Genomic DNA, 144,179 nt, shown 5'->3' with positions numbered 1-144,179 from the left:
CTCTTACCTATTGGGCCCTTTCTCCATCTCTCTTTCTCCACCTTATTTTTTTTTAATTCAGAGTTTCTCACTGAACCTGGGGCTCATCAATTGGGCTAAACCACCTGGTTAGTAAGCACCAGAGAACTACTTGTTTCTTTTCATCGCTCATTGAGTTACAAATGTCTGCAGGCATGCCTGGGTTTTTTAATGGTTGCTGAGGATCCAAACTCCGGTCCTCACGCTTCTGAGACAAGTCCTTTAATTGCTTCTCAGCCTATGTTTTGACATCTTCATTCTGTAATTTATGTCTGTGTCAAGAGCTATTAAAGGCAGAAGTGGCAGCTTGTCTCACAAACATCACAGTCCTCAGAACTCATGTAAATAAGCCAGTCCTGCGTTTCAAGCTGTAATCTCAGTGCCAAAGAGGTGAGTGAAGACAGGGGTTCCTTGGGGTCACTGGCCAGCCAGCATCACATACATTGTAACTTCCAAAGCCAGTGTGAGAATCTGTCAAAAAAAAAAAAGTTCCTTCATTGCCTACATCAACCCACTTCATACCCAGAATTCCCACGTCCTCCTCCAATGTCTGTCTTCCCTGGTGAGTACTCTGGACCACCTTATCCTTGATTTCTACAACCTGCCAGATCTAGCTGAGTCTGACATCCCTTTCCCAAGCCTCGTCTGACTACCCCTGTTTGTACCACAGCCATGTTCTAGGCTTCCATCAACATCTGCTCTGCCTGTAGCTGCACACAGGTCCCTCAGAGTCACCTCCACTTCCATGGTCCAGTCTAATGAGTATACCTGACCTCCCCATCCACACTTTTTCCTCAACTCACTAAACTTAGCCTGGGTTCCACAATCAGTGCACCAGACCATTCTAGCCTTCTCTGCCTTTACTGCAAAGGAGCTCTAGGCCTCAACAAGTATCCTCCTTGCCTATTCCCCCAAACCACAGAATCTCCCATGTCATAGCCAATCTTTCTTTTTTTCCCTCTTTTAACTTTCTTTTTATTTATTTGTATCTTTCATATCACGCATCTCTATTCCATTCATTTCCCCTTCCCTTCATATCCAGCCTTTAACCTGGCAATCTCCCCCCAAAAAATAAAATAAAATAAAATTTAAGAAAAAAAAGAAAAAAATCAATCTCATCATGAAAACTGTAGTGTGGCACAGTGAGTCATGCAGCAAACCCTTTTATCCATATGTCTTTACTTGCAAGTGTTTATTCAAAGAGTCATTGTTCTGGTTTGAAGCCTCCGGTTTCTGCTACACTGTTGAGGATGAGCCTGGGCCTTCACTGGGCCTCCTCTTGGATATCCTGTCGTTGTCCAGTGTTGTGGAGATCCTGCAGCTTTGGGTCTGCAGGACTGGCCCCTTCATGTGCTCCAGCAGATCACAGATGGGGCGAATGTTGGGGTGGGCCAACTCATAGCCCTGGTTCTGGGCCTGGGTAGTTGCAGGGTTGGTCAGCCTGCCAGCTCTTCTCCATCTTCACCACCAGGATGAGCTCTCTCCAGCATTGTTCTGGATAGTTCACCCCTTGCAGTGAGCAAAGGGCAGGACGAGTTCTCCTGCTTTCATGCCCTCAGAGTCGGCTCTTCCATACCTACACCATCTGGGCCAGCTCTATTGTGCTCTCCAGATGAGGAGCAGGGCCTGCTTTCCTGAGTGCTGCAGCTGGTAAGGGAGAGTGTCAGCTCCCTTGTCTGTCTCATATGGCAAAGGGCAAGGGGTAATGGGGAGTGGGGAGGAACAGCTCTCCCCTGCCCACACTGCCTCAAAAAAGACTAGTGGTGGGAATAGCTGATGCTTACAACTTTCAGGCTGGCTCACCCACACCTCCACCAACAGCATCATCTCTACTGTGCTGCCTAGGCAAGTTTCAGGGACTACTTTCCTGAGTGCTGTAGCTGTGAGGGGCAGGGGCAGTTCTACTGCCCTTATGACCTCAGGACTAGTTCTCCCACTTGACTTAGGTGTAGGAAGGGAGGGGAGGGCATCTCTCCCCTTGGCATGCTGCCATACAGCAGATGAGGGGTGGGGCCAGATCTCTCATACTCAAATACATGGGTGGCTCACCCACACCCCCATCAAAAGTGTCAGCTCCACTGTCCTGCCCAGATGAGGTGCAGGGCCTGCTTTCCCAAGTGTTACAGCTAGTAAAGAAGAGAGTCAGCTCCCTTGTCACCTGGAGATGGTAGGGGCCCCACTACCAGATGGCAAATGAAAGGGGAGTGACCTTCTCTCCCATTCTCATGCCCTCAGAGCCAGCTCACCCATGCCCCTGTGAACAGGGTCAGCTCTATTTTGATGCCCAGGTGAGGTATAGGACCCTCTCTCTTGAGTATGCCAGGTAGTAAGGGGCAGGACCAGTTCTCCCTTGTGTTGCAGCCAGTGAGGGAGCAAGACCAACTCTGTACATCCCTATCCTCTTGGCCTTCAATGGTATCAGGATCCATGGGCATCAACACAGACCGTGACTGCATCAGGGCCAAGAGTACAGACATGGGCCCAGGCAGCAGCCCAGGCCCAGACACCACTAAGGCCTTGGGTGGCAATCAAGCCACCCACCTCAGCCCATTCCTCACAGTTTCACCTCTTCAGATATGACTCTCTCCAAAGGATATGAAGCATTCTGTCTCTCCCATACTACACCACACATTTGCTGACTATAAAAGTGCCCACCTGCCTGGTGCCAGGCAAGCCCATGTTTTCTCCTCAGAGCCCAGGGCAGACCACCCTGGGTCTGGGTGTAGGTCTCCCTGTCCCACTCAGTTTGTCATGGCACTGGTCAGGGCCATGTTTCTTCCTTGGAGCCATATCCAAGGTTTCTACCCAGACCGATCTACCATCACACTCAACTCTTGGAACAGAAAGAACATCCTGTATACCAGCCCAGTCCCCTCTGTCACCCTGAATTCATTCCACCCAAAATATTTCCAACCTCTAGACCCAACCTGTTCCCCATCTCTTCTTCCCCATCTGCTCCATTCATAACAAACCCAGAACTAGCAGAGGAAGTCCACAACCCAGATCTCATTGCAAGAATACCAACAATATGAAAGATTAAGCAAGTATCTGTTCTTCAAAACCTACCAGTCCTGGAGAAATGCTTGGCATTGAGAACCACCCAGATAAACTCCATGACACAGAAGTTAAAAGAATTTAACAAATTTCATCAAAGAATTCAAGAAGTTTAAAGAAGACACAAAGAAACAGCTCAATAAAATTAAGGAGTTAGATCTTAAGGAGAATAAAATGCCTGAGTGATCCCCAAGAAAACATAAACATAAGGCTAATGGGAATGATGAAGATAATTGAAGACTTGAGAATGAAATTCAACTGGGAGAAAGAAACTTCAAAGAGCACTCAAAATGGAATTAAAGAAACCAATAGCTCAACTAGAAAACTCAAAGCAAAGCTTTATAAGTAGGATGAATCAAAAAGAAGACAGAATATCCAGTCTCAAAGGTAAAACAGAGAATCTAAATCAAATAAGAAAGGAAAATGAAAAATTAGAAACCAAGGAAAAAAACAAAAATATAGGAAATGAGCACACAGAAAATGTGAAACAGGCTTAGATGAGGGAGAATTCCAAGTTAATGGCATAAACCAGATTTTCAATAAGATAATAGAAGAAACTTCCTCAAACTAAGGAAAGACACAAACATAAAAATACAAGAAGCACAGAGACCACCAACTAGACAAGAGCAAAAAAGAAAATCCCCATAGCACATCATAGTCAAAACACCAAGTATACATAACAAAGAAAGTGTATTGAAAGCTACAAAAGGATAAACACAAGTCATATATAAAGGGAAATCCATAATAAAAGCTGGTTGCTCAATGGAGCTTGGAGCAATGGATTCCACGTCTTAAAAGATTATGATGACCAATCTAGAATATTATACCTAACAAAAGTATTTGTCATGGTTGAAGGAAAAAGAAAAGCTTTCCATAACATAAACAGCTTAAATAATTATATTCAACCAACCAACCTAAATAAAATAAAGAAAGCATTATTTTGGGTCAAAGAAAGGAATGAGCCTAGCAGAGAGACTGTGGAAAGAAATATGAATATTAAATCACAAAATACTACACAGCACAAACAACACAAAAATCAGCAATATGATGACAACAATTAGCACATTTCAATAATAACTTTAAATATCAATGAACTCAATTCTCTAATCAAAAGATATAGACTGACTGAATAGATCACAAAATAAAATTCATCTTTGTTGCCTCCAAGAAGCACATCTGTTTTTTTTTAAGAGAGATAACAACTTAGAGTAACAGGATGGACAAAAATACACCAATGAAATGGAACCAGGAAGCAAGTAGGCATCACTATCCTCATATACCACAAAAATACACTTCAATTAAAACTATTCCGAAGAGCTAAAGAGGGACACTTCTTTCTAATGAAGGGAACAGTTGACCAAAAAAACCATATATGTACCAAACTCTGGTGGACCCTATTTCATAAGAAGAATGGATTTAAAGATACAGATTAATATCAACCCATTAATATCCCACTTTCTCCAATAAACAGGCAATCTAGACAAAAAAATAAATAGAGAAACATCAACATTAGTTGACATCACACATCAAATAGATTTAATCTACAAAATATTCTACTGAACACCAAAGAATACATATTCTACTCAACAGCTCATGGAAGCTTTTTCTAAAGTAGACCACATCCTGTGATAGAAAAACAAATCTTTACAAATTCAAGAAGATTTCGAAATCACTCCTTGTAGCCTATCTGACCACATGCAATAAAACTTAATAGAGATTCAACAATTCATTACTAAAGGATGAATTGTCAAACAAAAAAATCAAGAAAAAAAACTTTGTGGAAATAAATGAAAATTAAAACACAACAAAACAAAAACCCTGAGACAAATTGAAAGCAGTCCCATGAGGGCAATATATAGCTCTAAGTTCCTACATTAAAAAATCAGAAAGAACACAAGGAAATGGCTTAATGATGTAATTCAAAAAACTGGAAAAACAAGAACACACAGAATTCAAACCCAGTAACCCAATATACAGCAAGAAATAACAAAAATCAGAACAGATATTAATGAAATAGAAACAAAGAAAACAGTACAATAAATCTAAGAGCTGGTTCTTTAAGAAGACAAACAAAATTGACAGATCCTTGGCCCAAATCAGCAATGGAAAGAAATTAACAGAGTCAGTAATGAAATGGGAAACATTGCGTGGTGGTTTGAATGAAAGTGGTCCCCATTGGCCCATAGGGAGTGAGTGGCACTATTCAGAGGTGTGCCCTTGTTGGAGTGGGTATGGCCTTGTTGGAGGAAGTATGTCACTGGGGATGGGCTTTGTGGTTTCAGATTGTCATCCTGGGCCCAGTGGCTCTTTCTCTTTTTGCTGCCTGACTGTGCAGAAGTAGAACTCTCAGCTACCTCTCCAGCACCATGTCTGCCTGGATGCCTCTATGCTTCCCACTATGATGATAATAGATTAAACGTCTGAAGTATAAGCAAGCCTTAATTAAATATTTTCCTTTATAAGAGGTGCCATGGTAGTAGTATCTCTTCACAGCAATAGAAATCCTAAGACACGTTTAAAAAGGCACCGAAGAAATTCAGAATATTAAAAGGGAATATCTTAAAAACCTGTATTCCATTAAGCTGGAAAACCTTAAAGGACTGGATGAATTTCTAGGTTCAGCCAAACTACCAAAATGAAACCAAGAAGTCAACCACCTAAACAGACCTATAATAGATGAGACTATTGAAATAGTAATATGTGGTGATGTATTGTATCCCCAATATACTGTGTCTCCCAATAAAATTTACCTGAGGATCAGAGGAAAAATGGAGCCACTATAGTAAACAAAAGTTATGCAATGCTAGCACACGCTTTTAATCCTATCACCTGGCAGACAGGGATCTGTCTCGATCTATGCGAGTTCAAGGCCACACTGGGAACGGAGCCAGGCATGGTGGCACATGCCATAAATTCTAACACTAGTTAACCATAGAGGTCTGGAGGTCTGGACAGATAGTCAGGAAATGACAGAGCTGGACAAGAAGAGGAAGTGTTGTAGCTGAGCTAAGACAGTCAATGAGAACAGAACAGAAAAGGCATATAAACGTGAGTATACAGGAAGAAGCTCTCTTTGGAAGTTGTGGAGTTGATGAGGTGAGGATAGCTCATGGTTTGTCCTATTCCTCTGATCTTTCTCTCAAGCTTTAACCCAAATTTCTGGCTCCATGTTTTTTATTTATTAAGACCATTTAGAAATCCATCTACAGTAATAAAATCCTTCCAGCTAAAATATATTAGGACCAGATGTATTCGGAGCAGAATTCCACCAGATCTTCAAAGAAAATCTATAGTCAATCCTTCTCAAAATATTCAAAAAATAGAAAAAGAAGGGGAACTCCCAAACTCCTTCTATGAAGCCAATACCACTCTGATACTAAAATCAGGTAAAAACACAACTTGAGAACTACAGCCAGTATCTCTGGTGAACACAGACTCAAAAAATACTAAGAAAATACTTGCAAACAGGATGAAGACTTATATCAAAAAAAGTATACACCCTAATCAAGTTGACTTTATCCCTGAAATGCAAAAATGATTCAGTATATGCAAGTTAATAAGTGTAATAAGTCACTTACAGACAAAAATCACATGGTTATCTTAATAGATGCAGAAGAAGCCATTGACAAAATCCAATGTGCCTTCATAAGCAATAAGACAGAAAGAAACCAAAGGGATACAAGTAGGGAAAGGAAAAGTCAAACAATTTCTATTTGCAAATGACATATTATACATTAGCAGTCCCCAAATTCTACTAGAAAACTTCTAGAAATGTCAAAAATTTCAGCAATTTGGCAAGATACAGAATCAACTTGTACCAATCAATATTTTTTTCTATACATCAACAGGAAACATACACAGAAGGAGATCATGGACACACTCCCATTGGCACTAGCCTCAAAAAGAAAAGAAAATATCTAGGACTAAACCTAACCAAGGAAGTTAAGGATCTCTACAATGAAAACACTAAGCCTCTGAAGAGAGAAACAAAGACACTAGAAAATTGAGACATTCTGTGCTCATGGATTGGTAGAAATAGCATTGTGAAAATGACCATTCTACCAAAAGCTAGTTACAGATTCAATGCAACCACAATCAAAATCCCTACCTCATGCTTTACAGAAACAGAAAAATGATCCTTAAATTCATATGGAAGCACAAAAGACTCTAGATTGTCCAAAGAAACTTGAGCAAAAAGAACAATACTTGGAGGGATTACTATTCTATGTCTAAAGATATATTACAAATAAAACCAAAAACAGACAGGTAGAGCAATGGAACAAAACCAAAGATTCAAACATGAGCACACAACTTTAACCATTTAATATTTGACAAAGACACCAAAAAAGCTGTAAAAAAGAAAATGTCTTCAACAAATAAATGGTGCTAGGAAAACTGAATATCCATGTGCAGATAGTCTTATCTATCAACTTGCACAAAAACTAACTCCAAATGGATCAAAGGCCTAATGTGAAACACTGAAACATCTAGGGAAAAAAACCATAGGCAATAACCTACATGCTATAAGTATGACATAGGACTTCCTAAATAGGACTTCATTTCCCCTAGTATTAAAGCCAACAATTGACAAATAGAACTTCATAAAACTAAAAAACTCGCCGGGCGGTGGTGGCGCACGCCTTTAATCCCAGCACTCGGGAGGCAGAGCCAGGCGGATCTCTGTGAGTTCGAGGCCAGCCTAGGCTACCAAGTGAGTTCCAGGAGAGGCGCAAAGCTACACAGAGAAACCCTGTCTCGAAAAAACCAAAAAAAAAAAAAAAAACTCCTGTACAGTCAAAAAACAAACAAACAAACAAAACAATCAACAAGTTTGTGATGAATCTTTCTCTATCCCGCCAGTCAGCTCCCAAATAATGGCCTGGAGACTTACTATTAAGTATGAAAGCTTGGCCTTTAGCTTAGGCCTCTCAACTAGCTCTTATAACATAAATTAACCCATTTACATTAATCTACATTCTACCATGTGGTGTTACCTTTCTCTGTACTGCCCATTCTGCTTCCTCTGCTTCTAGCTGGTAACTCCATCTTTCCTCTTCCCAGAGTCCTCTTTGTCCCCAGACGTCCCACCTAACCTCTTCCTGCCCAGCTATTGGCCATTCAGCTCATTATTACACCAATCACAGCAATATATCTTCACACAGTGTACAAATATCCCACAACACAAGTTGAAGTGGGAGTCAATAGAATGGGAAAATAATTATTTCCAGCTATACATCTGACAGAGGATTAATACCCAGAATATATAAAGAACTCCAAAAACAAAGTAAAAAACAAAACAAAACAAATAACCCATTAAAAAAAGTGGCCCTGGGACCTGAATAGAGAGTTCCCAAAAGAAGAAAAAAATGGCTAAGAAATATCTCAAAAAATGTTCATTGGTCCCAGTAATTAGGGAAATGCAAATCAGAATAACTTGGAGATTTTATCTTATCTAGTAAGAATGGCAAAGATAAATGGAACAACTGAAAATGGAGCTGCAAGAGATGCAGGGCAAAGGGAATCCTCATTCACTGTTGGGGGGATTGTAAACTGTTGCAGCAATTATGAAAACCAGTGTGGACAATTCTCAAAAGGCTAAAAAAAAATCTACATCATGGCCCAGCTACACCAGTCCTTGGCATATGCCAAAAGGGATCAATATCCTACTCCACAGATACTTGCCATATTCACTGCTGCTCCATTCACAAGAGCTAGGAAATGGAAACAACCAAATTGTTCTTCAAATGACAAATGGATAATGAAAATGCGGTGCATATACACTATGGAATACTATTCAGCTATAAAGAAAAATGAAGGCAAATAGGTGAAACCAAAAGAGACCATATTGAGTGAGGGATCCCAGAACTGGAAAGACAAACATTGCATGTTCTCTGTCATTGGAGGCTCCTAGCTCCAAATCTTCAAATGTTAATACATAGCCTGTGATAACTACAGAAACCAGGAAAGTAAAATAGGACCATTGCCAGGATAGGGAGTTGGGAACCTACACAGAAGAGAGTAGCAGGGTACACATAATATGATTAGGGAAATGGAAAAAGGGGGAGCTTCTTAGGGAGGGGAATAGAGGTAAATACAGAAGAAAGTAGGGCAAAGGGGAATGATAGAATACACGTGATCTGATAGGGGAAATGGAGATATCCTTAGGGGAGAGGGAGGGAGGTGAACACAGCAGAAGGAGGCATGAAGGTAAAATAACAGTATGGGTGGCTGAAAAAGGCACATGGAATTATACTATTAACTATTTACCTACAGAGATGCTATCATACTTGTAACTCAATAAATAAATACACATAGATAGTTTTAATGAACTTTTATCATCCAGGCTGATGGTACTCCCTCCAAGAGCCAAAGATCACCACACAAAAACCTCAATACCAGACACAAAAAGCCCTCTTTTCAGTTGTTGGCCAGGGCTGTCTAATAGACTCCCAAAATATACAGCTTATTGCTGTTGCCCATGGTTAACCCCATGGTAACCATACAGAAGGTAAAGTACCTACTGTTGAAGACATCAGAAACAGAGCCCAGAGACCCCTGAACTGAAACTTACCTGAATGGCCCCTCCCAAGGACTGCCTTTCATGATAGCAGAAGGCATAATACAAGCTTATAAAAGAAAGAAGCAACCAGTCTTACCCAACTATGATGCCTATGAACCACATCAATGACCAGCATAGCATGCTAACCATACAGGTACAGTAGTGGCACCCATACCTTGGGTGGTAACTGACAGCTCTCTAATTGAACTTGAGATGCACTCAACAAGGAAACCTACATGGTACTGGAAAATTAGTTTGCTACTCAGTACTGGCAAAGTCATGCTTGGAGGAGAATCTATATCCACTAATACACTAAACCAGCATAATCCCTAACAATAATCTAAATCATTTGTCCTTATACCATTGATAAGTGTAGTTTCACCCCTCATCAAGGATGCTATTTCTTTGCAACAGAGACTCCTACAGAAAGCCACAACCAACAAAAATGCAGAGAAATGAACCCAAGTCCCAATGAATACATCTAGAAAACACTCCTGCACCTAAGGCTCATGGTATATTGTGAAAGAGTGGACAGAAAGATTATAAAAGCCAGAGGCTCAGGGACAACACCCGTGCACATATAGGAAGTACTAATGGGACTCAATGGTTTACAAAAAAAACCCAATAAAAATAAATAAGCAAGAATAATAAGGGGCTTGATCCTGCCTTAACTTGATATGCCAGACTTTGTTGACTCCCCATGGTCTGAGGTGTGGATGGGGGGCTGGGTGGGGGGAAGCATGAGGAGGGGAAGGGGGAACTGTAGATTATACATAAAATGAAAAAAAATTAAAAATCCCTTTCCAATCTGGTTGATTTTTATTCTCATTAGACAACAAAGACCCCCACATGTAGCTCTGATTAGGTCTCTAAATTTAGTGAACATTACCCAGCCTGTACTAAATTGGTAACAAGACATTTTCCCTGAAGGCTGCTTGATTTTAATTTATTATGCCACTGACAGTCTCATGGCTCAGTGTTCTTGGGAAAACACAGCTGAAGTTTAGATATCAGCTGAAATTCTCAGGATACCAGTAACATGGCACCATACGTATCATGATTTAATGATATCTTAAAGCTTTAGAAATGAAACCTATGGTCACAGCTCTCTCTATCTCTATCTCTCTGACTTCACAAGACAACACCAGCAAAACCAATAAGTAGGCCAAAGGATAAAAGAGGTCACTCAGACTGCTGCTGGTACTCAATTTCCCTTTAACCTGAGGTCTCTTTCACCTAAGAGAAAATAAAAGATAGTGTTACAATTTAAACAAAAAGCAACTAAAGAATAGATGGTCCTCCATTTCACTATTTGACTAATAAAAACAAAATGCCATGTCAGTACACAAATCTAGCTTATTATAGTTCTTCCTTATGAAATACTCGAAGGGATAGAGTTTATGGTCCATTGTGAACATAGAGATAGGGTGCCTTGGTGCCAACTCCTGAGGACAAGTGCATCTTGGTTAGACCTCCAGTCAGTAATCATGGGTGCAGGCTCATGGGCTCATGCTTTGCAGGTCCTGAAATCATCATCAGATACAAGTGTGTGTGGTGTCCTTCATAGTAGGGTAAACATAACCACATCAGTGTGGTTTTCTCACAGGCATGAAGTTATGTTCCTAATTTGACCTTTGCCAGATGATCATTGCAGAATCATGAATAAGTGCACTTAGAGATACCATTATTGTAAACAAGATAACCTAATGACTTTTCAGAAGCAAGCATCACTGCAAGTGTCACTGGGTCATGACGACTCAACTGGAAAGTTTCCATGTAGTGACATCATGAAGCTGTTCATATTTAGTTAAACCATACTTTGAACTTTGAGTCTTGATCTTTTAATACTTTTTACTAGATATTTAAAACTGATTATAAGATAGATTTTGTGCCAGATATTTTGTTCAACATTAGCGTAAGGCAAGTTAGCATTCTGAGTCTATGAAAGCTAGTCTGACTGAGCTATGACTGTCAGCTAAGCTAACTGCATTTCTTGCCTTACAATGTTTTCAGCTGACAAAGGAATGCAACCCCACTGTGAGTTTAGGAACTTCTGTGTAAGGTTAGAAATTAAGGACGCTGATGAAGGCCTTGAAAGCTCTTTAGACAATAGAGAAATCTAAACTTAGTGAGGGTAGTAAGGATTGGAAATAAGAGATGTCAGGTAGAAATCAGTAAAACTCTTCATTACGTTGCTTAAAGCTTTCCTTTTCATCTTCACAATTTTCTCTTCTTTGAAACTTCAAAACTAGCTCCTTAACCCCACCAGTTTACTAACAATGACATTATAAAAATACTAACATTGCCCACACTTTTCCTTAGGAACATTTTAAAATTAATAATAAAAATTACTTGTTGCTTAACTGTTTATCCATTGCTTCAGTAAGATTATGTAATATAAAACTGTATCACCTCATGACATTCAACTATAACCATATCCCCACTTCTGAGGATGGAATCGAAGCGCAAGTGACTTTGGGTCCGGGCTTGCCTGCCAGCTTCAGCTGTGAGAACGAGAGCAACAGGGCTCTGTTATGCATGTCTTTCCAGGCTCCTCTAGATATATGTTGGCTGCAAAAGCAGAATTTCAAAAGGAGAGCAGAGTAGGGCAAGTGCCACTCAAGCTTACTAGGCTCAGATTCACCTAACACCATAATTAGCTCCCGCTGCATGGCCCCTGTTTACTTACTACTGCTGAGATAAAGAGCATGACCAAAAGCAACTTGGTGAGTGTGGTAATGTGAATGTAATTGGCCCTCATAAGCTCACAAGGAATGGCACTATTAGGAGCTGTGGCTTTGTTGGACTAGGGATGGCCTTGTTGGAGGAAGTGTGTCACTGTGGAGATGTGGTCTGAGGTCTCATATATGCCCAAGCCATGCTCAGTGTCGCAGACCATTTCTTGTCACCTTCTAATCAAGATGTAGCCAGCATCATGTCTGTCTGTATGCTGCCATGCTCTCTGACATGATGATAATGGACTGAACCTCTGAACTTTAAGCCGCCATCTCAATAAAATATTTCCCTTTCTAAGAATTGTCACCATGGTCATGGTATCTCTTCACAGCAATAGAAACCCTAACCAAGAGGAAAGGGTTTATCTAGCTTACAGGTTATAGTCTGCCACTGAGGGAAGACAAGGAAGGAGCTTGAAGCAGAGATAACAGAGGAACACTACTTACTGGCTTGCTCCCCATAGCTTGCTCAGCCTGCTTTCTTATACCACCCAGGACCACCTGCACAGGTGTGGTACCACCACAATGGACTGTGCTCTCTAAATCAATCATTGATCAAGAAAATCGCCTATAGGCTTGTCTAGAGGCAGTCTAATGGAGGCACTTCTCAGTGGAGTGGTTTCCTCTTCCCTGATGACCCTTCTTGTATCAAATTGACAAAAACCTAACCAGTATACATGGTTAAACCCTAAGTCAAAATGCAGGTCTCTATAGAGATAAATGGCAAAGGCAATAGGTAGGTATGAAATGGGGGCAATTTTGTACACTCCATAAATAATACGATAAAATTTAAATACTTAAAAAGTGATTAAAGACTGTGGCATGAAAAATTACACCAAAAGGTATGTATACTTGGAAATGATATAATAAAATTGTGCTGATTTGCTTTATAACATTAAACATCTTTTAAAATATGCAGAATTTGTAATGATTTCTCATCTAAATGGATAATTGTACACATATTTGCAATTGTACTATTTTTACTCAAGGAAGGAATCAAATATTACTGGGAGTTTCAATACAGTAAAGCAAGAGTTCATCTTGGCCTGTGTTATACAACAGTCATGAGGGTTAAGACAATTTGGCCCCAAAGCATGTAGTTCATGAAACCTGGCTCATTGAAGATGTTGAACAGAACTCACCACACTACTGAGATCTCCTCCTGTCTTATTCTGCTTCTGTATCAGGTTAGAGATGCCTCTCCCAGAGTCACACATTTGAGGACATGATCTATCTCCTAGGGTCAGATACTCAGAGTTGAAGCAATGTGTCCATGTCATTTAAAAGCTGGTCACAGAGTCCAGAATGCTCAACATTATACACAATGGAAGCCTACAGAATGGGAAAAGATCTTCACCAACCCCACATCTGAAAGAGTGCTGATCTCTAAATTATATAAAGAACTCACTAAACTAGACATCAAAAACCCAAGTAATCAAATTAAAAAATGGGGTATGATCTAAACAGAATTCTCAATAGAAGAATCTCAAGTGGCAGAGAAACACTTAAAGAAGTGTTCAAAATCCTTAACTATCAGGGAAATGCAAATCAAAATGACTCTGAGATTCCATCTTACACCTGTCAGAATAGCTAAGGGCAAAAACACAAATTACAGCTCATGCTGGAGAGGATATGGAGCAAGGGGAACACTCCTCCATTGCTGATGATAGTGTAAACTTGTATAGCCACTTTGGAAATCAATATGGCAGTTTCTCAAAAAATTGGGAATCAATCTACCTCAAGACCTAGCTGTACTACTCTTGGACATATACCCAAAAGACGCTCAATCATATCACAAAGGCACGTGCTCAACTATGTTACAGCAGCATTATTTGTAATAGCCAGAACCTAGAAACAACATAGATGCCCCTAAACCAAAGAATGGATAAAGAAAACATGATACATTTACACAGTGGAGTATTCTCAGCTGTTTAGAACAATGACATCAGGAAGTTTGAAGGCAAATCAATGGAACTAGAAAAAAATCATCCTGACTGAGGTAACCCAGAAAGACAGGCATAGTATATGCTTTCTCATAAGTGGATAATAGCTGTAAAGTAAAGGATAACCATGCTACAATCCACAGACCCAAAGAGGCTAGGTAACAAGGAGAGCTCAAAGTGGATGCATGAATTTCCTTGGGAAGGGGAGATAAAAGAGATCTCCTGGGTAGACTGGGTAAGGGTGGGGGTGAGAACATGAAGGATTATGTTGAGGAGTGAATGGAGGGGGAGAGTAGTGAGAGAAATGACTGAAAAAGGTGGTCATTTTGTGGTCAGAGAGAAACCTGGTGCAAGGGAAACTGCCGTGAATCTATAAGGATGACCCTGACTAAGACTCATAGCAGTAGTGGATACATAGCATGAGCTGGCTATTTCCTGTGATCAGATTGGTGACTACCCCAATTGTTATCAGAGAGCCTTCATCCAGTAACTGATGGAAACAGAGACCAAGACCCACAGCCAAACATTAGGCCAAGCTCAGAGAATCCTGCTGAAGAGAGGAAGGAAGGATTGTAGAAGCCAGAGTAGTCAAGGACATCATAAGAAACCCCATAGAAACAACTAACCTGGCTCATAGGCACTCCCAGAGTCTGAACCAACAATCAGAGAGCCTGCATGGCACCAACCTAGGCCCTCTACATATTTGTGACAGTTGTGTAGCTTGGTCTACTTGAGGAACTCCTAACAATGGGAGCAGAGGCTATCCCTAATGCCTTGGCTGGTTCTTAGGAACCTATTCCTCATGCTGAATTACCTTGCTCAGCCTTAATACAAGGGAAGGTCCTTAACCTTACTGCAACTTGATATGCCACACTTTGTTGATATCCATGGGAGGCCTGACCCTTTCTGAACAAAAACAGAGGAAAAGTGGATGGGTAGGAGGGGGAATGGGAGGAGAAGGAGGGAAAACTTCAGTCAGGATGTAAAATAAACAAAATAATAATAACTTAAAAATATATATAATTTTTTCCATCAAAAAAAAAGCTGGTCACATTTCTTGCTAACTTGAAAAACTATTCTCTGCTGTGTCTTTCCATGCTGCTTGTAGCATTTGAAACTCTTGATCATATCTGACATCATTTGACTGCTCACCTCAGGCCAGGCATTGCACTAGGTAATTTACATGTATAATTTTAATTGATCTTCCAAACTAATGCAAGAGGTAGGCATCTATCATTCTGAGTGACTAATTAGCATAGGCTGTGCCATATGCATAGTAAGTGCTAACAGCTGATTTCTATTGGTTTAGTTATTAAGGCAACTCCACATAGTTAAAAGGGAGGTTTATTTTGTGGGGTAACTTACAAATGAAGGGATAGGTAACAGGGTCTGGGAAAGGTGAAGCACAGTCCAGCGGTGTTCTCTGGAGAACTCTGCTCGGTCTCCCTCCAGTGTCCAGGATCCAGGAACCAAGAGAGCTGGCCCATCTGGATCTCAGGTCTTCAGGGGTCCTGTCTCGGCTCCGCCTTGTAGGCCTGACAGTTACTGAAGCCTCAGTGGGGGCGGCACTTACGGGTCAAAGCTGGACTGACTACCCACTACAGACTGCTGACTCAGAGTGTCTAACCTAGCACTGGGCTTGTATTTCCTCCTGCATTTTGTGCAAAGAAGGCAGTTCTGCAATGTAAGGAGAGTGCCTGGCATCTGAGCATTTCCTGAGAGAAATTCCCTGAGTGAGTACTATTGAGAGAATGCCTAATTTGTTGGTGCAAATCTGATTGACTTTAAAGGTAATAAACATGTCACTGGAAGTTTATTATTCTTGAAGAGTTCCCCTTCCATAACTCTGAACATGATCTCATTTGACATGAGGATGAGCAAGTCCCAAGGGCACTAGTGGTTCTTTCCTGTTGGACAACTGTTTTGAGTAACTGACACAGGGCATTTTACCATAAACCCCATATGTTCATCCTATAGAAATTACTAACTGTCCAAACAACTTGCCCAATGGAACAGTTTCCCATCACTACTGAGAAGTGACCAGTGAACAGGATGGATCCTTCTGGGTACCACCTCAGCCCTACCAGGGTTAGGTGCATCCTGTAACTCCATTACAGATACACTGAAGCCAACAATTATTACTAAGTCCATTTTCAGAAAGGTCTAAATCTGCCACCTCCTAACTTAGCATTTGTGAAACACACACACATACACATACACATACACACACACACACACACACACACACACACACACACACACACACACACACACGAACCCACTAAAGAAACATAAATGTTGTAAACAGACTTCAGAATTATACATAATATGGAACTGGAGAGGTGGCTCAGCAGATAAGAATGCTCCAGAAGACCAGAGTTCAGTTGCCAGCACCATCCACAGTCAGCTCACAATTGCTTATAACTCTAGTCTCAGGGAATCCAACATCCTCTTCTGGCCTCCAGGGAGTACCCACATGCATGTGCACATACATGCACACAGATAGACATACACATAAGTAACTAATAAAACAATTTTTTAAGTTATATATCATATAATTTCTGATGTTCCTACACTTACTTGGCAAAATGTTAGAATCATGGTAAGAAATAAATATAGGTTTGGTATTTTAAGTTAATTGGTAGAAATAGTAGACACTAATTTTCAATATTGCATGTATCATCTCCTTTGTAGTAGTTAGTTTTCAAAGTGTTTGTTTTGCTTCATGTATTGTGTTACTTCAAACTACATGCGAGAGACAGCTGCATTTGTGAAGGGCCCTGGGTGGGGGGCTGTTGAGAAGGAACCAGGTGTTGTGATCTGTGTTTGTCTCCGAAGCAGTTACTATGAAGGAAACTGGACAATTATTTTTCATTCCTCATCCAAGACAGCAGAATTGAACCAAAGACAAGGTGAGAAAGTGAGACACTGAGTCGGTTGGTTAAGTTCTGGCATGTGGGTGTCCTGGTTGTTTTTTGTTTGTTTGTTTGGTTGGTTTTGGTTTTCAACCTGGCACAAGCTAGAACAATTGAGAAAATGACTTCATAAGATTGGTCTGTAGTAAGCAACCCTCCTCCAGCCTACTCCTATGTAGCTAGAAGTTTCTCTGGTCTTGCCTGGGCCCTGCAGTCCCATGGTCTGCTTATAAAATAACCACACAGATGCTTAATATTATTTGTAACTGCTTGGCCATTAGCTCAGGCCTACCACTGACTAGCTCTTACATCTAAACTCAGCCCATTTCTGTTAATCTATATGTTGCCAAATGTTCTGTGGCTTTACCTGTGTGCCATTACATGCTGCTCCCTGGATGGTGGGCTGGCATCTACTCACTCAGCCTTCTACTTCGCAGAATTCTCCTTGTCTGCTTATCCCGCCTGGCTACTGGCCAATCAGCATTTTGTTGATCAGCCAATCAGAGCAACACATTCACAGCATACAGAACATTCCACAGCACCTCCCCTTTTCTGTCTAATGAAAACAGAAGGGTTTAACTTTAACATAGTAAAATTACATACAACAAAACAATTATCAAGCAAGAAAGAAACCTCTTTTTCCCCCCTGTATTAGCAAAAGCTAAATCTGTCATGAAGCAGTGCACTGTGCGGCTTGGAGACGCCCCTGTGTACCACGGTGGAAATCTGCTGTGTTGCACCCAAGCCCACATGCCACTGTGAACCTGCTATACTGTAGCTTACAGCTGGGCTGAGAGACACAACTAAAAAGCTGTTTTTAGCACCATTTTAGAATCTTTTTTTTTAAAGCTTTCTCAGGTTTTAGGTCCCACGTTTTGACGCCACTCCTGTCTCAACCTGTACCCAGCCTATCCTGACATTCCATTCCTCTCTCCTAATCTTCCTTCCAGTGTGGACTCAGGTCACACATTCTCGAGAAAGTCTTCCTGAAAACAAGCACTTCTCATGTGGTTTAGAAACCTTTTCTCATTACAGACTTCACCATCCATATAGAATTGTGTGTGTCTCTTCCTGGGCCTTGTTCAAGGTAGTCACTCAAATGCTTACCACAATGCCCAACGCAGAAAAGGAACCAAAAACTTGTTACTTAAAGTGAAGACCATCAGATTAGAAAGGAGATAATTAAAGGTTTGATATCATCGCATTGGGCCAGTGAATGCAGCCAGAAGAATCACTGCTGTTCCCCTTCTTTGTGCTTAGTCACTGTTCTTTAAATGTGGCAGTCTAGGGACAAAATGTCTCTGGTATTTAAAGGTGAAGGATCTGTCCAAAGTCACAGTGAGTCATAGCAAGATACTAATGATTGTCGGAAATGGCATCTGTCCTGTCAAGCCTACCACTAATTATAATCAGCTGTGTCATCTCCAGATGACATCTCCAAGACTTTTGCTTTTAGTCATCAGCCTATAGCTGAGACTGAGGCCACTAGTTATTGAAACAAATCACACACAGGTAATGCTTTTTTGGCTGATCTCAAATACAGAACTCAGAAGCTGTGTGTGTGTGTGTGTGTGTGTGTGTGTGTGTGTGTGTGTGTGTGTGTGTGCATGTGAATGAATATAAAAAACAAAGCTGTGCAGTTTTTCATGCAGAGGAAAAATGAACAAAATCTCTATGTCATCCCTGGTAATATCAGCCAAAAAAAAAAATTCTCCCATGTTGGACCTAGGGTTGGGTGATATGCTGTCATTTTCTACTGCTGTATAACAAGCTACATCCTCCCTGAAAACAAAAATAGGTGTTTTATTTACTTTTGATCAAGGAGACATCTATTTGATTCACTGCAAGTATGACTTCAAGTCTGGGGCTGAGTCATCTGAAGTCCACTGTGCAGTCCCCCAAATGGATGGTTATATGACCAGCAAAGCTTTTGCATATCTTCTGCATGTGGTAACTTGACTTCCACATGGAATAATGGCTATATTGAGGGCGGGGTTCAAAAAAGCAAAAGTGGTGCCATTTTCGAAATTTGTTCTTGAATGAACCAACCATGTCGGATGAGATTTGAGGCCTCCTCTACAGGAGGGAATACATGCCTGGTACTATAAACTGGTCGAAAATTTATGGCTAGGAGGTCTTGGGCCCTAGGGTGGGATTTACTACTGCTGTTCTGCTAAATGGACATGTAGTCAAAATGACATCTAAATATTTATGTTTATAGAAATACACTAGTGCTGCACTAAGCCTGGTCAGAGGAGCTTCTTTTTGCCGAATGTGATGATTACAGAACTGAGAATAAGAGTCTGAGGCTGGGGAAGAGTGATATGAAGCACTCTCCTCTGGATCTGACATGGCCTTTGTTGTCATGAATATGTATCAGCTGTGATTGCCTGCTCAAGATTGTGTTCCCCAACATTCCATCATGGATGGGGGAAGAGGACCTCCTTGAGAAGCTATTGGCAGTTGCTGATGTAGGAGGAGTCATTTTCTTCAGTGGTATAGGCCCTGGTAAGTTGCCCAACTGCAGTAAATAACTCTCCACCCATGTTCATGCATGCAACACTAATTAAACTCACTGGGTCACAAATAAAACAAAGCAAAAGAAAGTAAAGCAGAGGGAGACGTGTTAATAAGGAGGACAAAAGGAGTAATACAGGGTGAGAGATAGTGATTGGGGGATTAAAAAGTACCAAAATACATTACAGATCTGTATATAATTGTCAATGAATAAAAAATGAAAATAGTAATTTTAAAACAAAAACAATTTTATAAGACAGATACTGTTTACACTGTCAGAAGTATCTTCAATAGACTCAGTAGAGGACAGCTGGATTTTCATTTCTAAGCTGATGCTTGGTCAGTTGCTTTATGGTCCCTTACTTGACTCACAGGAGGAAAATCCAGCTCTCATGAATATGATTTGGAAATGACAGATGTTTTAACAGCCCTTCCTGAAAATGTATTATATAGCATGAATCTTAAAAGGTCTTATTAATAAAATTAAACCTAAGGCCAGTTATTGGGGTGAATGCTGGAAGATCAGAGAAGTAGAACAAGCCACAGCTACCTCACCTTGCTAGTTCTTCAGCTGATTCTGTTTCCTCAGACTGGAAGCCTCTGAGTTCTCATTCAGAATGGATCTCAGCTGACTGCTGCTCAAAAGCCTAAAAGCTTAACCAGCCAAATGCTTCTAATTTCTGGTCTTCATGTCTTATATATCTTTCTGTTTTTGCCATCATTCCCTGGGATTAAAAGCTCACTTCTTGGGATTAAAGGCGTGTGTCACCATGCCTGACTGTTTCCAATGTGGCCTTGAACTCAGAGATCCAGAGGGATTTCTACCTCTGGAATGCTAGGATTAAAGGTGTGAGTGCCATCATTTTCTAGCCTTTGTATCTAGTGGCTGTTCTGTCTCTGATCCCAGATAAGTTTATTAGGGTGCACAATATTTTGGGGAACACAATACCACCACAGTATTTTTTTTTGATGCTGCATTGAAAACATGTGGTCAAGTGGTAGTTTCTTGTGGGTTACTTTCAAAACAAATTCTGAAACCATATCAATAAAGTCTTGACATCCTTATATCAAAATCTACCAGGGTTCACCATTCTGAACAGATTTTACCCATGGACAATTTAAAACTGCCATGACTTTGTTGTGTGTAGAACATTGATTTAAAGGTGATGTAGATCTCCTAAATGTTATCAGCTTTTCAGATAATGCTAAACTTTCATTTGTTAATAGTACCACAACTCTTACCAAAAACATGGAAGCAGGACTGGAAAGTGGTCAACCTTTAGTGTGTGTGTGTGTGTGTGTGTGTGTGTGTGTGTGTGTGTGTGTGTGTGTGTTTGTGTGTGTGTGTGTGTGTGTGCATATATATTTATATATTTCCAATCTATTTTTTCTAAACACTGGAAACAGATAAATTGTTTCCCTTGATGAGATGATGAGATAATTTCCATTAGTTTCAAAGAAACAAATCTGCCAAGTACCCAAGTCTGAATAAACATAACTCATCTGTAATTTCTTTCAAATACAATTGTTCCATGATGCTTGGAGACACCTCTTAATATTCTGTGTGATGCAACTGAAAGTATATTTAAAGCATTTCTGCAGAATTCCAATTATAACACTGTCTTCAGAATGTGTACCATGACTGCTGTCTTTCAAATCCAAGGCCTCTTTCATGTTGCTGTATGCATCTGTGTATATGTACATACATACGTATTCCTAATGCACCCTGCTCATCTCTATAGTTAATGGTGTATGTTTCAGAGATGGTCTTTAGAATCAGATAACCAATTGCTGTGGTCAGTGTTGCTGTCTTGATTTGTGCTACCCCCTGTGACAGCATCACCATCAATGCTTGTGTCAGAATCAACACAGAGTATCTTAGGAACCGTCAGGGATCTATGGGCAAAACTCCATCATTCCTATGGTGAGTTTTAGATATCACTTCTGCCATTGTCATTGAATATTTCTTGGATATAAGCCAATGATAGATTATAAACATCAATAATTTTCTTTACTATTGAAGTAATTTACTTTTTGCTTCTGTATCAAATGTTGTCAATATCCATATTTTGTATACTTATTTTTAAAGTTAAAATTATTAACATACATTTATTATGTTTAGTATGTTCACACATTGTCTAGACAGTCATCCATTGGAGAACACCTCAGCTGGGTCCAGGTCTGACCTATTGCGAGTGAAGTATTTGTGTGCCATGCTTTGTTTGAGCACAAGTTCTCAATTTTTCTAGTATAAATATCCAAGAATGGGGTTGCTCAGTCATAAAATAATTCTATGTTTAGATTTTTCATTATATTTTTGTTTATTTGCTTTATGTGCGTGAGTGCACGTGTGGTTGGAGGGAGGCATATGTGTGCCACATCACGTGGGTGGAGACCAGAGGGGAATTGATTTTCTGGGGGAATTGATTCTCTGCCTCTACCATGTGGTCACGGAGAACAGACAGGTTGCCAGGCTTGGCAGCAAGCACATTTATCCACGGAACCATCTCCCCGATGCTGCCTGTGTAGTTGTCACTTTGCTTTGATGTATACAGTTAAATATAATAATAAATTCACCACTTTGGCCATTTTAGGTATTTGGTAAAATTGCACCAAGTGTACTCACATTATTGAGTGCTCATCATCACTATCCATCTCTGGAATTTCAATCATGAAAGGTGTAGCCCTTGACCCCTGCAGCTCCTCTTTTGTTTTCAGTCCCTGTCAACCTGGTGTATTCTACAGACTGCATGTCAGAGGAGTCATACAAGCCCTGGGATGTAGCTAAGTGGTACAGAATTTTCCTAACAGGTGTGAAGCTATGCATTTGATTCACAGCATGAAAGATAGATGGGAATGGAGAATGGGTGGGAAGGTGGGGAGAAGTAAGGGGGAGAAAGAGACTTTTCATAGAATTTGTTTCTTTGCATTTGTATCTTTTCATTCAGCATATCTTAAGGTTAATTTTCAGCATAAACATGATTCCACCCTTCCCTAATCTTGAAAACCACCTCCCTGCAAGCGTGCATCACATTTGTTCACTTATCTTTTGTTGGGCAGCTGGCTTACACTCCCCTTCCGGCGGTGGTGGATGAGAGACTATGAATACAGTGCAGTGATCTGTTGGAACTCCTGCTTTCACTTCTCTAAGTCATATACTCAGGGGTGGGATTTGTTTATCGCATGGGAATCATACGGTAGTTCGATACTGTGTTTTTGGAAGAACCCCCAGCAATACAAAGCTTTCCAGTTTCTCCATGTCCTCTCCAACATTTGCTATTTTCTGAAGGATTTAAAAAACAACAGCCATGCCAGTGAGTGCAATTCAAACCCCATTTTGTTAGTGTGTAGGCAAGCTCATTCCGGTTTTAAGTTGCACTGTCCTGATGACTCAGGGCATTAAACATTTTTCCATGGGCAGCGTATTGTCCATCTGTGAGCCCCCATCCTCTTTAATGAAACGTCTCCCCTTCTTGTCCATTTCCCAATCTTCCCTTTTAAGAGGTGATTCTGGGGGCGGTCTACTAACTCTTGAGTTGTACGTATGTATTTCCTTAAATGTTGCATAATTACACATTTAAATTTAATCCCATCAGTTCCCTTTATGCTAAATTCGGCACACATTGTGGGATTCAGCTTGAGGCTCAGTGTTTTGGCAAGTGGCTTGCTACCTGTTTCTCTGCCCCTGGCTGGAAAGCTCCTTCTGGCCTTACATGACTGTCTCGCCTTTGTCGAAACTGGCTGAGCAGTCGTGTGTCTATTTCTAGACTCTTTATTCCACAATACAAGCGGGCCTCCCATGATTAATTGATGACCTGACCCTCTCCAAGCACGAGGTGTTTCTCTAATAGATTGGATTTGGATTTAATGTACTAACCAGTTTCTCCCAGCCTCCCTGAAGATGGCCTTCGGATGGGAGCCACAAATCTTCCCTATGTCTTCAGCCTGAGAGGAACTCCATCCCATGCTGGTCTCTACATCTCGTGAACTTCCTTAAAACAAATCTCTTTCTGTGGGTACACACGTCAGCTTCTCTCATTAGCATAAAAATGAAGTTGACTTGAGTGTTAACCTTCTATCTCATAACTGTATTCACTTATATTGTGTGTGTGTGTGTTTGAGAATTTTTTGTAAACTATAAAGCCATTTGTAGACAGAAACATTTATTTTTCTCTTTCTACATTGCATGCTTTCTACCACAGCCTTACTGCATGGCCAACACAATTCTGTCTGGAATGTGAGGGGTGCTGCTTGTAACCTTAGAAAACTTCCCCTTTTGAGATTTGGTAGTGACGATTTATCTTTTCATCTACCTTTCCCACTTTATTTCACTCTCTTGGTTTTATTTGTTTTATTTTGGCAGTGCTGAGGGCCTAACACATGCCTTTGCACATAAGAGGCAAGAGTTAAGACAATGAGAACAGAATAAAGCTCAACTCTTGATGAAGCTCCTCCAGAGGTGATGGCTCAGAGGGAAAGTCAAGCAACCTTCTAGGTCTCCCTGCCAGACCTTCCTCAGCCCTGTCTCTGCCCTAATGAGTACATGCTTTGATCAAGGAATGCGGCCTTGAACCATTACTAAAAAGAGAAGAAGTTGAAGCACAGACTTAGTGGGTTAACATAGCCCACGAGAGAAGCACAAATCACTGCACATCACTAACCACATAACTATCTGAAGGCTTTCAAGGCTAAAGATTTCTCCAGCAAAAGGATGGCCACCATGGTGTGGTTAGTAGTAGCATTAAATCATATAAATAAAGCTGTCATTTTTATTATAGTTGGATGAGGTGAGGCTATAGCATCATTTTTTTTCTTTTGAGTAGTTGTTTCCAAATTTTATTAAAAGATACTCATAAAATTACTCTTCTCTTGCAGACAGACACAATGTAATGCTGCTTTAAAAACCAGAAGACAATATTAGGGCTCTCAGTTTCATGTCAGTGTTTCCTGTTGTGATGGTAACAGCACAGTCCATCATAGTTTCTTCCAGTGGCTTGGGAACCTAGCTCATTCCACCTATTCCTATCCCCACTTGCAAATTTTTATTAAAACATCGTTGCTATGAATTCCAGATTATTATTTCAAATAATGTTTCTATAAAACATCCCTTTCTATTAGTTGGAAAAATTACTTTCTCTTTTCTAATAATAGCTTAGAATCTTTGCCCTATCAAATATATTTGTGACCTGAAGGAACATTTATCTTGTTAGGAGAAAGATGCAGTCAAGTTCATTTGTTTCACAGCTGCAGCTCAATAATGAGATGGCTCAACATTTAAAACACTTGCTGTGGATCCTGAAGTCCTGAATGTGATCACTGGATCCCAAGTGGTGGCAAGAGAGAATCAAGTCCCCCAATTGTCCACATGTGCACTGTGACATGCATACCCTTTCTCTATCACAGAGCTAAGATTGGACCCAGAGGGGCCCCCGAGACACAGACACAACAAACACAGAGTGAACCAATAGCAGCTCGCTCAGACACAGGCACCTCTTGTTTCTATTAGAGGAAGAGATGGGCAGATGTCAAGGCAGAAGTACATACAACAACGTAAAGAGCAATATGGCATCACCAGAACCTAGCCCTCCTCCAACAGCAAGACCTGAACACCACAATGAAGAAGAAGCAGAAGAAAGTGACCTTAAAAATAGCTTCATGAAGATGCTAGAGGCCTTTAAAGAAAAAATGAAAATTTCGCTTAAAGAAATTGAGGAAAAGACAAACAAAAAAATTAGAAGAAATCAATAAACCCCTTAAAGAAAGCCAAGTAAGCCATGAAAAAGCAATTAAACATGTGAAGGAAATAGTTCAAGATCTTAAAATTGAAATAGAAACAATGAAGAAGACACAAACAGAGGGAATGCTGGAAATAGAAAATCTGAGTAAATGAACAGGAAATGCAGATGCAAGCATAACCAACAGAATACAAGTGGACAGCCATAATTTTAAATATTCACTATTTTCTAGTATCTAAATATGTTAGGCTCAGCTTTGCACTACTTGGGAATTTTTTTGATGTTCAATAATGGAGAAGCTAATAATTGCTGACTCAACATGTTTTCCATGGTCATATTTAGAATAGAAGTCATGAAGATATGGCATCAAGTGATAGGAACCAAAAAGTCAATGATTCAGATTTATTTTAATGTTTGGTGTTTAATGAGCAGCTGCTTTGCAACAGGATAACTAGACACACAGGCAGACAGTTCACAACAGGACCCAAACAATCCAATCCCAAACACATAAACCAGCCTCCCTCTCTTTTATTTGCTAATTTCCCTGTCATATTGGCATTTCCCCTCCCCCAATACCACACATTATTTCATCTTCATCTTTTCTACACGTGCTTCACTGATACACAAACAGTCTGTACCAAGGAGCTGGTGGCCAGAGTTTTTTGGTTCCCAGGTCTTAAAGCTTAAACCGCAAAGCAGCCTCAGTGTTCTTGGCATTTCTGTTAGCAGCTGAAGAGGAATCAAGACTGGAAACTGGAGGCAGAAGAAACATTTAGGCTACAAGGCTATGATTAGGCTTTGAAAATCTTAGAGGCTGGAAGGGAAATGGTGCTATGTTCTGATGGTGGCCTCTGAGTCTGTGATATGTGGGAGTTAGAAGACCAAAGAGAGGGTTTGAGGGAAGAAATCTGGGTCGATAAGTCTATTGAGTATCCTGACCCATCTCTTAGGGGCAGTCCCAAGACAGCAGAATTTCACAGGTAGTGTTTAGTTATACCCTCATCATCCTATTACACTTTATTAAAGAAAGGTTATTCATCTCACTAGTGAAAATAAATGGTTTAATAATACAAATATTTGTATTTTAAACCATCTATACATGCATCTATATAGTTGTGCGTATTTGTATATATGTATAGTGTGTATGTTCCGTCAATACATGAGGTTCCTCAAGCTATTCTTTTGAGTAGAGAAACCAAGCGGATGTATTAGTGACAAGTTGGACAGGGTCAAGACAAGACTCAGAGCAGGAAGAGGGCAAGTAGGGACATGAGCAGGACATTCCTTCAGAAGACAAGAATGCTTTATTCTTCAAAATACTTTTCTAATTGTGTCTAGTTTCCAAAGTGACTTCATGAAGCAGAGCAGGTATCAACTTCAGTTTACACAAGAACAAACAAGAGACAAAAAACAAAAAAACAAAACAAAACAAACAAACAAAAAACAAAACAAAAAAAACAATAAGAGACTTGCCAGTCACCACAGAAATGGTCACCCAGGCTGTGAGAAACTCCAGTCCATGTTCTAGATCGCTAAGCTGTACCCTTGGCTGCTTCTCCATCTTCTTGGGCTTACTGGCTTTGGTACAGGCTTCATTTGCAAAAGAGTTAGTGTAACTTCAACAGTCATGTGTGATGCTCAACTCCTAAATTAGTATTCTAGGAAGAAGATGCATTGTTGATGTTTTCACTCAATTTAGCAATACATAGAAAGTCATATCACATTGACCACACAGACAAAAGTTACTAGCCAAGAATATTGAATTTTATACAAGATTTTTAAAACTCCACTTTAGGGCAGGAGAGATGGTTGCTCTTCCAGGGGACCTGGGTTTGATGCCCAGGATCCATGTAGCAGTTCACAACCATCTGTAACTCCATTTCCAGAAAATTGGATACCCTCTTCTGGCCTCTGTAGGCACCCAGGCATGCATGTGGTACACAGACATATATGCAAATAAGCCACTCATAACACATAAAATAAAAACAAAAAATGTTTAAAAAGTAAAAAAAAAACAAAAAACAAAAAAACTACACCTAGTAATCACAATAATGGCCCAATAAGTTTTCAAAATTGTAGTTCTTATGTATTTTCAATGGAAAAATGTTTTGTCACCATCATTAGCAAGTTTGGTTGTTATTATTTTGGCTTCCTGAGACAGGGTCTCTTGTACCCCAGGTTATCCTAAAACTCATTATGCAGCTGAGGATTACTTTAAACTGATTCCCCTGCCTCAACCTTTCAAGTGCTCGTCAACATTTTTAATATGAAAGCTCTACTTTTTCTCAAAATAATTTTCTTTCCATTACAGTATGACAGGTACTGATTCTGAAGATACTGTTAACAATTAACGTCCCTGTCCACAGCAGAGTTCTCAGAAATTCAGAACTAAAGAGGACAAGATGCCACTTGCGATTTTTTCTTCTTCTCTGGCTGTTCACACCACTTGACATTGACGTTGCTGTCTCCAAATGTTTCTCCTTTGGTCTCTACGGGATTCTCTCTGCCAGCTAACTTTGCTCTCCTCTGCATAGCCATAGCTCCTGAACTTCCATGCCTCCTTGCTGGAGAGAACGTTTCTTTTACTATGCAACAGCAAACTGCAGACTCAAAATTTTTTTTGAAGTTTTCATTCATAAGTGCATAGACAATGGGATTACAGATGGAGTTGAAAAATCCAATTATTTGCACTATGGCAAAAATCATCTTGATTGTGACTTCATCATATTCCTTTTCGAAATTACCTGAAATAAAGCAATACTTTAGAACACTTGTCGACTTTACCAAGAAATAACTGTAAATCTCTATCGTAGGTATTTACAAAGATTTGCACTTGTGCAAGTGTCTAAGGCTGTGAAATGTTCTCATGACCACTTTGAACAAGGCATCTGGTATCTGGATAAACACACCTTTGTAATATGTGCTCATCCATGCAGTGGCTGGTGCCTGGCGTATACTGCAGGATTCAGACTTTCAGCTCAATGACAACAACCTTCACATAAGCACAGTTACCCTTCGTATGTTCTCTTCCATTCCAGAAACAATCGTGTTGAGTCCCAGAGAACACATGAATGATAATTGTTTCTAGACATCTGACTAGACTCCTAGGTACATTCAATTCACAGAGCACAAGCCAAGGTTCTAAACAGAGAAGACTCTCAAGGTGTTTCCCCATGCTAAATAGCTTAGGGAGAGGAGGGGCAAGATAGGAGGAACTCGGAAAAGCTTTTCTTTATCTTTTCTTTTTAATTATTAATGACTTAGTTCTAGTTGTGCACAGTCACCTATCACATGATGACCTGTTGTTCTTTAACACACAAAAGCAATGTTTAGTGTTTGATATTTGATTATTCAAGTGAACAGCAACCAGTGAGAAATCTATGATTTCATGTGTGTTCTAGTAGGAAATGAACTAAAAATTCTCAAAAAAAAAAAAAGGAGTGACAGAGACACTCACTGTATTCAATCATCATGTGAACGATATGGAAAGGCGCCCAGCACACAGCAAAGAGAGCCACCACTGTCACCATCATGATCACAGCTCGCTTCTTCTTCCTAGACCCACAAGGAAACATGGCGTCGGTTGGCTTCGCCTCAGCAAACGTGTCAGAGTGATAGCAAATGCATTACTGTTGGAGCCTACTTCACTTCGCCACACTTTTTCCAAGTGTTGGTGAACTTCCTGAGGCTGTTTGTGGGCAGGTTATTAGCTTTCCCCCATCTTTACAGTCTTCATACTGTACATATCCCTGTGGTAAGTGCTTAGCCTGAGTCTAGAACGCTCCAGAGACTACAGACACACAGTAAGCATGTCTTTCATTTTCCCAATAAATCAGGGGACAGAGGCAGAAACTGGGGAAGAGAGAAGTTTTATTCACAATAGAGTAGCTAATAAATGATCTCTTCTGGGTTTAAAGTTAGTAGTGTCTCTTCAGTGATGTGGATTCCATTCACTCAGTGTGTGTTTAAAGCAGTCCATACCTCTGATAACTAAATATTAGTACTTATAAAATACAGTAAGCCTCAAGGACAGAATTAAAACTTTATAATATAACCAACCAGGGATTCAAGCTGATTTTCTTCATTCCCCAAATATAGATTTACAATTACACAGATCTACACATTTGCTTGGTGCTTTTGGTTTTAAAAGTCCAGATTCAAAGTCTGGCGTTTCAGTCTAGAAACCCTTTCTTCTGGGGAAGTGGTAACCGCTAGGTCTGGGGGTCATCAGCTGTCCTCTGGGGAAGTGGTACCACTAGGTCTGGGGGTGATCAGCTGTCCTCTGGGGAGTGGTACCACTAGATCTGGGGGTTCTCAGCTGCCCTCTGGGGAAGTGGTACCGCTAGGTCTGGAGGTGATCAGCTATCTTTGGACTCCATTGTACAGGCAAAGAAAAGTTTTCTTAACTGGGCACTAGAGGTCACTGCAGACTTGAAGAATTAATGAAATCCCCTCAACTCACTAATCTAGGCAAGGAACTGCTTGTTTTAACAGTCATTCCATATAGATTATGTCATGGGAACTACAAATACAGCAGTAAAGTTTGTCTTGAAATTGATAATAATAAATAAAATGAGATAGCACTGCCTTTGAGTTAAAAAACAAGTATCAATCACAATCATTTAAAATAAGTTGCATTCTGGGGTTTCAAGGGATTTGCATGCCCTGCCAGTATTTTAACATTATTCTCAAGTGGGAAGGACCAAGGGCAGATGTAAATACATGCCCTTGTACATGTGGGGAACTCGGGGTCCTCTGGAGCAAGGTTTTATGCAGATTTCTAATGTTCCTGGCAGTGAGGGTGGAGGACAGTGGGTCTTGACACCACCCCACAGCATCTTGGTTTCAAGTGAGTCCATGCTTTCAAATTGAATCACAAATGATGCTCAGGCTGAATTATCCAGGCAACTGTCCTTTCAGCACAGCTAATATGACAGATTTTAAACTGTGGGGAATAGTTTAATAAACAGACCTGGCAATTTTGAACATTTCTTTTCCATGAATAGTTTGGAGCACCGAGCCATCCCCGACTCTTTTCTTGATCCAAAGCTCGTAACCGATTTTACCATAGAGGATGAGCAGCAGCAGGAGGGGCAGAAGGAAGAGGATGACAAGGATGAAGGTAGTGTAGATTCTCTGGTGCATGGGGCTGCTCCACTCCTCCAAGCAGCAGATGTGTTCTTTCTCATACAGGAAGTCATATTTAACCTTTACAGTAAGAATGATTCGGTTACGAAACACGAAAATCAGCATCCAAAGAGCAGAACTCAGCCGCTCCGGCATCTCAAAGACCTCTCACACAGCCACTGATGAATTTTTGGAATTTGAACCAGCTTTTATAATTAGTTTGTTGTAACTGTAGGTTTTCTCTGGATGACTAAGGCTTTGATTTTGTACTTTGTGATATTTAGATGGAATGTAGGACTGTGTGAGTAATGTTTACTTTTTACCTTTCTCAACTTCTAGTTTGCTGGCCACAAGTTTTAAGCTGATTGAGAGAGTACACATGGAAAAATATTGTGTATCATATGCCCGCCAGTTTAATATTAATTCAACTGATATAGTTGCTTTCTCAGTTTCTGATGAAACAGATTCGGCAAGCACAGTCTTCAATGTAGGAGGAACCTAGCCATATTTCTACCATTATTTCATGTCAGAAACACCAGATTGCAAAGGCAGCTGGTAGCTTTCAAATGCTGAAATGAACAAGATGCTGGATTTAAACTATTACCAATCTGCAGATATTTTTATTGTATTTGTTTAATAATTTGCTGTTCTGAGTCCAGTGGACTCACCTTCCAAGGTCTAAATTCACTGTTCACAACCATGATAGATACTATCGAATGCTAAAAGGCTCCTTTCAGAGACAAAGTAAACATTTAATATATATCCCAAGTCTTATCACTGGGATAGGGACGCAAAGGGGCAAACTTATCAAGTCTCAGTCACTGTGGAGTTCCAGATGACATATTTCTGCTTATAATCCCAGCAAATCTCAACATCAATTCCAAAACGAAGACAATCTGAGTTGTGGTTCAGATTTTATTGATGAGTACAACTAGGAATGATGACACTGAATGAAAACAGATATGAAAATGAAATTATTTCTGACTCCCCATGGGCAGAGCCTCCAAGAGTCAGTGACCACAATGGCCATGTACTGACACATCCTAAATGCTCAGTGCTGAACTGTGATGGCTTCACACTACGCCACAGATAAACAAAGGCTCCCCGAGTGCATCTTAAGATGGATTCACGGCAACCAGTTTCAGATTCTCGTTGTCCTTTTTTATGACGATCGGGAACAAACTCTGAGCCTTGCACACATGCAAGACAAGTGCACTGCCACTGACTGAGTTGCACTCCTCCCCTGATTTTGTTATTTCCACGCAAACGTTTCCCTAGTCTTCCACAGTTTACAGTTGTGGCTGGGGTTGAGTTCTATCTACAGTTGCCCTCTCGTCACTCCCTACTCCAGCTCAAGACAGCCACATCCCTCATCCAAGTCAAACCTTGCTGTGCAGAACAACTCAAACGACTCAGGGCACCAAAGCCACTCTCATCCAGGCATCACAAATCCACTGGGCAGGCCTTCCGCATTCCCCTGTCCAGAGTAAACTTCTAATCAAGACAATCCAGAATTAGGGGAACGTGGCGTTTTGATGAGGTCTGGGGTGCTGTGAATTCACATTTTTATTCACTGAAGAGGGGAAAATAAGGACACTTTATGCTGAATCCTCCCATTTCCATTCCTAAAGATTGTGAGTCAACTCACTCCTGGGAGAGCCCAGAGAAAACAGCAAGAGAGCAAGAGCGTGAAAGGCTGGCTTCGATGCTGCCTATCATCCGGCAACGCGCTTGGACTCTCACACTCAATTGCATTCTCTCTAATGGAGTTTTAAAAATGATTTTGGTCCTGGGATGCACATTAATATGTTTACTTCAAAACTGAAATCTGACTTTTTCCTGACAAGAAGCAAATAGGGTTTGACTGCGTTTAGCAATAAGCATGGCCATTGCCTATTAGATCAGACAGATAACATTTTCTACAAATTAAATGGTTTATATATTTAGAATGGATGATAAGACCTTTTATTAAGAAGATAAATCTGTTTGATTTCTGTGGGCAGGGAAGGAGCTCCAGGATTGAGAACCAGATTTTGTCATTTATAAAACATGCTGCTGAAGGTATGGGTGGCATCATCTTCCGATGATGGCAGTGGCCATGGTGGATGTTGGAACAAGTAATGGGTTGGAGAATGGAGGCACAGGCAAAACCTCAAAGGTGTTATCAGAAACCCCAGACAGAAAGCATCAGCCCTGGGCAGCACCCACACCAGTACCAAGACATTTACTCAGTCCTCTCTCCTCTCTTTATCGCTTCCTGAGAGAGATTCCAAGTGTGTGGAGAGAAGCCTAAAAGCACTTAAGCTAAGGGAAAGACAAGATTTTAAATAACTCCAATTTTAGTGTGTGTGCTGCCAGAGTGAAGAGCACATTTTAAAGTGATCATTATTATGATTTTATGTGACCGTGGCACTAACCCCGGCATCTTATAGCAGAGAAGATACTGTTCTTGTGACTGACAGAAGCCACAAGAATTTTATTATCTGTATGACTGGAAGAGTTGCAGAGCCTGCTCAAAGTTTCATCCATATTTCACTATGAAGTTCTCAGGTGACATTTTCATAGGTGGCAGCAGAATAAAGCCACTTTCTGCTTTCACAGAGGCCAGCTCACTCAGCATATCAGTTACACAAAAAATATTGGGACACTTTTTTAATTTATCCCTGTGTTTTTAGTATTAGGGTGTGCACATGTTGGTAAGCACTCTAACACTGGGACAGCCTCCTCACCCTTTCCTCAATGCACTTTCACCTCAGGCCTCATTTGCAATCCTCGGTGAGGGATATGGCATGCTCAGAAGGATTCAGATCCGCCTAGCTCTATTTAAGGGTACAAAGGAGTATATTGCTTTATAAAGTATATTCCAGGCTCATGATGGATGTTCTATCGTCTTTGAAGACTAATGTCTGTGTTACACTACAAACCATGCTAATGTTCATTCCAGCAGACAGACTAAGCTGTCCACAACCAATATCCTAACCTGTTCTTTTACTGTAAATCCCTACACATGGTGGAAGGACTTCACAAAAGATGTGGGCAAAGAAGAGGGAGAAAATCAAGACCTGGACATGTTTCTAATTCACATTTCAATTAGTTAATGGCTAGGACAACAGGAAAATCAACTAGCAAGGAGACCATTGGTACAGCTTTGAGTGACTTAAAATAAAAGAAAGTCAGCCAGGTAGTGGTGGCACACATCTTTAATCCCAGCATTCGGGAGACAGAGACAGGCGGATCTCTGAGTTCAAGGCCAGCAGGTCTACAGAGTGAATTCCAGGGTGTCCAGGACTACACAGAAAAATGCTGTCTCAGAAAATAATAATAATAGTAATAATAATGATGATGATGACAATCATGATAATAAATAAAGTCAAAACAGTCACCAAACTCTCATGTAACAAGACTGGGATATTCTAGGAAAAACACATTAAGCTAAGAAAATGGAGAGAAGGTCATTTTGGAACTTACTTTTTGGTAATTTTAACTTTAAATATTAACAGTGCAGTATCCAGTAGATTTAAATAACAGAAGAGAATTTTAAAACATCATTTGATTTCAGTGAAATGCGTGAGGTTATATACATTCACCATAATATTCTCAAAGGAAGGAGAATGAACATAGGGAAGAGGGTTGAGAAAATATCTCGGCTCTGAGTCTACCTCAAGTCGCTGCACATGCCACATGGGTGATCCTATGATGATGGCCACCAGCCACACCACACCTGCAAAAATAAGACAGTTATCAAAATGCAACATAGCTCGGATAACTACATGCGTGCTTAACTCTCTAATCATAAAGATACCTAGCCCCTTTGCTCCCATCTTCTCTGCTATGGGGTAGAGCAAATATCCCCTCAAAGGATCTCTGCCCTTCCTCTGCTTTTGAAAGCAGTGTTTTTTATGGTCATCCTAATTGTATGTGTATGCGTGTGTGTGTGTGTGTGTGTGTGTGTGTGTGTGTGTGTGTGTGTGTGTGTACACACATGTGTGTGTGCTCTCCCATATGTGTGAGGATCCTAGAGAAGAACATCAGAAAGTCATGCTCTAGCACTTTCCACTGTATTGCATTGAGACAGAGTCTCTCACTGAGGCTGGAGCTCACAATTGTCAGCTAGACTGGCTGGCCAACACACCCCAGTAATCCTCCTGTCTCCCAATCCCCCAGTGCTGGGGTTACAGACATTTCTGGCCATGCCTGTCTTTTTATGTGGGTATCGGGTCCTTGTGTTTGCACAGCAAACACTCTTACCCACTGAGCCATCTTCCCAGCCCCTACATTTTTAAGTGTTAAAAACTCGTTTATATGACTGAATTGCCTAGAAGGTAAAAATCCAAATTCTATAGCAACAGCCTGATAATATGCTCATTTCCCCCCTTTCACCAGTGAATGTCTTCCCACCTAGACCCTACTGGGGAAGAATGTTCATTTCCATTCTTACATCCCAGAATGCCCGGTCCTGCTCTACATCATATTTGTACCTTGTGTGGGCCTTTCTGTCATCACTGTCCATCTGTGGACTGCTGTGGGATGGTCTGTATGTCAAGTGTGTTGCTGATTGGTCAATAAATAAATCACTGATTAGCCAGTGGTCAGGCAGGAAGTATAGGCGGGACAAGGAGGAGAATAAAGCTGGGAAGTGGAAGACTGAGTCAGAGTCACTACCAGGCTCCACGATGACAAACAGCATGTGAAGATGCCGGTAAGCCACGAGCCACGTGGCAAGGTATAGATTTATAGAAATGTATTAATTTAAGCTATAAGAACAGTTAGCAAGAAGCCTGCCACGGCCATACAGTTTGTAAGCAATATAAGTCTCTGCGTTTACTTGGTCGGGACTGAGCAGCTGTGGGACTGGCAGGTGAGAGAGATTTGTCCTGACTGTGGGCCAGGCAGGAAAACTCTAGCTACAGTGGACTTGTTTCCAGGATACTGCAGAAGGCACCTTCCCTAGGTGACTTGAAGATTGCTGTCATTTCTAAATGAACTCTGCTTTAGTGATTCTGTACCTACCCTTAGTCATGTCTTCTCAACTTCCCCTGAAATGCTCGAGGACAAGGACAATCCTCTTTTCATTTCTCCAAATGAGAATCTAAGGAAAATTCTCAGCCCTTAGTAGGAACTGATCTATGTTTGTTGGACCAATGAATAACTTCTTAAACATTTAAATTTATTTATGTGTATGGATATTTTGTCTGCATGTACGCCTGTATGCCATGTACGTGTCTGATGCCCAAGGAGTCCAGGAGAAGATATCAGTTCCCCTTAGACTAGCATTAAAGTCAGTTATGAGCCACCATGTGGGTGTTGTTAATCAAACCCCACTCCTCTGGAAGAACAGCCAGTGCTTTTAACCACTGAGACATCACTGCATCCCTGAAAAGAAAAACTTTTAAACATATTACAGACCATCTTCTACCATTTCTTCTTCAAGTTTAAAATGCATATATCATTTTAAAAGATTTACTTTTATTATTTTTTTTTGGTTTTTATTTATGTATATGTGTATACATCTGTGTGAGTGAATTCCACATGTGTGCAGGTATCTATGGAGGCCAGAAGAGGGTGTCAGATTCCTTGGTGCTAGAGTTACAGGCCATTCAACTTAGATGGAATGGACATCAGGTCCTCTCAAAGAGCAGTATTTTTCCTTTTCTGATGAGCAATCTCTTTAACCCCCAAAACATTTATCTTTATATTAATTTTAAAGTTAACATTCAAGAAAGTGGGTTTCATTATGGCCCTTCCATTATTTGGGCCTAGTTGTCATTATACATTAGTTCCACTGCCCAACTGCTCTCCCCAGTATTCTAACCATCCCAGCTGGTTCCCTCCCACCCCCAGTAGTCATCCATTCTGCTTCCGTGTTGACTTGGAGCCCTTCAGGTATATGAATACAGATGAGTGCCTTAGCTGGGGCACATGGGAACTCTTTTCTTGAGAAATCTCCAGACTAATTTCCCTGCTGATGGCAGTTTCACACCCCATAGCAGTGATGTGCTCCTCATGTTTTATCTCATATGTAGACACTAGAAACTAGAAAATTGTGTGTGTGAGAGAGAGACAGAGAAACAGAAACACACACACACACACACACACACAGAGAGAGAGAGAGAGAGAGAGAGAGAGAGAGAGAGAGAGAGAGAGAGAGAGAGAACCTGAAAAGGTGGCCATGAAAGGAAAAAGGAAATTAACATAATGATTAAATCATACATTCATTTTCATTCAAATGTCAGACTTAATTTTCTTATGAATGAAAAAAATTCAACTTGCAAATGCACCATGTATCTTTATCCTTTCATATGTTGATGGGTTTCTGGGTTATTCCCATTTTCTATTTATTGTGAATGAAAACAATAATTATGGATGCATGCTCGTGGGTATTGACTTGGAGCCCTTCAAGTATATAGAATATAGCCAAGTATCACAGCTGGTGCACATGGTAACTCTATATCATGGTAGCTCTATTTGAATGGTAGCTCTTTCTACATAGTAGCTCTATTTTCTCGAGAAAGCTCCAGACTGATTTCCCTAGCAGCTACAGTTTCACACCCCACAGCAGTGATGTGTTTCTTCACCCATGTCCTCATCAGCACTTGTTGCATTTTTTTCTCATTATGATGGCCATTCTGAGTGGAATGGAATCTCAAGCAATTCAAATTTGTATTTTCTTCATGGCTAAGGATGGTGAATACCTTTTCAAGTATCTATTTGCCACTTGTGTTGATTTTTGGAGGGAACTGTTTATTGGGTTCTTTAGCCCATTAATTGATTGGGTAACTTTTCTAATGTTTAAATTTTGCAGTTCTTTATATGTTCTAGATATTAATCTCACCTGATGTGTACTTGGCAAAGGTTTTTTCCCCATCCTGCAGGCTGCCCTGCAGACTCGGCTGATTGTTATTTTATGTAACCACATTGGTCAGTTCTTGGGAATATTTTATAATATGTCAAAGTGGTTTACTGTGTTTTCCTCCAGAACTTTCTAAGTTCCAGCATTTACACTTACTTCTTTAATCCATTTTTAATTGATTTTTGAACAATGTGAGAGATACATAACTAGTCTCACTCTTGCACATTGAGAAACCACTTTTCACAACACCTTTTGTTAAAGAAGCTGTCTTTCCTCTAATGCATGTTTTTGACAGGTGGCTGGAGTGAGTGAGATGGCTCAGCGAGGAAAGGTGCTTGCTGTTGAACCTGATGACCTGAGTATGAGCCCTAAAGCCCACACAGTGGAAGGAGAGAACCGGTTCCTGCAAACGGTCCTCAGATCTTCACACATTGGTTGTAGCGTGTGCACACATGAGCATGCATATGTTTATATACACATACACATACAAATTGATAAAGTGTAATGAAATAAATTAAATGTAACAAAAATTTAATTAAGTGGCTGTAGCTGTGTGGATTTTATCTGAGTCTTCTGTGCCTTGTCAACTACATGCCTGGCTTTCTGCATACACTAGGCTGCTTTCCTATGTGTCTCTGTAATATAATTTGAAGTCAGGTATTGAGTTACCTGTATGGCTCTTGTTTACTCAGGGTTATTTTCACTATTCAGGTCATTTGTGAATGTAAATTTTAACACTGCTTTTTCTAGTTCTCTGAAAAATGTCAGTGGGATTTTGATGGAAATTGTATCAAATTTGTGGATTGCTTTTGATAACATAAGCCACTTTCACAATATTAACTCCATCAATGAACGAGTACAGGGAGGGGGACTTGCCCACTTCTAGTGTCTCCTTCAGTGTCTCCCTTCAGCATCCTAAAGTTTTCATTCTAGGGGTCTTTCACGTCCTTGGTCAGGTTTATTCCAAGATATTTTACATTTCTTGAACCTACTGTGAAAGGAGTATTTTCACTATGATTTCTTTCTTGCAAAGTTTGTTATTTGTGTGTAGAGAAGCTACTGGGTTTTGTCGTCATCTTACTCAGAAATCTCAAAATAAAGGTATCTTGAGCACTAGTATATGGCACCATTTACTTATTTAGAAAATGGGTATTAATAAAGCAAACACAGATAAACAAAAAACATAGCATTCTTTCCAAGCTTCCTGTCCTTTGTGAGTTTTTTTGTTTTTTTTTTTTGTTTTTTTTTTTTTTTTTTTTTTTTTTAGAGAAATCAATTCTGTACCACTGGCAAAGGAAAAAAATTGATTAACTACTAAAGGCCATTTCAGTCTATGAATCTTAGCAGGATAAGAAGGGCATAAACTTCTTTTTGTTCTTTCTTTACTAGTTTGCTATTACTTAGAAAACAAGGTATTACTTGCAGCTTCAAGGAACTAAGACTCAAGCCATGATTGGGGCACACTGGAAAGACATACACAAATTAACATTACCCACTGAATATCGCCATGATTCAATGATCCAAGACTACTCTAAGGGCTTACAAGTCTTTCCATATGTCTCTGCCTCCACATCAATACATGCATTTATTCTCTCTGGTTGCATAGTGTTATCTTATATCCAATCATGTTTCCAACCTTGCAAATTCTGGAGGGGTTGAGTCTCATTGGATTAAGCTCATAACCAACTCTACTGGGTCCTGGCCCTTCCAAATAGGAAGGTTAGGGTTAGAAGAGCATTACAGATACACTTTGTTACATTATCAGGATGAGAAAGCCTGGAAGTTTCCCCCAGCGTAAACCTGGAGTCTAGGCAGTTTCAGGCAGAAGGCACAGAGTCAGTGACTGACAGGGATGGTCCATGTGTTAAAGTGACAGGGAGATGTCAGGAAAGAGTGCACACCAGCCCACATGGTTTCAAACATTGGTGCCTTCCCTGAATTATTTTAATTGGAACAGCTTTAACTGCTTGTTACAATCATATGACATTGAGATTCACCCCTATTTCTCCTCTTTTTTAATAGCCTTCCTTCTCCATGTACTCCTTACTTTTAAACTCTCTCCACACCTATACATTGTTTTTATATTGGAAAGTTGTTAATTAACAGAAGCTCAGAGATATTTGAGTTCTTTTTAGAGAAGATATGACATAAATGTCATAGTAACTGATGAATTCTTTTCCCTATCGATTTGTCTGCTCACTTCCAACTGCTTAAAAATAAATTTGATATTGCAAAGACTTTAGGAGTACTTTCTAGAATTGTACATTCCTATACTGGGTACATTCCTATAACAAAAATATCTGCTTATTCCTTTCTCATGAATATTAGCAAAGTTTCTCTCCTTCAATGTCATGTGAGCTGTGCACTGTACCTCTGTGTATTTAACTATGACAGATTCAAACAATGATGTACATCACGTTTTCACCCTCTGTGAATAGAAAATTCTTCCATTCTGCTGTGCTAGCCTTCAGGACACTTCCTGAACTCTGCTGTTTGTCCCGACATATTCACTGGGGACAGTTACAGTAAGCTGAACATGCAGCATCTTCAGAAATTAAATATGAAAAGGGAAGAATTTGCCTTTGTCAGGCATCTCCAGGTCTCTCCTTAGCTCCCAAGGACCCTGTGACCTTTGTAACAGATACAGAATACCTGGCATTTTTCAGGAAAGTAGTTTGTTTTTCTGCCTTCTTAAAAAACACCTTCTTGGATCTCTGACAAAATCCACGTGCCCTTGTAAGCTTAGAGACTACCTCAGAGTAGCAGCCTCCTAGTCTATTGAATGCTAATGTGGCAAGTCCCTCATGTGTTATTATTGGTTAGGCCCGTGTGATGCTTCCAAGTTTAGGGTTTAAGCTGAAAAATACTCAAAATGATACATTTTCAAGATTGAGACAGAAAGGAGAGAACCAACGGGGTATATGCAAAAGACTGAACCCATCAAATCACATGCTAATGCTTACACATTGTGAGAAGCTACTCTTAAAAGTGCACAGGTATGGTTTGTTCTGTAATGAGAAATGGCATTAGCATAGAGTTGGCAAACCTGGTGGTCGTATCTAGTATTACACTTTGCATCTGAAATGCCCATTAAAGATGCCCAATTAAGGGCTTGGTTGTCAGCTGATGAATGTGAGAAGCGAGGGCTCTAACTTCAAAGGCAGATTAGTCCATTGATAAACTTGAGTTGAATGGTCTATTAGGAAGTGGGTCTGGATGGAAGGTTTAAGTCATTGAGTATTTGATTCTAAAAGGCATTCTTGTCTCTAGACCATTGCTTTCTGTCCCCCTGCCTCCTGTCTAGCATGAGGTAAGCCACCCAAGTCTCGTACAAACTCCCCATCACCTGCTCTGCCTCACCACACAAGGGTCCAGAAACAACATATCCAAGAGACCATGGACTGAACCAGTGAGCAAAGATAAATATTGTTTGAGTTCCTCAACTCAGATGCTTTGTCACAGTGACACAAAGTGACAAACATACCTAGCATTGTGAAAGCCCTTTGATTGGTGTACTGCCGCTTCATTTTAAAAGGATGGACAAGTCCCTGATGCCTTTCCATGGCAATGCAGGTCATAGTGAGGATTTCTGTCACAATGGCAGTGCACTGGACAAACGGGACCATCTTGCAAATGAAGGCACCTATAGCACAAAAAAGAAAAAATATATATGTGAAAAACAATATGGTATTCAGTCTGTCTCTCTTTAACTGTCATGGTTAATTAATTCTGAGCCTCTACTCAAAGCTTCATAATTATAACTATGTAACAGACACAAAATAACTGAAGAAGTGTGTTGTGAGCTTATGTTTTCTTTCTCTGATTGATTTTAATGCTCTAAATGCCAAGCAAGTACGCATACTAAAACAACGAGAGAACAAATCTGTACCTAGCTACTGACAACAGGCAGGAAGAGGTCCATGTGAGTAGGTAGAGATGGTGGAACATATCTGCTATCCTATCATTCAACAGATAAACGCAAAAGGATCCAGAGAGTTTGAGTCCAGTCTGGGTTACATAGTGAAATCTAAATCAACCTAGGTTGTATAGTGAAACTCTGACTCAAAAATAAAACAAAGGACCATAGCAAAAATGACTCTTGTTCAGGCAAGGGTAAAGTATGACGTGGTCTTAGAGTCTGAGCTGCTGGGTCATAGGTTTCATCGCCTTTAGCTTCTCTGTGAAATCATAACAAGGAAATAACTGCTGTCAGAGTCCCAAAGTGCAGCTTTTATTTTTTATTTTCCTTTGGATCTCTGCCCAAAGCTTTATATAAGTACTCTATCATCATCCTTTCAACTGACTGTACTTTCTCTAGTATGGCCGGCTAAAATGCTACACTGTGAACACACTCACTGCATTTGGTTTGTTTGATAATTTTAAATATTTGACTATGTTGCTGTACATGCTAGAATCTAACATGTTTAGATGTTTATCTGCTTTTTCTGGCTCTTCACCATTTGAATCATAAGACCTGTTCTGATATGCCTGTTATTCATGGTGTCTATCATGGCTATTCTTGGTTGTCAGCTTAACTGCATATGGAATTAAGAAATGAGAGACCTTTACTTAATTTGAAGGAGGAAGATCCACTTCTAATCCAGAGTTTTTGAGCTGGGAAAAGACACATTTTTAAACCAGATCTAATCTGGACCACATCTTCTCCTGGAAGCCAATATAAGGACATAGAAGAAGGAAGCTTTTGCTCTTTGCCTGCTTGCTCTTGCCTTGCTAGCTAGTCCATTTCTTCAGTGGCAGTAGAGTCTAATTCTTCCTGAGTATACTGAAGACCACCTGAGACATCAAGCCTTGTGGACTGAGCAACTATTAGATTCTTGGACTTTCTATGCACAGCAAGTCGTTGTTGAATTAGCTGAATCACAGCCAGTAAGTCATTCCAATAAATCCTCTTTTGACATATATAGAGAGATTCATTCTATAAGTTCTATTACTCTAGAGAATCCTGAGTAATATAGCACCTGGCCTTCCCATCCCTTTCATATTAATTATTCCTTGCTATCAGAGAAGCACCAGCTCAGGGCATTGACCGGAGAGGTTCTGTAATCCAAATTCATACGCTACCAATTCTGTTTCTCTGAATAACACTGAATTCATGTAGTCACCTTCACAATGAGCCCAACCCACTGTAACAACAGTACTTTTAAAATATTTTCCCAATTCTTTGAAAATTTCTTACAAATTCTTCTCATCCCCTTGCAAAAACACTCTGCCAAGCTGTGCAAAACACCTCCATGGTAGTCTCCTTCCTTGCACACAGCCACCTGAGGCCTTTGCATGGCATTTCTTTCTCCTTGAAATGTTCCTTCTAAAATAACTTCCACACATAGTTCACAGAAATCTCTGTTCAAGTGTCATTATGAAGATTAATTCTGTATGTCAGGTTGACTGGGATAATGAATGTCTTAAACAGCTGCTGAAGCACTATTTCTGACTGTATCCGTGGATGTGTTTCTGAAAGAAATTAACCTTTTGATAAGTGAACCAAATAAAGATCTTCTCTCTCTCCAATGTGGATAGCAGCATCTAACCTGCTGAGTGCTCAAATGAAAAGCAAGGCAGAAGAAGGCAAACCTGCCCCCTGAGACATGTTTCCCCCAACCCTGGACATCAGGTCCCAAAGCCCTTGGGTTTGTACTGTAACTATACCACCAGGTTTCTTGAGCCTCTAGCTTACAGAAAGCAGGCAATGGGAGAAGCCAGCCTGAATAAGAGTGAGCATGCCCCTCAAAAATAAAACTCTCTGTATATTTCTTTATATGCCCTGTTGATTCTGTTTCTCTGGATAACATTGGATTCATGCAGCCGTGTTCATAATGAGGCCAACCCATCTTAACAACAGTTTTTTTTCTTTTAATTTTATAACTTGCTGAGAATGTCTTAGACTATACTTATTCACAGTCACCCAACCCCTCCTTACAGACATTCTTCACTTTCCTACATCCCCCAACTCCCTCCTTGTCCTCTTTAAAAAAGAACCCACTAGGATCAGTTTGTGCTGCCATATACTCCTGGGTATGTGGTCTTCAGCTGGAGCATGGTTGACCTACCAGGGGCTGCACCTCTAAAGAAACCTGGCTCTCTTTTCCTCAGAAGCCAACAATGGTCCACAGCTCCCCAGTTAGGGGTGGGGTGGGGTGTCAGCAACTCCTCTCTCCACGAATTCTTCTATTCCCTGTTCCAGGTTACCAAGTCCCAACTCTGTTCAAAGTTAAGTTCCTCCTTTGTTCCAGATTACAGGCTAGACGTCAATTTTGCTATCAATGTTTTAAATGTTTCTGTATTTGGACACCTATTCACCTGTTAGTGAATTAACTTACCTCCAATCCTGTTTAGAGTGTGATATATGAATAAAGCAGTAAACTTGTAAACTCATTTTTGGGTTTGTTTTGTCTTTTCATGTGAATTCAAGAGTGAAGCGGTTCTGCTGTGTGCAAAAGTCACTGTATCAACTCAATCCTCACTGATCTCTCTGGCTCTTACCATCTTTCTTCCCCCTATTTTTCAATGATCCTTAAGCCTTCAGGGGGAAGAGTATGGTATAGATATCCCATTTGTGGCTAAGCATGCCTCTGATGTTTATTCTCTGTATTTTGACCAGTTGCAAGTTTCTGTGTTAACCACCATTCAGTATACAAAGAAAATGCTCTGATGAAATCTCAGAACTGGACTAATCTATGGGTCAACATGAATTTAGAGGGCAGTTTGATATGGTATCCACTTAGCAGAATAACAGTGGTAGGATGACCCTGTGAGCTCCCCAACCATGGGTTCTTATTTACAGTACCAGAAATGAAATCCAACCAGAGAGCAGTGGGTTATCTCCATAATAATTGTGCTACGGTTGAAGCCGTGAACATATGTTGTCATGCTGGCCATTAACAATGGAATTTTTAATGAAACTCTGTCCCATTCCAGTGACATCTCCTCTCATTCTTTTAAAAATCTTTTGCCATCTTTTAATGTTATATAGATGCATGTGAATAAATGGATGATACATATATTTTTATTTGTTTGTTTTATTATTTATTGAAAAAGTCTCTACTCCTAGTAGAAGGATATGTATTGATTTTATCCACTGATGTAGTCCTAATATTTAGAACAGCTCAATAAGCATTCCAGTCGAGGACAATGACTACAAGGAGCTCTCAATGTGCAAAGGCATCCCATTCAGTGTGGGAAGTTCTGATTGAAGAATGTGTTTTTTAGTTCTTCCTAGTTTTGCTTTCAAAGTCTCAGAAAAAAAACCAGAAATCTTTTCTGAAATAATGTACTTGGCTCCTCACATACTTCTGTCATTTCTAAATGGCTCAAATGTTCCTCATTTGATACACTTTTCAGACCTTTCAACTCACTAAACCATTAAACTCAAGCTAGAGACAGCCAGGGCAGAAACCGGGAGACTTTCTTGTCTCAACCCTAGCCACCCTCATCTGTTATTAGATTATGTCAATCTTTTGTGCTGGACTTTCCACATTATTGACTTCTGAGGAAGCTGAAATCAAATTGAAATAAATTGGGTCCACTGAGTAGAAGCTTTTGCTAATTTACTCCTCTCTGAAGACTAAGGAAACAAAGACCTGTAAAGGTAACTCTAGATATCACTTCTTTCCTCATTCTTGTTGGAACTCTAAATGACAACCTAAGAGCCAACCCTACTCACTTCTATTCTTTGTTACAGGTTCCCAAATCCCAACTCTGTTCAAAGCTAAGATCCTCCCTTGTTCCTGACTACAGGTTAGAAGTCAATTTTACTATCAATGTTTTAAATGTTTGTGTATTTCCACCTATTCACCTGTTAGTGAATTAACTTGCCTCCAATCCTGTTTAGAGTGTGATATATGAATAAAGCAGTAAACTTGTAAATGCATTTTTTGGTTCATTTTGTCTTTTCAAGACAGGGTTTCTCTGTGTATCCCTGGCTATCCTGGAACTCACACTGTAGACCAGGCTGGCCTTGAACTTAGAGATCCACCTGCCTCTGCCTCCCCAGTGCTGGGATTAAAGGCATGCACCACCGCTACTGCTGCTGCCACCACTGCCTAGCTGTAAACCCATTTTTAAGGATAATTTGATCAAACTTTTTTCTACTCCTTTGATAAAATCGTTTATAAAAATTTTGAGACAGTTCAAGGGAAAAAGAACAACCAGGTGACATCTCTTATAAACACATTAATTATTGATGTGTTTTAGGAATAACTACCCAAATAAATCAGAATCTTAGTTGCAGTGTACCTCATTATAAATACATTCATTTTATCCATCATACTAAGGCGAAGACTAAGACGGGTAACTGACAATTTCCTGAAACTAGGATGTACTCTGATCCTGACTTACATGAATCGCTACCCTGAAAAGTTCATCCTTTATAAAAAGGCATTAGTAATATTTATCTGCCGTTGAACCCACATATTTCATAGACTGCTACAAAACACCCAGTACAGGATGTGTTCTTTCATGAACCACAGCTCTGCACCATGGGCAGGCTGGGTTTTGAGCCTTAACTAGGGAAGAGCAGGCAAGTGTAGTGAGATTCAGCTGTGTTTGGAAAGAATGTGACAGAGATAGAAGGGGCTTTGAGGTGGTGTGGTTGTATGCAAACTAACAGATCTCTACTTTGTATTACCACTCACCTCTGATCACTCTTGGATCTTGTCTGTTTAGGGTCCATTACTCCATCTTTATGCTGATCTCATAGACCTCCAAAATATCTTCCGGTATATCCCCTTAAGCTCTTTTGTTATCAACTGTTGTTTGAAATAAACTAAACCCACTTGATATGATATTTTTGCTACATTTTGGTCTGCAAGACAGATTTCCTCAAATGTAACAAACTAGGGTTGTTATTCCTTATCTGTATTCTATTCACTGTAAGATAGGACAGAACTACCATTCCAGTTTGACCTCATTCTACTACATCTGACTCTCAGATAAAAATAACAACATCACCTATTGAGTTAGTAATAAATATCCTGATTTACTATTTACTACTTCCTGATTCCACATGAAACTCATACATACTCATTTCCCCAAACGTGAACCTCTTGTTCCCACTGAGAATGGTATCTAGTATGCTATTGAGCAGTCCACCTCCTCACTTTTCACACAATAATATAAACCAAAAGAAAAGGTCATTATCTTTAAGTCTAATTCTTGAAAGTTGAAAACAATTAGGATAGTATCTTCTATTCACTGTAGTATAAGTATGATTTTAGAGAGGATCCAGGTAGAAAAGGCAGGTTTGGAAGAAGAGTAGCCATCTGTAGACAAGAGTTAAACCATTGAGAAGATGGTATAATGTTCCATAATTGCATCATGACTCTCTGTGATGTAGTGAAAAAAAAACACACAACTAGGCATTTGTGAGCTTTTCAATGTTTTAGTGTGTGTGTGTGTGTGTGTGTGTGTGTGTGTGTGTGTGTGTGCGCGTGTGCGCGCGTGTGCGCATGCTGTTAGAATTTTCCAGTCTTCACTATGGAGATATGGATTCACAAACCTCCACCGGTAAACACACAAACACACACACACACACACACACACACACACACACACACACACACACACGAGAGGGGATCAGAAGAAATGTGTTAGTTCCCCTGGAGTTGGAGTTACAGGCTGTTGTGAACTGCCAGATGTGGGTATGGGAGTCGAACTCATATCTTCTGAAAGAGCAGCAAGTGCTCTCAATTGGTGAGCCATCCCTCCAGTCCCCACATTTGCAGTTTTGAACAAGGAAAGACTGCTCTGTATCAGCACTGTATGCAATAATAGCCCATCAGAATATAGCACAGTCTGGCAGGTGAATACTTTATTTTCCTATTCCAAATGAGCAAACATATTCACAAGTCACACACCTTTGTCTAAATACATCCTTAAGTTTCTAATTTTGTTCAGATTTGCCAAATTCTGAACCTTATTCATTCTGCTGAATTATATGCTATAGAAGAAAAGTAGGGAACAAGTCAAATATAGTCTAAATCAGCATTGCAACCTTTGCAAGCTGTAGTGGAGAGCCAAAGGAGGCCTAACTATGCATCAGCTGGAAAGCCCCTCTTGAGACCACTCCTTCTGGTAGTTTTCAATTACTCTCCCAAGGTGTGTGGTGTTCTGCAGGGGGGGGGGTGTTGTTGCTGCAGCCAGGAAGGAAGAGGAGTTAAGACCAAGGCAGACGAGGAGAGGAGCCCCAAGCTCTAGCACTGCCTCAGCTGGGACAGTTCTAATTGGACCTGGCTTCATTATGTGAGTGAGCTGCCTGTTTAAAGAGAATGTTATAAATCCCCAAAGTGAGCCTGTACAACAGACATTGGGAGATCATGACAATTTAAACCAATGGTTCTCTTCCTAATTCTGTGACCCTATAAGACAGTTCCCCATGTCATGGTAACCCCTACCATAAAATTATTCATTGCTGTTTCATAACTGTAGTTTTGCTACTGTTATGAATCATAATGTAAATATCTTATATGTAAACCCTGAGGGGTTGTGACCCAAGGGTTGAGAACTGCTGGCTTAAACTATTCACAGCAAAGACATGTTTTTTTTAAAGTAAATGTTTTTTTAAAAACATGAGCTGCCTGCCTCTTCTTGGCCTCAACCATCTTGATATAATTATCTTGTGACTTATGAACTTTTGCTAATGCTCTGTTGATGTAGGAGGAGATGAAGAAATGCTTTGTCACAGGAAGGAAACCTTCCTGGAGGACAAAACAGAAGGCATGAGAGGAGGCCAGAAGGCCTGGACTTCTGCAGAGAAAATCCTCTAGTTTCCCGGAACCACAAAGAGAAATAACAGGCTACCACAGAAAACTTGTGGGTGAAAATGAGCTACAGAAGTAGGGATGTTTCCTGAATTCGTGGAAGGGAACAGAAGCTGACCTGCTGGCTTTGAGAGGATACATATGCTGAGTGAAAAGAGAGCAAGATGAAGTAAGACATCAGAGAAAAGAGAAGTGAGACTCAAACTGGGCAAGGAGAGGTGGCGTGTAGAGCAGAGTTCCAGATGTGACACCCTGCTCATGACTCAACCCGTGTCTCACCTTCCTAGGTGCTACCTGTTGTGTGGAGAGATGCTCAACTCACATGCACACAGCCATTGAAGATGGCTGCATTTGTATCGTGATGCCTATAGTAAAATAATTGTTTGCAGTGTGACCATTACTGTGACAGATATTCTTAGGTTTATTTTTCACTTTCTCTTTATTACTTGAAATGAGACTAGTATTCATATGCAGTTGTAAAAAATACATATGGAGAACTCATAAAAATATCACATAAGTGGAGTCATTAGTAATGATGACATTCAGGAAATCCCTTAGACTCACAGAAGTCATTGCAATTTTGAATAGATTGTTTCTTTGCGTTACTGAATAGTATCCCACAGTGCATCTGTGCATAGTTTGTATAACACTAGTCACTGAAGAAGATCAGGAAATATTCCAGTTTTTATTACAAATAAATCCATTTTGAAACTAACATACATTTTCTGGTGTGAATATAAGTTTTCACTTATTTAAGATCAATATCCCAAACCTATTTCTAACCTTTTTAGTGACTGTGTTACTTCGTTTTAAGAAAAGCTGCTGCAGCTTTTACACAGTGAATACATCACCATGTATTCTTTTGTTTATTTCTTGGTTTATTTTTGAGACTGTATCTCTCCTTTCTGTTTTCTCCCTGCAAACCCTCCCATACACTCGCCCCTGTTCTCCTCCAAATCCATGGCCTCTCTTTTCATCAGTTGTTATTGCAAGCATATGCGTATTTATCTAAACATATATATTCCCAGGTATCACCTGTTGAGTTTATACAATGTTACTTGTATGTATGTTTTCAGGGCTGACCATTTGGCACTGAACAACCAATTGGTGTACTCTTTCCTAGGGAGGGCCACCTCTCCTGCTCACTGCTTTCCTCAGTTGCCTATAGTACTTTCTGTAGGGTTGAGGTCTTGTGGGCTTCTCCCTATACACATGGCATGTTCATTGATATCCTATTCATTTCCCATTTGAGTGGCCATGTTGGTGAGGTTTTTTTTGTTGTAGCTTCTGTTATTCCTAGGGTACACAGTATCATAGCAAATTCCCTGAACCTCTGGCTCTTACAATCTTTTCACCACCTCTTCCACAATTTTTCCTGAGCCTAAAGGGTGGGAGTTTTTTTCTAGATGTATCCACTGGGACTGGCTCCACAACTCTGCCTATTGATTGGTTGTGGTTTTCTGTAGTAGTCTCACTGTGTTACAACCAGACATTCTGTGATGAAGGATGAAGACTACATTTGCCTGTGGGTATAAGGACAAATGTTCATAGATTGTTGTTATGGATTATGCTGGTTTAATAAGTTAGTGGTTGTAGATTCCCTTCCGACAATCATGATTTTACTAGCACTGATTTGTAGGTAGGTTTTCAGTACCAGGCATGATATCCCTCTTGTTGAGTTTGTCTTAAGTGCAATCATAGAGCTGTTGGTTGCTGCCAAGGTATGTGTGCCACTACTGTACCTGTAGGGTTACTGAACCATGCTGGTCATTGATATGGCTCATAGATGTTATACCTGTGTAGGACTATTGGCGCTTTCTTCCTTTGGAAGCTTGCATGATACCTACTGGTACCATTAAAGATAGTCCTCAAGAGGAGGCTTTGAACTCAATTTCAGGGCCTCTGGGCCCTGTTTCGGAAGTGCATGAAATCCTTACCAACAGGGACTTACCTTCCACCTCTGTGGAGCATCCAAGGGCAATAGCAATACCCTGTAATGTTTTGAGAGTCTCTTGGACAACCCTGACCAACAACTCAACAGCGGGCTTCTCATGCCTGGATTGAGGCTTTTGATAAATGAACTTTAGTTATCAGAGGGAGCACTGTCAGCCCAAATGGGAAATTTTCATTTAAAATACGTATGTATATTTATACACCAATTTGTGTGTATTATAGATATTTTATGTAGATGGTTAATAGTATGGTTCCTTGTGAGTTTTTCAGATAACCTTACTGTTATCTTGCCCTCCTCCATCCTTCTTCTGTATTTATTTCCCTCCCTCTCCGTAATTAGAGCCCCCTCTTTTTTCCACAAATCAGATCACTTGCACCATGCTATTTCCCCACCATGCGATTACACCCCACCTCTAAAACCCACAATGGTCGCTTTTGACTTTCCTGGGTTCTGTAGTTATTCCGATTACATACTCACATCAGAAGATTTGTAGCTAGGAACTTTAGATTGGAGGTAACATGAGACATTTGTCTTTCTGGGTCTGAGTTACCTCACTCAATATAATCATTTCTAGTTCCATTCGTTGTATACAGATTTTGTTATTTAATTTTTCTTTATAGATGAATAGAATTCCATTTCGTATATTGCAATATTTTTATTGAAAATAACTTTTTCATATAGTACATATTCTGATCATGGTTTGTCATTTCCTCCCAGATCCTCCCCACCTCAACACCCATCAACTCTATGCCTTCTTTCTCTCTTTCTTTAGAAAACAAAGGGGCCAATTAAAAAAAAAGACAAACCAGAATTAAAACAAAGCAAAGAAAAACAAAACAAAAGCCAAAGAAAATCATAAGAAATATAGACACACACATACACACACACACACACACACACACACACACACACACACACACACACCATAAAGAAACATAAAATTGGAAACTATAATAGATAAACAAAAGACAAGCAAAGTTAAAGAAAAAACTCAAACAAAGCATTGAGAGACAAAACATTTCAAAACATGCCATAAAGTTTGTTTTGGGTCTGTCATTTGCTGCTGGTCATGAGGCATGCCCTTAAGTATGGTTTATATTCCCAGTGAGACTTCACTGGAGAAAACTAGTTTTCCTTTGTGAGTGGTTATCAATTGGAGGTAGCTTCTGGGCTAGGGATGGGGGCATGTGTCTACTTCCCCTCCCAGCACTGGGAACACGTACTGAATAGTTTTATGTCAACTTGACACAAGCTAACTTCATCTGAGAGGAGGGAACCTCAATTAAGAAAATGCCGCCATAAGATCTGTTTGTAGGCAGGCCTGTAAGGCAGCTCTTAATTAGTGATTGATCGGGGAGGGCTTAACCCATTTGTGGGGGGTGCCTTCTCTAGGCTTATGATCCTCAGTTCTATAAGAAAAGCAGGATGGGCACGCCATGAGGAGCAATGCAACACCCCTCCATAGCTCCTGCATCAGTTTCTGCCTCCTGGTTCCTGCCCTGTTTGAGTTCCTGTCCTGACTTCCTTTGATGATAAACAGTGCTATGGAAATGTTTCATCCTCAAGTTATTTTTGGTCATGGTGTTTCAGTGCAACAATATGAGCCCTAATTAAGACATACCCCTGTGCAGGCCTGTGCATGCTTCCACAGTCTCTGTGAATTCATATGTGTGTCAGTTCTGTTGTGTCTGGAAGGCACTGTTTCCTTGTGGTCTTCCATCCCTACTGGCTCTTTCAATCTCTGGGCTTCCTCTTTGACAGAGTTCCCTGAGTTCCAAGAGGAGAGAGTTGATGAAGACATCCCACTTAGGAGTGAATGTTTCAAGGTCTCTCACTCTCTGCACATTGTCCCATTGTGGGTCTCTGTATTAGTTCCCATATTCTGCAGAAGATAGCTTCTCTGATGACAGCTGAGCAAAGCTCTAATCTATGGGTATAACACAATGTTGTTAGGAGTTATTTTATTGCTAGGTTATTGAACAGTAGAATTTGGTTTTTCCCTAGGTCCATGGCCTATGTAGTCAGAGCTACATGAGCAGAGATAGGCATGGGTTCTATATTATGCAGTAGGCCTTAAATCCAATCAGATCCTCCCATCTGTTGAAGGGCATTAGGTTGTTCTGATTTCCTGGCTATTGTGAATAGAGCAGCAATGATGTGGCTGAGCATGTATCTGGAGTAGGATGCCAAGTCCTTTGGACATATGCCAAGGAGTGGTACAACTGGTGATGTAAACTAAGGTAGAAAAGACCAGTTATTAGATATTGATTTGTTAGTGATTGACTGAGAGCACTGTTTGTGCCGTTTATTGGCTAGTCATGACTTCACTTGCTACCAGAAACAGGGTAACCTGGAGAAATAGCTGAAAGATTGTGTCATTGCCCTTAACAACCTGATGTCTGCCATGTGTGCTTCTGTCTTATGGTAGATTTATTTCTAGCTTTTGGAGGAGTCTCCACAGTGATTCCAGAGTGGCTGCACCAATTTTCAACTCTACCAGCAGTGAATGTGTTTCTTATATTTTACTCTTGTTTTTAACAAGTCTTTTCCAAGTAACTTTTGAAAAATGAACAAAATAAGCTATTTGAAAATAGCTATTGTAATGGCATACTCAACATTGTCTCTTTTTTAGATGAGAATGTGGAGGACCTGCTTTCCTGATGTTTGGCATGCACTGCCAGTGCTAATGTGTTACTGGTTGTCACCCTGATTTTTGCTTCTTCATAAATATCCTGGTTATTACTAAGAGGCATGTATCGATTTCCTTATTTTAGAATTCTGAAATAAGGGCATACTGGAGCATGTTTTTCTGTTTAATTTGGTTTGCTTTTTGTGGTGTTTGTTTGTTTTCTCCTTCTTCTTGGCTCTGGTGCTCCTTTTAAATCTGGAAACTTTTTCTTGTACATTTTTCGTAGCATTCCTGTTGATCAGATCCTTCTATGTTCAAAGAGTAAATTCCTTTCTGTAGAATCTTTACCTTTGTCTTACAATCCTTCCACTTCACGTATGCTTTCATCATTTGCACTTTCACTGCTAAGCACCTTCTCTTGCCCTTAAAAGTTTTCCCAGAGGAGACTGCTTCTGACTTGCGAAGTCACTATCTTGTTAAAGCAGGTAACAACACTTCACCTTAATAACTGATCTCTGAAAGCACAATAGCCTATGTGAAAATTGCTCTGATCCCTTAAAATGTCACATTCCCTACAGATTCCATTGAGTATAACCAAACAGAGAAAGACTAACATTTCATATGTGAGAGTCTTAAAATAGTTCCCTGTATAAGCTGATGGCAGGACCACTCCATGGTGTGGCTAAAAGAAAGGGTGTTTTTAGTGTAGATAAGAGAGAGAACAGGGCCCCAGACCCCATCCCTGGGCACCAGCCACTCCAGGGAAGACCTGCCCAACTCGGCCCCAGGTTCTGGCCACCAGGCAGGTTCCCTGCTAGCCCCACCGGGAAGGATCCCCTTCTCCAAGACCCCTGGCAGACCCTGCAGTCTCCACGCCCTGCCCCCACGCCCATCCGCCTGAGCCCCAAGCCTCTTCCTGAGACTCAGAGGCCGGCCCCCAGCTCCCATCTTGCTCCGGACTTCCCTTTTGGAATACTGGTTCTGGCCACCAGGCAGGTTCCCTGCTAGCTGCACCGGGAAGGATCCCCTTCTCCAAGACCCCTGGCAGACCCTGCAGTCTCCACGCCCTGCCCCCACGCCCATCCCCCTGAGCCCCAAGCCTCTTCCTGAGACTTAGAGGCCGGCCCCCAGCTCCCATCTTGCTCCGGACGTCCCTTTTGGAACACTCGTGAGTACCCTTCCTTGCCCCAGACCCCATCCCTGGGCACCAGCCACTCCAGGGAAGACCTGCCCAACTTGGCCCCAGGTTCTGGCCACCGGGCAGGTTCCCTGCTAGCCCCACCGGGAAGGATCCCCTTCTCCAAGACCCCTGGCAGACCCTGCAGTCTCCACGCCCTGCCCCCACGCCCATCCGCCTGAGCCCCAAGCCTCTTCCTGAGACTTAGAGGCCGGCCCCCAGCTCCCATCTTGCTCCGGACTTCCCTTTTGGAACACTGACTTCCCTTTTGGAACACTGGTCTGTCTGAACCAAGTGTGCGGATAAGGCCAAGAACGAACCACAAGGAGATGGGCAGACGTCAAGGCAGAAATATATACAACAAAATGAATAGCAATACAGCATCACCTGGCCCTAGCCCTCCTCCAACACCTAGACCTGAACATCAGAAATTGGAAGAAGCAGAAGAAAACAGCCTTATGAATGACATCATGAAGAAGCTAGAGGCTTGTGTAGAGGAAAAGACAAAAAAATGTGAAGAACGCTGTAAACAACTAGAGGAAAGGGCAAACAAATTAGAAGAAATCAATAAAGTCCTGGAAGAAAACAATAAAATACTGAGAGAAAATCAAGAAAAATCAATGAAACAAATGAAGGAAACAGTCCAAGACCTGAAAAGGGAAATAGAAAAAATGAAGAAGACACAAACAGAGGGAATGCTGGAAATAGAAAATCTGAGAAAACGATTGGGAACTTCAGATGCAAGTATAATCAACAGAATGCAAGAGATGGAAGAGAGAATCTCTAGCGTTGAAGATACAGTAGAAGAAATACATTCATCAGTCAAAGAAAACACTAAAGCCAACAAAGTCATGAACCAAAATGTCCAAGAAATTTGGGACACCATGAAAAGACCAAACCTAAGAATAATAGGGGTCGAAGAAGGAGAAGAATACCAACTCAAGGGCACAGAAAATATATTCAACAAGATCATAGAAAAAAACTTTCCCAACTTAAAGAAGGAAATGCCTATGAAGATACAAGAAGCTTATAGAACACCAAACAGACTAGACCCCCAAAAAAAGTCCCCTCACCACATAATAGTTAAACAACTAAACGTACAGAATAAAGAAAGAATATTAAGAGCAGCAAAGGAAAAAGGCCAAGTGACATATAAAGGCAAACCCATCAGAATAACACCCGATTTCTCAATGGAGACTTTGAAAGCCAGAAGAACCTGGACAGATGTAATGCAGACACTAAGAGACCATGGATGTCAGCCTAGACTAATATACCCAGCAAAACTTTCAATCACCATAGATGGAGTGAACAAGACATTCCATGACAAAGCCAGATTTAAACAATACTTATCCACAAACCCAGCCCTACAGAAAGCACTAGAAGGAAAATTCCAACCTAAGGAAGTCAGATACACCCTCGAAAACACAGGCAACAGATAAAGCCACAGCAGTAAACCCCAACGAAGAGAAGTACACACACATCACCACCAAAAAATAACAGGAATGAACAATCACTGGTCATTAATTTCCCTCAATATCAATGGACTTAATTCACCTATAAAAAGACATAGGCTTACAGAATGGATACGAAAGCAGGACCCATCTTTCTGCTGCATACAAGAAACACATCTCAAATTCAAAGATAGACACTACCTAAAAATAAAAGGCTGGGAAAAGACTTTCCAATCAAACGGTCTTAAGAAACAAGCGGGTGTAGCCATCCTGATATCCAGCAAAATAGACTTCAAACTAAAATCAATCAAAAGAGATCAAGAAGGGCATTACATACTCATCACAGGAAAGATCCACCAAGATGAAGTCTCAATTCTGAATATTTATGCCCCAAACACAAGGGCACCCACATATGTAAAAGAAACATTACTAAAGCTTAAATCACATATAAAACCCCACACATTAATAGTGGGAGACCTCAACACCCCACTTTCACCACTGGACAGATCTCCCAAATTGAAACTTAACAGAGAAATAAAGGACTTAACTGATGTCATGACTCAAATGGACTGAATCGATATCTACAGAACATTCCATCCTAACAAAAAAGAATATACCTTCTTCTCAGCACCCCATGGAACCTTCTCTAAAATCGACCACATACTTGGCCACAAAACAAATCTAAACAGATACAAAACAATTGGAATAACCTCCTGTGTTCTATCAGACCACCATGGTCTAAAGTTGGATTTCAACAACAACAAAAACTACAGAAAACCTACAATCTCATGGAAACTGAATAATACCCAACTGAATCACCAATGGGTTAAGGAAGAAATAGAGAAAGAAATTAAAGACTTCCTAGAGATCAATGAAAATGAAGACACCACATATCCAAATTTATGGGACACTATGAAAGCAGTACTAAGAGGGAAATTCATAGCACTAAATGCCCACATAAATAAGTTGGAGAAATCTCACACTAGAGACTTAACAGCATACCTGAAAGCTCTAGAACAAGAAGAAGCACAGTCTCCCAGGAAAAATAGACACCAGGAAATTATCAAAGTGAGAGCTGAAATCAATAAAATAGAAACAAAGAGAACAATACAAAAAATTAATGAAACAAAGAGTTGGTTCTTTGAGAAAATCAACAAGATAGACAAGCCCTTATCCAAACTAACCAAAAGACAGAGAGAGAGCATCCAAATCAACAAAATCAGAAATGAAAAGGGGGACATAACAACAGACATTGAGGAAATCCAGAGAATCATCAGGTCATACTTCAAAAACCTCTATTCGACAAAACTGGAAAACCTAAAAGAAATGGATAACTTTCTGGATAGGTACCACATACCTAAGTTAAATCAAGACCAGATAAACTATTTAAATAGTCCAATAACCCCTAACGAAATAGAAACAGTCATTAAAAGTCTCCCAACCAAAAAAAGCCCAGGACCAGATGGTTTCAGCGCAGAATTCTACCAGATCTTCAAAGAAGAGTTAATACCAACGCTCTCTAAATTGTTCCACACAATAGAAACAGAAGGAACATTACCAAACTCCTTCTATGAGGCTACAATTACCCTGATTCCTAAACCAAACAAGGATACAACAAAGAAAGAGAACTACAGACCGATCTCCCTCATGAACATTGATGCAAAAATACTCAATAAAATACTGGCAAACAGACTCCAAGAACACATCAAAACAATTATCCACCATGATCAAGTAGGATTCATTCCAGGGATGCAAGGGTGGTTCAACATACGAAAGTCCGTCAATGTAATACACCATATAAACAAACTCAAAGAAAAAAACCATATGATCATCTCACTGGATGCAGAAAAGGCATTTGACAAAATCCAACACCCCTTCATGATAAAGGTATTGGAGCGATCAGGAATACAGGGAACATACCTAAACATAATAAAGGCAATTTACAGCAAGCCAACAGCCAACATCAAATTAAATGGAGAGAAACTCAAAGCAATTCCACTAAAATCAGGAACGAGGCAAGGCTGTCCACTCTCCCCATACTTATTCAATATAGTACTTGAAGTTCTAGCCAGAGCAATAAGACAACATAAGGAGATTAAGGGGATACAAATTGGAAAGGAAGAAGTCAAGCTTTCCCTATTTGCAGATGACATGATAGTATACTTGAGCAACCCCAAAGATTCCACCAAGGAACTGATACAGCTTATAAACACCTTCAGCAACATAGCAGGATACAAGATCAACTCAAAAAAATCAGTAGCCCTCCTAAATACAATGGACAAAGAAGCGGAGAAGGAAATCAGAGATACATCACCCTTTACTATAGCCACAAATGACATAAAATACCTTGGGGTAACACTAACCAAGCAAGTGAAGGACCTATATGACAAGAACTTTAAGTCCCTGAAAAAAGAAATTGAAGAAGATGTCAGAAAATGGAAAGATCTCCCATGCTCATGGATAGGCAGGACTAACATAGTAAAAATGGCAATCTTACCAAAAGCAATCTACAGATTCAATGCAATCCCCATCAAAATACCAACACAATTCTTCACAGACCTGGAAAAAATAATACTCAACTTCATATGGAAAAACAAAAAACCCAGGATAGCCAAAGGAATCCTGTACAATAACACAACTTCTGGAGGCATCACGATCCCTGACTTCAAGCTCTACTATAGAGTTACAGTAATAAAAACAGCTTGGTACTGGCATAAAAACCGACATGTGGACCAATGGAATCGAATTGAAGACCCTGACATTAATCCACACACCTATAAACATATAATTTTTGACAAAGAAGCCAAAAGTGCACAATGGAAAAAAGAAAGCATCTTCAACAAATGGTGCTGGCAAAACTGGATATCAACATGTAGAAGGCTGCAAATAGATCCATATCTATCACCGTGCACAAAACTTAAGTCCAAGTGGATCAAGGACCTCAACATAAATCCAGCTACTCTGAACCTGCTAGAAGAGAAAGTAGGAAGTAGTCTTGAACGCATTGGCATAGGAGACTACTTCCTAAATAGAACACCAGTAGCACAGACTCTGAGACAAACAATCAATCAATGGGACCTCTTGAAACTGAGAAGCTTTTGTAGAGCAAAGGATACGGTCAACAAGGCAAAGCGACAGCCTACAGAATGGGAAAAGATCTTCACCAACCCCACATCTGACAGAGGACTGATATCCAGAATATATAAGGAATTCAAGAAATTAGACATCAAAATGCCCAACAGTCCAATTAAGAAATGGGCTATAGAGCTAAACAGAGAATTCTCAACAGAGGAAACTCAAATGGCCGAAAGACATTTAAGGAACTGCTCAACATCCCTAATCATCAGGGAAATGCAAATCAAAACAACTCTGAGATACCACCTTACGCCTGTCAGAATGGCTAAGATCAAAAACACTGAAGACACCTTATGCTGGAGAGGATGTGGAGCTAGGGGAACTCTCCTCCACTGCTGGTGGGAATGCAAGCTTGTACAACCACTTTGGAAATCAATATGGCGCTTTCTTAGAAAATTGGGAATCAATCTCCCCCAAGATCCAGCTATACCACTCTTGGGCATATACCCAAGAAATGCTCAACCACACCATAAGAGCACTTGTTCAGTTATGTTCATATCAGCATTGTTTGTAATAGCCAGAACATGGAAACAACCCAGATGCCCTTCAACTGAAGAATGGATAAACAAAATGTGGTACATATACACAATGGAATACTACTCAGCAGAGAAAAACAATGACATCATGAGGTTTACAGACAAATGGATGGATCTAGAAAAAATCATCCTGAGTGAGGTAACCCAGACTCAGAAAGACAAACATGGTATGTACTCACTCATAGGAAGATACTAGACATGAAACAAGGATGACTTGTCTGCTACTCACATCACCAGGGAGGCTACCTGGAAAACAGGACCCCAAGAAAGACACAGGGATCACCCAATGACAGAGAAATGGAATGAGATCTACATGAACAGCCTGGACATGAGTGGCGGTAATGAAAGGCGAGGGTTGAGGGAAAGAGAGCTTGGGGGAGCGGGAGATCCCAGCTGGATCAACAACAGAGAGGGAGAACAAGGAATAGGAGACCATGGTAAATAAAGACCACATGAGAATAGGAAGAAGCAAAGTGCTAGAGAGGCCCACAGAAATCCACAAAGATACCCACACAACAGACTGCTGGCAGTGGTCGAGAGACAGCCCGAACTGACCTACTCTGGTGATGGGATGGCCAAACACCCTAACTGTTGTGCTAGAAACCTCATCCAACTACTGAGGGATCTGGATGCAGAGATCCATGACTAGGCCCTGGGTGGATCTCTGGGAGTCCAATTAGCGAGAATGAGGAGGGTTTATATGAGCGAGAATTGTTGAGACCAAGGTTGGATAAAGCACAGGGACAAATAGCCAAATGAATGGAAACACATGAACTATGAACCAATGGCTGAGGGGTCCCCACTGGATCAGGCCCTCTGAATGGATGAGACAGTTGATTGGCTTGATCTGTTTGGGAGGCATCCAGGCAGTGGGACCAGATCTTGTGCTCATTGCATGAGTTGGCTGTTTGAAACCTGGGGCCTATGCAGGATTGTTTGGCTCGGCCTGGGAGGAGGGGACTAGACCTACCTGGACTGAGTCTACCAGGTTGACCTCAGTCTGTGGGGAAGGCTTTGCCCTGGAGGAGATGGGAATGGGGGGGGGGGTGTTGGGGGGAAGGTGAGGGGGACGGGAGGGGGGAGAACAAGGGAATCCGTGGCTGATATGTAGAACTGAATTGTATTGCAAAATAAATTAATAAAAAAAAATAATGAGAAATTATGATATAAAAAAAAAAGAGAGAGAACAGCCTGAAGCATCCGGAAAAGTCCAGAGAAGAGAGAAAAAGAAAGCAGGTTGAACATGGCCTGCAGGCTGGACCTAGCCAGGGCTATCTGTGAGAAAAACAGCAGGGGATGGAGAGTGGAGGAAACAGTGAGAGAAGCCGGAGCAGAGCAAAGGGAGCAAGGGAGAGGGAAAGAGAACCATATTGAGAATAGTCGGGTTAAAGGGGACTGATTACATGGGGGGCCGGTGGGAGGGGAGAAGCCCTGATCTGGAGAGAGTTTAGGGTGGGGTGGAGGTGAGAAGGGCTAGGATGCTAGCATAGACTTTGAGATGTGTAACATGTACTTGTGGTACTGAGGGATCCTGGAGGCCAGCGTGGGCTTTGGTAAGGTGCTAGGCCCCACAGATAGCCATATGTCTCTTCTGCCAGAGGTAGGGGAAATGGCTCCTTCTGTTAGATGAGAACCAGTTTCACAAGTTCACAGTTTCAGAAGACTTATCTGACTGCCAGAAATCTTCCTACAGTCCAAGTTGAGCTCATTTCTAGATATTTGCACTGCCTTTTGGAGTTTGGGGAATTGGGAGTTTCCTTTGGACCTGACATTTTCTCTGATTATTACAAGTTTTTTTTTTTAATAAAATAGTTGGTGTTCAGCTGCTTTATATTAGTAACATGTTTCCAGCAAGGCAGAGCAGCTAGCACACAGCAATGAATAAACGTGTAAGGAAACGCAGGTAAGATCTGCAATAGAGGTAGGGGAGCAGGTGACCTGTAATTCTTGGAAAAGAGAGCAAACTGAAAGCCCTAAGAAAGGGGAAGCGGGACCAAGCTAAGATATCCTCATTCATAATAGGTGTGGAAAGTGGCAATGGGTGACTGGATAGAAGGGAGCAAATTCAGTCAAACAGTGAACCTCAAAAACTGACACCGTCCTTATCTTCTTTACATCATGATCGGGACCTCTAGAGGGGTTTTCAGAAGTAGTTGTCACTTATGACTGAAAAACTAAAGAGCCACTCTTCACTTAGTCTCAAGTCCATGCTTATAGAATTCACTGCACAGTGGTATAAGAAAAATTGGGCAATTGTTGGCCACCAAGTTCAGGGACAAGTTTGTCACTCTAGCTGTGTAGCCCGCAAGTGAGGTCTATTGGTTTGATGCATTCCAGGTTATCACTATGCCTATTTTTTGCAGACTGATGTTCTTGAGAATCTTTTCTGGCTCCTTTAAAGCCAGTCTTTTTTACTAAGTAACAATTGCAGAGAACATCTCACACTGAGTCAAATGAGGTAGTCAATTCCCCCTCTTGTATCATTAACCCTAAGCACAGACCTCCCTTTGAGAACACCAGGCATATTTTCCAAAGCAATTACTTGGTATCTTGATGTTCTTCTAACTTCATTCGGAAGATAGCTTGAGAATGTTCTTATATGTGATTTTGTTTAGAATGTTTTGCTAAGTTTGAGGGTACTTTTTCTTTTTTATTATGTTTTTATTTATTTATGGTATGTGTGGGTGTATGTGTGCAAATCATAGAACAACTGAGGAAACCCATTCTCTCCTTTCACTATATAGGCTTCCAGGAACCCAACCTGGGTCATCAAGCATGGCAGTGAGAGCCTTTATCTGCTGAGCCATCTTGCTGGTTCCATTTTTTTCCCGATAAATTCATCAACACTGGGTGACACATTCCTCTCAGAAGATAACAAGAATCCTACTGAGAAAACATCAAGTGAAGAGACATCTATTAAAATATCTCACTAAAGTAAAATTACAAATTAATGTTTGCTTCTAAATTTCTTTCTATAAAAATGAAACAACAAAACCTCTTCTTCCCAGGCTCCATTTGTCTGTCTTGTTCTCTTGTACTCTGAAATGTCTCTATGTCCAATGATCCCTGGCTGACCTCCTGAGACAACAAAACAGGAAATGTGAAGGGAAGCAGCAGTGAAGAGTCTGCAAGCCCTTCCTTACCTAGACTTCAATGAACGTGCTCAGAAAAACTCACATTATATGGATTTGGGAGAAGCGAGTCCTACATTAATGACCCATAACAGATTACTACAAAGCTTGACTCACCACTCTAAGGTACCCACTTTACTCGCTTATGTAGATGGAAGTTTCTGTCCCACCAGCAATTCTCAAGTAACCGACATGGAGGCTTAATATCTATTATAAATGCTCAGCTGATAGCTCAGGCTTATCACTATCTCTTACAACTTAAATAATCCATTTTTATTAATCTATATTTTGCCATGTGGTACATGGCTTCACCTGTCCTCCAGCATGTCTTGCTTCCTGTGTCTCAGGAGACTCCACTGACTCTGCCCTTCTTCCTCCCAGATGTCCCACCTATAATTCCTGCCTGGCTAGTGGCCAGTCAGTTCTTTACTAATCAATGAGAGTAATACATATTCATAATGTACAGAAGGGTTATTACACAGAAATCTTGGGTCCTGCCAGCCAGACTGAGACACTCCTGCAATACTTAAACATCTAAGAGTGGCAAAAAGAAGTGTTTCTCTGTGGGGACCGTCTTGAGAATCCGGGTCTAAGCATATGGACCCACACTGAGGATGTCATGGATTCCAGACCTGGAGGTTTTCCGCTTGTGAGTTTGCAGCTCACAGGAATTCTGTATTTCTCCTCAGGGTGCTTCTTCAATTACAAATAAATGTCTCTGGTGTATCTGTGTCAAAAGACTAATTTGCCAGAATAAAACTATCTATAATAGTAGTCTCTAATTTTTGTTATTCCAATAGCTAAAATTGCTATTTTAGAAAAAATAATTGATTTGGCTTTCTAGTTCCCACTAATGACCAAAAATTAGACCATTAAAATAATAGATTAAACTAAGCCCAGGTTAAACATTAGGACAATAATACAAAAATCAGAAATAATGTTTTCATTATGTTCAGAATGTTAAAGTAACCTACTGTGAAGTAACATAGAGGGAATGAACTTTTTGTAAACTAGGAAATGAACAGAAATGCTCAGAGTAAGCATTAGAAAGAATTTGTTGAGTCAACAAAATATATTATATTGTGACCAGCATAAATGTCTTTAAATACAGGATTCATAGGGATTTTTATGTAGCTCATTATTTACATTTACCAAATATACAGCTCTCTGTCTTGCAGAGACTGACTGACTGGTTAGAGCCAAGATACCATGGTTACAGGTCCAGAGACTAATGACCATATCTTGGGCTAGTTCTAGCCCTCCAGAATTTCCATTCCCTCCCCATCTCTGTGTCAGAACTAACATCTTGTGACTAATAGATAAAAACAAAACAAACAAACAAACAAACAACAAAAAAAAAAAACCAGACCACTAGCTTCCACCAATCCGAAAGCTAGAAATGGGATCTTGGACCTATGGAAAGCTTCCCCCGCCTTACTTCTTTCTACCAGTCAGCGTGGATGCCAGTGTATTTTAAATCTACCATTGTTTATGACTTTCTTTGTTCTACAAAAGTATAATACTTCATGAAACTTCTTTCACATTGGAACATGGAATTTAGGGTGACCTAAATCTGTGTTCCTGGACCGAGGTCACTCAAAATGGGTCCAGAATAAACTATTTCATATTCTCTTTACAATGGGAGTTGTGATTTTTGTGTCAACAGAATTAATGTCAAAAGTAGAAAAATGGCTAAGTAAATTAAAGTGTTAATGAGTCATATTTGTTCCTGTGTACAAACTATTTATTTTCGCCAGTCTGAATGCAGTGAGCTTTTCCTCTAGAGACGCAATTTTGAGTGGACTGAGCATTTACTACAACCAACAGAAACTTGTCTGTGACAGAAATAGTATGTGCTAGGCCCCAAACTCCAAGAGTCAGTACCATTGATTATGTCTCAAGATGACAGTTTTGGCTCAGCTCAGGTTGACACAGGATTGCTGGTAGAGAGATAGAAGCCTACACTCAACATTCATCAGGAACTGGTGAAATTCATTTCTGTCTGCTGAAGAGCTACCTCCCTTGTCTTTTCCTGCTTCATGCAAATGAGGCATCTGGTTACACAGAAAATCTCCACACTAACCTCCAGGCTCCTAAGGTACCTATTAATGAGGACCTGTAACACATATCAAAGCCCCCACACTAGTCTCCAAGCTCTTCTCATCTCCTCCACTATGGTAGCTCCAGGCTATTTCAGCCTATAGCTTCCTCCTCCAACCTTGAAGCTACCTGTTCTCTTTAAAACTGGCAAAGCTTTTCCCTATTTTGCTCCTCTATCTGTCTCCCAAGAGGTGACCATGATAGCTTTTGACTCCCCAAATACCTCTGGCTATTCTCTCTCTACAACCCAACAGATAGCCATGCTGCAGTTCCATATTTACAATAATCCTTTTCTTTCTGGGTGTGCATGGAGTGGTCCAGTTCTGTGGTTTCACTGTGCCCTCACTTACAGTAAGGAAGGTCTTTATTCATCAAAACCAGCAAAATCCACACCACATAAATGGCTGTTTTGGATCTATACAGAGAGAATAGACACTTTTTAATCAGAGGAAACCTAACTCACAAAAGCCTTAAGCAATAACATGGGGGGTGGAAACCTAATGTATTTGAATTAAAGAAATCAATGTGCTATTTGGGGTAATGATCCTTAAAGCACCTTATTTTATACTAACACTATGAACTTAGCTACACACAGTAAGTACACTATGACAATGTCAATTTTGTCCGACAATACATAGATTAAATGTGATAATAAAAATCCTGGAGAGATTTTTAAGGAATTAGAAACACTGTGCTTGTTGGAAGGAGAACGCCCTGCACAGGCTCTTATGTTTGAATACTTGGTCCCCCAGCTGGTAGAACTCTTTGAGAAGAATTAGGAGGTGTGGCCTTCTTGGAGGAGTTGTGTCACCAGGGGTGGGATTTGAAGTTTTAAAAGACTCATGCCATTCCAGCTGTCTCTCCCTCTTTCCTACTTACAGTCCAATATGTGAACTCTCAGCTACTGCTCCAGCCCATTGCCTACCTACTGCCATTCTCCTTGCCATAATGGTCATGGATTCTAACCCTCTGGAACATAAGCCCCAAAGTCTTTCTTTTATAAGTTGCCTTGGCCAAGGTGACTTATCATAGCAACAGAAAAGTAATTAATCCAATACTTATTTTGAAGTGAAGGTAGAAAATAAAGGCCATCTGTATAGTTACATCAACTATAAATTAGGTTAAAGGAGTAGGAGACATCTGTGTGATATTAAAGGAAAGTGTTTCAAAATGGAGACCCAGAAGTCTTGGAAAAGATTATACAGTTATAGCACCACCACAGGGGATGCTACATGTGCTGGATTCAAAACACACCCAGAATGGCTGCTTCTTTACTCTCTGTTGAACATGAAATCTTAAATGCTCTCCCTGATTTTCCTGCTTGGCTTTCTATCAGATTAACCTCCTCAGGCACAGGGATCTCCCCCAACTGCTTCCTTAGTCTGCCCTACCAATTTGTCTTGATAGCCTCAAGCTTTCTCTTTGCAAGACTCTGGTTCCATTGTTTTATTTCTGGATTTTGTTGTTACTGTTGTTGTTATTTCAGGACATGGTTTCTCTGTGTAGCCATGACTGCACTGGAACTCACGTTGTAGATCAGGTTGGCCTTGAATTCATTGATCCACCTGCTTCTGCCTCCTGAGTTCTGAGATTAAAACCATGAACTACCACATCCAGCTTATTTCTAAATTCTTAGTAAATGAGATTTCAGGAAGAGGCTCCCTTAAAATTCAAATTAGATGAATTTGGATTTCATGGGGTCCCCTTTACCTAACTGTTATATACCTCTGCATCATTGGGTTCCTATAAAGAGACACCATAAGGCATATGCAACAAAGGTCTCCAGGCATTCCTGGATAGAAAGTAGCCACCTGCACTTTGGACATCTAACGTACAGCAAATGTCTACACTGAACAGGCCAAGCAGAACTAGTGTCTCAGGTTTAAATATGTGACAGGCAACAGTGATGTCTGACTACACTGCGCCTCCCAGGTTTGAACTGTACCTCTGTCTCATTCTCCTCCTCTCCCTGCTCTTTACTTTGAGGTACACAGGCATGCACAGGAAATATAGTTTACCCTCGTTACCAACTAGAAAGTAAAAACCTTTGGCCTGAAATGACAAAAAGGAAGCAATTTCCCCAGTAAAGGTGCTCTACTCTCCTGATTACTGATTAAAGATAAAAAACCACATTGCCTACCTCTGCATACATGCCTACTTCTGCACACATGCCTACATCCACACACATGCCTGTGTCTGCACACATGCTTTGCCTTTTGATCCCTCTGTTTTTACCTGGCCTTCACACATCTCAAAGAAGTGAGGATGGAAGTTTCCCACTCGATTTTCCCAGTGTTCATTTTTCTCAGTTAATATGATTATATCATGTTCTTCTATGTAATTGTTTTCATGGCTGGTCTGTGTTTTAGACCAGAAGGAGAAAAACTAGTCCCTAGAAACACTGAGTAACAAAATCTGTGTCCATTTCACTTGGACACTTTTTAAACGTTATTGTAAGACTACTGTTTTCCACATGCCTAATTTAATGTGTGTTCATGTGTGAATGTGTTTGGGGGTGATTTGGAGGCTTTTGCTTCTTCTTTTTTTAATCCCTCTCTCCTTTTGTAAAAGCAATGAGTTACAATGCAGGAATTCAAGTTAATTATAAAATTAGGGACAACAAAAACTGTTATGAAGGGTTAATTATATAACCGAGACTGGACTGAGTTCTAACTGGACTGAGCAGCTCTGGACAGGAAAGTTGACTGATAACACCTGTGGAAACTTCTAATAAGGAGATCCACATACCAAACCCACTGGTCCCTACCACTTTTGACGGCAGGGGAACTGACCTGCTGATGAGCTCTTATGTCTCCTTATTCAGTGCTATAAAATTCCATGCCTCTTGCACATGGTTTCACTTTCATTTGTTCTGACTTATAAGAACAATTCTACTCCTGCAGAACTATAGAAATAAAAACAGCATAGTATTCACATAAAAACAGACACATTGATCAATGAAATTAAATTGAAGACCCAGACATAAATCCACACATCTAAAGACACCTGGTTTTTGATAAAGAAGTCAGAAATATACATTGGAATAAAGATAACATCTTCAACAAATGGTATGGTCAAATGGTTGGTTATATGTAGAAGAGTGCAAATAGATCTGTACTTACAACTCTGCACAAAACTCTACTCTCAATGGATCAAAGACCTCAATATAAGGCCAGATATTCTGAATCTGATAGAAGAGAAAGTGAGGAACAGTCTTCAACTCATTGGCACAAGAAAGGACTTTCTGAACAGAATGCCATTATGGCATTAAGGTTAACAATTTACAAATGGGACCTCATGAAACTGAAAAGCTTCTGTACAGCAAAAGACACCATCATTTGGACAAAGCAGCAAGCTACTGGATGGGGAAAGATATTTACCAATTACAAACTCAATAGAGGGTTAATACCTAAAATATTTAAAGAACTCAAAAAACCTAACATAAAGAAAACAAATAACCCATTTTAAAAATGGGTTACAAATTTAAACACAGTATTCTCAAAAGAAGATACTCAAGTGGCTGAGAGCACTTAGAGAAATGTTTCACATCCTTACTCATCAGGTAAATATAAATCAAAACTACTTTGAAATTTCATGTTACCCAGTCACAATGGCCAAGATCAATAAAACAAATGACAGCTCATGCTGGCAAGGATGTGGAGTAAAGGGGACACTCATCCATTGCTGATGAGAATGCAAACTTGTACAACAACTTTGGAAATCACTATAGTGGGTCCTTAATAAGCTGGGAATCTATATACTTTAAGATCCAGCTATACCACTCTTGGGCATATACCCAAAGGACTCAACTTCCTACTATAGAAACACTTGCCCAACCATATTCATTACTGATCTACTGATAATAACCTACAATTTGAAACAGAGTAGACATCCATCATCTGTAGCTAGAGTTTTCCTGCCTGGCCCACAGTCAGGGCAAATCTCTCTCACCTGCCAGTCCCACAGCCACTCAGACCCGGCCAAGTAAACACAGAGACTTATATTGGTTACAAACTGCATGACTGTGGCAGGCTTCTTGCTAACTGTTCTTACAGCTTAAATTAATCCATTTCTATAAATCTATACCTTACCACGTGGCTCGTGGCTTACCAGCATCTTCACATGAGGCTTGTCATCATGGCGGCTGGCAGTGTCTCTCTGACTCAGCCTTCCACTTCCCAGCTTTATTCTCCTCCTTGTCCCGCCTATACTTCCTGCCTAGCCACTGGCCAATCAGTGATTTATTTATTGACCAATCAGAGCAATACATTTGACATACAGACCATCCCACGGCAATCAACAGATGAATGGATAAAGAAAATGTGATACATTCACACAATGGAATACTCAGCTGTTAAAAAATGAAATTATGAAATTTGCATATAAATGGATGGAACCAGAAAAAAGTCATCCTGAGTGAGGCAACCCAAACCCAAAAGACAAACATGGTATGTATTAGTTTTTATATATAGCTATTAGCCATTAAGCCATTGATAAGTAGGCTACAATCCATACAACCACAGAGGTTAGGTATAGAGTAAGGGACTGGGGAGTGGATTGGTTCACTCTAGGAAAGAGAAATAGCTATACATAGATGGGGAGAGGGGACTGGAATGGGAGGATCAAATGGGGAGGAGTAGGTAAAAGGGGGCTATGGAGGGAATTCAGGGAGGGACAGCTAAAACTAAGGGCCATTTGTGGCCTTCTATGAAAACCTAATACAGTAGAAACTTCCTAAAATACATACATATATGAAGGTGATCTAAATCGAATCACCAAATAGTAGAGGAGACAGAGCCCCAAGTAGATGTCTCTTGCCAACAAATCAAGCCTCCAGTTCTGGGAATAGATTACATTTAATTAATTGGTTGTCCAAAAGGGCCACATGGGCACCCCGAAACAACCCAGACTATTGCTAAGACTATAGGTTTCTTTCCACTAACTGTTGATAAGGCCCTATTGCTGAAGACAACACCTACACAACTCATTGTTGCTGGGGATGCTGTGAATGTGTTGCTCTGATTGACTGATAAATAAAACACTGATTGGCCAGTAGCCAGACAGGAAGTATAGTATAGGTGGGATAAGCAGAGAGGAGAATTTTGGGAACAGGAAGGCTGAGTCAGGAGTCACCAGCCAGAGACAGAAGAAGCATGATGTGAAAGTACTGGTAAGCCACAAGCCATGTGGCAACTTATAGATTGATAGAAATGGACTAATTTAAGATATAAGAACTGGATAGCAAAAAGTCTAAGCCATTCGGCCAAACAGTTTAAATAATATAAGCGTCTGTGTGTTTATTTGGGTCTGAGTGGTTGTGGGCCCAGGTGGGTCTGGAGATAACTCCAGCTACACACTGATGGAGAAGTTGAACCAATGTCTACTGTCTTAGCTAGGGTTTGTATTACTGTGAAGAGACACTATGACCATGACAACTCTTATAAAGGAAAACATTTTACTGAGACTGGCTTACAGAGTCAAAGGTTTAGTCCAGTATCATCATGATGAGAAATATGGTGGCATGCAGGAGGACAAGGTGCTGAAGAAGGAGCTGAGAGTTCTACGTCCAGATTGGCAGGCAGCAGGAAGTGAACTGGCTTGAGCTTCTGGGACCTCAAAACCCACCCCCAAGTGACTCATCTCCTCCAACAAAGCCACACCTACTCCAAGGCCACACCTCCTAATAGTGCCACTTCCTATGGGCCTATGAGAGTCATTTTCTTTCAAACTAAGACACCTACTAGGGCCTTCATTCCTACTGACTTGTTTTCATGGTATTGGAAGATACTCTGCATGCAACCAAAGGAGAAAGGTAAACACCAACCCAGATACAAACCTTGATCTATAATGGTGACCTGTCTTCAAGATGCGCTAGTGTACCAGTGTGGCACAAAGCTTGTCAGACTAACAAACCAATATCTGATTTGATTAAGGCTAACTCCATGGGATAGAATCCATATCCAACACTGCTTAGGTGACCAAGAACTTGAAACTAGATAAGCGAAGGACCTGGGAGAAAACTAAATACTATTGTTCTGCTAAACAGAATGCAGCAGCAAACAACCCCTAATAACAATCTGCTGTATTCATAGATCAGTGTATTGCTCAGCCATCATCAGGGATGCTTCCTCCTTTAGTAGACAGAAACAGAGACACAGAGCTGGACAAGGTGCAGAGACTAAGAGACCTTGGAACATAAATGGGATATCTCAATCATTTCCCTCCACTAGCAGTTCAGAGACCCCTGTGGGAGATGATGTAGAAAAACTGTAAGCATCACAGGGATGGAGAACACCAAGTGAACAGGTCCTTCTAAACATATCAGGACCAATACATACATAAACTCACAGAGTCTGTGGCAGCATGCACAGAGCCTGCATGGCTCTGCACCGGATGAGGTCCCAGCACTGAGAGCAATAATGGACTTAAGCCCACATCCCTAACTCAGAAGTTATCTCCAATTGATAACCACTCACAAATTAAAAATTAGTTTTCTCCAAGGGAGTCTCACTGGATTTTGTAGAGTCTAACTACACAAACCAGGCCCCATGCATAGTATGGCCAACACACAACAAACTCAATGGTATTTTTAGAGGTACCTTGTCTCATAATGCTTTGTTTAGGCATTTTCTTTTCTTTTTTCTTCCTTTTCTTTCTTACCATACTGGTGTTTGCTTATACATTATTTTCCCTATTTTGTGTTATTAGGGGACTTCTGTGCATGCCAATATGTGTGTCTCTGCATCTGTGTGTGTGTGTGTGTGTGTGTGTGTGTGTGTGTGTGTGTGTGTGTGTGTTGGATTTTTTTTTTGCTTTGTTTCCTGTTCATAAGTTTGTTTTGTCCTATTCAAGGTTGTTTGTTTTATCTCATTTTCATTATTATTGTTGTTTATTTAGATGCCTGTTTGTTTTCTAATGAGAGCAAGAAAGGAGTTTGCAATTGTTAACCATCTGGCTGTGCAGGGTGTAAACTGAGACCCCTCAAGTGTTGGTCTTGGTAGCACATGGTGCCCTTTAGTGTTACAGTTGAGGTCCAAGCATGGGATCTTATGACCCTGATCTCAAGAGGCTACAGCTCTTAGTTGGAGCTAGAAACCGAGATTGCAGCGGTTAGTAACCCTTGGTGCTGCAGCTTGCCTGCATGTCTAGTTGTTGAGACTCCTGGGCTCCTGATAGCAGTCCATGTAACAGCTCTCAGCCAGCTGCCTGAGCCGCTTGACCTGGAGACTTGACAACACTCTACCCCTTCATCTGGCTTTTACATTCATTCTATTTCCTCTTTCATGATGTCCCCTGAACCTTGCAGAGAGTGACAGAGATGCCTCACTCATGCCTAAGTATTCAGCAATCACTTATTCTCAGCACTTTGACAAGTTATGAGTCTCTTTAGCTGTCACTGTCCACTGCAATAAGAAGCTACTCTGACCAAAATTGGCAGCAGCTCTCATCTATGAGCATAAAGCTAATTATTTAGAAGGCAACTTGACAGACATATCATGCCAATTTTGCAGCAATGGCTTCCAAAGTAAGACCTCTTAGCTATGGGATCTTGACCAGGTATTTTAGCATCAGCCATGAAATATCTCCTTTGGATCAACCTTGCTTCCAATTAGAAAGTGGTTTATTACCCTATAAGGTTTGTCACTATTGCCCAGTGTAGCATGCAGGGACCACAACTGAGTCATACGAGTGGTGATAGTCATCTTATACAGCACTTTCTGGCAATATGGGGGCTAATCAGTTTGGGAGCCCATTTTCAGGTTCCTAGTGGCTTTACCTAGCAGGTCTGTGTAGAGGATGATTAGGACCATGGGCCTGAGTGCAGCTGTCTAAGATGGTCCACACTTGGCTGTGCTGGGGGTGGGAGGTCTTTTGTTCCACCTCTTGGCATTTCTATAAATACCCTAGGGCAGAGACAGTCAGGGCTCATTGGAATAGGTTCCAGGCCCTCTCGAGGCTATCCTGTATTTTCTATCTGTTTATATCCATAATCTAAATCATTCTATCAATGTTTCCTGCTGCTCTCACTCAAGAAAACTCTGGGGAACTGTGGGCTTGGTGGGTAAACACACCCACAAATCAGAAAGGATAAAAATTCCAGCTCAGTTCCACTTTGACCTCTCCATGTGCTGGAACCTGAGTATGTGGTGTCTTCAATAATGGAGTCTTACTGCCTAGTTCTGGTGGGCAAGCAACAGCAGAGTCAATTACCTATAATATTTGTAGAGCCTCAGGAGCCTCATTCAATAAATTTATCACTAGTATCCTTGATTTTTGTTTTTGTTTGCTTCATTATTTTCCTTTTTAAACACTACTGGAATAGTATATATTTAATAATTAAAATCTCATACTGTGTTTCTTTTTGTCCATTCCACCCTTGAGTTCTTTCTTAGAGTATTCTTTTATGCTTGGTACATTACCAATACACAATAATCAATATGTTTATTTATAGCTCAAGGAATCTCATACCTAAATTCAAATGCCAAGTTAAAGACACTTGTACTAGAAGACCAAAGTGCCTTGGTAATACTGACAGCAGAATAAGAGGGAAACTATGACAATATTAAGAGCTGGGTATATATACCTGACAGCTCCAGAACCATCTACTTCCTCTGTTCTCCAAGAGCTGCATACTCAAATCGATGTTAGTGTCTTGCCTTATGATGTAGTGGCTTTTACTAGCACTATACCTTTCAGTGATCTCATGGTAGACTATATTTTGATACTTTGGACAATAATCTTGATATTGGGTACAAAAATCTGTTACATAATATGTGGCTGATGTGGTTTGATGTCCTGAGTAAGGAAATCTTGTCTTCCAAATTTGATTGAATGATGATCCATCCACCGATTCCCAGATCCTCAGACATTCTTGTGCCCCACTTAGACCAAGCAGGTTGAGACTTTCAATCCCTAGATACGTAGAGTCAATCCTCAGAAACATGGAGAACATATAGAAAATGGATTGTCATCTGCAACTTGTCTCACTGGGTACTGTCTTACACCAGGAACCTTGAAACCTTGTGTTGCCATGGTAAATGGCTCTACCCCTTATCGTTTACTCAAGGAATATGCTATGACCTTCAGAAGTAGCTTTGTAACCCTTCTTGTTAAAAAAAAAGAGAGAAAGAAAGAAAGAGAGAGAGAGAGAGAAAGAAGGAAGGAAGGAAGGAAAGAAGGAAGGAAGGAAGGAAGGGAAGGGAGGAAGGAAGGAAGGAAAGGAAGGAAGGAAGGAAGGAAGGAAGGAAGGAAGGAAGGAAGGAAGAAAGGAAAGGCCTCCTGCAAAATATGTATATAGCTGTGTAGAACAGAGGGGAACAAGAAAGAATTAGAACTTAGAAATAATTAAAACTAGGAAGAATTAGAGCTGTAAAGAAGAATTAGAGCTGAAGAAGAATTAAGGAGAATGACGCTCAGATTGTGTATGAGTCCTTTTCCCTTAAGATAGATAGAAACTTATTTCTAAAGACCCTCAGATAAAGTCAGAAGTTTTGCTGTGCTGTGGACCTTTTCCTTGAACTCTGTTTGTAGCCTTTGAAGCTTGTCTCCACAGACTACATTACCAAAGTCCATAAATAATCACTGTTAATACACTTAAGTATAACTGCCCTTTGAGAAGGCCACAACCATGCTCTTGAGGGTGTTCTATTCTTTTCCTGAGAGCCTCTCTATTAATCACCCCATGCTTAAATCTATGTTAAACTTTATTCGTAATAAACTCTAAATCTGCTTCATGTTAGCTTATCCTGAAATTCCTTTTTGTGGTCAAGCGAAGAAGCAGCTTTAACTTACTGGAGGTCCATAAAGGCTAAGGGAAGTCCTGCAGGGTGCTGGCAGCAGTTCTGGGCTGCATCTCCTGCTGGACCACCACCAACACAACTAATTTGCTACAGTCAACTGCATTTGCTAATTCCCTCTAGGGGTTTAATTAGGAGCATGGTGTACATACAAATGGAGTGTTTGCCAGCTTTACATTACGCAAACTGTTAGAGTCTAACAGATATATAAAATAATTAACAGATAAAGATAAAGGGTTATTTGGGCTCATTTAGAAGCTTGCAGCCTATGAAGAATTGCCCCCCTTGACTTTGGGGCAAGGCAGCTCGTTATGGTGGGGATATATTATAGAACAAATCTAATTACCTCGTGCCAAGAAATTAACTACAGAGTAAGAAGGGGCTGAGCTCTCACTATCCTTTCTGAGTCACACTCTCAGTGGCCTAAGACCTTCCCCTAGCTCCCATTTCAGAAAGGTTCTATTATCTCCCAACAATTACAACACAAGGACCAAACCTTTAACACATGACCAGAGTTTTGGAGATTATTTGAAGTTCAAATCATAGCAAATATGTAGCAATGTGTATTTATAGTTAAAAGTTCACATGACTATGCTCTTGGATGCTTTCTGTTTTTAGATACTTCAGTTTTTTAAATGACTAATGCTCACCAAAAGACTTCCTACCTCTTTAACAGATTTTAACTCCTAGCTCTAAATTCCTTAATCCAGATTACTGTTGCCTTTATCAGAATATCTTCAGAAGACTACGCTCTGACAATATCTCTTGAACACCAATCTGAGCACCTGCATAAAGGCTATGGAATGGAGAAAAACCACTCTGTTTCTTTAATTATAATTATGAGAAATGATAAGTCTCTAAAAACAAAGCTGTAATTTGTCCCCTCTGAACCTCATGTTCAAGTTCACACTGATCAAGAAGTAGTAAGGAGGTGGAGCAAATCTGACTATAGCATGTAGAAGTGGGGCCTTCTGAGATGATTACAATTTCATAAAGGCATTAGGGTGAAACCTCCATGACTGACTAGAGATAACTTGAAGGGGAGAGATCACAGAATACACAGAGAGACACAGACACAGACAGACAGACAGACAGACACACACACACACACACACACACACACACACACACACACACACACACACACACACTGACCCTTGTAATGTCATACCCTACCTCATCTGGAGAATTTATGAGAAAGAACACCATTTCCAAATGTGGGTCCTTGGGCCTCCAGGATAGTAAGTTAAATAAGATGCTTTTTGTTATGAAACACCACTCAGTCTCAGGCATTTAATTGTAGCAATGAACAGTGGACAAAGGCACCAGAGTAAAGTGTTCCATACATTTATGCTGAAGACATTTTTAAACATTTTTAGGCATTCAGTGTGAAAAAATTCCTCAGAGACTCATGTGTCTGGTCATGTGGTCTGTGCTGCTGGCACTGTTCTAGGAGGTTGTGGAATCTTTGGGATTTGGGGCCTAACTGGTAGACAAAGCCTACTAGAGTATGCCCAGAAGGCTGTAGCCCAGCCCCTGGACTCTCTACTTCATGATGTGCATAGATGTGAGCAAGCTACTCTGCACATTCCAACCGCATCACCAATCACTGTCCTTCCTTGATAGGATAGAATGAAACTGTGAACCCAAGCCAGCCTTTCCCCACTTAATTTGCTTATTTGTCACAGTACTCTGAAAGTTAACTAATAGACCTACTTAATTTTGATCATCTAAAAGTCAGTCGGTCATCAACAAGTCAAATAGATAGACATGCTATGTATTAAATTTTGCATCACTCCCTGACATAATGATGTGGAACAGTAGATATTAATAGCAAAATCCTAATTCCTATACTAACCACCCTGTGGTACAGTGTAGAAACAGAAGAAATGCACAGCCACATTGATTTGCCAAGAGAAAGCACCTAGTGCTCACTTATACACTGGAAAAAATAATCTAGCCTGTAGTCTTCAGAAGCAAAGTGAAACGTGTGTTCTGAACTTGACCATGCACACTCAGGGAATTGGGGTGAAATGCAGATGGTGTCTGAGGCTGTGCTTTTAAACAATGTTCTAGATGAAGATGTCTCCAAAGCTCCTGACCCATGAAACCAACTTCATGTAGTAAGGAAAAATGTTCAGTATACTTAAGACTTCTTATTTGCTCCTAAGAAACATCTATGCCCAAGGGTTTTTGTAACCAAAGTACCTGGATCACAAATTAGCGTTATGGCCCCTTGACCACCTGTGTGTTCTGATGGAGGCAGGATGGTTCCATCAAGAAGGTACCTTCCTTTCCTTGGTGTCTTTTCTCCTTTGAGACCCATTCCAAACACTTGTTCCTTTTTCAGATTATCTGATGAGGATAAATCCAATTCTTCTCTGAGAGAAAGTGTGGAAAGAGGTATATAGCACTGTGTTGTACAAACTCCCACCTGTGCTCCAGCAATCCTCTGGCCTTAACCTTCAGAGCAGCTAGGCACTTCTGCTAGGCACTACTGGGAGTGCTAAGTACAATTTAGATAAGTATTAATACTTTACATGAGGTACTGGTATATTGGTGCTATGACCACAGCTGTCATTTTAAGGAAATAAGAGAGAGCTTATTCTGGAGCCATTTTGAGCAACTATGTTACTTCCAACATGGAAGCAGTTTCATGAAGTTTTATAGTTTTAAGGACAAAGAAAGTTAAAAAAAAAGAACAAAGAAAGTTATATATCAAGGCAATTTAAAACACATTGATATATACATCAGAGAGGAGGCAGTTTCAGCAAGATGGGGGAAGTTTTTTAATAGGTACAAACATGCTATCTGAGCTTTTGGGAAGTCCATGTTCTGCTAAGTTAATAGACTCTTAAGTGGTTTTAATCTAATAGTCACAAAATGTTGGTTCAGACACAGAGGTAGACAGGGAATGGCTGGGCATAGCTGTGAGGAATTTTTACATACTTGATCATTAGAGAAGACCCACCTTAAATCTGGGCCTCACCTTCTGATGATAGCCTACATAAAGTACATTGAAGAAGGAAGCTTCTGCTTATTGCCTGTTTGCCCTCATCCTCACTGGCAAGTTCATATATCCTGCTGCTGAGACATTCCTTCATTGGTAATAGAACTGCATTCTTCAGGATTCCAACACGTGTAAGGACCCCACTGTGGACTGAACAACTATTGGGTTCTTAGACTTTCCACTGGAAGACAGCCATTATTGGACTATCTGGGCCACAACCTACAAGCCACTCTAATAAATCCCATTCATGTGTGTATGTGGTCTTTTCATTCTATCAGTCTGTTCCTCTAGGGAACCCTAATACAGCTATCAAATGCAGCCACGCTGATTTGCTTATAAAGTAGGACAGAGCATTCCAGTGAGGGCCATTTCAGTGATTCCAAGGCAGAGAACCAGGTTTCCAGCCCAGGAAATGGGATGCCACACTTGTCCTGATCTAACACTGAAAGCTTGGAGGCTCCACGGAGAGTTGCCGGGACTGCGTATGGGTTAAAGGGCCAAGGAGGCTGGGGTCTCATGTCAGGAGGGAGCAGTGGGAACAGCCACAGTCACTCAGAGCATAGAAGCTTGCCGACTCACACTGCCTTCTCATCTATCCCTGAGGCATCTAGGTAGCTTGTCCATCTTAGAGTCTCTCTCCTATTCAGGATGGGTCTAGTCTCTACCCTCCATGTCAATCCTTGGGAAATTTCTTCCCTTACCAGAGACACAGACTTGAGGTGAAGCTTTATTAGTCCAATCAAGTTAAAAACTCAATTCAACCATCACTGATCATCTTTCTTGACAACAAAGAAGAAAGATAATGAGGCTTCGATAGGAGATGAATTCATAAAGATGTAGAGAACAACCATGGGTACAATGGTACCAAGAGGCCTTGAGAAAATGGCAATAGAAAGACAAATAAAATATATTAACGTATGTGATACCTAAACTTTATGCTGACTGCCTGTATTAAAAAGTGCCTAGAAGATTATCAGAACACACTCTGGTTATCTTCACGGGACCTGATGTGGAAAGTACCATTCCATAAGCTGGGGGCCAGGATGTGGAAACATAACAGCCACAGTACAAGCACTCCCTCTCTCTTCATTCCGACCACCATGAAGTCAGCTGGGCTGCTCTGAGCTGCTCTGAGCTGCCATGTTCTCTCTCCAAGGTAAGCCAAAAGCTCTGAAACCATGAAGCAAAGTAAAGTCTTCCCTGTGAACTGTCTCCGTTGGGTATTTGCTCGCAGCAGTGGCAGAATCTAACACGGTGGTCAGTTGTCCTAGGTTCCTTCCTTCTTCCTCCCTCCATCCTTAACTCAAGGACATGCTTGATGATGATTTCATGAACCAGGTGGGTGGAGTAAGTGGTGCCCGATGTCAGGAAAGCAGGAAGGGATATTTCAGTGGATGAAGCTGGGGATGGAGAGATCAAAAGTTAAGAGAAGGATAAAGGGAGAAAATGAAAGAAGCCCATACTACAGTGGAGGGGAGAAATCACTCCATGAAGTCCAAATGATGGCCCGATGAACTCATTCATTCAAGGGGATTCAAATGGAATGGGGAGCAGAGCTAGCATCGAGGGTGGGGGGACCTTGAGGTCCTCACTACAAACAAACTAGGGCCTTAGTCTATGCTAATAATATTGGAAGCCTGCAAAGACACATGAGCCTTGCAAAGTGAAGCTGTGGGGTGACGCTGAGTGTGGCAGAGAAGGCTTGGATATATTCATTTGGAGACGAGGTTTTCAAGGTTTTGGTGAGCCACTGATCTGAGGGGCCTGTGCTGCTACCTGAGGCCATAGTGACATCCAGGCCTGAGCTGCTGCTGACAGCCATGTCTGGGTCTGTGTTCCTGCTGCAGTTGAGGTCTATGATAATGTCCATGGCCCGTGTAACCACAGGCAGTCATAGGAACCATACACGTTGAAATCCAAGAGCTGTGCTGTGCCAGCCCCACCCTTCACTGGTCCTGAGATAGCTGGCCTTGCCTCTTGCTGGACACTGCAGCAGGAGAGCTGGCCATGGCCCTCATGGGAGAACTGGCCCCCTTCGTTCAGGAGAGATGGCCCCACCTTTTACTACAGGCATGGGAGAGTTGATAGCATGAGCCTAGGAGAGCTGGTTCTGCACCTCACCTGAGGAGGGCAGTCCCAGTAGCCTGAATGGACCAGCTCAGCTACTACCCAGACCTAAATTCTGGGCCTTGGATTGGCTCACTCTAACATCTACCCCATCTATGACCTGCTGGAGTACATGAAGGGACTGGTCCTGTGGAACCATAGATGCAGGATCTCCATGACTCAGGGCAACAGCAGGATATCTGAGAGGAGTTTTGGTGAGGGTCTAGTGATGCTGTTGTGCCAGAAGTTAAAGGCCTTGAACCAGACCAATGATTCATGACAATAACATTTTCAGGTGGGGCTGACACACTGCAGCTCCCAATGCCACTAGGAAAAACGAAGAGGTGTTGGAGAGATGGGAAAGACAGAGGAACGAAGTGAGGTGGGGTTTTTGTTTGTTTTGTTTCATTTTTAATTAATTTTGGGAGGTATTTCACTGCAGGGGTGAGGGGCAGATATGGAGGGCCTGGGAGGTGAGCAGGATTGGGGTACATGATGGGAAATTTCCAGAGAATCAATAAAAATTATGTTATAAAAAAGATTTTGGGGACTTCCCTTCTGGAGCACAGGTGAGTGCCCTAGCTTGCCCCGGACCCCATCCCTGGACACCAGTCACTCCGGGGAAGACCTGCCCAACTTGGCCCCAGGTTCTGGCCACCGGGCAGGTTCCCTTCTAGCCCCACCAGGAAGGATCCCCTTCTCCAAGACCCCTGGCAGACCCTGCAGTCTCCACGCCCTGCCCCCACGCCCATCCGCCCGAGCCCCAAGCCTCTTCCTGAGCCTTGAGGCCGGCCCCCAGCTCCCATCCTGCCCCGGACTACCCTTCTGGACAAGAGCTCCCATCCTGTCCCGGACGTCCAATTTGGACAAGAGAGCTCTCATCTGGACAAGAGAGAGAGACTTCCTGAATCTGTCAGCTCTGTCTGAACCAAGTGTGTGGATAAGGCCAAGAACGAACCACAAGGAGATGGGCAGACGCCAAGGCAGAAACACATACAGCAAAATGAATAGCAATACAGCATCACCAGGCCCTAACCCTCCTCCAACACCTAGACCTGAACATCAGAAATTGGAAAAAGCAGAAAAAAACAGCCTTATGAATGACATCATGAAGAAGCTAGAGGCTTGTGTAGAGGAAAAGACAAAAAAATGTGAAGAACGCTGTAAACAACTAGAGGAAAGGGCAAACAAATTAGAAGAAATCAATAAAGTCCTGGAAGAAAACAATAAATTACTGAAAGAAAATCAAGAAAAATCAATGAAACAAATGAAGGAAACAGTCCAAGACCTGAAAAGGGAAACAGAAAAAATGAAGAAGACACAAACAGAGGGAATGCTGGAAATAGAAAATCTGAGTAAACGATTGGGAACTTCAGATGCAAGTATAATCAACAGAATGCAAGAGATGGAAGAGAGGATCTCTAGCGTTGAAGATACAGTAGAAGAAATAGATTCATCAGTCAAAGAAAACACTAAAGCCAACAGACTCATGAACCAAAATGTCCAAGAAATTTGGGACACCATGAAAAGACCAAACCTACGAATAATAGGGGTAGAAGAAGGAGAAGAATACCAACTCAAGGGCACAGAAAATATATTCAACAAGAATATATATCATAGAAGAAAACTTTCCCAACTTAAAGAAGGAAATGCCTATGAAGATACAAGAAGCCTATAGAACACCAAATAGACTAGACCCCCAAAAAAAGTCCCCTCGCCACATAATAATTAAACAACTTAATATACAGTATAAAGAAAGAATATTAAGAGCAGCAAAGGAAAAAGGCCAAGTGACATATAAAGGCAAACCCATCATAATAACACCCGATTTCTCAATGGAGACTTTGAAAGCCAGAAGGACCTGGACAGATGTAATGCAGACACTAAGAGACCATGGATGTCAGCCTAGACTAATATACCCAGCAAAACTTTCAATCACCATAGATGGAGTGAACAAGACATTCCATGACAAAACCAGATTTAAACAATACTTATCCACAAACCCAGCCCTACAGAAAGCACTAGAAGGAAAATTCCAACCTAAGGAAGTCAGATACACCCTCGAAAACACAGGCAATAGATAAAGCCACAGCAGTAAACCCCAACGAAGAGAAGTACACACACATCACCACCAAAAAAATAACAGGAATGAACAATCACTGGTCATTAATATCCCTCAATATCAATGGACTTAATTCACCTATAAAAAGACATAGGCTTACAGAATGGATACGAAAGCAGGACCCATCTTTCTGCTGCATACAAGAAACACATCTCAAATTCAAAGATAGACACTACCTAAAAATAAAAGGCTGGGAAAAGACTTTCCAATCAAACGGTCTTAAGAAACAAGCGGGTGTAGCCATCCTGATATCCAGCAAAATAGACTTCAAACTAAAATCAATCAAAAGAGATCAAGAAGGGCATTACATACTCATCACAGGAAAGATCCACCAAGATGAAGTCTCAATTCTGAATATTTATGCCCCAAACACAAGGGCACCCACATATGTAAAAGAAACATTACTAAAGCTTAAATCACATATAAAACCCCACACATTAATAGTGGGAGACCTCAACACCCCACTTTCACCACTGGACAGATCTCCCAAATTGAAACTTAACAGAGAAATAAAGGACTTAACTGATGTCATGACTCAAATGGACTGAATCGATATCTACAGAACATTCCATCCTAACAAAAAAGAATATACCTTCTTCTCAGCACCCCATGGAACCTTCTCTAAAATCGACCACATACTTGGCCACAAAACAAATCTAAACAGATACAAAACAATTGGAATAACCTCCTGTGTTCTATCAGACCACCATGGTCTAAAGTTGGATTTCAACAACAACAAAAACTACAGAAAACCTACAATCTCATGGAAACTGAATAATACCCAACTGAATCACCAATGGGTTAAGGAAGAAATAGAGAAAGAAATTAAAGACTTCCTAGAGATCAATGAAAATGAAGACACCACATATCCAAATTTATGGGACACTATGAAAGCAGTACTAAGAGGGAAATTCATAGCACTAAATGCCCACATAAATAAGTTGGAGAAATCTCACACTAGAGACTTAACAGCATACCTGAAAGCTCTAGAACAAGAAGAAGCACAGTCTCCCAGGAAAAATAGACACCAGGAAATTATCAAAGTGAGAGCTGAAATCAATAAAATAGAAACAAAGAGAACAATACAAAAAATTAATGAAACAAAGAGTTGGTTCTTTGAGAAAATCAACAAGATAGACAAGCCCTTATCCAAACTAACCAAAAGACAGAGAGAGAGCATCCAAATCAACAAAATCAGAAATGAAAAGGGGGACATAACAACAGACATTGAGGAAATCCAGAGAATCATCAGGTCATACTTCAAAAACCTCTATTCGACAAAACTGGAAAACCTAAAAGAAATGGATAACTTTCTGGATAGGTACCACATACCTAAGTTAAATCAAGACCAGATAAACTATTTAAATAGTCCAATAACCCCTAACGAAATAGAAACAGTCATTAAAAGTCTCCCAACCAAAAAAAGCCCAGGACCAGATGGTTTCAGCGCAGAATTCTACCAGATCTTCAAAGAAGAGTTAATACCAACGCTCTCTAAATTGTTCCACACAATAGAAACAGAAGGAACATTACCAAACTCCTTCTATGAGGCTACAATTACCCTGATTCCTAAACCAAACAAGGATACAACAAAGAAAGAGAACTACAGACCGATCTCCCTCATGAACATTGATGCAAAAATACTCAATAAAATACTGGCAAACAGACTCCAAGAACACATCAAAACAATTATCCACCATGATCAAGTAGGATTCATTCCAGGGATGCAAGGGTGGTTCAACATACGAAAGTCCGTCAATGTAATACACCATATAAACAAACTCAAAGAAAAAAACCATATGATCATCTCACTGGATGCAGAAAAGGCATTTGACAAAATCCAACACCCCTTCATGATAAAGGTCTTGGAGCGATCAGGAATACAGGGAACATACCTAAACATAATAAAGGCAATTTACAGCAAGCCAACAGCCAACATCAAATTAAATGGAGAGAAACTCAAAACAATTCCACTAAAATCAGGAACCAGGCAAGGCCGTCCGCTCTCCCCATACTTATTCAATATAGTACTTGAAGTTCTAGCCAGAGCAATAAGACAACATAAGGAGATTAAGGGGATACAAATTGGAAAGGAAGAAGTCAAGCTTTCCCTATTTGCAGATGACATGATAGTATACTTGAGCAACCCCAAAGATTCCACCAAGGAACTGATACAGCTTATAAACACCTTCAGCAACATAGCAGGATACAAGATCAACTGAAAAAAATCAGTAGCCCTCCTATATATGATGGACAAAGAAGCGGAGAAGGAAATCAGAGATACATCACCCTTTACTATAGCCACAAATGACATAAAATACCTTGGGGTAACACTAACCAAGCAAGTGAAGGACCTATATGACAAGAACTTTAAGTCCCTGAAAAAAGAAATTAAAGAAGATGTCAGAAAATGGAAAGATCTCCCATGCTCATGGATAGGCAGGACTAACATAGTAAAAATGGCAATCTTACCAAAAGCAATCTACAGATTCAATGCAATCCCCATCAAAATACCAACACAATTCTTCACAGACCTGGAAAGAATAATACTCAACTTCATATGGAAAAACAAAAAAAAAACAGGATAGCCAAAAGAATCCTGTACAATAACACAACCTCTGGAGGCATCACGATCCCTGACTTCAAGCTCTACTATAGAGCTACAGTAATAAAAAAGCTTGGTACTGGCATAAAAACCGACATGTGGACCAATGGAATCGAATTGAAGACCCTGACATTAATCTGCACACCTATGAACATATAATTTTTGACAAAGAAGCCAAAAGTGCACAATGGAAAAAAGAAAGCATCTTCAACAAATGGTGCTGGCAAAACTGGATATCAACATGTAGAAGACTGCAAATAGATCCATATCTATCACCGTGCACAAAACTTAAGTCCAAGTGGATCAAGGACCTCAACATAAATCCAGCTACTGTGAACCTGCTAGAAGAGAAAGTAGGAAGTAGTCTTGAACGCATTGGCATAGGAGACCACTTCCTACATAGAACACCAGTAGCACAGACACTAAGAGAAACAATCAAGCAATGGGACCTCTTGAGACTGAGAAGCTTTTGTAGAGCAAAGGATATGGTCAACAAGGCAAAGCGACAGCCTACAGAATGGGAAAAGATCTTCACCAACCCCACATCTGACAGAGGACTGATATCCAGAATATATAAGGAACTCAAGAAATTAGACATCAAAATGTCCAACAGTCCAATTAAGAAATGGGCTATAGAACTAAACAGAGAATTCTCAACAGAGGAAACTCAAATGGCTGAAAGACATTTAAGGAATTGCTCAACATCCCTAATCATCAGGGAAATGCAAATCAAAACAACTCTGAGATATCACCTTACGCCTGTCAGAATGGCTAAGATCAAAAACACTGAAGACACCTTATGCTGGCTGGAGAGGATGTGGAGCTAGGGGAACTCTCCTCCACTGCTGGTGGGAATGCAAGCTTGTACAACCACTTTGGAAATCAATATGGCGCTTTCTTAGAAAATTGGGAATCCATCTCCCCCAAGATCCAGCTATACCACTCTTGGGCATATACCCAAGGAATGCTCAACCACACCACAAGAGTACTTGTTCAGCTATGTTCATATCAGCATTGTTTGTAATAGCCAGAACATGGAAACAGCCTAGATGCCCTTCAACTGAAGAATGGATAAACAAAATGTGGTACATATACACAATGGAATACTACTCAGCAGAGAAAAACAATGACATCATGAGGTTTGCAGACAAATGGATGGATCTAGAAAAAATCATCCTGAGTGAGGTAACCCAGACTCAGAAAGACAAACATGGTATGCACTCAGTCATAGCAGGATACTAGATGTGGAACAAGGATGACTGGACTGCTACTCACATCACCAGGGAGGCTACCTGGAAAACAGGACCCCAAGAAAGACACAGGGATCACCCAATGACAGAGAAATGGAATGAGATCTACATGAACAGCCTGGACATGAGTGGGGGTAGTGAAGGGCGAGGGTCGAGGGAAAGAGAGCTTGGGGGAGCGGGAGATCCCAGCTGGATCAACAACAGAGAGGGAGAACAAGGAATAGGAGACCATGGTAAATAAAGACCACATGAGAATAGGAAGAAGCAAAGTGCTAGAGAGGCCCACAGAAATCCACAAAGATACCCCCACAACAGACTGCTGGCAGTGGTCGAGAGACAGCCCGAACTGACCTACTCTGCTGATGGGATGGCCAAACACCCTAATTGTCGTGCTAGAAACCTCATCCAACTACTGAGGGATCTGGATGCAGAGATCCACGGCTACGCCCCGAGTGGATCTCTGGGAGTCCAATTAGCGAGAATGAGGAGGGTTTATATGAGCGAGAATTGTTGAGACCAAGGTTGGATAAAGCACAGGGACAAATAGTCAAACGAATGGAAACACATGAACTATGAACCAATGGCTGAGGGGCCCCCAACTGGATCAGGCCCTCTGAATGGGTGAGACAGTTGATTGGCTTGATCTGTTTGGGAGGCATCCAGGCAGTGGGACCGGGTCCTCTGCTCATTGCATGAGTTGGCTGTTTGAAACCTGGGGCCTACGCAGGATTGCTTGGCTCAGCCTGGGAGGAGGGGACTGAACCTACCTGGACTGAGTCTACCAGGTTGATCTCAGTCGGTGGGGGAGGCTTTGCCCTGGAGGAGGTGGGAATGGGAGGAGGGCTGGCGGGAAGGTGAGGGGGGCGGGAGGAGGGAGAACAAGGGAATCCGTGGCTGATATATAGAACTGAATTGCATTGCAAAATAAAAAAAAAGAAGAATGAAAAAAAATGAAAAAAAAGATTTTGATGAGCAACTAATTGAAAGCCCTGTAAATTTCCTCTCAATAAATGATTAAACAGTAAAATTCATTTACATAGTGTTGTTCATTGAACCACATTTAATTGGATTTTACATTGTGCTTTAGCAAATTCTTGAAGGCAAGGATTTACTCACCCTCCCATGAATAAAAGGGAAAGCAGAAGCTAGGAAAATTAACAAGCCAGAATAAATCAAAATAGAAATTGGTGATAAAAGGCAATCACCATTAATAAGTAGTCCTTAGTTCACTCTAGCGAAGGGCAAAAGTTGTGATGATAGCTGAGCCTTGGAGATGGTGAATTCCTTCTGCTGAGCTTCACAGAGCTGTTGCTCTGAGTTCTACCTCAGTTTCCATGGCAGCTACCTGCTTCTTGCCTTATATTCAAAAGATATTAGCCTCCTTCATGATTGCCACAAAATAAGCCATCCCATAAGAGCAATTACTTGAAATAAATTGAATCTTTGTTCCTCACAACCAAATAAAGCCTGTACAGAATACAGAAAAAAGTAGGTGCAATTTCATATGCCATCACAGAAATGAATACTGACCCCATGAAAGCTTCAAATGTGACTATAATGGAAAATGATATCCATTCATTTATTAGGACAAGGTTCTAGAATTTATGCTAAGAACTGTTCAATAGGCTTGTTAGATTAAACAGATCTGCTTCTGACCTTATAGTACTTATAGACTGGGAGTGGGGGTGGAATTCAAACTAGAGAAACAAATAATCACAAGGATATAAAATTGCCCAGATGTGCTATTTTTAATACTGAAAATCTAAATTTAATGTGAATTTTGAATGTGTTCATCAAATCAACCAGTACTTGCCAGCATCTTGTCAATTTATTAAACTCTGTGATTATACTGTAATATAAATTTAACTGAAGGTACATCTTTCTTGGAGTTTTATTTTATTTCATTATATACTGATTTTTTTTAACAGTGGCCATTGCTAGTTTCCAAGGCTTTGTTACTTTACCATTAAGAAAGTCTCAGCATCTACTCATGTTTCTTCCTCTGACTCTACAAAGAAGTCACTGCTTGAATCAGGCACATAATGATACTCTAATTAGCTTTTAACCCAATAAAATACCCACCATTAAAAATGAATCCTCTATTGTTTCTAGATGTTGCAGCAAAGAAACTCTTAAAAACGAAGCATGCAGTATCGTATACTGATTAGCACCATAGGTACTTCTGTGCCTGTGTTAACACAGAGTTATACAGACATGTAAATGCTGGAGTCAGGGAAGCTAGTTAACAGACTTGTCATGAAGGTTTCTACGAGTTTCTACATTTCAGAAATGTGTTCTCTGGGTCCACAGCTGGCAGCTGACTGCAAGGGGCAGAACTTATTCCAGACAGTTTTGCAGCCACTGATGGAGCACAGTTCACTGAAGTGAGAGAATTTTCTGGTACAGCCACTGTGGTTAAAACTCACAATGAAGCAGATTCTTCAGGTTCAAATCCTGGCATCTGCACTTCCCTCCTGAGTGAGCATAGACCATGTACTATATGACAAAGGACTAGCAAGCTACAGATTCCACCCTTCCCTCTGTAGATTTGGCTACCTTTCTCATGAGGAGGTGGGTTTCCAGATCTCTCAATCTGCAGCAGAAATATGACTTTCTTTGTCATAGGATGGTACTGTGAGACTCCTAATCCTGGGAGGCAAGACACTGGGAAAGCCTGTGTGCTAGCCTCCTTGAAGCAGCTCCATGAAAAGAACTTTGGGCTCTCCTGATAGAGGAAACCACCTGCAGCAGAGATGGTTTGTCCTTTGCTTATGATATCTATATAATCAGTGCCTAACAGGTCATATATAGACTTGTGGGTGATTGATACCAGAGAGACTAATGTAAGAACCCCTCATTTGAGCCAAGATGAAAGGGCTGCCATGCAAAATGTGAGCAATGGTTTCTTTTATCACCCTACTTCTGAGTGGCTTTTCACAGAGAACATATAATTGATAAAATGGTACATTTAAGCATCTTTTTTCTCACCTGTGAAATGAAAATAATGTATCTAGCACACGGTAAGCTATCTGTGCAGAGCTGGCTATTCTTATCATTCCCTCTGCTCTGAAGTGTGCAGTACAGCCCGTGACTGTCCAGATCGAGGAAATGCGTGCACTGTGGGAAAAAGCAGTCAACACCATGGGACCAGCATCATTGTGTCACAGTGCCCCTGGACCTAGTGGTCAAAGTGAGAAGACCTTACTCTCCTTTTCAGGCCATGAATCAGACAGCAAGGACATTCACAGAAAAATGATGGCATGTGCTCATAATGAAAGGAGATTTAGTATGTTACAGGCACAGTGTTGTCACAAGTGACCTGTTGAATTAAAAGACAAGGTAACACATCAATCAGATTTATGTTGATCTTGTGTGTCAACATTATCCCTACAGTCTGGGGTGACTTGGAAAAAAAACATGTGAGCCTTGCAGGTATTCATTACCAAAGCAGTTTCAGCCTCAGCAAAGCCTTCACCACCCACTCCATTACCCTTCCCTAGGGATCTACCACTGCCTCTGCAGTAAACAAAAGCAGCACTGTATGTGGTAATATATTGTGCACCCCAATAAAACTTATCTGGGGATCAGTGGACACAGCCAGCCACTAGATTAAACATAGAAGCCAGGCGCTGGTGGCACACACCTTTAATCCCAGCACTAGGAAGGAAGTGAAATAGCTGGGCAGAGAAAGGTATATAAGGCATGAGGAGACAGGAACTAAAGCTTTTTTGGCTGGAACCTTTTGGCTAGAGGCCTTTTGGCTAGAGGCCTTTTAGCTAGAGAGCTTTTTCGGCTGAGGACTCAGAGGCTTTCAAATAGAGGATTCGTGGAATTGGTGAGGTGAGATGTGGCAGTGGCTTGTTCCTTTGTCTCTCTGCTCTTTCAGCATTTACCCCAATATCAGGCTCTGGGTTTTTTATTATAACACCATTTAAGAAATTTGTGCAACAACTATGCTCTATTTTTTCAGTTCAAAGGACAAGTCTGAATCCTAATATTCTCAGAATAAAAGTAATGATTGTTATGTAACTATTCAATAAATTAGCACAAATTATTTATAAATTGATATGATTATAGCAGTTGTTTTATACAAATACCTAATGAATATATTTAAGACATTCCCCACAGCATGACAGTTTCTTAACTTCTTGTTGTTTTCTTTATTTTTCTGTGTGTATGGGTGTTTTGCCTACATGTTTGTCCGTGTACTACAATTGTGCGGTACCTAGGAAAATCGTTAGAGGGTGCTGACTCCCCTCGAACTGGAGCTACGGGAGTTAGCCACCATCTGGGTGCTGGCAATTGATCCCTGCTCTTCTGGAAGTCAGTGCTCTTTCTTCAGCACCTTTGCTTGTGTTTTGAGACAGGGTCTCATGTATCCCAGGTTGGCCTTGAACTCACCATGTTGCTGAGAACCACCTTAAACTTCTAGTCCTCCTGCCCTTCCCTGCCCTGCCCCCACCCCCAGTGCTTGGATTATGGGTGCACACCACTATACCTGGTTTATGTGGTGCTATGACTCAAAATCAGGCTCTGATCCATGCTGCACAGACATTCTACCAACTGAGCTACATCCTCTTACCCAATTTTTTAAATCATTCTTATTAGATAAAAATCTATTCTACAAATATATCAAACACTTAAAAAATAGCACTGAAATTCTCACAATTAGTTACAGTTGTTACAGTAAGTGCCCCATCCTGTTAATGCATGTCATCCTTTATTGTCACATCAATCCTTCCAAGTATGTATGTTTTCCCAAAGGTACAGGTGAAGAAACTCTATTTTAAATTTTTAGCCGGGCGGTGGTGGCGCACGCCTTTAATCCCAGAGCCAGGCGGATCTCTGTGAGTTTGAGGCCAGCCTGGGCTACCAAGTAAGTTCCAGGAAAGGCGCAAAGCTACACAGAGAAACCCTGTCTCAAAAAAACCAAAAAAAAAAAAAAAAAAAAAAATTTTAAATAATTATCCTCAATGTCAAACACTGTTTTGCCAACTTATGTCATTAGCAGATTCTAAATGCATTTTAGCTCCACAACGATTTTCTTAAAATATTGACTTCTTTTCATTCATATACTAAAGATTTTCATTAATTTATTTGTTTAGACAATATCTTACCCAATAACTCAGGATGTCCTCATATTTGCAACAATCTTGCTGTCTCAGCCTCCCAAGTACTTGAATTGTAAGCATGGGCAAGATACCCAGCTTTGAAAGAGATTTGTAGGTGAAAAATGCAAATAACCCTTTAAGATTTATCTTTCATTTTCAATCGTGTGTGTGTGTGTGTGTGTGTGTGTGTGTGTGTGTGTGTGTGTGTGTGTGTGTGTGTAGGTACTCAGAGACCAGAAGAGGGTGTTGGATACCCGAAACTGGAGCCACAGGTGATTGTGAGCTGCCTGATATGGTTGCTTGGCACTCACGTCCCGCCCTCTGTGAGAACAAGTGGAGCCTAACTGAGTGATATCTCCAGCTCCGAGGTGTAACTATTACAGGCATGTTAGAATCAAGCTGGAAGTCCTAAAAACTGGATAGATATTAACATTTTTGCTAAAATTCATCAAATTATACAACTTACATCTTTGTCATATAATTCTTCTTCTGCTTCATCTAACACATCAGAGTCAGCATCAGGTATTATAAGGCTCTTATCTGCTTTGCCTCTAATAGGGGATGATTTAAGGCCAGGCATTTATTGTAGAACCTAGTTGATACAGTAACTAATAAATGGGAGATCAGAATTGTCAGCCAAGGTTGTGTGATTCCACAGTACATATTTGTTTTCCTACACCACACTATCTTTGTTTTCTCTCAGGAGAGGTACAGACACACTATCTATTCAGATTTCTGTTATATAAATGACCTACAGCTTTGATGATATGAACAAAAACATCTTAGAAACTCAGTCAAAGGGAGAATGGACATATTGGGTTTTAATTTCAGTTTTGAGAAATCACATAAAACAGGAAGCTTGTACCTGTGCACTTCAGTACTAGTCATTGGGGACCTGCAGTTACAGAGTCAACAAATGTGAGCACAGCATCTGCTGAATCTTTCTTGGTACCACAGGCTAAAGAGAACTGGCCAGAGAAGGTACCTAACTCCACCCACTGACCTACCATGATGCCTCAGCAGAGTAGGCAATCAAGAAAACCATCCACCACAGAGGACATAAACATAAAAGGAGTGGCAGAGAGTGATGTCCATCCCAGACCAGGAGAGGTTGACAGGGGTTCATCTTGATCTCAAAAAGCCTACTTTGGGACTTAGGCTATGAAGAACATCAAAAAATCAAAGATGAGGGATACATGTTTGAGAATCTTAGAGCCCCATCAATTGAATTCAGCCCCACAGATGCATGTGACCAATTGTATGAAACACATTGGACTGGCCTGCACACTGTCCTCCTCCAGAAAAACTTCTTGTTCAGCAGTCAAGCATTCCCCAGCAGGTTGGTGGCTAATGGGGTCACACATGTCTCTACTGCAGCTGTTAGCCTGGCTTGCCACACTTACCATACCTATAGTCATTTAACGTGATGAATCCACATTCATGAAACCATATGAATCCACCAAGACTCGGAGTTTATCACTTACACAGAAAGAACAAATTAGATCTACATGGTATCAGTTCTTTGTGTCCCTAGTCCCAGAGAAAGACAGCAAACCTGAAGGTCAAGATGACCAGTAACATAGTCAATGATTCACTCTGAAGTCAAGTATTCCATACCATTGTACACCCTGTACTGAGGTGGGAAGTTCTTAGGTCAAATTAATCCAAAGTAGGGAGATGGCTGGAAACAGTTACCCACAAGAAAGGGATAGGAAACTATTTTCAGTAGTGTCTTACTCCAGGAGGTATCTCCAGGAATTCTGTTAAGACTCAGGTTGGATGTGTAGTCTGTGTAGTCTGGGTGAATACATGTAAGTTGTCCATAATGCCATGGCAAAGATACCCTTCCTACTCTACCTAGTCTACCTAAGTTACTCAGGTAGGAGTGAGCCCAGCATTCCCCACCATCCCTCCTCCAGCTCATCACCATCACAGGACACAGGAGTAAGATCTGAAAAGAGGGTTCCACAGTTTGGGCTATAAGTTAAGGATACAAGGAAAACTTTCAAGTTTGTTACTGCTTTTCCTATGATGTGACTATAAATACTACTGACCCAATTCTAGACATTGATGTGCTGAGATGGAAATGTTGGGGAGGAGCCTACAATGTCCTGTGCCCATTTCATGCTACTATGGGTGCAGTGCAGACCAGGGCCTGGGTAGTCTTTTGGACACACAGAGCTCAATGGATCCTCCCACAATCCTGTGTAAAGAGTGACGTGATTTTTCTAATGGTGACTGGAAAAATCAACTAAAAGCAATTTCAAAAAAAAAGAGGTTCAAAAATACCCTAAGTTTTGGTGGCAAGCTCAAGAGAGTGCCCATCACAGATGGTGTCCATTTGAAAGGTGCTCATAGGGAAAGGAAAGGTAAGAAATTGAATTTCCTTGTGGCTGATCTGAGAATTCCCCCACAAGGAATGGTTCTTAATCTTGACAACACATGGAACCCCTTGAGTTTTACAAGGTAAAGATACCTAGTTCTCACCCCTAAAGATACTGAATTAGTTGGTTTGATTGTGAATACTGCTACCACCCTTTCAAAAGTTCCAGAGATCAGGAACCATTATGATTTACAGCTAAGGTTGAGACTCATGGAGGCCCTGTAAATATCAACAGTACCAACATGGTTAAAATAAAGAAATGGTGGGATGTAGTGGCTTTTAATAGCACAGTCCTGTCCACGTGGACCAGTGTGGTTTTGGTTTTAATTTATTTAAGGAATAGAACTTAAAACTGCTTGTAAAATTCAGAAAGTAGTATATAAAAGGAGTCTAGCAAAGGTTCACGGCAACTGCATTGTGTGCAGCCTGTTATATCTTTATTGAAGTCCTTAATCTTTTTGGAGTCTTTCAAGATGAGTTTGGGATACTCAACTCAATTTTTGGCCTCCACACATAAATGCACTGGTGAGCATATTCTTGTATACACATGCACACACATACCACACACACCACATATATATGTATATGTGTGTATATATACATATATATACACACACACACACACACACATATATATATATCATATCCCACTGTGCCTTAAGCTTTTACCTCCCTGGTTACCTCTCTCTCTTAGACCCACCCTTGTCTCCAATCTCAACCCATCAGGCTCTGAACATTCTCTGCTGAGTCCTGATCCTTACTTTCCAGCACTGTGTGCTGGGGAACCTTGACCACCACAAACCCCCCATCCCCTATCTCTTCCTTGAACACTTCATTCCCCTTCATAATAATCCACAAGAACATTGTTTTCTTATACCCAACAGCACACCTGCAAAATCCTGAATACTTGTATGATCTGTACTGCAATGATTATAGCTGAGACTGGGGAGAAGTACAAGATATGATGAGAGAATTCTGACAGAATATCTTGGTGTAAAAGCCTCTGCTGCAAATCAGGTGCAAGATTCCTTCAAGGAATGATTAGCACTGAGCCCAGAGTCTGCCAGAAATGAGACCTGAGAGTAGCCTCTACACAGATATGAATCATGAAGAAGAGACTGCACACTGCTCTCATGCTCATGCATTAATACAGAAGGGTTAAAATTAATAAGGGTATAGAAATGCAAAGGGAATGAATGGAATATAGAAGTTAATAAAAACTAAGTAAAGGTGGCTAGAAACAAAATATGATTGGTTGGGGAAGCTAAAGGGATCTCTAACACAGTGTAAAGAAAGATAAAAAATGAAAGAAGAGGTGATATGAAGAGTCTGGAGATAAGAACAGGTAAATGTGATAGTCCTAAAACAGTTACAGGCCAATTCAACCCTGGCCTCTGCCCAACAGACCAAAGGAAAGCACACAGAACATCCCAGGCCCCATTTCAGCCCACGCCAATCCTAATATCAATGTAAAGGAAATAAAACATATTGTCTTAGTTAGGGTTTACTATTGCTGTAAAGAGACACCATGACCACAGCAACTCTTATAAAGAAAACATTTAATTGAGGATGACTTATTTACGGTTTCAGAGGTTCAGTCCATTATGATCATGAAGGGGGGCAAGGCAGCATGCAGGCAGACATGCTGTCGGGGCTGAGAGTGCTATATCTTGCAGGCAACAGGAAGCTGACTGAATCACTGGGTGGTATTTGGGCATAGGAAACCTCAAAGCCCACCTCCACAGTGACACACTTCCTCCAACAAGGCCATACCCACTCCAACAAAGGCACACCTCCTAATAATGCCACTCCCTATGAGATTGTGAGAGCAATGACGTTCAAACTATCACATTCCACTCCCTGGCCCCCATAAGTTTGTGACAATATCATAATGCAAAATTCACTTAATCCAACTTCAAAAGTCCCCATAGTCTATCACAGTCTCAACAATGTTTTAAAGTCCAAAGTTCAAAGTCTCTTCTGAGATTCAAGCAGTCTCTGAACTGTAACCACCTGCAAAAATCAAAGTCTAAAAGCAGATCACATACTTCCACCATATAATGTCACAGGATATACATTACCATTGCAAAACACAGGAAAGGGAGCATAGCAAAAAATACACACACACACACACACACACACACACACACACACACACACACACACACACACACACCGGACCAAAGCAAGACCGAAAACCAGCTGGGCAAACTCTAAACTCTAAACTCTGCATCTCCATGTCTGATGTCAAAACTCTCTCCACATCTCCAACTCCATTCAGCTTTGTTAACTGCCACACATACACTGTTGAAGGTACCCAGAGAAGCTAGCTCCAAGAATTCCTAGGGGGGGGATGAGTGAGCCAAAGACAACAGCAAAGGAAGTAGGTTGATAAAGAGAACTGCACACCAGCTCACCTTCTGCCAAACAGTAAATGGAACTGCTGCAAATCAGGTACATCACCTAAGGAATGGAATTCAAGCAAATAAACTCATACTTACAGATTCAGCTGTCACTGTTGGTACCAAAAGACACACAATGTCTTTGCTTAGTGATGTGGTAGAAGAGACAGCCTGGTGTTTTCATTTCCTTGGCTCTCTGTTTTGCAGGCCTAATTTGTAGCTGTTGATTTCTATGGTATAAATACTCTCGGTAGGGATAATTTTAAGCCCACAAGAAGACATCTTGACACAATCTCTGGGTAGAGCTGTTGGGTACCACAGGCTCCAAAGGTCAGAGCAAGGTGAATGTGAGCTGAGAGCTACTGTCTGGACTTGGACTGACACAGGCAATTCTAGGAGTACTTCAGGAGAGTCTGTATGTAGGCAGGTCTGAGAACAGCTGCTTACAGGGATGCTTACTACACTTCCAGTGGCATGTGCATCACCCTAGGATTGTGGTAAGACACTTAGTAAGAGCTGCGGTCTCCAGGAAGTGAGATGTGCTGTTATTTGTCAACTTGACACAAGCTGAAGCTGTCCGGGAGGAAGAAACCCCGCTTGAGAACATGCTTCCATCAGATTGCCCACAGGCCAGTCTGTGAGACATTTTCTTCATTAGACTGATGTGAGGGATAGACCTTGGGGCAGTGCCACCCCGAGGAAGTTGTTCTTGGGCCATATCAGCAAGTAGAGAGCAAAACTACAAGCAGACAAACAGTAGTCCTCTATGCCTTCTACTTTCAGTTCCTTCCTCCAAGCTCTTGCCTTGAGTTCTTGTCCTGACTTCCCTTGGTGGTGGATTGTGACTGAGATGTCTAAGACAAATAAAGCCTTTCCTCCCCAGGTTGCTTTGGTCATGGTGTTTTATCCCAGCAATGGAAAGCAAGCTAGGAGAGGAAAGGAGTAAGCCTTCGGAAGGACAGACAGTCATGCGCAGACTACTGCTGTCAAAAATGCTTAGAAAAGAGTCTTAGAAAAATCGTAACTTGTGTTGTGAATTATAACTTATGACCAAGGCTATACCTATGCTTTATTTTACCCAAATGCATTTTGCTCCTTAAATCTGAGTTAGATGCCAGTACCATGAAAATCTATGTTCATGGCTTCTCTTGGAAGAGAAATAGAAAGAGTGATTACTGAAGAAAATGTGACAACCCTGCCCACACCTCTGGAGGAGGCTATATTGCCCTTCCAGGAGGCAGCCTCCCTTCTGCCGCTGTCTGTCCCACTTCATCGCTGGAGGCATTTGAGAGGCATTTATGTTTGGGGGTTTTATATAACATATTTTCCTCTCCAGTCACAGTAGCCTTCTTTTCTCATTTCCTACAATTTTCCACATATTGGCTGTGTATTCCTGAAATGCCTTACACAGTGTTCTTAAAACATCAGACCTTTTTCTCTCCAAACTGTGGACTGACCATGTTCCTACAGCATAGCCCATTCTCCTGTGTGGAAAACAATAGGAATCATTCTTCAAGACCCAGCTCAAACAACACAGCCAAGGAAAGCCTTCCCAACTCTACTGCACACTGGATCTTCTTCTAAACAGTAAATACTATCTTAGCTCACTTGGATTATATTCTATTCTCTGAGGCCCCACAAGGGTCTAGATAAGCTTTGTTTTTATGTTCTCAAGGAAAAATAATTTGCCATATAACATATTCTTAATCACATTATCAAATAAATAAAGAATTAATTTTTGACTCTTATTAGCTTTGATTGTCTTTTGTTAATTCATCAGAGGAATTTTGCAATACCATGCTAATCTATAATATGCAAGTTACATTTCTTTCATATCCTTGGCCAGTCCCTCTGTAGGCCATTTCTTCTCTTCTCAAGTTCTGTTGTTGGTTACTCAATATATGAAATATTATTTATTCTGTAAGTCTTTTCCTAGATAAATAAGGAGAGGCCACTTATAATTAAATAGTTCTTAATAACTTGTGTTTCCATGACATGGCCACTTCATTGTTTTGCTTCTGCTTTTTGAGACAGAGTTTCACCATGCCACCTAGGCTGGCCAGAAACACAAAATCATACTGCCTCTCTCTACCTCCCTTGCTGCTTGGATTAGAGGTGCGTGCCACCATACCTGGGATAATCACCCTTTCCAAACCACTTTTTGCTAACACACTTTATTCTTACAGAATCCCTATAAAATATAAGAGCAACATATGATCTTCATTTAGTATTTAGAAGCTAAAGTGACACATCCTCCCCAGGGTAGGAAGAAAGGGAAGCAGAAAGCTTGAGAGAAGCCTCAGCTGTGCCTACCTGTGACCTCTTAGGGAAGATCTGTGACCTTCCTGAGCATTATCCCTCAACAGGACTTGGAGTAGAAGATCTGCCTCACTCTACTTGCAGACTTCTCCAAATTTTAACATGTTATTTAAAAACTGGAGCCCAGATATGTTCAGTAAGCCTGTGTTAGAGCCAAAGTAGTAACTCTGGTCCTTCAATAGTCGGCAAAGACTCTGCTGCTTGTGCTCACTGTCACAATGGCAGTATAACTACCCAGTAGAACAAGTGTGTTCCTAAATATGCATGTGAGCAGGAAAAGCAGTAACTCTATAACTTCTCCTCAAGAAGCACTTTCTATTTGATAATCCAGAATTGTCCCTTTAATTTGATGGAATTAGCTGTAGTGGGTAACTCTAGGATGCCCACATGCAATTGTTTTTATCAGAGAACACAGATAATTTCTAATTTATAATCAATTTATAAAGATCTATACCCTGGAATACTTTCAAATCAATGCTATGTATTCATTATTTGATGCTTTTCAGAAAATACATCATAGGTGAAATAACAGTCAGCAATTTAGTATCCTTATCCCAAACAAGAAATGCGGCTCAAACTACTGAAAAACAGCAATGCTAAAGGTATTCTCTGGTGATCCCCTGGTGGTTGGTAAGGTGAGATAAGAACAGCCTCCCTGTGTTTAAAGAAATTAGCCTAGGGGTAGAAATGGCAGCATGAGAAGGCATAATGATCCATTCTCGTGCATTTACAACCACTTTCTAAGAATTTCAACTGTTTATGAAAGCAGGTAGAATTAGGGCTTCCTGTCCAATGCCCTGGAAGCAGTGGGGGAGAACATTGCTAAAGGTCTTGGGGGGCCCAGGAACTCAGTGTCCTACCGTCTTTCTGTCCCAACCACTGCTCCTCCTTCTTGACTCCTCCTGTCTTTATGGTTTCTGTGCCGTTTCTACCCCTTGTTCCAATGGAGGACAATTTCACCCGCCCTTTAGAAGTCAAGAGGGGACGTGTTTACTGTTACTTCTCCCTTTACAAATCCGTGAATACAAATACTAGAAAGAACTAAACCAAGACATTTTTCTGCATTGTATATTGGTTGTGAATGGTTTTAAGTCTGTGTATTAGCGAATACATGCAAGAAGCTGTCTTGGAAGTCACATAAGCAACTGGGAAGGAAGCCTGGAAGTTGGGGCGAAGGAGAGAGAAAAAAAAGTACCTTTGGGATTTTTTATTAATTGAAAGATTATTCTAAAATTGTAATGGTTTATTTTAAACAGTGTGTGTGTGTGTGTGTGTGTGTGTGTGTGTGTGTGTGTGTGTATGTGTGTGTGTGTGTGTAACTTTGTAATTATGGGAAGGAGCTGAAATGAGTGAAGAATCACCCCTGCCCTGGACTGTACTTAAATCTTACTGCAAACAATGTATCTACGGGACAAGAAGGGATGCTGGCCCGAACGTAAGGTGCAAAGAAAATAAAACAAAGAAACAAATTTGCCTCCTCAGCAAGTAAGGCCCTCAGGGAAGTTCTTTGAATTCAGGGAATCTCTTGATGAAGAAACAAAAGGCAACCAGAAAGGACAACTGGGACCTCCTTACCCCCCAGCCAGGTGTCCGAGACGTTCTGGAGCATGGTGACCGGGATGCAGAAGAAGACGATGAGTAAGTCGCTGAGCACCAGGGAGCAGATGAAGATGTTGGTGACGGTGCGCATGGCTTTGCTGCGGGTCACCACGTAGACCACCAGGGCGTTGCCGAAGAGCGCCAGGGCAAAGATGAGCAGGCCGGTGAGCAGCAGGGCCAGCCTGGCGCGTGCGGGCAGCTGCGGGGTGAGCACCAGTGGCCGCAGCCCATAGCGCGCGATGAACTGTGCGCGAGTCAGGTTGTGCAGCCGCAGCAGCGCCGAGAGCTGCTCCGCGGTCAAGTTCCACGGCATGCTGGGCTCCACAACCGCGGCGTCCGCGCGTGGGGTGGCCAGGGCCGGGGAGGCGCGGGAAAGAAGCGCCGCCGCAGTGCGAGCCGCGCGAGGGAAGCTGGCGGTGACTAGGGCAAAGTCAGTGCCGCCAGCCAAACTGTTAGCAGTTCTAAGAAAGTTCCCAGCCAGGCGCCGAGGTCCACGGAAACTGCAGAAACCTCACAGAGCCACAGGAGGCGCGGCGCCTCTTGCTCCCCAGTTTTCTGGACCCTAGCGGAGCTGAACCCCGCCCCTCCGCAGACTCCACAGCCCCTGGCGGGCTGTCTCCTGAGCAAATGCACCCAATATCCAGCAGCCTTCGTTGTCAAGAGCCATTCAGAGCCCTGCTGCTGAGGTTATGAGAAGCCCCTTGGTTCTCCTCTTGTGCAATTATGTATGGGTCACAACTGCCCGTGGCAAAATAGGGTTAAGTATTTTCTTCATTGAAATAATAATTACAGAAGAGAAGTTGCAGTCATAAAAAAGAGGGTCTCATTCATACACCCAGTTTTCCTTGTCATGTCTCAATTATGTATAACACAGTACAAACCCAGACATTTTGGGTTTACAGTAAAAACCCAGAAACTTATTGTAAAACAGTTGGGCAGTCTCCAGCATTGGCTTGTTACTGATAAAACTATGAAAAAGCACAAACTGGTTTTTCTATGGATGTAGCTTGTATTTCTATTACGGGAAGCACCAAGAAGTTTGTCAAGTCTGTCATGTCTGGGCTAGTTTTTGTTGTTGTTTTGTTTTGTTTCGTTTTATCAGCTTGACACAAGGTAGACTTATCAGAGAAGAGGAAACCACCGTTGAGAAAATGTGCCTACACGCAAGTCTTGGGAGTATTGCCTTGATTAATGACGAATGTGGGAGGGCCCAGCTCTCTGTGGGCAGTGCAGCCAGAGATGGGTAATTCTGGAGAGTATAAGAAAGCAGGCTGAGCAAGCCATGACAGAGCAAGCCGTACTCCTCCATGACCGTGTATCAGTTCCTGCCTTCAGGTTCCTGTCCTGGCTTCCCTCAGTGATGGAGCGTGACCTGAGAGTTGTAAGCTGTATAAACCCCTCTTCCCGAGTTGCTTCTGGTCGTGATGTTTTTTATATATTTTGGGGGTGATTCTGTACCAGTGAAATCGGGGTCACCACTTGGAGTTCTTAGCCTCACAAAAAGAAAGAAGAGACTCGAAAGGAATCTTGGATACTCTTGTAGTTTAAAAGAAAAAGTTTAATGCTACTGTAAAACACATACCCTCCCAATCACACCCTAGTATCACTTAAGAAATGGCCCAAAGTTGAGGAGGATGCAACCTATTTTTGCCATGAAAACCTAGAGATCTAGTTCCAAAGCTTTTCAGTAGAAGGGGTTGGTGTCTGGACTGGAGTTCTAGTCCTGACCCTCACACAAAGCCTCCAGAAACGATGCTCAGAGGGAAGATAAGGAACCGGAGCTCCCGGCCGGCATTGCTGACTAGAGAACCAAGGGCGTTTCTAACAGTGCTGTTTTGGGGTCCGTGCACTAATCTGCCGATCTGGTTTCCATGTCCTGCTCTTGCCCCTCTACCCTGGGACCCTTACGGCCGTTTAAGAAATTGGAGTGTTGATTTATCTGCTTTCTTAAAGCTGAGTGGGCTAGTTAGGTGTTGAAGTGAGGGTACCCCTCCAGTGGGGCCATATAGAGGACCCCAAAGTGATCAGTAGTTGTATATCTATTGCATTATTCATACATAACTTACCATAGTATGCTGGTGTCAGTGGACCAATCCAAGCCAAGCGTAAAATCTTAGCTTTAGCTTTCTCCAAATATAACTGTCTTAAGTCTATCTTGTAATTTTATCTTCACCCATTAAAAAAATTCAAGACCTTTAAGAGGAAATGGAAAATCTATTTATCCCCACTCTTATTCTTTCTACTGTTCCATCTTGTTATGCCAGGAATAATTATTCCTTTCCTTTTAAAATTCACACACACACACACACACACACACACACACACACACACACTTAGACACACACAATGTACACATGCTCACACTCACCCACAGGGAGGTCAGAGGATAGCCTTCAAGAGCCAGTTCTCTCTGTCCCCCTTGTGGGGTCTGTCTGGGGCTCAGACTCAGGCCATTAGGCCTTTGCTTCTATGCAGTGAGGTATGCCGTTAGCCCTAGATAGTTCCTTTTCTTATTATTTTATTTGTGTTTAGCAGGCATTCTTTCGCTGTCTATTTTAAGAATGCTAGAAACAAAATCACCCCATTTCTCTTTACTAAGGAATGCCTCAATTTCCCCTTTGTTCCTGAAGGACATTTTTAGTGGATATTTCTAGGCTGAAAGGTTTTTGTTGTTGTTTTTTTCCCCCCAGAATTTGAAAAAGACTTTCTTACTTCCTTCTGGTTTCTGTGGTCTCTAAGGTGAGACTCTCTGTTACTTGAACTGTTTCTTCCTGCAGGTGTGATATCATCTCTTACTATTATTTTAAGACTTTATTATCCTTGACTTTCTGATGTTTTGCTGGTGTTATCAGATTTGGGGTCATAGCGTGTGTCCCAACAAGCCAAGTTCATCTACCTGTCATAAATAAAAACAATTAATGAGCCAAATAATCGTGAAGAGAAGAAAAAGGAGATTTATTCAATGGGATCCAATCTGGAAGAAGGAAAATGAGGTCACAGTTCTGTGCTCAGGGTCCTGTCTCAAAAAAATCAAGATAAATACATAAAGCAAGCTAGTTCTTCTGAGGATGCAAAGCCTTTATTAGTGTGCATGTGTGGCCACTGCTACAAGCTGTGAAGAGGATTTGACTGCAGTTCCCCAGCTAACCAAAAGGGGGCAGCCTGACCATCGGGAAACAGTGGCCAAGATGCCTCTTCAGTTTCCTTGCCTATCATATTGTATATTCCCAGAGGAATCTAAGATTTCATCGAACTTTGGGAGTCTGGAGCCCGATTGTTTTCTGTTGTTTCATAAAACTCAAATTTCTATGTCTATAAAAATTTTAAAGTTTTTTAGAATGTACCCTGGTCATTAATTCATACATTGTCTATTCTGTATTTTATACAATAATTGCATATTAATTGCTCTTTGTGAAAAAGCCCCAAAGCAGAAAATATTCCCTATTTGACGCTTTCCAGAAAACATTTACCAGTCTCTGATACTGCCAGTACGGCAGAGTGGGTTCATATCCATATCAACATCGATAGTTCAATGAGTAGGCATAAAAGGCGTGTTCTGAGAATCTAAACCAAGACAAAACCATAGATGTTTCATAAAGAAAGCAGAGTACAGATGGGCCTAGAAGGAAGACTACACTGAATAAGACGAAGGATATTTGTTTCCCCTAGAAGAATTAGCTCTCTCTTCTGAATTCTGACCAGCACGTAAAGAATTGGTGATGGAATTGTAGCTTACCAGCTGGTTGGATATTATCAGGCTTGGAGGGCGTGGAGGATGGGCTCTTCCTTCATAATCAAAGGCCGAAACAGCAGGATCCTAATTACTGGTAGAGGAATGAGACCTTAGTTCTTTCTGGTCCTAGAAAGAGATGTGACATCTTGAACTACCTGGAAGATCATGATAGAAAAAAACAACAACTATCTACATCTGATTGCAGGAGCCCTGAGCCTTGCAAGATGTCTCATATAAGAGTCAAATCAAATGGGCCTGCCAATCACCTAGACAAGACAAAGTCCCTCAGAAAAGGCTGCTTGATCTGAAGAATTTAGAAATTGTCCTATATTTGTCTAGAATATAGATTAGCACAATGTTTCATTGGGCATTATCCAGGGTCACTCACTGATGTGCTCATGTGACACCATGTGTGCTTGGCACTACATTGCAATAATTCTGCTTATCTTTGCATATACACCCTGTATTTCTTGTTTGCATATTCTTCAGGGAGAGCAAAGGAGCAAGGAGCCAAGGGGAATGCAGAATGAGACCCACCACCACCCATTAGAGCCTCTGCCCCATTCTGGCCAGCATTATTCTGTACTCACCACGTTACAGACTCGCCTTCTTTGGAGTGAGCCCATGGAATTTTCTGTCCCTTTATGCTCATGATGTCCTTTGTGTGTGCACATCTATGCCTGGCTATGAAATCTCTCCCTCTTTCCAATATTTGGCTTTATGTGCCTCAGATGAGCCTTGGGTCACCTGCTCCAGCTCCATTGATACTTCTGTCTTCTGCCACCACCATGCTAACCCAACGCAGGTGCCCTTTTCCAATAGGGAGTCTGCATTCATCACATACTTACTGAGTGAGTCTGCGTCCTGAAAGGGAACAGAATTTCCCTGTGGTCATTAGCCAGGACATGCAGGTTTTTGTTTTTTGTTTCTTTGTTGTTTTTCCTTTTTGAAGAAATGAATACTCCACATGTCTTAACAGGAAATCCTCATAACTTAACAGGAAAAATCCACACTACATCTGAAAAACTCAACTATACTTTTCCCATGAATCTCCCCCTCTCCCAAAAAATGGAACTTAGTGTCTACCAGCCAATAAATTTCTGGAATAAGACAAGGTGCCCAATGCCCCATTCTGAATGAATGGAGCTCCTGAATGAGAGGAGTGTAACACAATACTTCACTGGTTTTATTTGCAGAACTTGGCTCTCACAAATCAAGATAAGTTCAGAATTGGGCAAAGCACATTTCACGTGGTTCCCAGGCTATGCTTGTAGAAGTTGGCTCCTATCATTCAAGAAAGTTCCAGAATCAAGTAAGGTGCATTATGTACGATTCTCAGGCTCCCAGGTGGCAGAAGGATTCGTTTCTATTTTTTTAAAATTTATTTACTTTTATTTCATGTGCATTGGTATTTGGCCTGCAAGTATATCTGTGTATGGATGTCAGATTCCCTGGAACTGGTGTTACAGTCAGGCCTACACTGCCCTGTGGGTGCTGGGAATTGAACTCAGAACCTCTGGAAGAGCAGCCAGTGCTCTCAACCACTGAGTTATCTCTCCCGGCCACATTCGTATTTTTTACAAGACTCAGGCAGAAGTCATCTCCATGAGCACCTTGCATTCCTCCTTTCTCTCCTAGATTGCAAAGTCCCCTTTGATGCCCGTTGATTCACTGTTCATAAGTGTCCTCCAGAGCGAGAATTTATTTTGATTCCTAATTTTAAAAGAAAAACTGGTTAACTGGCCTGAAAAGTTGACATTTTTCTTGATTTCTTAAGTTACTGAACAAATGATGTCAACTGAGGTAGAAGTCCCCGATGTGTACAGTTGGTCCAGGCAACGCCCACTATGTGTTAGAGTAAACTTGCTAACTGGTATTTTAAAGTTCAGTGTGATTCTGTAGCTAGATGGAAAAAGACAAAAAAAAAAAAAAATGGTCAGATCTGCACTATGTATAGGTTCTTATGGCCTTAAAAACTCAAATTACACCAAAATTTTTATAAAGCAAAGACAGAAAGAAACCAACAAATATTAGAAAGAAATTAAACAATTACAGCTGTGTAGATACATTTCTGGTGAAAGGAAAATTTTGTTTTTGCCATAAAAAATATTTTACAGGGTAAAATAAAATATGGAATTTTGTTCTACAAGTTAAGGATTACTCCAAAATGAAAATAGAGATTATTTTCAAAGTCACAGGTCAAGACAGCCAACCCCACCCCAACCACATGGCCGAGGGCAGCAGTGGGCACCACTACAAAGAACAGATATGTGATGGAGAGGTGGGAAAGACAGAAAATGCAAACTCAGTCCCCAAACCTGCCACTGGGCCACTGGATCCTCCTGGCTCTGGGTGATGACCTCATCTGCCCAAGATGAGGAAAGGTTCACTTTCTGGATTGAACCTCCTCGAAGGACCACTGTGGCCCACCATGAGGCCATGTTGTGGACCTATGCAGTCTGTGCTGTTGCCTGAGGCCTTGGTGATGTCCTCGGACTTTGCTGCCTCAGGGTGCCATGCTGATATGAGGGGCATGTGTAATCGTCTGAGGCCAGGTCGAAGCTTATGGCCCACGCAGCTACTGAGGGTGATGAGTGGGTCAGTTATGCCCAAGGGCTGATATGCCCAAGGGCTGAATTGATGTCTGCAGCTGTGTTATCACTGAAGCCCATATGAATGTCTGTGGTCTGGGCTACTGCTTGAAGCCATGTTAATATCCTTGAGCGAGGGAGAGCTGGTCCTGCCCGATGGCTAGGTCTCCAGCGGTTGTGTGGGCAAGCTGGCTCCACCCCTTGCTGGCCCACAGCACTGTGATACAGGCTGTGGTGTGGGCACAGAAGAGCCTACCCCACCCTGATCAGGCCACCTCACGGTTCTCAGTTGATGACTTCTGGCACAGATACAGGCAGAGAAAGATTCATCCCCCTTTAGATGGCTGGCCACTAGGAATTTGACCATACTCAAGTGAATATATGGACAACACACAATGCATTTGTGTGTCGGGGAGGAGTCATGAGGGATCTGGGGACACATATGGGAAGACTAGAAGGTGAGTGTGGTTGGCGTACATGATGTGAGATTCCCAAATAATAAATAAAAATTTAAAATAAAAATGTTACTTCTAATATAAATAATATCAAACTAAAAAATATATATATTTTTTTAAAAAAAGTTTATGGCCAGGCATGGTGGCAATTAAACACCTATAATCCCAGCACTCAGGAGGTAAAGGCAGGCCAATCTCTGTGAGTTTGAGGCCAGCCGATGGCTCGAATGTATAGGGCCAGAAGGACAGAGAGGAAAATTAAAGCCATATGTGGCTAATATAGCTATGAATTTATGGGGCCGTGATCTATATAACAATGGAATACTCAGATTAACATTCCTGCAACCTCAGAAATAAACCATAAACTAACACATGTTTCTGAGAGAAATATTAGGAGATATTATAAAGATCAGTCACCAGCCATCCAGATTGTACAAGAACAGGGCAGAACAGCAAAGCATATAGACGTGGGTAGACAGGAAGTAACTCGCATTTGGAAGCTGCAGAGTTGGTGAGGTAGGGTTGGCTGGTGGCTTTCCCTATTTCCCTGATCTCTCTAAGGTTTTCATCCCTATATTTGGCTCCGTGTTTTTTTATTTAATAAGACCATTTAGAAATTCACGTACACCAGCCTGATTTACAGAGTGAGTTCCAGGGTGGTTACATAGAAAAAACACTGTCAAACAAAACAACAACAACAACAACAAAAAGTGTGAAAGATGACACAAATACAAGGTTGGTATGGATTGTAGTAAGTTTGTTATTAAAAAATCCTCAGGTCAAAATGTAATAAACTGATATTTGATTCACTAAAACAAAATTCTATATTTACAATAATGTTTTCCTAAAATATTGATCCACCTTTAATGGTATTTGCAAAAAACAACAAAAAAAAAAAACCCTTAACATTAAACAACTCAATGATTTTGTATTTTTTCAAAATACTTATATTTTTTTGTACTGAGTTTGATGGGCTTTTTAACTATCAGAAAATTGAGTCTTACCAGAGTCAAGATGTATTTCAAAAGCTATTTTCAGGCTGGAGAGATGGCTCAGCAGTTAAGAGCACTTACAGGAAGCTCACAGCCTTCTGTAACTGAAGTACAAGGGGACACTCTTCTACCCCTTTGGACACTAGGCATGCATTTGGTGTACATACATATTTGAAGGCAAAACACAATACATAGAAAATAAAAATTTTTTTTAAAATCTTGTTTCAAAAAAGCCACTTGTTTTTGTCAAGCTTTTGCTAAATGCTATAAACTGGAATTAAAAGCCACAGTTTCTTCTTCAGGACTAGAGAATCTGGCCTTCTGGATGTTCAGCCATCATGCTTGGAGGTCAAAGCCAGTTCTGAAGACAAAGAGGCTAAAAAGAACAACTAGTATCTTGGACTCTGCTCCCAGTTGCCAGTTCTAAAGAATAATAGGGCTTTCTAAAGTGTTTCGAGAAGTCAGTAAGTCGTCATCACCCTTTTGGTAGGAGAGGCCCTGGAGACACCCAAAGTTGTAATCTAACCAGTGATATTTTGCAAAGAGGAGGGTCATTTTAAAAGGAAATATCTTTAATCCCAGCACTCGGGAGGCAGAGCCAGGCGGATCTCTGTGAGTTCGAGGCCAGCCTGGGCTACCAAGTGAGTTCCAGGAAAGGCGCAAAGCTACACAGAGAAACCCTGTCTCAGAAAAAAAAAAAAAAGGGAAATATCTTTAATGCTACCAAGTGAAGCCATGTGATCTGCATGACCCTGAACAACATAGGACAAAACTGGTAGGTAAAAAACTTAAAAGAGTACAGAAGGTTTTTTATAAATAGTTAAGCATAATCCCTAAATTCCAGGCACTTACATAGTCTTGAACACCCAATAGTAGCCAGTAGCCGCAGCATGAAGTAGTTGGTAATAATACAAATACAAATACAAACAAACAAACAAATAAATAAACTGCTCTATATTTTAAAGGGGACTCTGTAGTGGTTTAAATGAGAATGATACCATAGGCTCATATACTTGAATGCTTAGTTACTAGTTGGTGGAATTGTTTGAGAAGGATTAGGAGGTGTGGCCTTGTTGGAGTGAGTGTGACACTGGTGTCGGGCTTTGATGTTTCTAAAGCCCACACCATTTCCCAGTTATCTCTTTCTCCCTGGATCAGGGTGTATGCTCTCAGCTACTGCTCCGGTGCCATGTCATGCCTGCCTGTCTGCTGCCATGCTCCTTGACATGATGATCATGGGCTCTAACTAATCCTCTGAAGCTAAGTCCCAATAAACTCTTCCTCCTATAATTGCCTTGATCTTGGTGTCTGCACAGCAATCGGAAAGTAACTATGACAAAATCTAAACACTATGCCAGTTACTGTAGAATTGAAAAAAAGAAAAGAAACAGCTAATGGATTTCTACAGTGTCTAGCCATATTTGTGGTATCTTAGCTAGCACTCCTAAAAAGTCCAGAATCAGATTCCCAGACCAATCAGCTCTTCAAAGTGTATCCTTCAGCCTATTTAAATGAAATCTTACCAAGTCTTGTATCATAAAGTAACTCTAAGAACTAAAACATGATTACACTAGTTTTGTTGTTGTTGTTGTTTTAACTACTAAAGCTATTCAGGCTGCACTCATGTCCTCCATTTTTGCCTCCAAGGAGCTCGTCAAAGTGATAATGATCCTTCCTTGATTTTCCAGATAACTCAGGCTGCAGCTAAATCTCTGGGAATAAGATATTATCTTCATTCCTTTTGGAGTTCTCAGTCCTTCTGAGAGATGAAATATGCTAATCAGACCTAAATGTATTCAATATGTATGAAATGCCCAAAGAACTAAAAAATGGTAAAATGTATGATACTTATCTTCTTGAAAAATGCATATGTCATATGTAACTTGAAAATGTTCTCCAATTATCACTATTGTAGGAAAGGAAATAAATATCTATCAATATGATGGTGATTGGCAAATTCAGATGTACAAAATAAATAATCTAAACAAATTTCTTCAGAACAGTCTTCAAATCTTTGGAGTGACACCCCAAGAAGCCCTGTCTTTGCTTGAGCTAGTGACAAGGACAATGCAGAAGCCTAGAAATAGATTCTTGAACATCACCATGTAATCATTACATCCAAACTGGCCTGATCTGAAATGTGAAGACTGTGGTCAAGAACACAGAAGGAGACTACCAGAGCCCTGTGAAAAATGAACCTTTCCTTCAAAAAAAAAAATATATATATATATATATATAAAACTTTTAATAGCTTTACTGTTCCTTAATCTCTGATGATACCAACAGTATCCCAAATCCATCCTTTATCTACTTTTCTTTCTTCAATTTTCTAGGTGATCTGTATAGGAATGACACCTCAACCCTACTACAACATAACCTAAAATGAGAATTGCAAATACCTCAACTGAAATGATACCACTAGTATATATTTAAAAAAATCCAGCCAGTGAAATAATTCCAAATGTGCAAGTCCCAATGCAGAGATACAAGAAACCAGAAAACATAAAATACCTGTTGTAGCTAGAGTTTTCCTGCCTGGCCCACGGTCAGGACAAATCTCTCTCACCCACCAGCCAGTCCCACAGCTGCTCAGACCCAACCAAATAAACACACAGAGACTTATATTGCTTACAAACTGTATGGCCACAGCAGGTTTCCTGTTATCTAGTTCTTATATCTTAAATTAACCCATTTCTATAAATCTATACCTTGCCACATGGCTCGTGGCTTAACGACATCTTTACATGTTGCTTGTCATGGCACGGCTGGCAGTGTCTCTCTGACTCAGCCTTCCACTTTTTAGAATTCTTTTCTTCCTCGTCCCACCTATACTTCCTCCTGCCTGGCTACTGGCCAATCAGTGTTTTATTTACTAACCAATCAGAGCAACACATTTGACATACAGAACATCCCACAGCAACCTGTTCCACAGAAATTGATTCCAATAAGAGCAGTTTAGATGAAATCCCAGAGAAAGAATTTAAAGGAGTAATTATAAGAATATTTAATTGAAAAAAATGGACACAAATAAACACCAAGGAAGAAAAAAGAATTCAATAAAGAGAAATACCGAGTGGAAGAAAAGGGGAGGTTTTACCATTCTCATCTTACAGATGAAAATGTAAGATACAGAGTTCAACTGGAATTTACTTCAGGTCGCATGGGAAAGGACAGGTAATTCATTCTTTAAGATTCCAGCCCACATTGTCTTGATTACTAACTCAGAAAGTATTTAAAAAGCACAAAAGGACAAAACAAGAGAAAAAGCCAAGCAGATAATTCCACCTATAAACTTAGATTATGGGAAGCTATAGCAACTGAGCAACAGAATTTTCCTGGAATGACACAACACACAGTCAGCTGTCCTGCAAACAGGGAGCCCATAACAGATCACTGTTGTAGAATATTATTTTAAGATGTGTTACATTTGTTCATGCTGTGAAATATTTGTTTTAATGATGTAAAGATGCTTCATTCTTTTATGTTGCATTTGTTTAACTCTGTGAAGCTGTGTTACTTTGCCTATCTAAAACATCTGATGGTCTAACAAAGAACCAAACAGCTGATAGCGAGGCAGGAGATAGGAAAGGTGGGGCTGGCAGGCAGAGAGAATAAATAGAAGGAGAAATCTGGGAGGAAAAAAAAGAAAGAGCAAGAGAACAAGGAGACAAGGATGCTAGGAGCCAGCCACCCAGCCACACAGTCAGCCATGGAGTAAGAGTGAAAGTAAGATATACAGAAGTAAGAAAAGAAAAAAAGCCCAGAGGCAAAAGGTAGATGGGATAATTAAAGTTAAGAAAAGCTAGCAAGAAACAAGCCAAGCTAAGGCCAGGCATTTATAATTAAGACTAAGTCTCCGTGTGTGACTTATTTAGGAGCTGGGTGGAGGGCACCCCCCAAAGAGAAAAAGAGCCAAAAGAGTAAAAGCAAAAACACCAACAACAGACCAAAAGTCGTGATTTTCCTAATGTACAATTTTGTGAATCAGTAAGTTTTTTACAGTGATTACTAACAGGAGTATGGGTGCAAGGTTAGATACTAGGAACAGGGATAAGTCAAAAGCAGGTTCATCACCAGAAAGCCCACCCCAACACAGGTGAGGACACCTGAAAACTGCAACCTTGGAGGTATATACATAGCTTGCAAGAAGCTCAACAGTCCCAACATCTCTTACTTCCTGAAGTTCAGTTGGTCAGAGTCTCCTCTCCAAGAAACCATTTAATTTATATATATATATATACGGATATATGTGTATATATAATTAATATGTATTAATACATATATAGACACATTGTTGGTAGGAGCCTTTGAGAATCTTCCAAGTTTTTCTTCTCCTGTATACATGACTTTTTTTTTTGTTTACCTCCTGAGGCTAGCAGAGCCTCTCCTTTCCTCCCAGAGGAAGTTTCAGTTTGGAGGGAGTATTACTAACTGGAGGAACACACCACACAACAGCTCACAACTTCTGATGAAGAATCGAGATCAAATGGGAAATATAAAGAAACAATGCAGACCTCACTATATGAAAACTAAAGAGACAAACTGACATGCCAGAAGAGGCCAACAGTTTTCTAGCTCTGTCCCCTGGAAGGCATTGACCTTGCTAGTTTTTGTATAAGAAATTGTGAATTATGTAACGGGAGTGAGTCATTTCTAAAAGCAAACGTGCCATGTTGTAAGCTGATGGCCTAATTCAAATCATGCTTCTGAAAAATCATTCCTATGGGGAGCCAGAATAAGATAAAGTAGGTGCAGCAGCCACTTCCTTGTCACAGTGAGCAAATACCCAATGAGAAGAAAGAAAGAAAGAAGAAGAGTTTCCTTGGGGAAGATTCAGTCCATCTTGGTGGTGGGAGTCTGAGGTGCATGGTCAGTTGCATATACAGTTAGGAAGCAGAGAATAGTCAGAAAATGGGGCCAGGCTGTAAGACATCCATGCCTACCTCCAGTAAAACTCCACCTTCTAAAGGTTCCATAACTGCCTAAAGAATTGTCACCAGCTAGAGATCAAAATACATGAGCCTGAGGAAGACATTTCACTTTCAAAGCAGGTATACTGCTTTCTGATGATTTGACATGATTAGAAAAAATTTAGAAAATATGTAACCATTCACACCTCATAAACTACTAGCCCTGAATATAAATTGTCTTTGCCAGGTTTGAGCACAAGAGTTGTGGAGCAAATGTTCTATCTGGGATAAGTAAGTTCCGCTGATGGCTAGAAAGAGATCCTTGGATTCTGGACAAGGTATGTTCAGCAGTGAGTAGATCTGTCACAGAATTAAAGGAATAAGCTGAGTTGGCCTACTGTGAACTCCTTGATTCGACATGGAGATGGAAAGAGGTTGTGCAACTATAAAGCATAAGGAAAAATTATCCAACACAATTGAAGAGCTATTTCTGAAAATCTTCTGGCAACCAGAAGTCCAGGAAAACTAGATGTGTGCAAATTGACAAATTCCCAATTTCCCCCAAAAGGAAAATGTGGATTTTAAACACCATGCCTTTGAGAGCAATTCTAATAAATTGATCACGTTAACTAAAGAACTAAGTGACATTTTCCCCAGAAATAGATATTTGCTCTCTCCACCCTCCCCCGCCTCTCTCTTCTCTCCTTCCATTAGTGTTCATATCACTTTCCAATATATGAAAGCTAGGCAGTAAGGATGAAGCTTCTAGGTCAATAGCAGCTTGATTTCTCCATGTTCTGCTACTTAAGGATGAGATTGTTTAGTGGTAAGATTTTACTGTCATGTTCTGGAGGGCAACCAAGATTATTGGCAATGGCTTCTAATATTTGGAGATCAGTGGAATCTTATTTGCCAATAAATCCAAAAGAAGCAATGCATTCCCTCAGACTGGTCCTTTTATTTGTTAATCACTGGTGTCTAGTAGGGGCATTATTGCTCTACTATTGGGTAATTCTGCTTTTAATTTTTTGTATGTGTATAGACATATTTTAGGAAGCTTCTTCAGTAGTAGATTTCCATATAACTTTTTTGAAAAGTCTTCATGCAGAGGGCACAGGGTCCTTATACACACAGATGAGCACTGGAGAAAAGAGAAATGTTAAACACACAAAGTGGTCTCTTCAACAGAAGAGATGTATAACCTGTTTTCCACCCAGAAGGCTAGAAATGGATGTAGTTAATAGCCTGGTGACCTGTGTTATCTGTAGGGCCAGGCAACAACTGAGTTCCCCAGACGTTCACGTGTATCCCAGATTCTTCCATCCTAGACCTTCATCTTGAGCGTTGTTTCTCAGTCAATAGAACCCACATTTATAGGAGATGTAATGTGCTTTACAAATGGAGCAGAGCCTATGACCTCTATGCTATCTTTAGAGCCAAGCCACTCCTGCCTCCCATAGACTTTTATGTCATTCTCCCTAGACCCATACCTTGAGCAGTGTTTCTCACTAAATAGAAGCCATTTTTTGGAAGAGGTCATATGTACTTTATGAAGAGTTTCAATGTAAACATGTCTTAAATTTTGTTGTACAAACAGTATTGAGTTTTCATCAGGAAACTTTTCCCAAAAATTGTGCTGTGCTTAAATATGCCTAAAATAAACCACCTGATGTCATACTCCGGAAGTTTGAACCAACTCCAGCTACTGAATTGTGTTGAACTGGATTTCCTTCTTGCCTCATGCAGGTCAACACTCCTCTGGCCCTGGTGTTTGCAGAGACCCCCTCCCCCATATCCTTAGTTCTATTTATCCTTCCCAGTTTCCCTCTTCTTCCCAGCCCTCCCCTCCCCCACCACAATTTATTTTTCCCTTTTAATACTTTATACCAGTGCATTCTATCACTGGTCCTGTTAAAGCCCCACCCAGTGGACCTTTAGTAATTTCCTGTCTTCCATGGATATTCCCAAACTATGGCACATGGAATGTTATGTGTTAGGAATAAAAGGATAGAGTGATAATTCTGGGTGACAGAGGTGCTTTCACTTTCTTGTGAAATAAGGAAGCCTGAATATTCCCAAGTCTAAGGTTGCCAAGCTCAAAGGCTCATTAGAATGAGTCCATCAAATTTCCAATCTCTCCTGCTACATTTGAATTTCATGTAAAATGAACCAGGTGAAACTCCAGTTTGCAGCCACAGCCTGAAGAATGAATATTGGTCAGAAAACAACTTTGACAAAGCCACGAGGAGGAGAGTCACAAGGCAAAGTGAATAATGAGCCTGCATCGAAGGCTCATCAGTGATCCTGAAAAGGATGCGGAATGCAGTGTACATGGGAAGTGATGTTCTGTGATACTGGTGCCTGAAGAATTATTGTACACCTGCAGATTTGCTCTTTAACTTTTTCTTTAGTGTGTAAATGTGGGCTTGAGCAAGACATAGGCAGGACAAATATAGGTCAGGGTCATGAGTCAGTTCTGTTCTTCTACTGTGGGTTCGAGGCTCTGGGCATTAAAATAAAGGTTGTTTTTTTTTCTGAATGTTCTTTACCCACTGAGCCATTTCAACTGTCAAAATTTTCTCTTTTTAAATAAGGTGCTTGTATGATTTACTAAATGGGACCTGACCCCTTGAATAAAGAATTCAACTGTGTCTATTGCCCCCAGAAAATCATGGAAAATAACTGAAAGAATGTGACATAGCTCAGTAAAAACAAAATTCTATATGGCTATAAATATTTTATTACAAACTCTAGCTTGGGTGGAGAGAAGGCTACCAAACCTCAGACTGAAAAGTCCCACGTAGTGGATCTGGATAGAGAACACCAACAGGCAGAAATACTCCAGAATCTCAAAACAGACAAAATCAGAACAACAAATCACAGTAGAAACAATAAAGTAAAAACCATCCAGAAAGTCTCAGATGATCACAGCAGCCTGGCAATGAGAGCAGGGCCATGAAACAATGACCATCATAACAATAGGGGCAGGGCCATGAAAATGTCTTCCATGGCAATAGGCCTATACAGGGCCATGAACCAGTGGAATCATAGCAATAGGAGCAGGGCTATGAATAAATAACTATCATGGAGCTCAGGCAGCAGGTGGCAAGTCTAAACTGGAAGCTAAAATTAGGGACTTGGATGACAGAATCCAATGGGACTTAAGAGACTAGGAAAGGACTGTTGGCTTGGCTTTGGGCTATGGGAGACTCTTGACTATGAAGGTAAGTGTAATGCAAATGGAAAGAGAAGACAAGTTCTTAAGGCTAAGATAGAAAATATAGTGAAGAACTGAGTTAACAGACCATTTGAGAGTAGGCCAAAGGACGACGAATAATCAAGAATGACATAGTGCATGTGCGGTTACACTGAGTAATTGTTCAGTTCGTCTCACAGAAGGCTGACTCCAGGCATCACAGCTGGGCTCTGCTGGCATCAGCTTAGCTGGAGCTCAGTAGCACCAGCTGAGGGGCTTCACAGGGGGTCTTACATCAGGGAGCCAGCCAGGGGCTCACAAGGCACTGAGGATAAGCATGTCACATGTGGATGTAGCTATCTCAGTCCCTGCACCAATGTCTTGTGATTTTACAGTGATGAGAAAGCCAGCCCCATTTTGATGAGACAGCGCTTGGAGCTCCCGGGCTGGCAGTACGTGTGCTCCCTTCCCAAGATCTCAGGCAGTACAGTAAGTGAGGTTCATCAGCTCCGTAATCTAAAGAATTGACAACCCCTTCTCTACAGTGTGCTAACCAGTGACATCTGACAGGCATATTAAATACAATGTTGTGAACCTATAATGGGCTTATAGGAGCTTAGCATCTTCCTAAAATCAAGATGTCTGTAGATCCCAAATAGAAAGGGCAGTCAGAAGCTCCACTTCTTAAGTCTACGGCTTTCTTAAGTCTACCCTTTCTTTTTCATTCCACACATCAGGTTTTTAAAAAGCCACTTCTCCTCTCAGTGTTTCAAGGCCAGTGGTCAAGGAAACTAATCGGAGGCCCATGGAGAACGTTGGAAAGGTAATTTTCAATTAGTGTATGATAAAGAAGCTGATAGCATAAAAGAGATTTCCTAGGAAGCAATTTTAGATTCCTATGACCCTGAAACTGCAGGTGAGAAGTAAAGAGGTTTATTCACAGGGAAGAACAACTTATAAATGGCATCAGACCAAGCAGTTTCTAATCAGAGCTGGCTTGTGTCGGGTGGCTTTTCTTCCCCACTGCTCATTTCCACATCAGAAGCACTGAGAAGTGAACCTTTGATGTAGGTACTTCAGGAGTGCCTGCTGTCACCACAGCCACAACCACTCTCCAGAGCAGAAGAACGGAGGGGCAACAATAGGACTTCACAGCCAAACTGATGGAGCAAAAACATCATGGCTGTCACTTAAAATGTGTGCCACTTTAATCAAGTTAATTTCTGTGCTTTATTTTTGGCAGCTCTAACATGGAGATGGCAATAGTACCAGAGGGATATAAAAATGATTGGAATAGTGGTATTCAAATATTAATTATAGTATAAAAAGTAGATAATATTGATATGATTTATGACAACAGGAGACTGTTACCTGATACATAGCAGAAACATGGTGAATATTACTTATTATAAGTATTATTAAATTATATTGTCATTTAACAATCTCTTAGTATTTAGTACTTCTCAATTTCAGGTACATGTTAGACTCACCAGGGAAATGTTAATGCATATGGAATCTGAACCCCACCCTCTGAGATACTAATGTACCCGATTTGGATGAGTGTGGACATCAGGTTTCCCCTGATGACTCATGGGTAATCAAGCTTGAGAATCACTTATGCAAACAATGACTCCCTTCATTTTAATAATAAAGGGATATATAAACAGGCAATTGGATAATGAAGTCATAGAGTTTAATCTGCTCACTAATTATCCCTAAACAAACCAGATATACCACCAATTGGGAGAAATCAGCTTTGTGGCTTCAATTTAAGATGTGATAGAATTGAATCCATAATGCTTCTTTAATGGATTGTCATCCTATGGGAATCACCACAAAACTGTGTAAGCTAATAAATCATGGCCAATGCATTGGAACAAGGGATCCGTTGGATAGATACTTTGTCAAAGAAACCACAATGGGGCAAGCCTACTCTATTCAGAATGGTGTGCATACTCATGCAAAGATTGTGATCATAAGCTGTTATTATTCCCTTTGGTTGGTTTATCAGAGGGTAACACATTATTGCTGATATCCCTGGGATAGCATAGTCTACACACCATTAGGTTAAACAGAAATTCTGCCCCACTACCATTTCTGAGACACTGCCACAAAAACAGTTATTAATGCTACTTTTTCCAGAAAATGCTGAATGTCATGAAACAAGAAGTCTATCTTCAATTTGGAGTCTAAATAGCAAATAGTTCTATTGTCCAATGGAAAGAAAATGCTTTGCCCATTACCACAGCTGAATCTGATTACAGAGAGACCACCACCACCAAACAGCCCTGAAATAGTATTCCACCGGAGAGCCCCACACTGGCACAGTCCCTGATTTCAGCAAAGTAGATAACCAAATCTTTTGCAGTGTTTTGGATAGAAACAACTTTTTGTCAAGAAATTGTAAACTGCTTAAAGTCCCATTGTGGGACAATGAGCAAAAACAGATTTCTATAATTTGTTTTCATAAGCCTGAAGAGAGGTGTACCACGGCATTCACTAGACACAAGGGAAGAATCCTTTGTCTTCCTCATTATAGGACTGTACCAAGGTTCTTCTACACATAGAGGACGTTAAAGTGCTTTCTCTCCAAGTCCGTTTGAATGTTTAAACAAATCCAGACTTGCAAATCAATACTTGTCAAACTGCTGTAGAAGGCTTTTTCCTTTTTAAATTAATTTTTAGGTTAGAACACAGAGTGGTGAGTTTCAGCATGGCATCGTCATACATACTAAAACTGCTTTGAGATACCATCCCACTCCAATCAGAATGGCTGTCGTCAAGAAAACAAATGACAACAAAGGCTGGTGAGGATGTGGGGGTAAAGGAATCCATGTTCACTGTGAGGATGAATGTAAACTAGTACACCCTCTATGGAAAGTAGCATGGAAGTTCCTCATTAAAAAAAAAAAAAAAAGAATATCTCTGTGGTCCACCTGTGCTACTATTGACAATATACCACACAGACACTTGAACATCCATATTCACATGAGCCAGGAAATAGAACCAGCTAGTCATCAACAGATAAATGGACAATAAAAATTGAATGTGTGTGTGTGTGTGTGTGTGTGTGTGTGTGTGTGTGTGTGTGTGTTATGAGTAGGTAAAGGTAAATAAAATCATGACATTTGCAAGAAAATGGATAGAACTGAAGATCATAATGTCAAGTGGAAGAAGTTGGATTCAGAAGGACTAATAACACATTTTTTTCTTATATGTGGAACCTAGATTTTAAATTGCGCATAGATATACATGTATTTACAAGTGCATGGTGTGTGTGTGTGTGTGTGTGTGTGTGTGTGTGTGTGTGTGTGTGTGTGATGCAATTAGAAAGGAGATTGTGAGAAAGGGGAGAGGATTTTAAGGGAGATAGAAAATAAAGAGCAATGGAGTGCATGTGATCAGAGATGCTTTTTAAATATTCTTCACAGCATCTCCAATTTGATATTCCCTCTGACTTGGACGCGGCTGGCCATGCAGGGGCCTGGATATCCTAAGAGCCTCAGCCATTCCTGACTGGTGAAGAGCAAAGCCGTGTACAGCAGCAGCACCAGTTTTAGGTGACAGGAGCAATGGACACCTTCCTATTTGTTTCTCTACATTTTCATCTCTTTCAGTGTGACAATACACCATGAACTTCCAAGTCAGCACAGGAGCCAAGATTTCTATGTCACTTTGCAGAAGAGTGCTGAGCCAGGAGACCCGACCCAGCTCACAACCACCTATGATTCCAGATCCAGAAAATGTCCTCTTCTGCCTATGAAGGGTCCAGACATGCATGTGGTGTATATCATACATGAAGGTAAAGCATCCATACCCATAAAATTGTGTGTGTATGTATTTCACATTCACCATTTATCAGTATTTTAAATTTCTATAGATGCTGAACCATATAGTCCCTTTGTACTATTTTATAGTGTTTGAATCATTTTTATTTATATTTATTTTTGATTGACACATACTTAGATGTATTTATGAAGTAAAATGTGATAATTTGGTTCATACATATTTTAGGTATGATAATCAACCATGTTACACTTTCATCATTTCTTCATGGAAAATATATTCAAATTTCTGGTTTTGCCTTTGTAACTACTCAGTAAGAACACATTCAGTTATTCTCCACATTATGATGCAAAGTTTTTTTTAACTTTTATTAATTCAATTTTTTACTTGTTTTACATCCTGACTGCAGTTTCCCCTCCCTCCTCTCCTCACAATCCCTCCCCTCTGCCCCACCCGCAATCCACTCCTCCTCCATTTCTGTTCAGAAAGGGGCAGGCCTCCCCTGGGTGTCAACAAAGCATGGCATATCAAGTTGAGGTAGGACTAAGTTCCTCCCTTTGTATTAAGGTTGGATGAGGCAACCCAGTATGGGGAATAGGTTTCCAAAAGCCAACTCAAGCGTCAGGGACAGGCCCTGATCCCCCTGCTAAGAGTCCCACAAACTAACCAAGCTACACAACTGTCACAAACATGCAGAGGGCCTAGGTCAGTCTCATGCAGGCTTCCTAGCTGTTGGTCCAGAGTCTATGAGCTCCTAATAGCCCAGGTAAGGTGTTTACATGGGTTCCCTTGTGGTGACCTTGACACCACTGACTCCTATAATCCTTCCTCCCTCTCTTCAACGGGATTCCTAGAGCTCGGCTCAGAGCTTGGCCGAGAATCTCTGCATCTGCTTCCATCAGTTACTGGATGAAGGCTCTCTGATGACAATTAGGGTATTCACCAATCTGATTACTGGGTAAGCCAGTTCAGGCACCCTTTCCACTACTGCTGGGAGCCTTAGTTAGGGTCATCCTTGTGGATTCCTGGGAGTTTCCCTGGCACCAGGTTTCTCCCTGTCCCCAAAATGCTCCCCTCATCAAGACATCTCTTTCATTACTCTCACCCTCTGTCCAGCCCCCAGCCTGCTCAACCCTATTCCTCATGCTCTCCCCTACCCAGTCTACCCAGGAGATCTCTTCTATTTCCCTTACCAGGGAAATCATGTGTCCTTCTTTGGGCCTTCCTTGTTACCTACCCACAGTATTTTTTTAAAAATAGTACAAAGTTCACTCTTGCTGAGAAACTGACAGGGTGTTTCATCTCTCAGACCCACTTTCTCCTCCGCACAAATGGGAATTGTAATGGTATCTACTTCATACATTTTCAGTTCTTTCAAATACCCTTTCTATAATACCTGCCATGGCTATATTCTAAATTAAAATTTTCTCTTTTTTGAGTGTGTCTTCTCTTTTGTTCTCTTATAAAGAAATTTATCATTGAATTTAGGGCCCATATGGATAATTCAGGATAATATCCTGAAATTTGAACTTGATAAAATCTTCATTTTCCAAATAAAGTCATATTCACAGGTTCCAGGTGCTAAGATAAGGAAGGACATACATCTTTTAAGGGTCACCATTCAACCCACAACACAACCATTTGGGCTCTACTTCCAATATTCCCAATCCCATCATTCCCCGTCATTATTCACAGTCCCAGTTCAGTCCAAGTCACCATGGTCCCTCGTCTAAACTTTTGCAATCATTTAGTGTGTGTGGTGAGGGTGCTGTTTACATTTCTCTATGGCCAGTTCTTCCTACATAGCAACTGGGGTTGTCTTTCAAAATGTAAATGGGATTGTCTCTCTAACCTCTTAAAACCTATTCAATGTTTTCCCTTTGAACTCAAAGCCCAAAGTCCTCAGCAAAGCCTCTTCTGTGGCTTAAGTGTCTCAGAATCCATGCTTCTCCGTGCAGTATTATGGAGTAGACAGAGCCGAGAGAGGGCTTTTTCATTCACTGGAAGAGAGTCCTCATAAAAACAGGATGCCCGTTAAGAAGCTGGGCGAACGACAGTGCCATGGTCTTGAAGGTCTAGAGTTTAAAACTTTGAGACAAAATAAATCCCATCCCTCATTAAATTACCCAGTCCCAGGTAATCAAGCAATAGAAATCAGACTGCCACACTCCAAGTGAATTCAGTGTCACAGGACCTCTTTGCCACACCATCTAAGTCTCTTGCCTAAGTCACCCAGTGACTTCCAGCTGCATCTTCTTCACAGCTTCCTTGTAGCCCACAGCAGACTTTCAATGCTACTTCAAAACTATTTTGGATGAATGAATAAAAGAATGCTTCCCTACAGGTCAAAGTGACAAAGGATTGGAGGATGGCTGTGGAAGTGTGCTAAAACTGAAGTACGTTTTTCTTTATGTTACTATTAATTTCATTTTGAAGTTACAAAACAACTGGTTACTTCCCTTTTCCTTCTGTTTTCTTTTTCTTTTTTGTAAGTAAATAATCAATTACCTTAGATATTTGGTGTTCACTTTCTCCTTGAACGTAAAAGAAAAATGGTGAATATTTCAAACTAGAGGCTTACTTGTTATCTTAGTTACCTGAATATTTCAGCAATGTTTCGGGAGACTTGAATATTTTAGTAATGACATTTTTTTCTATTGTTTCACAAAGACTTCCTTAAAAGAGAGAACATGTATTCACGGTGTGTTCTTGCACTTCAGTGGTTTCCTTTCACTAGAGATTGGAGCCTTTCAAAAGTCTCCTTTCCTTTAAGAAAAAAGAAGTCAATGTTTTTATTCCAACCTCGACCAGCAGCCTCAAGGTTACAGAATCAATCATTTAATCACTTAAGAACTAATCAGCATGGGGAAGTAGTGTTGGACCTGACATTAAGAGCTTTAATTTGACCTGATCACAGCAATTAGCCTGAATTAGTGAGATTCACAGAAACCTCACTACAGATGAACTGGCTCTGGCTGCTGCTTTTTGTTTGTTTCTGTTTTGTTTTGGTTTTTTGTTTTATTTTGTTTTGCTTTTTGGTATGTCTACACGGATAAATAGAAAAGGGTTCAGAGCTAAGATGAGCCTGGCAAATCAGTGTTTGTGCTGCTGGACCCGTACCAGTGAGTACACTGATTTGGGAAAACAAACAAAACAAAACTACAGGTTCCTAGTTTCAACTGTGGTCTCCTTGAACCCTGATGATATGTTTAAATCTGTATAAGCAATTTTTACTTAATTGCTGCAGATAGGCGATTTCAACGGCATCACACATGTCCACAGACTCCAGATAGCCCAGGCCCCGCCCTTCCACTTGCTCCGTTTTAGGAAGCAGTGTTGCCTCTAGAACATTTAAGCAGCAGCAGAAGGTGCATTATGTCCCGGGAGCTTTGGTACAAAGCTCAGCTTCCACCTGAACTTCAGTTCGAATAGACACTGGGTTCAAAATGTTGAGTTGGGGTAGCAGAAAGTAACAAAATGCCTGTTGGTAGGAACAGGCTGAAACAATTAGAATCAGAACAAGGAACAACTGACCGAGAGCGCGGGGCAGAGATGGGCACCCAGAGCTCAGGGGTTCTGCTAAGAGGCAGAAGTGACTCCCAAAGATTCGTGTGTGGACTCTATGGATGTTATTTCTCATACTAAATAATTATGGAGGATCCTGACCTTTGAATATAGAACAATAAAAACCGCACATCATCATTTGGTCCAAGAAATGATGATGCCTTTTCTGGAGAATTTACGGGGTAGAGGGGGTAAGTGTCGTCTTCCTGACCTTCGACTCTTACAGTCTTTCTGCCTCTCTCACACAATGTGCCCCAAACTTTTTACGTTCCCTTTTCACAGTTAGTGGTTCAGAAGCGTGCTAACTCCTACGTGTTTGTAAAGTTTCTGAAGGTCATCCTGTTACTGATGTCTTTTAAGCGTATGTTTATGAAGATTTCGTTTGTAGCTTTACATAGTCACAAAGTCACAGATGGTAGGATTAAGTTAAAGTGTTCTATTGTGAGGATTGATTCCATCTAACAATGCAAGGTATACATCAAGAAAGCTTCTGAATGTTCTCTATAACAAAATGCTAATGTTTGAAGAGGTGGACAGCTAAGTGCACAGATTTGATCACTGTACGTCATTTACTGGTAGTGAAACAATAGTCTTTACCCCATGGATATGCAGCATTACTGTACGTCAATGAAAAATTTAAAAAGTGTTTTGATAAATGAATCTCATTCCTAAAAGATTGATTAATAAGCATTCTAGTATATTCCCCATGTACTGAAAGTAATTAGAAAGCAAGCAATCAGAAATTAAACATGCTTCTTCTGCTTAGTTGGAAATTTTTAATTGCTGTGATTATGTAATCTCTGAAGTTCTTACACAGGGGATTCAGAACTAATAAATTATGATTAATGGTTCAAATGTCTGAGAAGCCAGAGATATATTAATACAATAAGACCAAATGTCAGTTTCGTCTTTACAAGAATAATTAATTTTTATTGAGTCTAGAGAAAAGCAGAAATAGCTAGCAAATTGTTAACTTTATTTTATGTATTTGGTTAAAAAATAATAAATAAAAAAACAATTTTCATATTCAGTCTTGGCCTAGGTTTTCCATTTCTTCATGATTTAATTTTCTTGAGTTTATAGACTAGGAATTGTACTTTTTTTTCATGCTATCCAATGTACAGTTTAAAGATGTGAAAAATCCAAGAACAATTCCAGATTAGACTACTTGCAATAGTGGAGACGGTGCCTGAACTGGCCTATACTGGTAATCAGATTGGTGAATACCCTAACTGTCAAAGAGCCTTCATCCAGTAACTGATGGAAGCAGATACAGAGATCCACAGCCAAGCACCAGGTTGAGCTCCTGGAGTCCACTTGAAGAGAGAGAAAGAGGGATTCTATGAGCAAGGTGGGGGTCAAGATCATGATGGGGAAATCTACAGAGACAACTGAACTCATAGGAACTCACAAACTTAACTGACAGCTGTGGAACCTGCATGGGACCAGACTAGGCCCTCTGCATATGGGACACAGTTGTGTAGCTTGGACTGTTTGAGGAGCCCCTGGCAGTGGGATCAGGATCTATCCCTGGTGCATGAGTTGACTTTCTGGAGCCCATTACCTATGGTGGGACATCTTGCTCACCCTTGACGTAGGAGGAGAGACTTGGTCCTGCCTCAACTGAATGTACCAGGTTTTGCTGACTCCCCATGGGAGGCTTTACCCTTTTGAAGGAGAGAGGGAAGAGGGGGAGGCTGCGGGGAATCGGGAGGAGGGATGAGAGGGGGATTTGAGGTTGGTATGTAAAATGAATTAAAAATATATTAATAAATAAATAAATAAATAAATAAAATAAAGATGTGAAAAATCACACGGAGGAGGTTACTAGGTGGGTAAAGTGCCAGCTTGAGGACTTGAATTTGATTCCCCAGAACCCATATAAAAACACCTGGGTGTTGTAGCACACTTGTAACCCCAGTGCTGAAAAGGAAGATAGGTCTATCTCTGCTTCTAGATGGCTGATAAGCCTAGCCTACTTGACACATTCTAGGTTAATGAGACACTATGTCTCAAAAATCAATGTGGGGGACTGTAAAGATGGTTCACTTGTTAAGAGCACACGGTTCTCTTGCAATGGACCAGAGTTCAGTTCCCAGCACCCACATCAGATGGCTCACAAAGCCTGTAAATCCAGCTTCAGGGGATTTGATGCTCTCTTCTGGCCTCCATAGGCACCCATACAAGACATATAAACAAACACATAAATAAAAATTTAAAAATAGAAGTTTAAGCTGGGCAGTGGTGGCACAGGCCTTTAATCCCAGCACTCGGGAGGCAGAGGCAGGTGCATCTCTGAGTTTGAGGCCATCCTGGTCTACAGAGTGAGTTCCAGGATAGGCTCCAAAGCTACATAGAGAAACCCTGTCTCAATATATATATATATATATATGTATTCCCCCCCCACAAGATGAATGGAACCTAAAGAATAATATTCAAGGTCATCAGATGGAAATTTTTTTTTTTTTTTTTTTTTGTTTTTTCGAGACAGGGTTTCTCTGTGTAGCTTTGCGCCTTTCCTGGAACTCACTTGGTAGTCCAGGCTGGCCCCGAACTCACAGAGATCCGCCTGGCTCTGCCTCCCGAGTGCTGGGATTAAAGGCGTGCGCCGCCGCCGCCGCCGCCGCCGCCGCCGCCGCTGCCACCACCACCACCCGGCCCAGATGGAAATTTTAAAATCAATAAAAGTGAAAATATTTTATTAAAACTAACTTGTATTTGCATTTAGTTCACTTTTCTTCTGAACTGTATATTCTGATTGTGTATCTGAGGATACATTTAGACTATATTTCATAAAATAAAAATTAACATTAATATATTTAAAGTCCTTTATTTCTTGATAATGTCATACAAGTACTTAGTATTTTACATGTCATACATGTACTTAGCTTTTCTCTTTTGACTCTTTAATTCTTCTTCCTAACAAAGATTGGAAGAGTTAATATTGTCAAAATCGCTGTCCCACTAAAAGCAATCTACAGAGTAAATGCAATCCCTATCAAACTTCAAACACTATTCTTCATTAAAATAGAAAAAAATTTAAATTTATATGGATGCACAAAACACCAAGAACAGATAAAGAAATATACTCGGGAAAAAGTTTGCATGTAATCGAAGGGTTAGTATCTAGATTATAAAATTACTTTAAAAATAACATCAAGAAAACAAAACACTCCATCGAATGGACAAAAGAAATACACAGAGTTCTCAAAAGCAGAAATACAAATGGCTAGTAAATATTTTTAAAGTGTTCAACAGCCCTGGACAGACGGCTCTGCAATTAAGAGCATTGAGTCCTCTTCCAGAGACCTGAGTATGATTCCCAGCACCCACATGATGGCTGGCAGCCACCTATAAGTCAGTTCCAAGGGATCTGATGCCCTCCTCTGGTCTCCACAAGTACCAGGCATGCATGTGGTGCACAGGCAGACACACAGGCAAAACATCCACACACATGAAATATAGTTTTTAAGTATTCAACATCCTTAGTCATCAGAAAAATGAAAAGTCAAACCACTTTGCAAGTCTATCCCACCCCTCTCAGACTGGCTGCCATCAAGAAAACACACACAAGCGCTAGTGAGCTTGTGTGGAAAGAGCAAGATGTATCTCTCTTGGTGGGAGTGTGAACTAGTGTAGCTGCATGGACATCAGTGTGGATGTTTTTCAAAAAAGCAAAAATTAGAAATGTTATATGGCTTATCTCTACCACTCCTGGTCATATTTCCCAAGGATTTTATATTTTGTGACAGAGATACTTGCACATCCATGTTCATTGCCCTTCTGTTCATAACAGCTAAGAAGTAGGCATGGTCTAGCTGCCCATGAACTGAAGGAGGCCCACTTCATAGGATAGAATTCAAGTCTGATACTGTAAACCTTGCCAAAAGCTTATAGCTAGAAAGGCCATAGAGAATCTTCTAATGCTGTTTTTCTAAACGAACACACTGTCAACCTTCCTTCTCGAGATTTGTGTTCACGGCTTTAGATTACTGAGGCTTTCCATCTTGGCCAGAGAAGCTTCTGCGTGCGGCAGGAAACAATGAAGCAATTACTTATAGACTCTTATAACTGATCAAAATGCAGAAAACAAGTGGATGCTGAGCATTCCATCCCTGTAGGACATCTATATCACCCCTAAACGTCTCAGAGAACATCACACAAGAGTAGGCTGGAAGAATGTGAGAGCTGGGGGTTGTGGAGGAATGCCATGAAATGCTGTCCTCTGGGCAGGGCATGGCCATTGCCTTAGTGAACTCATGGAAACTGGTTACCTGCACAAGACTTGCCCATCAATATTCCATCGTGGATGGAGAATGGGCTCAAAAGGCCCCATCTGTCCCTGAGGACCTATTAGAAGTAAATGACTGCTTTAGGAGAGGAAATAGTTTTTGTAAATGGTGTAGTCACTAGTGCTCCAGGAAATAACTACACACCTATGCTTATTCAAGCAATCCTAATTAAACTTAAAAGATCATGAAAAACAAAACAAACAAAAACCGTGAAAGTAAGAAGGGGTCCTTGTGAAGAAAAAGGAGTTCAACAGGGATGAGAGAGGTTAATATGACGTAAAAAGGACCAAAGTGCATATGTGGGTATGTATATGTGTGTGCATGTATGAAATTGTTAAAGGTAAAATTTATTAAAAGGCAGTATTGACACAGGTGAAATGGCTAAGGAGATCCCTGGGTCCCACATAGTGAAAGAAGACAACTGACCCCTGACCCCTGACCCCTGTAAGCTGCCCTCTGACTTCTACATGCTCTACAGCACATGCACACACTCTTCCCACAATAAGTAAATGTAATTAAAAGTATTTTAAAGGCATTATGCATTTGTATCAATATGATAACACAACCCAAGGGTAACAGTGTAGGAGAACGTGGTGAATTTGCAAGGAAGTATTGAATTTGATAATTTCCTTAAAGTCAGAAAAGCAAGGACTCCTAGAGGGCTGACAAAGGCCCGAAAGACTTCCAGCACTGTGCAGCACATCAGCTGGAGATCGTGGCCAGAACATGGCAGGATACACTAGTTCTTCGTTCTACCCTCACTATAGAGAGAGGAGTGCTTGAACTGAAGATGTGTGGGCACGCTAAGAACATATTCAACAAGGAAATCAACTTGTCACTATAAAGACTTTGGCACAAAGGTGGCCTTAGAAGGAGAGAGGAAGCAATTTAGTTTTGAGTGTCAAGTTTATGAGGTTGTATTGGAAATTCTAACAGCCCCACATCCGGAGATCTGAAAGAAACTAAGGTCACTTTAGCCCCTTCCACTGGCAGTGATTGAAGGAAAGCCCTGACCAATCTAGTTGTGAATCACTATCATCCTTTTTATAAGTAACCATCATTATTATAATTGCTATTTTAGTGTGATATTCTTTTATTTTTGAGGTTATAATTTAATTACAACATTTTCCCTTTGCTCCTTATGCCCCTCCTCACTATCTTTCAAATTCATGACCTGTTTTTTCATTGTTATTGCATGCACATACATATATGTTCCTAAATATAACCTGATCCACTCATATAATACTACTTGTATGCATATTTTCAGGGCTAACAGTTTGGCACTTAACAACCAACTCATGTGCTCCTCCCTGGGGAGGGCTACCTCTCCTGTTCCTGGCTTTCCTCAGTTGCCTGTAGTTTTTGGTGTACGGTTAAAGCCTCGTGGGCTTTTCTCCATGCAGTCTGGCATGTTCGTTGTTGTCCTCCTTCTTCAGCTCATGTTTGGGCAGTTGTGTTGAGGCTTTATGGGTGTAGCATCTGACATTACAAGGAGACCCAGTCTCATACCAAACTTCCTGATCCTGGTACTTACAATCTTTCCTCCCCCTCTTTCACAATGTTTCCTGAGCCCTACCTAAGTGTGGAAGTGTTTTGTAGATGTATCTGATGGGACTGGGCTTCATAACTCTGCACTGATTGGTTGTGGTTTTCTATAGTGTTCTCCATCTATTGCAAACAGAGGTTTCCTTGATGAGGGGTGAGGACTATACTTTTCTGTGGGTTCAAGGACAAATATTTATAAATAGATATTACTGATCACGTTGATTTAGTAAGCTAGTGGATGTAGATACTCGTCCAACAACCACGATTTCACTTGCACTGAGTCTGAATCATTATCATATCGTTACTGAGACAGTCTCATTTGACTCAACACATCATGAACCTGTCTGAGGAGTCTCCTTTGCTTCCCTTCTCCAATCCAAGCAACAGGCTACAAACTTCTGTGGTTACAAAAATTTACATAAAGTTTTGCATACATAAAATCATGTTTACCAGATTTAGTATTATGGTCCTCCACTGCACAACTGTAAATATCCCAGATGAGAGAGATCAACACCCAGTTTGTGGATTCTGTTAAAACAACAAAAGGTGTCCTAACATGAATGTCAACAGCAAAAATGGAAATAAGGAGTCACTTCACCCATTACATTCCTCACAGAACACAATTACATAAACAGTTATGGTAATTATATGGAAAATATTCTTTCTTCATTTCTCAGCAAGCTAAGTCACAGTTCTTTGCAGATGTTTAATCCCAGCAATAATTATAATGGATTTGAGTAGATATTAGCAATTGTCTTGTCAAATTACTGCAAGTCAAAAGGGAAAAAAAATCCCAAGCCAGTAAGTCTTTAAAAAATTAAATTTCAATTTCAAAATTCCATGCCAGAAAGTTAATAAGAGAAATTTAAAAGAGAATAACAGAGTCGTGATGCTAATACATATGTAAAATGAAACACCAAATACTTTCACTCATTAATTCAAGTGGGAATCAGACCAGTATTGAAGTACAATCAAAGAAAAAGTCAAAGAATTTTCATTAATATGGAGTAAAAAAAATGGTGAAATAGGCAATAGTGGGTTTTTCTACCAGACAGAATTTGTTTAAATGACTATGGCCAAACAAAAAAAAAATATTTCCAGTGTTATTAGCTGTCTACAATGTACACAATAATGAAAGAGTTGAAAGTCAATAAGAGGTGAAGAGCCTCTGATGTAATCCAACATCCTCCTGGGTATTCAGTCTCCCACAGGAAAGCAGTTTATTCTATACTTAATGTTTTCCTTATACAAGAGAGTTGATAATTGCTGCAATATCTATGTTCTAAAGTAGTAATTCTTTAAAGCTAGGAGCAATTCTATTAAGGAGAACATACTATTTAAGCTTAAAATGATGTCTTATTGTTTGGTTTCCTTAAGAAGTTGAAAGTATGATAAATAATTAGAAAACATCTGTGCATAGTGTTTGCTTAAAGACTGATTAGGTACTTTTGTGTCAATGGCTGTTATCAAAGCTCATAGGGACATGTGAGTCCCTGGTGTAACGAACTCACTGTGGTTACCTGCACAAGACCTACACAAGATCAGCCTTTCAACATCAACATTCTAGCCCAAATGGAGGAGCTTATGGGACTCCTTACTCCTTGAGATACTTCAAAGATAACAGCTACCATGAGAGGCAAATAATGTTGTCCAGCAGTACAGCCACTGGTAAGTTGCACATGCTCCAACAAATAGCCTGCCACCTATACTTAGGCAAACAACCTTGACTAAATCCAGTGTCACAAAAATAAAGACACACAAGTAAGAAGAGGACTAGTTGAGAAGAAGAAAGACTTCAGCAGGAATTTGTATACAATGTATACATGTCATACCGTAAGACATTTTCCTGGGGAGATGCAACACACACACACATCTGCTCAACCCAGACAGGGCCCCAAGAGAGACCAAAATATGGATACCACTGAAGTCCAACTTTGTGTAACAATGAGTTTTATTGAGTTTACTTACAGAAATATGGGTTGTGGGTTACTTAGAGGAGCAGAAATGACTCAAAGACAGCTGCATCACCAAAGGCCACCCCAGATCACCATAGCTGGAAACCTGGAGCAAGCTGCACAGCCTGCAGGCTGCTCAGTATGCTGGAGAGTGTCCTTTCTTAGTGATTCAGTTGTTCTAAACCTTTTCCACATAGCTTGGCTGGTCTCTGCTTCTTCCAGGCAGCTGGTCTGATCTCACAGTCTCTTTTGCAGCATGGCTTGTCTGCGTGATGCTCAGCAGTTTGTTTTGTTCATATAGACTTGGGGAAGAAGGGAATCTAGTGAATCTAATCAGCTTCAGGTATTTCCTGCAGCTATTTTGAGTTGTTTACCTTCTGTAGGACCCTCAGCTTGGGTTCAGGCTGCACAGCTGGGCAAAGGAGGGCAAGGCTCCAAATCTATACTTGTGCCTTAAATTTACTGCAAGGACACAATTTAAGAAAACCCAGTAAACAGAATATAGTGGTGCTTCCCATAGAATGGCTGGAGTTCATCTGCCTCTGAGGATGGATGAAATGATGTGTGAGTCCATGGACATACATAGCTTAAAATGCTGATTCATCACACTGAGTCTAACACTAAAAATTCACTTCCTTACAGCAGGAGACTGGGCTCGTGTTACTATATCTTGATGATTGTGGTGTTTTGAATGAAAACACCCCCTATAGTCTCTTGTTTGGATACTTGGTCCCCAGTTGGTATAACTCTTTGGGAAGAACTAGAAGGTGTGGCATTGTTGGAAAAGACATGTCACCAGGAGCTGGCTTTGGGGTTTCAAAAGACCACACCATTCTCAGTATGCTTCTCTCTTCCCCCTAGTCATAGATCAGGTTGTGAACTCTCATCTGCTTCTGCCACCATGTCTTTGCTCTGTCATCAAGGACCATAACTTTCTGAAACTGTAAGCCCATTTAAACTATTTGTTTTATAAGTTGCTTGGTCATGATGTTTTGTCACAACAATAGAAATCTAAGACAACCAGTCATCTCTCTAACATTCGCTAGCTTTTGTCACCATGATAGTACGCCAGAGCCTGAGCTCAGTCTTTGCTTGGTAACATGCAAGCAACTTGTTGAGCTGGACTTTCAAAATATTGCTTTGTTTTGAGATATTTACAGCCAGTAAGCATCCATTTGGAAAGCAATGCTAGTTACATATTTGATGATGTAAACTTTCCCATTATTTAATTTGGGTGCAAATATTGATTCTACTAAATTATGCAAATTTATTGAGGCAGGAGCTAAAGGTGGTATGAGGAAAGACCTCATGATGAAAGCTGCATATTGATCCAAATGCTATGGTAATAAAAGATGCTAAGGTTAGGAAGGTTAGGGTTAAACAGAGAGGTCAGAACCACTGGAGAAGATAAATAAGAAGTCTTGCTTATACCCTGCTTGTTATGAGACAACTAAACTGATGAAACAAAAGGAAAGACAGGGCTCTGGGAAGTATAGACAGTGATGACCATCCAGCTGCCTGCCCCCACAATGCTCTGTGGAACGTGAGCAAGGAACTGTTGCCTTTTCACTTCTAATATTCTCACTTCTAAGGCTGCTAATTGTAATCGACTAACCTGCAGATAAGGGTGGCTTCTAACAGAAAGGAGACCATCCCAGACCACTCCACAGACAGTAGTTAAGGTGACCAAGAAAGACTGCAGATTCATCTTAGTAGCTACAACAGAAGCCAGCTCTATGGTGGAACTACAAGGTGGCCATGTGAATTTGAGAACAAAGAGAATATAGTTTAATTAATAGTCAGCATGACACCTGCAAAGTCAACAGTAGCAGTGATGGGCAGGGCTAATGGCTAGTGCACAGTCAATATCTGCAGTCAACAAAGAAATCGGAGATCAACAGAATGGGGCTTCAAACACCCCTAAGTAGAAGGGCAACATATAAACAGTGTGTAACACATGTTCTTCTCCCTAGCTTGGTGAGGAGAACACACGTAGAGCTTGTGGGCCCTTCATTGGCTTTTATCACGATAATCCAGAAAACCATCAAGTTAAACAAAAATTACTCCAGTCTTTGTTCAGTTTCTACCATAAGTGCTATAAAAATACCCTCAGATAAAACAGCTCAGTGTTTTTTCTCCAACCTGAGCTACATGAGATCCTTTCTTAAAACAAAAACAATAAACAAACAAAAACCCAGCTTAGGTGAGAAGGCCGCATCCACATGCAGGTGTGTACTGTCCTAGCCTAGTCAGGGAATCTTCCTTAATAAATTCCTACACATGTTCACACACATACACGTGCACAAGTATATACACGCACACATACACACCAGTTTGAAACACTGGTGTCAGTGTTTGTTTGCATGAAACCTGAAATCAGTTTTCAAAGCTTTTAAGCCTTAGAACTGTGGGTAAGGAATTGCACACTCACACCAGCTACTGTGGACAATAGCCTCTAATCTGCATCCCCATCCCTAGACTCCAGATCTATAGATGCTCATCTCTGAGTTTATTCCCACAACAAACAAATAAACCTCAGCATCTTTCGGTTTATAAATCCCAGTCTTTCTCACGTGTGCTCTCACTCAACATTCACCTATTTGTTGGAGCCAGAACAGCCAAGAACATCCCTCTGCCTGTCACCTGCACCACAGAGTTATCTCCTAATCCTTGGTCTTCTGCCCAAACCCCTCCCCGGTGTCTTTGTTTCTAATACCACTTCCTGATTTCCAGGTCAATCCATCACCCAGTACAATCTCCCAGGGATCATGTCACCTCTCTGTGTGCAGAACTGCATCTCCCTCAGAAGCAAACTTCCCCTCCCAGCCCTGCTCTCCTTTGCTTGTCACACCTTGCAGCCTCTGCCTCAACCACATTGTTCTTTCAGAAATCTGAGTTCCTCAGGCTCTATCTCATCTCAGATCTGTTTGGTTCTCCCGAAACAGGCCTGTGGGTTCAGAAGTTGGCCTCGCTACGAAGACCTGTCTTGACTTTCCAAATTCATTGATAGGCCTGTCTGCTTTGAACACTTCACTGTATTCCCCTGACATGTGCCTTCCTCAACACAAACCCTCCTCCCTCAAGGTGATTTGTCTGAGATAGCAAAGACTACAGCTCATTTATTGTGGCTAGGGTCTGCTATAGGGGACACACCCATAAATATTTCAACAGTGTTTAAAAGGACAAAGGAATATTCTTCCTTTCTCATTATTGTTTTCCTTTGACCAACTCAAAACTCCTCTGTTTGAAGGAAAGGAGGAAGGAAGGAAGGAAGGAAGGAAGGAAGGAAGGAAGGAAGGAAGGAAGGAAGGAAGGAAAGGAGGAAGGAAGGAAGGAAGGAAGGAAGGAAGGAAGGAAGGAAGGAAGGAAGGAAGGAAGGAAGGAAGGAAGGAAAGGAAGGAAAGAAGGAGGAGTGAATTGTATTTGAGAGCCCTAAATTCAATCTCAAAGAAATGGAAATGGAATGTTTTCACAAGCCATGACAGGAACAAATGACATGACCATAAGGGTGAGAGAGCTAACATAAAACCCTGATGAGAAGAACACAGAGCAAGAAATCTGCAGGTAACAGCTAGGGAAGGTGTGCCTGGAATCTCCATACTGCCCATACATGGGAAGACAGAGTGAAGGAAGCTGCGGGCTGCGGAAACAAAGCTTTGGGAAGCCTACTGCTTCAGTAAGACAGACCAACTCTTTACAGCCAAGCGGCCAAAGGAAGTGACTCAGAGATTGAGAACAGGAAGTGAGCTACATCAGAAGAGACCCTGGGATATCTACATATGGCTAGTTAAAAAAGAACTGAAAATGTCAACAGGAGTCAAGATGGTTTGATATATTTCCAAGAAGGATTTAGGAAGGAAAGAAAATGTTTTCAAAGAAGTGAGAATCAAATCTAGAGAAACAGTTTACACTGCCTGATATCTGTGATGCAGGGTCTTCCTATTTCACTTGCTCACGTGTTTTATTATATATATTTTATTATATATTATGGAACATTAAAAGAGAGACTGGAAGCTCACCTACTTGCCTGCCTGCTATCCACCCAACCCACTGCCCTTGTTTGACACTGTGTGAAATACAAGCCAGAGCTCTCAGTAATGATCCACAAAGTCATTCTGTCTCTGTCTTAATCAGGGTCACTTGTGCTGTGATCAAACACCATGACCAAAAATAACTTGAGGAAGAAAGGGTTTATTACAGTTTGTCTTAGTTAGGGTCTCTACTGCTGTGAAAAGACACCATGACTATGGCAACTCTTATAAAGAAAACCATTGGGGCTGGCTTACAGGTTCGGAGGTTTAGTCTGTTATTATGGTGGCAGGAAGCATGGTGGCATGCAAGCAATGTGGTACTGGAAAAGGAGCTGAAAGTTCTGCATCTAGACCAGCAAGCAGCAGGAAGAGAGACAGAGAGACACTGAGCCTGGCTTGAGCACCTAAAACCTCAAAGCCCACCTCCCAGTGACACACTTCCTCCAACAAGATCACACTGACTGCAACAAGGCCACACCTCTTAGTAGTGCCACTCCCTATAGGCCTACAGGGACCATTTTCATTCAAACCACCACACAGTTCACTGTTGAAGGAAGTCGGGACAGGAACCTAAGCAGGACAGGAAACTGGAGCCAGGAACTGATGCAGAGGCCATGGAGAAGTGGCGTTTGCTGGCTTGCTCCTTATGGCTTGCTCAGCCTGCTTTCTTATAGAACCCAGGCTCCCCACCCACAATAAGCTCAGAAGTTACATCTACCCCTACCTGAGCTGACATCACATCTGATACTGTATTCATACATCAAAATAGTGTTCAGTGGAACACCAAGTACCATTAAGCTGGTCCACAACCTATCAAGTTGAAGTAACAAAAACAAATATCCAATCACTCAGTGAACAAAGGCAAGAATATATCCACACCAAGAATACTATAATTTTTTAGTTCTGGATGCTTAGATATTATCCCCCAAACAGAAGTGACAAGAGTTAGCTCAAGCCAGCCCAAATCCCAGCACACAGCAGGGAGGTGGTCACAAAGTCCCATTAGAGGAGCAGTTGGCATTTAATGGCTGCTGGGAGAGGGAAATTCAGTTTTTCTTAGTGGTGTGGCCTCTGGTTTGTGGACCATACTTCAGAGAAGGCCCCACACCCAAGAATAATTGGACAATATAAATTGGACTCAAATTTTTTTTAAGAGAAGAAAACTTGAAGTTGATTGGGTAGATGAATTAATGCCACTGTGGGAGAAGTCTAGGAGTGAATATGATCAAAATATACCATATAAAATAAATAATAATAAAAATATTTTTTAAAGAGGGCCAATGGGATAGAGAACTTGTTCAGCAGTTAGGAACACTTGCTACTTTTGCATATGATCCAGATTGAGTTCCTAGCACCCATGTGGCAGCTCACAACCATCTGTAAATCCAGTTTCAGAAGATCCAATGCCATCTTCTGGCCTCTCAGGGCCTGTACAGGCACTAGGTAAACATATGATGTGCACACGTATATGTAGGCTAGCACTCATACACACAAGATTTTTAAATAGAAATATCTAAATTGAAAAAAATGGACTGGATGCTAATTTGGGGAAAACATTTTTACCCTTTTTTTAAAAAGAAATATAAAAATTTTTTATTACCCTTACTTGTTTACTTATTCATTTATTTGTGCATATGTGTGTGCACGCATGCTTGCCTTGGTGTATATACAACTGCCAACTCCTGGAAGTCCATTCTTTCTTTCTGCTGTGTAGCTCCTGGGGCTAGAACTCAATCCTCAAGCTTGTTAACAGAAACCTTTATCCCACTGAGCCATCTCAACAGCACTAAAACACTGTTTTTAATTGAGGATTTACTGGGTAAGTTTTAATTCAGATTTTCATTATTTTAAAAATATTTTCAACACAGGACATATTTTTTTTTCTTAAAAGGATATCAGACTACTGCTTTACCACATCTGTTCTGGTTCTCTTAGTGAATATTGTCTACTTCTAACTGTCAGTGGTGAAGGAAGCTTCAGTTAGATGAGTAACATGAAATCATTATGAAGAGTGACATCTTGGACCAGCATTTTATTCCCACCACTCAGAAATCATTACGAACATTGTGACATAGTCACTTACATCACCACATAGGTATGTATCTCCGCTGAGCCCCATCCTCATTTACCCGCAGAAATAAGAGGTAGCTTTCAACTGTCTTCACCTTTACTGATTTTTTAAGTATTTCATTAATGCACATTGGTGACTGTGTGCAAGCAGTAGGGGCTTATGTTAGTCCCTGAGTTGGGAAAGCAGATAATTGAAGAAAAGTAGTTATCGGTGTTTTTTAATCCCAAGGTGATGGAGGCAAGGGAGATGGGTGAGCAGAGCTAACGAACTTCCAGGGGCATTTGTCAGAGGTAGGATAACCAAGTGCTGCTGTGAGAAATCAGTAATCATGGGTTACCTAGACGAGGTTAGGGAACGTTATTCACTTCTGCTTTGAGAAGAACAAGATATAAGCATCAGGGAGGAAAATATGCAATATGAGCCTAGTGCTCAGCTCAGCTCCAAACACAACTGAGACTCCCTTGGAGAAAGAGCCAAGGAACAAAGAGGTGGTCTCACGATAGGGCAGTGCTCTAGGCTACAGACCACAGACAAAAAACTACAGTGTTCAGACCTTCAGTGTCAAGGTTGCCCTATCTGCCCCCATGCTTGGCAAAGCCTGGGGGTGCTCTGCTTGCATGAAAATAATGTCAGATCCCAGGAAGTTGGCATTTTCTCAGAGGAAAATATTGAAAATTTTACAATTTTCCTTGATAATCAACTGTATACCCCTGGCCTTTTTTTTTTCCTATGCAAAAGTTTGAACTGTAAAGGAAATGGAACTTTAATAAAAAGAAAAAAGAAATGTGTGTATTTGTGTATGTGTGTGTGTAAGCAGCAGCAATGATAATTTTACCGAACTATGGTCCATGTAATAGTTTTCTTACACACTGACTCTAAATTTTCAGACATCTGGAGTAGGAATTTTTGCATAAAATACCGTGCCCCATTTAGTTCCTCATTGTTACTACTATGGTACTTCAGCATAAACAGGACAGAAGCACGCTTGCATTTCAGAAACCAACACTTATTCTCATCGGATCACTATAAGAATAAAGTCTAATATGAAAGGTAACTACTTATCATTTTATTTGCATGTTTCTAGCTGTTTGACTTCTCATAGGCTAATTAGCTTTTGTGTGTCTTGGTCTTGTATGCAACTGTAATGCCTCCCTGTCAGAAAAAAAAAATCTCTTATTCCACAAGTATTAACATCAGAAGGCACAGACTTTCAGTGCATGAAAACATTAGTGAGTTGACATAGTAGTCTACAAAACAAGAGAGGAAAACATTCAAAATTAAAGGAACTTCAGCACTATCCTAAAACACAGCTGTGTGCCACCCATGAAATTTCGTTTCTTTGCTTTCTGAATACACTTTATTAGATCCCATGCTACATTTACTTATTCTAGGAATGGAACACTTTTATATCACCATAAAAACCCATTCCATAAAGTCCTCTGTTGAGATCTGTCCTTACTGAAACCATATGGTCTGTAACAGTAGTTGAGTTCTTATAAGCATTTCTGCCCCAGCATAGCAGAGCAGCCCGTTACTAAGTGTAAAAAATCTACACAGACATACATATACATATATCTAAGTATGCATTAACTCATGGATCTTTAGACAGTGTGTATGTACAGGCAGAATAATGACTCCTCGAAGATGTCTTCATCCTAGTTTCTGAAATGCATCACTGCATCGTGTAAGTGACTCTGTGGCTATGATTAAAACCTTGAGGTAGAGACTGTTGTGAAATATTTGAGTGGCTTCAATGTTAACACAAGAGGCTTTTTACCATGTTTGGAGAGAAGAGTGTCAGACTCAGAGATGATATGAAATGCAAGCAGAGGACAGATGCAGGGACTTGAACAAGCTGCTCCGTCAGTCTTGATGATGGAGGAAGGCAATTACAAGGGAGGAATACTGTAGCCACTGGCATCTGGAAAAGTACTGACACTAGGTCTCTAGAGTTTCCAGAGAGAATACCATTTTATTTGTCCCTTGATTTCACTGCCATACTGGAGATTTAACCTCCAGAGCTATGATGGTAAATCTATGAGGTTTTAATCCACAGTGCATGTGATACATTGATAGAAGAGTAGTAGGGAACTTTTAGACCCCTAGGAGGTAAGAGATATAGAAATCAGCCAAATGTCACCTACTTTTCCCATATCACAGATAGAAAACATAAGGATCAAGGGGAGATGTCTCTTCTGATTAGTTTAATTAATGAGGTTCCATAGGCTCAGTCTTAGGGATAAAATCAAAGTAAGAATTTCACCTAAAAGGTCTCACAGATAAAGTACAGGTAGATGCTGAATGGTCAGGGAACTGATGACTCTATGATCAATTCTGTATTCCAATGCACATTCTCCTGGGAAATATCTAAATCAATGTTACAGAGAATTCACAGCCTTGGAAACAGCCCACAGCTATCATCAAAACAAACTGTGACCTACATTTTTCCTTATGAAATAGATGTGTTTTTTTTTTTTTAGGCTCACAAGAAAGAGGGAGATAGAAAAAGGATGAATGTTCACAAGATGACCACCACTGCCTTCCTGTTTTGTGTGGAATCAGTTATGAAGCACCTGCTTAGGACAACCCAGTAGTCAGTGATTACAAGAGTTACATTATGCTGGCAAGCTATGAGAAGGCTTTTCTGTGCTTGACCAGATGTCTGGAGCCTTCCAGGGGGAAACCACTATCAGGCAAGCATCTGCCAGGAGTCTGTGAAGGAGCTTCCCTCTGCCCCAACCAGGCTTGAGAAACTGGTAAGAAACATCTCTTACAAGAAGAATTTAAGACAAGAGGTAGATTGTGCTTCTTTAGAAGCAAGTGTGACAATAAAAGTTGGTGTGTTAATCTAAGTTAACTCATCACAAGCACGACAATAAAGGTTGACATATTAACCCCGGTTAAACGGAGCTTGTAACAAAAAAACATTGAGCAGTACTGCATCAAATTTCCAAACACTATTCCAAAGCCTCGCTGACTGTGCCATGTTCAGTTCTTGCTCTCCAAGAGGATTATGCAGAATCCTGGTGCTAACATTCAAAGCACACACAGACAGACTGAGCAGCCTAGTTACAAAGACTTTGCTAGAAACACAGCGTCTGAGTCTTGAGAAGCCTGGTATTAAAAGACTTGTTCTTTTTCTCCATATTCTTTTGTAACTTTCCATTTTGCTGTTGCATGCTCTTCTTAAAACCAGGTTCTATGTACAAATTTTCATACTATCTGGATGATGTGGGCATGTCACCTTAACTTGTTTGCTTAACTGCAAAATGGCAATTACCACGTTCCCAACTCGGTAGCATAGTTAAGTGGGCTGATATAGGAAAAATGGGATGATATAAATATATTGTTTAACATGATTTAAGTTCATATCTTAATCCCCACCCTTCCAAAGGTAAAATTAACACTTTATAGATAATATGACGGACAAAGTTCCCAGAACTAGTAAATAATGAGTAAAACTTTAACCCTTGTTTTTCTGATACTACTTGTAGAATAATATTTAAAGGTGTGTTACTTCTCTTTATGTTGCATTTGTTTAACTCTGTGAAGCTGTGTTACTGTGCCTGTCTAAAACACCTGACGATCTAATAAAGACCTGAACAGCCAATAGCAAGGCAGGAGAAAGGATAGGCGGGGCTGACAGAGAGAGAGAGAATATATAGAAGGAGAAATCTAGGTGGATCAAAAAAGAAGGAACAAGAGAAGGAGGAGAGCATCAGGGGCCAGCCACCCAGCTACATAGCAAGCCATGGAGTAAGAAATAAAGAAAGGTATACAGGAAGAGAAAAGGAAAAGCCCAGAGGCAAAAGATAGATGGGTTAATTTAAAGTTAAGAAAAGCTGGCAAGAAACTAATAATAAGCCTCCATGTGTCATTTCTTTGGGAGATGGGTGGCAGGCCCTACAAAAGAGTAAATCAAATAACAACATACTACAGTCTTCTATTTTTGCTTTTAATCATACAACATCTTAGGCTGATGGTAAAATTAAGTTTAAAGCCCTGTGACCCATACAGTTAAACATAGATTCACACATCGGTAAAGCCTGTGTGTGCAATGTTGTCAGATAACACAGCTGGGTCTCCCAGAGAGGTCCCTGGGAAAGTGCTGCCCCAGGCCCATTTAGCCTGCTGTGAAGAAGTTAGAAAGGGGCTGAGCAAAAAGCCACAGAAACCACTCTGTAGCATGTAGTGGATGAGGCTCTCCAAAATGAGAAAAATAATTTACACATATTACTACCCTGATGGCATAAAGAGTCTAACAGGGAGGGACCGTCATGTAGCATGACCCGTTGATTGATTGCTCTAGAGAAGTCAAAGGTCTATCTTTACATGTAGGAGGAAAGGGAAAATTAAAAAAAAAAAAGGCTCTCAGGAAAGGGAGTCGGCTCAGGTCACCAGGAGATTCAGAAAACCAGAGGGAGCAGCACGCAAAATCAAATCTACAAGCGTACTTTGTTGTGAGAGGTTTCATCAGATTCCCAAGGGCCATGCCCAACCCACAGATTTTTCTTTTATTAATGAATATTTTTTGGTTAGCATATGAAGTAATGACTTTCATCATGATGTCTTTATACATGTATCATTATGCTTTCTTCTCATTCTTCTCCATTCCCCATTGCTCTCCTCTATGACTGGTTCCCTTTCTTCCCATCAGTCCCCTCTGACTTCCCATCTAAGTGTTCTATCACCCTTTCTAGTTCTCACTTCCCTTAAGATCCTTCCACCCTTTCATAGTCTCTTTTATGCTTTTGTAACCTACAAATGCACACATATATAAAGACACACACACACAATTCTAGGTGCTATATCTGGCTTATTTTACTCAGCATAATGATTTCCAGTTGCGTTCATTTCCCTGCAAATGTCATGATTTCAATTTTCTTTATGACTACATAAAATACCAATATGTGCAATGTACCGTATTCCCTTTTCCCATTCCTCTGCTGGTGGTAATTCACACTGATTCCATTTTCTAACAGTGCAAGTATCTCTGTGGTTTATTTGAGTTTTTGGTGTGTTAAAGACAGCTTCTTTAACAAATGGTGCTGGGGAAAACTGGTTTTTCACATATAGAAGAATGAAACTAGATCCACATCTCTCACCCCCCACGAAAATCAGTTCAAAGTGGATTAAAGATCTGAATGTAAAACCTGGAACTATGAAGCTGATTAGAAGGACCTGTGGGTTTTATTTCAGTGGTTCTTGGTTGCACGAGGAAACCTAAAGACTGTGTTCTAGATAATTACACCAAAACATCCAGGGGGTGGCACTCAAGCAACAGCACTTTAAAACTCTTCAGCTGAGCCTGTATGCAGATGACTGAGAGCAGTCATGTCGGCTTGCTGTTATTCAGGGTGCCCTAGCCTTGAATTACTTTAAATTTATGAGAAATGGCCAATCTTTCTCCAGACCAACTCAGCTGTACCAAGTGTGTCTGAATTTTATGAAAATCCTTCAGAATACCCATCTACATACTTAAGTTTGAGACTCTACCTTCAGCTGGAGAGTCCGAGAATACTTTCAAGCAGTGGTTCAAGTAATCACGCCAGCAGCAAACTCTTTGACAGATAATTTATTTAACTGCATACAATCAATTAAAAATTAAGGTCACTAAAGTTGAAGGATTCTAATTAATCCTTTTAATTAAAACTACTGGAAATGACAAAGGAAATTTTTATATGCAACTGCACAAAGAAAGTAAGACACATTTGTATAAGAAAAGAACTATAAAGGTCCCTTTTGTTTTCTTTTGCTTTTCATTTTATTTTGCTAAGAGAGAGATTAACTTTGTGGTGAATAAAATGGTGTTTCAAATTAACAAAGAAAAATGCAATGGAACAGCAAATTGAATGACACAATAGTCCAGATTTGGAAGATGACATTTTGGAGGGAGATTTTACGTATGGTCAAACAGCCTAAAATTTGGGGGAATCATTTACAACGTTTTCTAAAATAGGACTATAAATCTTATAGGTAGATTGACGCAAAATTAGAATCGGGTCTTTTTCATAACAAGAATGTTTCCTTGAAGTTCAGGTCTATTCTCAGTAGGAAATTGAAAAAAAAAGGGGGGGGGGAGATTCTTTACCTTTTAAGCAATTAGCCTAGCAAACAAAGATTGTTTCATTTAAATAATTTCCTGCACCTTATGCTGTCTTTGTTAGATTTCCATCACTTAAGAAAACTAAACCCTTTCTAAGATGACTAAGATAACTTTCTACACTGTAATTTTCTTTTTTTTACCTTGAAGTTCTTCAGTTATGACTCACTTCATGAATGGCTGTTGGTGTTCATGGATTGTATTTCAATTAGGAGTTTAAAGCCCTTGATATTCTCAGTAAATTTCCCAAAATTAAATTCTAAATTAAGCCTTTTTTCTTAACATTAATTATGGGATTTTTCCAGGTAGGTCCTAGAAATGGATCTGAAGAAGATACTAAACTAATTGGATTACGTGGTATATTAAATTATATGAGAAGAATTGAGTTATATTTCATAGGTTGTGTTATTAACATACATTTGAGAAACTGTATGGTATTTATAAAATCTAATGTTTGTTGTAGGGTTATCACTCACAATCATAGGTATCAAAAACTGTTATGTGCCATAGAAATAACCAAATCCCCCTTCAGTTGTCATTATTGCAAAGACTCATTTGATCTTTATTTTCATTTTATATTTTGTTACCCACAAAGAGTTCATTTTTGTTGTTGTTGTTCTACTATTTGTCTTGAAATTCGAGGAGATTTGTGGAAAGGATTCTGACACTCCACAGTCCTACCACTGGGCTGGGTGGGCAGTTCCCAAACTCCAAGGCAGAAACTGGTGGTTTTCATAAAACTACCAGCCTCACATCAGCAGAGCACAGGGAAATGCTCTGACAGAGCTTCATTGGAAGTCAACAGTCACTGGAAATGATATGAACTGGAATTTAAATGAACTCCATAAAGTAGACTCAAGTCAAAATGGCAATGGTAACCTAATGAACAGTGCTGTGCACACAGAGTGGAAAAATAAAGTTGAATTTTAGAAGGGAGTGACTGCAGTGGACTCATGGGGAGCTGAGGTGACTACCTGATTTTTCCTGTGTCTGTAAAGTTCTGCACTGAAAGATCTTCACCCTCTAAATAATTACGTTATATAATGATACAACAGCATAAATGTGAAAAAATATATGAGATGACTTCTAAAATTGCTGCAGTGGTTTAATTAATCAATACTTGCTTTGTTAAATCCATAGATATGATAAGAGAAAAAAACTTCAGGCGATACATTTCAGGCATACAGGGGTTGCAAATAAAATGACGTTGGGAAAAACAAATGAGTTGGATCACCTTGGTCGATTGCTGGCTGGTGGGAACTGGATTCACTCTCCATGGAAAGCAGAAATCAACACATATAAAACAGCTATAGTCTTCTGCCTCTAATAACAAAGCCACATGGATTTCCTGCTTTTACAAACTCAAGCATGACTTAGCACCACCAGGCCTTTGAGGATTCTGGCCAAACATATTTTCACCAGGGGAAAGAAGCCATTCATGTTCCATCAGCTGATGCAGAGACCTGACTCCTGAATTATTCTTTGCTCAAGCAAAATCTACTAAATTTAATTTGTTTAAATTTTTTTCTTTTGGAGAAAACATTGAAAAGGAAATCTAAGTCTTATGTTTAATTAGAGGAACAGGATGCTTTTACTCCATGATCCCTTTTAGGCTTCATTGGTAGCAATAAAACCTATACAACATCCTCTCACATGTACTGGCTTTGTGTAGCACTTAAAACCCTGCTCCTCCTGTATATACACTGGAGACTCCTAGGTAATGAATTACTTAGTCTTTTTTAATGTAACTATTTTCATTAAAACAGAGTTCAGATATTTACATTATCAAATTATGATGCAGAATAATAGAAAATATCACACACACACACACACACACACACACACACACACACACACACACACACCCCTCTACCCACCCTGCAAATGCCTATCTGGCCTCTAGGGACATG

The 144,179-nt window shown here is 40.7% G+C and overlaps 1 protein-coding gene across 1 annotated transcript; it reads right to left on the bottom strand.

Annotated features, from left to right (window-relative positions):
- Window positions 1–25,892: 25,892 nt before the first annotated feature.
- Window positions 25,893–99,574, bottom strand: Qrfpr (pyroglutamylated RFamide peptide receptor). The gene is made up of 6 exons (XM_052721792.1): window positions 99,022–99,574; window positions 40,938–41,096; window positions 34,263–34,324; window positions 30,449–30,684; window positions 28,934–29,031; window positions 25,893–28,220 (listed from the first exon to the last, which is right to left on the bottom strand). The coding sequence occupies exons 1-6, from the start codon at window positions 99,356–99,358 to the stop codon at window positions 27,865–27,867; spliced, it is 1,248 nt and encodes a 415-aa protein (XP_052577752.1). The 5' UTR covers window positions 99,359–99,574; the 3' UTR covers window positions 25,893–27,864.
- Window positions 99,575–144,179: the final 44,605 nt, after the last annotated feature.

Source organism: Peromyscus californicus, unplaced genomic scaffold (genome assembly GCF_007827085.1).
Source record: "Peromyscus californicus insignis strain IS unplaced genomic scaffold, ASM782708v3 Scaffold_6__1_contigs__length_162567912, whole genome shotgun sequence".
Taxonomy (NCBI): Eukaryota; Metazoa; Chordata; class Mammalia; order Rodentia; family Cricetidae; genus Peromyscus; species Peromyscus californicus.
Note: the sequence above shows the minus strand (reverse complement) of the source record. Positions and strands in the feature narration are given on the sequence as shown.

Coding starts and splice junctions, on each gene's coding strand:
- Qrfpr (XM_052721792.1), bottom strand. CDS start 99,358: ATGCCGTGGAACTTGACCGCGGAGCAGCTCTCGGCGCTGCTGCGGCTG. Junction 29,032..30,448: donor GAAATGTTCAAAATTGCCAG/GTCTGTTTATTA, acceptor TTGTGGGTCTAG/GAAGAAGAAGCGAGCTGTGA. Junction 28,221..28,933: donor TCACATGATGATTGAATACA/GTGAGTGTCTCT, acceptor GCTTTATTTCAG/GTAATTTCGAAAAGGAATAT.